This window comes from Panthera tigris, chromosome A3 (genome assembly GCF_018350195.1).
Source record: "Panthera tigris isolate Pti1 chromosome A3, P.tigris_Pti1_mat1.1, whole genome shotgun sequence".
NCBI lineage: Eukaryota > Metazoa > Chordata > Mammalia > Carnivora > Felidae > Panthera > Panthera tigris.
In genome coordinates, this window is record NC_056662.1 from 14,907,585 (window position 1) to 15,025,803 (window position 118,219).

The window sequence follows — 118,219 nt, forward strand, 5'->3', positions numbered from 1 at the left end:
AGGGAGTCCAGAAATAGACTTGAATACATGTGGGAATTTAGTATATGCTAAAGGTGGCATTTCAAATTAGTGGGGGAAGACAGATTACTCAATATGGTGTTGGTTCAACTGGCTAGCCACTTGGAAAAAAATAAAGCTGTATCTCTACCTCATTCCAATCTACCAAAATAAATTCCAGATGGATGAAAATGTTAATTAAGAAAAAAAAAAAAAAACCATCCTAAAAGGACTACAAGAGAATGTGAGGCGTTTTCCTTTTATAATCTGGAGGTAGGAATTGCCTTTAACAAACATTTACTGAATTCTTATTCTCTAACTTTGTGCTTGGTGCTAAGAGATGGGTGGGAACAAGGGTGCTTGGCCTCCAGGAGCTCATCATCCTACTGAGGGTGATCTAAATCCCTGGTGCCCAGGTTTTAAGATTTCACTAAGCATTAATAACCTTTAAATTCTTTGCTTTTTAATAATCTTAGAGTGAGGAAAGCATTTCTACGCACAATACAAAAATCACAAATTTGTCACAAAAAAAAGGTTAATAAATTGTACTACAGAAAAACAAAGGGCCAAAAAAACAAAAACAGAAACAAAACAAAACAAAATAAAAACAAATGGCCCTGAGGGCAGGGGAATGAAGACAGATTGCTTAATGGGTATGAGGTTTTCTTTTGGGGGGATAAAAATATTTTGGAACTTGATAGAGGTGGTGGTTGCACAACATCAGATTTCAGACTTCCGGCCTCCAAAACCAACATTATGAATGTACTAAATAGTACTGAATTGCAAACTTTAAAATGATTGATATCATGTTATGTGAATTTCACTTCAACTAAAACGATAAATAGAAATGCAGTTTTTAAAGTCAACTTAAAAACTCCAAATGCCTCACTGGGAAAAAATTTTTGCAATACAAAGGGGATACAAAAAATTCATTTCCCTAATATACAAAGAGTTCTTACAAATCAATAAGACAAAGATAAACAATCCAGTGTTGCTGAGGGCATGAAATAACAGACAACCTCATATATATCATTGGTAAGAATGTAAATTGGTGTGAACTTCTGGGAATGTAATTTTGAAATACTGTAATTTATTTATTTATGTTTATTTTTGAGACAGAGAGAGACAGAGTGCGAGTGGGGGAGGGGCAGAGAGAGAGTGGGAGACACAGAATCCGAAACAGGCTCCAGGCTCTGAGCTGTCAGCACAGAGCCCGATGCAGGGCTCGAACCCACGAACCGTGAGATCATGACCTGAGCCGAAGCCGGATGCTTAACCGACTGAGCCGCCCAGGTGCCCCTGAAATACTGTAATTTAAGTGGACATAACTTTTGGCCCAGCAATTTCACTGCTGAGATTTTTTTTTTTTTTTTTTTTTTACAAATATCCTTACACAAGAGTTCATTGTATTATCCTTGCAACTCAAGGGGCCATCCAGGTTCAAAGGTGTTTTTTGCTTCACTGTTTATAAGAACAAACAAATGAATATAAGTGGCCATTGGTAGGGAACTGGTTAAATATGGCACATCCACTGGGTAGTGAATCTCCTTTCGTCATTGAAAAGAAAAAGATGGGAGCGCCTGGGTGGCGCAGTAGGTTAGGTGTCCTACTCTTAGTTTCTGCTCGGGTCATGATCTTGCGGTTTCATGGGTGGGAGCCCCACATCTGGCTCTTTGTGGCCGGGTGTAGAGCCTGTTTGAGATACTCTGTCTCCCTCTATCTCTGCCCCTCCCCCACTGGCACTGTCTCTGTCTCTCTCAAAATAAATCAATAAATTTAGAAAAAAAAAAAGAAGAAGATGTATCTATATGTTCTTGTGGAAAATTATCCAACACAAGAACTTTACTTTTTTTTTTAATTTTTTTTTAACATTTATTTATTTTTGAGACAGACCGAGAGCATGAACAGGGGAGGGTCAGAGAAAGAGGGAGACACAGAATCTGAAACAGGCTCCAGGCTCTGAGCTGTCAGCACAGAGCCCGACGTGGGGCTCGAACTCACAGACCGCGAGATCATGACCTGAGCCGAAGTCGGACGCTTAACCGACTGAGCCACCCAGGTGCCCCTCCAACATAAGAACTTTAAAGGGTGAGTTGGGGTGCACAGGAAGCAAGGTCCACAGCAATTAGTATTAATATCCAGTGTGTGCAGGTTCTTAAAATGTTTCTGGATAGTACACAAAGACTTGGTGACAGTAGTTACCTCTACGAAGTCACAGTAACATTGAGGGACAGGGAGAGAGACTCTTACCTTAACGTATCTTTTTTTTTGTACTTCTTGAATTTTTAAACCATGAACATACATTGCTTTTTTTATATATTACTTTTTAAAAATGTGTTTAATGTTTATTTATTTTGAGAGAGAGAGAGAGAGAGAGAGAGAGAGACAGAGTACGAGTGGGGGAGGGGCAGAGAACAAGGGAGACACAGAATCCCAAGCAGGCTCCAAGCTCTAGGCTCTGAGCTGTCAGCACAGAGCCCGATGTGGGGCTCGAACTCACAAATGGTGAGATCATGACCTGAGTTGAAGTGGGACACTTAACCAACTGAGCCACCCAGGGCCTCTATATATTATTTTTGAAGTTTAATTTTTTTAAATTATGAAATAGCTTAGGCATAGGAAAAGTATGGATAAAAATGAAACAAACTCAGGTTTCCCCCACCTGATTAAGTAATTTAACATGATGGACACAATTTGAAGATCCCTGTGCATTTCTCTATGACCCACCCCCTTCTCTTTCCCTAAAAGTAGCACCATTCTGAATTTGGTTTTATCAGACATGTGTGTTTTTATTCCTATGCCTTGAAATTCTTTTTAAAACTTCCATACCTATCAGTAAAAAACATACTGTTTTGTATATCTTTGTATATACTTTTTTGGTATATTTTGTATATAAATAACGTTAAGTTTTGCAGTATTGCTCTTAGACCCGGGCAAGTCAGGTCTTGGGTCCAGAGCTTTATGGGGGTGTCCCTCTGGCTCTTCTGTGTCTGTGCCCCTCTCCATGGGACAGGGGGGCCAAGGGAATGCACACATGTCACGCCTCTGAGCCTCTGTGACAGGACACTCAAGGTACACAGGACCCCAGGACTCCCAGTGAGATTGCCTCCAGGACTTTTTCCAGGATCCCTCCTCCTGAAGGTGGGCCATCTACTTGAATGTGCACCCTTAGACCAGAGGGGTGGCCAAGGGCAAAATGTTTGGGAAGGGGTGGGATGGGGGGGCAAAAGGAGTGGAGCTTGGGCTGGAGTGCGCAACACACGGCAGGGTGGGGGGGGGGAGGGGGCGGTGAGGTGGGATGCAGATGGGGCGTGGGCCTGTGTTTATATTCTTGCCTTGGGCTCCCCACCCACCCTCCACAACCCCCCATATACACACACGTTAAAGTCAGTACGTTTGACAACTTGCTTCTCCGCTCAACATTACATTTTTTAGCGTGATCGATTTCCATGCCTATACAGTATTTCTTTAAAGTCTTAAAAGTTTCGGATCCCTGGCCCATCACCCAGGGGATTCTGACATGGGGGAGGGACCAGATGGGGCTGAAAGCTCCTGCATCTTCTGGAAGCTCTGTGTGATGCCGCTGGGCAGCCCGGTTTGGGAACCGTGGGAGATAAGCCCCTCTGGCCATGCCTCTGGCTTTGTACAGGCTAACATTGTCACTTTCTGCTGCCCCTCCATGGGGTCTCCAAGGTCTGCCTGGACGGGCCACTCACGGCTCACGCCACCAGGCCAGAGGCCTGGTTCCCGTATCTGGGACCAGACGGAGGGAGCGGGCTCCCCCTGCTGGGGACAAACGCGAGTTGAACGGATGCGGCCCTCCAAGCCTCCGCTCCGCTACTCTCACCCAGGCTTTCTCCATCCTTTAATGTGCATTTGGGCCTACTCCACGTGGACGCAAGTAATTGCCATCTTCTTTGCCTCCTGCGTTTCTACGAAGATGGCAGTATCTGTGCACGGAACACAGATATTCTAATAGCTTCCTTTTTTGGAGCCTTTATTAGGAATGAAGGAGTGCTGTGGCACAGGATCTGCGGGCTCAGGTCCCGGTCCAGTCCTCTGCTCACTGTGTGACCTACAGCAAGTCATTGAACCCCCCCCGAATAGCTCAGGTCCCCATGAGCAAAATGGGGCAGGAATGTCACTGATCTCACAAGACTCCTTTGAGGATTGGAGTTTAAAGTGATGCCTGGCATGTGGCAAGGACCAGTCACTGTTAGATGCCAGACCCAGGCATCTATTGATTACTCAACGTGACAGAGAGCTTACTGGTGCCAGCTGCTGTTCTATGTTCTTTCTGTTGATTATATCATTTAATCATTACAACTCCATGAAATGAGCATGCTTATATTCCTCTCCCATTTCCAGAGGAGGAAACTGAGGCACAGAGGACAAAGCAACTTGGTTAAAGACTCACAGCCTGTCAGGGTGAACCATGATTTGAATCCAGGCAATTGTACTCCAGACCCCATGCTTTTGTTTTTTAATGTTTTTAGATGTTTATTTATTTTTGAGACGGAGAGAGACAGAGCGCGAGCGGGGTAGGGACAGAGAGAGAGGGAGGCACAGAATCTGAAACAGGTTCCAGGCTCTGGGCTGTCAGCACAGAGCCCAATGTGGGGCTCGAACCCACAAACCACGAGATCGTGACCTGAGCCGAAGTCAGATGCTTAACTGACTGTGCCACCCAGGTGCCCCAAGAGCCCATACTTTTTATTTATTTATTTTTGAGAGAGAGACAGAGAGAATGAGCGGGAGAGGGGCAGAGAGAGAGAGAATCCCAAGCAGGCTCCACACTGTCAGCATGGAACTCAATGTGGGGCTTGAAATCACAAACCAAGAGATCATGACCTGAGCCAAAACCAAAAGTTGGATGCTTAACCCACTGAGCCACCCAGGCACCCCCAGAGCCCATACTTCTTTTTTTTAATTTTCTTTTAACATTTATTCATTTTTGAGAGACAGAGAGAGACAGAGTGTGAGTGGGGGAGGGGCAGAGAGAGCGGGAGACACAGAATGCAAAGCAGGATCCAGGCTCCGAGCTGTCAGCACAGAGCCCGACATGGGGCTCGAACCCATGGACCATGAGATCATGATCTGAGCTGAAGTCAGACGCTTAACCGACTGAGCCACCCAGGTACCCCGAGTCTCTTATGCCTTTAGCCCATACTTTTAATCACTAGGTCCTCACGGTAATCTGGTGAGGCACATACGATGACCATTATACCGCTGGGGCCACTGAGGCTCAGAGAGGTGAAGTGATCAAACAACAAAATTAGTGCCCGGGCCGGGACTCGTCCCAGTACTGTCTCTCTGAGTTGTCTCATGTAAGTCCACGACAAGCCAGAAGGCATGGTGGACCAGTGTGACAAGCGAGGATGCTGGACTGAGATGGTTGAGTGCCTTGCTCAAGGTCACAGAGCCAGTCAGTGGGGAGCTTTGTCTGTTGGTGGCGGGGCCCAAGGATATTCTGTCTGGGGCCCAGCACCTCCCTGGCGCCCTGCTGCCGCCCCTGGCCATCTCTTGTCTGTATGATCCCAGCTCCAGTTCCCAGGCACCCGAGTTTAGCACCGCTTGCTTCTGGGCCAGCCTCAGCACAGCTGTCAAAATTGCGCACTCCAGCTGTCGCTCAGCCTGAGCCTGGCCTCCGCGTTGGGTGCTGGGGCTTCCTGTCTGGCTTAAGGCTCAGAATCCACTCTCCTGCCCTCCGGGAGGCAGCTGGGACCGTGGAAGGAGCAGGAGTTTAGAACCAAACAGTCCCCAGTCCAGGGTTTAAATCTAGCCGTGCCCCTTCATTTCTGCACAACCTCGGGCGAGTTTTCTCATCTCCCTGGACTGCCATTTCGTCACCTCTAAAATGGGGGGCGGTGGGGGGGGAGGAAGATTGACACTTTGCAGGCTCCTGTGAGGCTGAAACACAACAAGGCATATACAGCATCTGGTACACACTGCTCAATAAATGTTCGATCCCTCTGCTAGCCCTTTGCTCCGGACCCCTGTCTCCTGTTGTTCATGGCCCCTCTTGATAGGCCCAGTAGTCCCCACCTTCCCTTCCACGATGGTCACTTGACCTGTAGATGTCTGCAGGCCTGGGCTGAGCTGGTGTAGAACAGGCATCCTCTGTGGTGCCGGGGACTGAGGGGGAAGGCACACAAGCCCTGGCTCAGAAGCAGAATATCATCACGACATAGGCTCCGTCATTGGTCAATGGCCTAACAAAGACTGGTTGAGCACCTACTATGTGCCAGAAACTGTTCTTGGTAATGGGGCTCCAGGGGGAAACAAGAAAATCAAGATCCCTGTTTGCCATACAGCACTAAGAACTTACCTGTTCAGTGTTCAGCTGCTGGGTGGGGCCCCATGCATGATGCTAGGAGCCCATATTCACTGCAAGCCTGCACTGTTTTCCACACATTGTTACACTGTTTCATTTAATGCTCATAGATACCATGTGAAGTATTAAAACCATCCCCAATTTATAGGTGAGGCAGTGGAGATGTGGAGTTAAGTAACTTGAAGAGGTGGGGGCTGACTGTAGACAGTGTGATTCCAGGACCTGAGCTTAACTGGGTTGCCACACATTCTCCCTTTCACTCTTCAAAGTCTGTGTTGTTATTCCCATTTTACAGATGAGGAAACTACGACTCAGAGGGAATGAGGGCCGGCCAAGGTCACACAACATATAAATGTAGGTTCTGGAATACTTGCACCGTAGGTGCAGCCCGACTCCAGACCCCATGTTACCCCTGGCTCATTCAACAACCATTTTCTTCCCAGTAGAGAAAGAAAAAATCAGACCTGGGTCTGGCCTTGGGAGGCCAAATCTGTTGAGGATGCTGGGAGATAACTGGCAGCATTACACTGTGGTATATGTTATGACAGAGGCATGTGGAACGTGCTAGAGGAAGATACACTAGGGAGAGAGCAACTCTGCTGGGAAGGAGTCCCGGAAGGCTCCCTGGAGGAGGTAATGCTTAAGGTGAAGGTGGGAAGATGAAGAGCCTTAGAAGGATCAGATGGACTTGGGGGAGGAGGACTGCCCGACGGCATACACACAATGTGGCTTCTTTGTAGGTGTGGGACTATTTGGGCCACTTAATTTTTCTGTTTATCTCAAATCCATTCACTGCCCTTCTCCTGCTCCTCTTCTTATGGCAGAGGCTGGTCCCTGCAAACCATGCCTCCTGGATTCCTTTGCCAACTGGCTTCTGGCTGGGTTCAACCAACGGGAAGCCCTGGTGAGAGATGAGAGTAAAATGAAAGGAGAAGTCAGGGCATTTCTCCCCATCCCGGTCAGCCTTGGGAGGGCAGGGGATGGCTGCAGCAGCCAGGATGTCTCCTCCAGAGTTGCGGCTTCTGCTAGAAAGGCTAGAAAGGCTCCTCTTTGTGGCCTCACTCACTGGTAATGCCATCTCTTCCCTGCAGGGCTCCAGCCCTAGGGGAGGTCATGGCTTCCTGAGTGGTTGATAATCTCAAATTTGCCCCGGCTTCCCCGGGGGGGGGTCGATCTTTCTGCTCACCCAGCAAACTTTGTAACTAACTCTCCATATTAGATTCCTCTTTAGAATCATCTGGCACAGATCTTATTTTCCTTGGGTAGACCTTTGATACTTTGTGTCTCTGCTTCGCAACCTATAAAAGGAGGGCTCATTGATTCATTCAACAAATAGGAATGTAGTGGCTTCCTCATGATGCAAAACTGTGCTAAGTATTGGGAATATCACAGGCAACAAGACACCTTAAAAGATATGAAAATCCAGGGGCTGCCTATCCTTCATGTCTCTGTGATGATCAGATGAGATGTCTGCATAAATGTCACCTGCCGCCTGGTTTTCAGGAACTGCCGTCACAGGCAAACACTGTTTGCCTGCAGCCTGTTTTCTGAATCCAAGTGTTCTGGTCCCAAGGCCATACCCCACCTTTCCACCAATCCTAAAAGAGAAAAATTTAGGACAAATAAAAAGAAACCTTAATTTACACCATGGGAAGTCAACTTAAGGGACTCATTATCTCAAGTGGTGGTACAGTTTCAAGCTATAAATAGGTTTTTAAGAACAGGTTTAGCAAACTCCATAGATGGCGTGGCACCGAGACAGAAGGTAGAGAAGGACCCTGGAGCACCCACCTGCTGAGTGCCTACTCTCAGCTCTGCTGCCCTCCTGGGGCATCTAGTACAGTGGAAGGAGCACTGGACCGGGAGTCAGGGAACCAGGGTTTGAATCCCAGCTCTGCTAACCATCAAGTACATGACCTTGAACTAGTCACTTCACTGCTCCTGCCCCACAGTTTCCTCATCTGTCACATGGGAATACTGAGAGTACCTAGGATCTCTGGTTGTTGGGATGATTACAGTTTAAAAATGACTATGAAGAGGCACCGGGGGGCTCAGTGAGTTAAGCACCTGACTCTTGATTTCAGCATAGGTCTCGAGGGCCATGAGTTCAAGTCTCACGTCAGGCTCTGCGCTGACAGGAGCCTGTTTGGGATTCTCTCTCTCCCTCTGTCTCTCTGCCCCTCCCCCACTCTCTCTCAAAATAAATAAATAAAATTTTTAAAAATGTTAGGGCTGCTGGGTGACTCAGTCGGTTAAGCATCTGACTCTTGGTTTTGACTCAGGTCATGATCCCATGGTTCATGAGTTCAAGCCCTGCATCAAGCTCTGTGTGGATAGCATGGAGCCTGCCTGGGATTCTCTCTCTCTCTCTCTCTCTGCCCCTCCTCCACTCTCTCTGTCTCTCAAAATAAATAAACTTAAAAAAAAATTTTTTTTTTAACATTTATTTATTTTTGAGACAGAGAGAGACAGAGCATGAACGGGGGAGGGGCAGAGAGAGAGGGAGACACAGAATTGGAAGCAGGCTCCAGGGTCTGAGCCATCAGCCCAGAGCCCGACGCGGGGCTCGAACTCACGGACCTTGAGATCGTGACCTGAGCCGAAGTCGGACGCTCAACCGACTGAGCCTGGTTGAGCGTCCGACTTCGGCTCAGGTCATTATCTCTTGGTTTGAGTTTGAGCCCCATATCCAACTCTGTGCTGACAGCTCAGAGCCTGGAGCCTGCTTCGGATTCTGTGTGTGTGTCTATCTCTCTGCTCCTCCCCTGTTTGCACTCTGTCTCTCTCTCTCTCTCAAAAATAAACATTAAAAAAAATTTTTTTAGGGGCGCCAGGTTGGCTCAGTCAGTTGGGTGTCTGACTTTGGCTCAGGTCATGATCTCACGGCTGGTGGGTTAGAGCCCCGCGTTGGGCTCTTGGCTGACAGCTCAGAGCCTGGAACCTGCTTCAGATTCTGTATCTCCCTCTCTCTCTCTCTCTCTCTCTGCCCCTTCCCCACTCGCACTCTGTCTCTTTTTTTTTTTTTAATTTTTTTAAACATTTATTTATTATTGACAGACACAGAGCGTGAGCAGGGGAGGGGTAGAGAGGGGGAGACACAGAATCCGAAGCAGGCTCCAGGCTCTGAGCTGTCAGCCCAGAGCCCAACGCAGGGCTCGAACTCACAAACTGCAAGATCATGACCTGAGCCAAAGTCGGTCGCCCAAGCAACTGAGCCACCCAGGCACCCCTCTGTCTTTTAAAAATAAATAAATATTTGAAAGTTTTTTAATTGTTTTAAATAAAAAATAAAAAATGCATATGAAGCACCTACTGTATCATTCGGTATTTGGTAAGTGCTCAGTAAACATTTACTAGTATGATTAATCCTCCCCAATCCTATTAGAAATTCACTGTGTGATCTTGAGCAAGTCTCTTTCTCTGGGCTTCAGTTTCCTCATCTGTAAAATGGGAAAATAGTAACCACCCTAGCTCAGGAAAGAACAGTTAAAGTATCACCTATTACTACTATTACTACATGAGCAACCGTACAACAATCGAAAAGTGTGGAGTCTGGGGCCACATTGCCTGGTTTCCAATCCCAGCTCTACCCCCTACTTAGATTCCTTTACTGCTCTGTGCCTGTTTCCTCATACCTAAAATGGAGACAATGATGGTAACTACCTCACAGGGTGGTTGTGAGGATTAAATAAATTAATGCAGGTAAAGTGCTTAGAACAGTGACTGGCACACAGTATTTTAAGTGTTGCGATTACTAAGCATACAGCACTTGGCACCTCAAGTGCTTGGGGCTTTGAAATCAGATAGACCTGCGTCTACATCCCACCCTCCTGGTGGTGTGACTTTGGACAAATCACCACCCTTCCCTGAACCTCAGCTTCCTCTTCTCTACAATGTAAGACGAGAACGACCCCTGCTTCCTTAAGGCACCATGATGCAGCAAAGTGCATGTGCAGCCTGGCACAGGGTAGGTACTCATTCAAAGTGTTTCCCTCCTCTTTCCCTCTTGGTTCCTCTTAGTACTTCTCTCAATGGTGTGCTCTGTCCTTCTGACCCAGACCCACTTCGCGGCTTCTAAGAAATCCCATCGGGGCTAAGGCCACAACTACAAACTGCATGTTTTGGTGGGAAGAATCCTGGACTGGCAGTCGGAAAACCAGGGTTGGCTTGCTTCTTTTTGTAATGGAAGGACTCTGACATGCTGTTTCCAACGTGACCTTGGGCCGTGAGCTTTCTGTCTTTGGGCCTTGGGCTCCTCAGTTCTGTTCCATGATGAGGTTGTTGCCTTTTATTTACATCATGACATTCTGCAATCTTGTGATTTGGTGCCAAAGACCAAGGTTAGGGTTGAGCCTTAGTTGGGCTGGGGATGGAATGGGTGCTGTGGGACTAGTCCTGAGTACCCCCAACATCCTTGGCAGAGGTGACTTGTCAGAGGCAGGATATACCCTAGTGGCAAGTGGTGGGGGTTGGGGGTGGCTCTGCAGAGCTGAGAAATCAGGTCCTCATTGGAAACCTGCTCAGGGAGTGCAGAACCAATCTGTCATCATCCATGTCGGCCCAGCTTTCCGGGGCTGCTCTGGGGGCCTGGTCCTGCTGGATGGGAGGTAGGGGGTGACGAGGGGACCTAGGCCATCCAGAGGCCTCATGCTTTATTCCCCCTCTCAAAGCCTGCTCCTAGTAAAGGACCAGGGAAACCCCCTCATACTCAAGTACACACAAATTTTAACAACTCAAAGCACCTTTGCCCTTTTTTAAAGAGTTTTTTTTTTTTTTTTTTTTTAATAGGGAGTTTTTTGAGATTCTTCCTCTCCCATCCCATTTGTGTTTTTCAATTGAGGAAAGTAACTAGCGCAACGCAGAATTAGGGACAAAGGAGAGCACCCGGCTTAAACAAAAAGTAGAGCCAAAGGTGGCATTTGCAGTATCAGGAGAAGGGCTGTACACCTTTAAATACACCTACACAGGTCTACACTGAGGAGGATTGTGGAGGAGGTCTCGACCTCCATCTCTATTAATGCAACAAATACGTAAACAAAGTTCACTAAGGGCCGCGCTTTGATTCCCTCCATTTTCCCGCATGCAGCCATCCGGGCTTGCCTCCCCAGGGCCTTGTTGTGATTTTGGACCAGCCACTTACAATCTCCCGACCCGTACAGTTCCCCATCTGGACAAGGATTATATGCTCCCCTCCCCCCAGGACATATCAAACCTAATCGGGAAGGATTCGATTAGGCTCGATAAGAGCGTTAAGTCATCGGTCACGAGCCAGGCGAAATGACTAATGATGTCTACTCCTCTCCCGCCAAGTTAAAACCTCCCGGTGGCCCACACTCTCAGGATTGGTTCCGGGAGGGGCGTGGCCAGGTCACTGAAAGCCACGCCCCCAGACGTGGGGCAGCCTTCGCCGCGCCCAACCCTGCGGCCCAGGGAAGGGACCCAGCAATGACGTCTCATAACCACTCCCAGTGTAACCCTCCGCCAAGCGAGAAAGTAGTCCCCAACCCATAGCGGACTCCGTCACCCATACTTGGCGACATATAAAATCCTAGACTCTCTCCGGACTGGACTATGGTTCTGAGGTCTCAGGGCGACCTTCCGACACACCGGAAAGCGGTCTTTCTCTGGGTTGGCGTAGGAAGTAGTTCCGGCCTACGGTGGGCCGATGGGTCCCTCCGCAGCGGGGGAAAGAGGATGGCGACCTCGTCGATGCCGGAGTCGGAAAGAAGCACGGCTACGAAAGCGTCAGGTGAGCGTCTGGTAGAGTCAGGTCGCCCCACTGCACCCTGCCGCGAAGTGGGGCCAGAATACGGGGATAGCCGGCGGCGAGCTCCCGGGCCGGCGGGGCTGTCCGAACAGGGCCCCGGGGTCCCAGGCCCTTTAGTCGCTCTCGCACTTGCCTGAGCGGAAACCCGGCGCCGCCACAAGATGGCGTCGGGCCTGGAGCGCAGGCAGCGCCGGGGACAGCCCCGAGTCGCCAGGCCCCGGGACCGTCGCTGTCAGCCCCCTCCGCATGGGAACCAGGGGAGGGGGGGAGCGAGCCACTGACCCAGGGGGCCTGCGGGCTGTACCACCGACCCTGCACCCGGGGGGACTCGGGGGGCCGAAGGGCTGAACCACTGAGCCCGGACAGGGCTCTTAGAGCGAACCACGCTGCGGGAATCATGGAGGGGAGACGAGGAGGGTCAAGATTACCGGCCACTGACCATCCTCCTGGGGCTGGGGAAAGGCTCTAGACTGGGAGGCCAGGCTTCTCGGTCCTGTTTCCCAAAGCTCCTGTCTCTGTACACGAGAAAGCCCCTCCCCGTCGGGGACTCCGTCATTGCACCTGCGAAATGGGCACACGGGTGCAGCTAGGTGGGCCGTGGTTGCCGGGGCCGGGAAGGAGGCCCACCTGTTCCAGCCCGGGTCACCTCTTCTGGCAGAGTGAAGGATCCAGACCCTGCGAGTCCCTGTCAGGCGGCCCCCCGAGCCGATGGAGGAGAACGAAGTGGAGAGCAGTAGCGACGCGGCCCCTGGGCCTGGCCGGCCCGAGGAGCCCTCTGAGAGCGGCTTGGGCGTGGGCACCTCTGAAGCCGTGTCGGCCGACAGCAGCGACGCCGCGGCCGCCCCGGGGCCGGCTGAGGCCGACGACTCTGGCGTGGGGCAGAGCTCCGACCGCGGCAGCAGCTCTCTGGTATGGACCGTGCTGGCCGGCGTGGGTGGAGGCAGGGACCGCAGGCAGCATGCCCGGCAGCCAAGGGCAGCAGTCAGAAAGGCTGGCTTGTAACTAATATTTGGTTTTGGTTTACTGTGTGTCAGGCACCATGCCAAGCCCCCTAACATGGATTTTCTCATTTAAGCCTCATACCTTGTGTTGCATATCCCTCTTTTCCACATCTTACAGGGCACAGAGAGCAAGCCGACAGAGCCAAGGTTCAAATCTAAGCAGTGGCCTTACCCACTCCACTCTCTTCCTTCTTTGAGACGCAGGTGTCCTGGTTCAAGTCTTAACCTCTACCTCCGATTCACTGGGAGACCTCTTTGAGCCTCATTCTTCTGTCTGTAAAATGGAGCAGGAATGCCTGCCTCATAGAGGAAATGAAATGCTCTTGGAAATGCTTTGTAAAACTGTCTCCTTCTGGCTCTGCCATTCCTGGCTTTGTGATCTTGGACATGCTACCCCACTTCTAGCTCTCAGTTTTCTCATCTGTAGAGTGGGAATGATAAATACATATGCCTCAATAGGGCTTTTGGGAGGATTAAATGAATTAGCATATACAGAGCAATAGAAACCGTGCTCAGCACCTAGTAAGCACTCAGTAAATATTAGCCATTACCATTGTTATTATCTGCAAGATAATGATTTCCAGGACATCACATTGTGGAGCTGCACGATGATGGACCCCATTTTGGGGTCAGGATTTCATTAATTCAGCAGAGATGGGCCTACCATGTGCCCAGCTTGTGCTGGACCCGGGGGATACAGCAGGACACAAGACAGATGTGAGCCCGGCCTTAATGGAAAGTACCGTCTGACCTAGGACATATTACTCTAGAGTGAACCATAATGGAGGGGACACAGACAACTGCGGCACTGAGGACAGAGGGGTCCTACTTTGGCCTTGGGGGTCAGGGTTAACTTCCTAGAAGAGGTACCAAGTAAATGGTGGTGAGAAGGCTGGGCAGGAATTAGCCATGGTGCAATGCTGGGAAGCATTTCAGACAGAGGAAATAGCTAATTCAAAGGCCCAGTGAAAATAGCTCTGCCTGGTTGTTGTGTGGGTGTGGGGATTATGGGGCCTCTTACCTGACCAGAGCCAGGGACCCTGAGACTTGTTCTTGTGTGGCTCTGTGACTGGAGGGCTTCTACTGGTCCTCTGTGGGGCTGACAGCGTGGATGCCTCTACTCACCGTGGCCAAGGAGCTCTACCTAGTGGGTGGCAGCTGGCCCTGCTCCATCCGTGGCTCCTAAAATCCCTGTTTCCAATCACCCAGGAGGAAGTATCTGAGAGCAGCTCCAGCACAGACCCCCTGCCCCACGGCTACCTCCCTGATTCCTCTTCTGTGTCCCGTGGGCCAGTGGAGGGAGTGACAGGCGGCCCCCCAGCACTGGTGCACTCCAGCGCTCTCCCAGACGCCAACATGCTGGTGTCCGACTGCACGGCTTCTTCCTCGGACCTGGGCTCAGCCATTGACAAGATCATCGAGTCCACCATCGGGCCAGACCTAATCCCAAGTGAGTCAGGCAGAGGGCAGTAAGAGCTGACCCACAGGGGTCTTCCTGTGGGGTCCAGCAGCACCAACCATGCAAACTTGGACACATAACCCTGCCACTCTAAGCGTATGATGGGGGAACGGTAGCCTCTGTCTCATAGTAGTAAGTGAGGTGAGGATTTAATAAGACAGTTCAGTGTAGTGCCTGGCATGGGCATGTGATAAACACTCAATAAATATAGAAATAATAATACTTAATTTGTACTGGAGTTCGTTCTAAGCACTTTACATATGGTAGCTCATTAGTCCCCCCAGTGACCCCAAAAAATCTGGACGCTATTATCATCCTCACAGTCGAGATGAGAGTTTTGAGGTACAGAGGACCCACTGCAACCAGCAGGTGTGGGGCCATGGGCTCAGACCGTCTGACTCCAGATTCTGTACTCGTGATTGACCACACTGTACCTTCTGTTGTTAATGGTGTAAAGGCCACAGTCTTCAAATAGTCCTGGGGTGGTGTGGAAAGCCAACCCTGAGAAAGTGGTGCAGGGGCTAGGCCTTGACCTTGGAGAAGTTTGGAGACAGGAAGGGAGACTCTCCAGGTTTAGTGGTCAAAGGGGGGGCAGCTGGGGTAGCCATGGCATCTGTGTGACCGTAGGCCAGCTCCTGGGCCAGCGTGTCATGCACACTAGACCTCCCAACAGCCCTGTTCTGGGTGGGGGCGTGGACAGGGGCAGGGCACAGATGAGGCTCAGGGGGGCAATGCAGCTGGTTCATAGTTGCATGGGTGAGCCAGAATGAATATGGGCGGTGACAGTTGTCATTGTCAGCTGGGAATCCCCTCCCCCCCATCTCTGCCCAGGCTGCATCACCGTAACCAGTGCTGAGGATGGCGGAACCGAGACTGCCCGGTACCTGATCCTGCAGGGCCCGGACGATGGTGAGACCCCAGGCAGCAGACCCAGGGCGCCCTGCAGTGGGCGAGGGAGTTGGAGAGGGAGGCTCCGCCACAAACTCACTGTGTGATCCTAGCAGGTCGTCCTCTGCTCCGGGCCCTAGTTTCCCCACTGCCACTCTGGCGGGGGGTTGGGTTCTAGGATCCCTGGGCCTGCCTGGGAGGGACAGCTGTTGCTCATGGCCAACCTTCCCCTCCACCCCCCTGCCCTCCGACTCCCTCACCCACCCACAGGTGCCCCCATGGCTTCGCCGATGTCCAGTTCCACCTTGGCCCACAGCCTGGCAGCCATCGAGGCCCTGGCTGACGGCCCCACGTCCACATGCCTAGAGCCCCCCGAGGAGGCGCGGGGGAGGCCCAGCTCCCCAGCACAGCCGCCCCCAAGCTCTGGTACCGAGGAGCCAGACCTGCAGAGCCTGGAGGCCATGATGGAAGTGGTGGTGGTACAGCAGTTCAAGTGCAAGATGTGCCAGTACCGGAGCAGCACCAAGGCCACGCTGCTGCGCCACATGCGGGAGCGGCACTTCCGACCAGGTGCGTTGACGGCGGCCTGCCTGGCTGGGGCTGTGCGGGGGGGGTGGGGTGGGGGGGGGTGGGGGGTGGGTGCCGCCAGCCAGACGTGGCGAGCTTCTCTTCTCTTCACAGCAGCAGCAGCAGCAACCGCAGCCGGTAAGAAGGGGCGTCTGGTAAGGAAGTGGGGTACCTCTGCCAAGACCCCAGACGAAGAGGGGCCAGAGGAGGAAGATGATGATGACATTGTCGACGCTGGTGCCATTGACGACCTAGAGGGTAGGCCACCTTAGCTCCCAGGAGTGCCGTCCCCTTCCCCATCTACAAATACCGAATTCCCTCTGGCCCACATGGAGGACTGGGAAAGAGGAATTGGTACACATGTGTGCCTCCGGTATAAAACAGGAGTTGGGGCTCTGGGGTCAGGACCTCTGTGTGCGGCTGTGGAGACTGCACGCTGAAAAAGAGCACCACCTTTAAGAGGGCCACATTCACATTTGTCCAACAGAAATAGAATAAGCTGCATGTAAACTTCTTACGTAGCTTTGTAGCTATGCTTTAAAAAGTTAAACAAAAGAGATAAAATTAAGCTTTATCAGAATTATCAGTGGGTTGTTTTACTTTGCGTTTTTATACTAGTCTTCTGAAAGCCAGTATGTATTTTACACTTAATTATCTGTTACTGAAAAAAAAAATTACGTGTTAGTGTAGACAAGGCACAATTTCTCGGTCGTTGCATATGGACAGTGGCTCCTGCACTGGATAGCATAGTCGTCACAGTTTGTAGACTTTATTGTTTATTTCAGTTGTCTTCTAACAATGGCTGTGAAGTGTCTTAAGAAACGGGCACCTTTTTCTAATTTTCATAGTGGAACTGCCTGAGTTGGCGGTAGGAGTCAGGAAAGGTGCAGAGAAAGGGCTTGGAGAGAGGCACTCATAGTCAGCTAGTGGGAGGCCAGGAGGGCTTTTTGGAGGGAGGCATCACTGGTTGATAGGCTTGAAGGAGGAGTAGGCAGGGATGGGAAGTGGGCCTCTTCCTAGGGAAGTTGGGCCAGGGATTAGGGCTGAAAGGGCGGGTCTGGCACTGATGCCCACCTTTGCTTGCGGCCCCCACAGAGGACAGTGACTACAATCCGGCCGAGGATGAGCCCCGGGGCCGGCAGCTACGGCCCCAGCGCCCTACTCCCAGTACCCCAAGACCCCGAAGGAGACCTGGCCGGCCTCGGAAGCTGCCTCGCCTGGAGACCGCGGACCTCTCAGATGGTGAGAGTTGGTCATGTGGGGCCGTGTGGGGGGCTGAGGGATGGCCTCCTTCCCTGCTTGCTTCTGTGGAGCCCTGGGGACTGAGGGTGCCACTCAGGGCAGCACATACCAAGTCAGGGTGACCTGAAGGCCGCCTCATAAAGGGACGGCCCTCCGAGACCAAGCTTCAGAAACCCTGATAAGCAATATATCAGCTTTGTGACAGGGCCTCTCGGTGGTAAGATGTTGGAGCGCGGGAGAAGTTTGAATCTTTATAATTGAACTAAGAAGATAAGTTATAAGTGTGATTACTGAAATGAGAACAAGTCTGAGGGCTGAAACTGTGTCCAAGAAACACTGGGTTAGAGCATTACAGGCTGGGGACTAGAAAGCACGATCATGGCCATGAATGGCTCCACCACCTACTGGCTGTGTGACTCAGAGTGTGTTATTTTGCCTCTCGAATCCCCTGTTCCCTTGTTAGGAATGGAGGTGATAGCATCTGGCTTTTCGGGATCGCTTTAAGGGGTAAACATACACACACAAAAACACATGATAACTGTTTTTGTATGTGCTGTATAGGGGAGATTGTTACACATTTTCAGTGTCTTTTTTAAGAATAGCGTTTTATTAAGGTCTGTATGGGAAGGCACACACATCCTAAGTGCAAGGCTTAGGGAATTTTCACAAGATGAATGCACCTGTGTAGCTGAGCATCCCAATCAAGAAGCAGGATGTTGCCAGCATTGTCTATGTCACTTTTAATTTTTAAAACATTGCATTGGAATACAACGGATGTTTTTGAATAGGTAGCACATTCAGACTGTTCAGACTTCAAAAGGTTAGGAGTGCGTGCAGTGATGCTCTGTCTTCTCTCTTCCTCCCATCTGCCCTCCAGCCACCCGGCCTCCCTAAAGAAAGCCAATGTTAAAGTACTGCTGTCGTTCCCAGACCCTAGAATGTTCCCATGAGGTCACTAGAGCAGCACTTATCGTCTCCATCTGACAGATGGGAAAATGAGACTCAGAGAGGCGCGAGGGGGCACCGAAGTCTGGTGTCAGAGCTGAGCTGGCACGCGGGTCTCTTGACGGGGAGGTCGCCAGCTCTCTTGCTGCTGCCGCAGACCGTCCTGTTTAAGTTGTGCCGTCTAGCAGCATGTCAGTTGCAGGAGGGGCCTGTGTCCACCCTGCCCTCTGGCGCGGGCTGCCTGCGTCTGTCCCACGGCCTGACGTGCCCATCAGTGGTCTGTGACAGTGGTTGAAGGAAGTATTTTGGCTGGCCTCTGGCACACCTGTCCGTGTCTGTCCTGGTGCGTCCGTGGCTGATTTGCCACCATGTGCGTGACAGGTGTGGAAGGAGAGCCTCTAGTGAGTTCCCAGAGCGGACAGAGCCCACCGGAGCCTCAGGACCCCGAGGCACCCAGCTCCTCCGGCCCGGGATGCCTGGTTGCCCTGGGCAAGGCCGATAGGGGCCCCGTGGAACCCGGCGTGAGCCAGTCGGATGCAGAGAACGCAGCCCCCTCTTGCCAGGATGAGCCCGATGCCCCACCCCGCCGCCGGGGCCGACCCTCCAGGCGCTTCCTCGGCAAGAAATACCGCAAGTATGTGGAGCAGAGATGAGGGTAGGGGGAGACAGCCCGGCGGCCCCGGCCCAGCCACACCTCTTCCCAACACCCTCCTGGCAGGTATTATTACAAGTCACCCAAACCGCTCCTGAGGCCCTTCCTGTGCCGCATCTGCGGCTCCCGCTTCCTGTCCCATGAGGACCTGCGCTTCCACGTCAACTCCCACGAGGCCGGGGACCCCCAGCTCTTCAAGTGCCTGCAGTGCAGCTATCGCTCCCGCCGCTGGTCCTCGCTCAAGGTGCGCGGCGGGGAAGGGCAGGCGCGGCACGGGACCAACGTGAAGGTGCCAGGAGGGAGTGGAGTTGACGGGTCGTTCGCTGGCACCTTCTGCCCCCTCGCAGGGCACGTGCCTGGCCGCTGCCGTGCTGAAGGAGCTGAGGGGGGAGCCGCGGGCACTTCCGCAGGCTGCACGCGGCATAGTGGCGTCGCATCTTCAGGGGGGCTGTTCACGCCGCAGCCAGCACTGACGTGCCTGTTCACCACACGCACTGGCAGATGGCAGGGAAACGGGCTTTCCCTGATTCTGTGTGTTAGAAAGTTTTCCGGTAGGTGGCCGTCAGGTGTCTCAAGAAAGGGGCTCTTTTTTTATCATTTACCCAAAAGCGCCAGTGGGCTTGCTGTGACCCTGAGCCGTTTTTATCCAGTACCTGGGCCTGGCAGGCAGGCACGCACGCTCGGGTTCCAGGCTTGCGCAGCCTGGAGAGGCTGTAGGTATCAATAGTGCCATTGTACTGACCCAGGAAACCGTGGCTTGGCCAAAGTGAGGCAGAGAATTGGCCGCGGTGGGGAGTGGGGGCCACCCGAAGCACAGCTGGTCAAAGCCCCCGTGCTTTCTGCACGCGGTAGTTCCTCCCCAGACAGGGCCCCGTGACCTGGAAGTTGTTCTCCGGAGCCCTAACGGGGCTGGGCTGTGCCGGAGTACGCTGGGGCCGTGCCGCTTGGGTTTGGCTCCAGGCTCCGCTGTTCACAGGGTCACCGTGGGACCCCAGCACGTCCCTTCCCTGTGAGCCTCAGTTTCTGCCTCCGTCAGGTGGTGAGCTGGCACAGGGCCTGGTGCCAAGTAGGTGCCCGTGTTGGGGAGAGTCCCCAGCCCTCACAGGCTCTCCGGCCCTTCCTGCACTCGTTCTGGGAGCAGCTCTGAGGCTGTGGGCACAGGTTGGCGGGGAGGGGGAAGCCAGCCCCAGCCCACTGTCCTCTTGCCTCTGTCCTAGGAGCACATGTTCAATCACGTGGGCAGTAAGCCCTACAAGTGTGGCGAATGCAGCTATGCCAGCGTCTACCGGAAGGACGTGGCCCGGCACGCAGCCGTGCACAGCCGAGACCGGTCAGTGTGCGTGGGTGGGGTGGGCCAGGGCAGGAAGCAGAGGCCCGGCGTGACCACATTCCCCCTTTACTGAGCACCTGCTCTGGGCCACACTGTTCACAGCACGGCACAGACCTGCGAAAGATAAGGCCGTTCATCCCAGCTCATGTGGCTCAGAGCAGTAGCAGGGCCTGAAGGGTTCTTCTTCCGTCTCTTCCCTGCTATGAGCTTTGTAAGATGGGGACAGTCATTGTTGAGGGGATTAAAGGAGCTCAGTAAATGATCTAAAGATCTTGTAGACTCCCGACTCTCAGCACTGACAGAGCAGACATGGGACAGATGGGTGGAGGAAAATCCTTAGGGGCCCTGTGATTGCTCACTACGTTGTCGTTAGATCTACAGCTTTGGGAAGGAGTTCACTCTGCTTAGGGTGGTACGTGAGCAGAGGTCGGATACAGGAATTCAGGAGAAAAGTGACTTTCAAATTGTGCTTGTGGGAAAGGTTGCTCTCCATGATGCTAATGGGTTTTCTTAAGAAAAGGGGAGAGCGGAAGTAAGATCAGAGATACAGGTTGAACACCTGCTTCGCCAGCTCTTTTCTACAGGACTTCTCAGGGCCTTTAAAATGCACGTGTATTTTGTGACAGGAAGAAGGCACCATTCTAGAATTTGTTTACAGCGTGCCTCTTAGCATTTCCTAGCAAACTCCACTTGGGGAAGCCCTATTCTGAGAGGAGGGCTTGGCTGGGCAGAAGGGACACTCAGGGCTGAGACGGTCCGGTCAATGTGAGAGAGTTTGTGGTGGGGTTGGGGAAGCAGTGGTCTAACCTCTATGCCTTTCTTCCTCAGGAAGAAGAGGCCAGATCCGGTGAGTCTGGGGCCTGTCCTGGGAAGGGAGCCTGCTTGAGGGCTGCTTATCAGGTGGGGGCAGGAGGTGAGGTCTCCCCCTCTCTCCTCCCCTTCTCTCTTCATCTGGTCCCGTCTCGTCCCTTCCCAGACTCCGAAGCTGAGCTCCTTCCCGTGCCCTGTGTGTGGCCGTGTGTACCCCATGCAGAAGAGACTCACACAGCACATGAAGACACACAGCACTGAGAAGCCCCACATGTGTGACAAGGTGGGTGGGGCCAAGGGCTGGGGGCAGGGGCTCAGGGTCTCCCTGGGCAATCTCCCATCTCTAACTCCCCCTCCCCCTCACAGTGTGGAAAGTCTTTTAAGAAGCGCTACACCTTTAAGATGCACCTGCTCACACATATCCAGGCTGTCGCCAACCGCAGGTATATCCCTAAGGAGGCCCCTGGGGCTGGAGCACCCCACCCGACCCCACCACTGAGCTTTCCTCCAACCACCTCCAGGTTCAAGTGCGAGTTCTGTGAATTTGTTTGTGAGGACAAGAAGGCACTGCTGAACCACCAGCTGTCCCACGTCAGCGACAAGCCATTCAAATGCAGCTTTTGCCCCTACCGCACCTTCCGAGAGGACTTCCTGCTCTCCCACGTGGCTGTTAAGCACACAGGTCAGGCCAGCCCCACCCTGGCCTGAGGGCAAGTTGGTGAGCCCTCCACTTGCCATGCCCCTAGGCGGCAGGCTCAGCTTTGTCCTCTTCCTCCCCCTCGGCAGCCAGCCAGGCTTCTCAGGTGTCAGGACATCCCCTCTGGGGTGTCACCCGCTCTCTTGGGCTAAGCCAGCTCTTCTCTGTGTGGCCAAGGGCTAACTTGCTATGAGAGGGAGTCAGAGCACCTACCATGTGGTGGTTGCCAAAGTGAGTTCTGTTTGTGTCTGGAGCCCTGTCTGTACTGGGCGCTGGGTGCTGGGGAAGAGGAGTTTCTGGAGGCCCCAGTCTCACACGTGAAGTGGGAGAAGCAGCGTCACATGCTCGGCCCACAGAAGGCGGACAGAACAGTCGGTTCTTTCTCCTCCTCGCGCGCAGCCCTCTGATGGGCACGCTAGAGATGAGACACCGTGGTGGGCCAGATCCCTGTCTACCCGGGAGGGATGGTTCGTAGGAGAAGTGTGTGGTCACCTGTCATGAAAATAAGACGCTCCTGGGAAGGCTGGGAGTGCCGGAGGTGGGCCTGGTTCCTCTCTGTCCTGGCCCAGCAGATCGGACAGCGGCGTGTGTTGGGAGCGAAGCCCCAGCAGTGAATCCCTCAGAGGGGTCCTTGGGACCACGGAAGGCTTCCCGGAGAGGGTGGGGAAGCCTAAGCGTCCCTTCCCGTGTGCCTGCAGGGGCCAAGCCCTTCGCCTGTGAGTACTGCCATTTCAGCACCCGGCACAAGAAGAACCTCCGCCTGCATGTACGGTGCCGGCACGCAAGCAGCTTCGAGGAGTGGGGGCGGCGCCACCCTGAGGAGCCCCCTTCCCGCCGTCGCCCCTTCTTCTCTCTGCAGCAGATCGAGGAGCTGAAGCAGCAGCACAGCGCGGCCCCCGGGCCACCCGCCAGCTCCCCAGGGCCTCCTGAGGTAAGCTCCGCCAAGCAGGCAGCAGATAGAAGGGACTGGGGAGCATGGGCCAGGATGACCGTGTCCTGTCACCCCTCCAGTCCCTGGCATCCTCATTTACACATTGAGGTGACAAAATGGCCCCAGCTTCTCCAGTTGAGCAGATGGGGTCACAAACATGTCAGCCCTAAGCTCAGAGTGGGCGTGGCTTTCCAGTGCTAGTAATAGCGAATGGAAATATGAGTTTAATCGTGGCAATAGTTCATTTTTCTCTTGCATAAAAGAAGTCCAAAGGTTAGCAGTTTAGAGCTAGTTTGGCAGCTCTGTGGTCAGTCATCAGGGACCAAGTTCTCTCAGTATTTTTTCCCAGTCATCCTAGGCATACGACTTTCATCTTTGTGGTTGCCTCATGGTCCAGTATAGCTGCAGGAGCTCCAGCCTTCTAGCCACATCCCAGGCAAGAAGCAGGAGGAAGGGATGGGAGAAGGGCAGAAAGGAAGCCTGCCATCTCTCCCGTCTGTCTTCCTCGTGAACTTAACCGGAAGCTCCTGCTTAGCCACAAAGCCACGCTTTACCTAGCTGCAAGGCAGGCTGAGAAGTATAGTCTCATAGCTGAGCATACCACCTACTCTTTTTGTGCCCCAGAAGATGGACCACTGCGAAGTGCTGGTAGAACACAGCCTCTAGTGTCAGTGTTGTGTTCAGACCCCAGTTCTGCTACTTACTCGCTGTGGGATTTTAAGCAGTCGCTTCATTTCTCTGAGCCTCGGTCAGTTCATCTGTGGCACCGAGCTGATAAATACCTGGCATTGTAGTTGTGTGAAGATGAGACATGCCGGCAGATGTGAAGTGCCTGACACAGAGGAGGTGCTTGGTAACCAGTGCTCGAATCTGAGCTGCCCCCTCTCAGGTTTGGCCACACCCCACCCCGCAGATTCCCCCAGAGGCAGCACCTTTCCAGGCACCTGAGACCCCCCCACTGCTCTGTTCCGACACCCTTGGTGGCGCCACCATCATCTACCAGCAAGGTGAGCCCTGGGGGAGCGGGGGAGCTTGGGGAGCGGGGCAGGGGCGGGGCACGTGCCGGGGCTGGAGGAGGGAGAGAGGGGGCCCCGGCCCATCCTAAGGCTCAGGTCTCACCCGACCCAGGAGCTGAGGAGTCAACGGCAATGGCCACGCAGACAGCCTTGGATCTGCTGCTGAACATGAGTGCTCAGCGGGAGCTGGGGGGCACAGCCCTGCAGGTGAGCAGCCCGGGGCCGCCGCCTCCCCCGTGCCGCCACCTTAGGCGCCCGCTGTGCACTGGACACTGGGAGGGGAGGAGGGTGGTGAGGCAGACGTGCCCTGCCCTCGGGGTGCGCCCAGTTAACCGGGAGACAGTCCACTGAAACCCTGTGGGCAAACACAGAGGAGGGGGACCCCCTGTGCCAGGGAGGTCAGAGGGGCTTCCGCTCAGCTCCAGTCACCAGCGGCCTCTGCCAGGCTGAGCGGTAAGCGCTGCTCTCGTGGCTTCTGGGGTCCCGCTGGTTCAGGTCTCCTAGCTCTGCGGCCGCCCTGTACTGCAGGTCCCGGCCAGCTTCTCATCCAGCCTAGCACCCTCGTTCCGCGACACCCCCTCCCACAGCCCGGAGGCTCCCAAGGCTCCCTCCCCTCTAGCCTGTCTTAGCCCTGAACCTCATGCCCAGCAGACCCCCTGCCCCCAGCTCATCATCTTCACTTCTGCCGCCTTCTGGCCGCCTGGGGTCACCCTTCCACTACCCCTGCCCTGCCCGCACTGCACACCCCACACTCCTCTAAGGTAGGGAGAGGTTTGTTATCGGTCTCCCAGCCTCTCGAAAAGATGTAGAATGTGTGTTGAGATGATAAATTCCAGGAACTGGGAGCAATGATGTGCTTCCAGGGGCTGGAGGGCAGACAGAACTCTGTGGAGGGGGGGAGCCTGGTGTTGGGCCTGGGGACCTCCGTAGGGTTTCATTATGCCTTTGGGGGTGTTTGGAAGTTCTACGTTTTTAGTTAGTTAAATCAGTCTTTCATGGTTTTTGCCTTTGATATCATCCCTAGAAAGGCCTGTAATCACCCCAAGATTATATAAACATTCGTATATTCTTCTTAGGGTTTCTTTCGCTTAGGGTTTCATTTTTTTACACTTAAATCTTTACTCCACCTGGAATTTATTTTTGGTGTATACAGAAAGGTAGGGGACTCGCCTTTTTTTTTTTTCCCAAAAGTTGTACAGTGTAGTATATCAAATCTTCCCCTGTGGTTGGAAATGTCTGCTTTATCACGTTCTAGATTCCCATATATATAGGAGCCCATTTCTATACAAGTTCTGTTTTATTGCTGTCTGTTGTTCTCATGCCAGTTTTTTTTTTTTTTAATCTGATTACAAAAACATATGTTAAACCAAAATGACCATTAGGAAATGTTCTATACAGAAAGTGAAAGTCCTGAACCAGCCCCCCCCCCCACCCCCCCGCCAGCGGCAAATAGGCATGTCTCCAGTTTTGACCACATACACGCTAACATGGAGACATTGTTTCTAAAAAAGATGGGATCACACAATTCATGCTCATCAACACCTCCGCTTTTGCTTGCTTGGGAGTGTGTGAGGCGTGGCCTGGCCGGCACACAGAGTCCTCTCTGTTACTGTTCCCATTTCACATCCCCAGGCCACTACACCGTAGAGATGCTGTGAGCGCGTGAGCGCGTTCCGTCCTATATTGCTTGGGTTTCCAGCTTTTTGTCAATCAGGGCAGTGCTTTAGTGCACATTTCAGGTGGTCCTAAAACATTCTTTAGCTGTAAAAAAAAAAAAGCCTCCTAGAAGTAGAATCGGCGGGTCTGAAGGTGTGAAGCCTCATAAAAAGACAGTTTATGTGACCACCTCTCGAACTGCGCTCCCTTCCACACTTGCCAACGCTTGGGTATCCCGAGCTTTAGAAATGTCTTCCGCATGGCAGAAGTATGTTTCATGGTTTTGGTTTTTTATATATATAATTTTATAACCGTGAATGAGTTTGAACTATGTTCGTAGACCATTTTATTTTCTGACTTGTGTCCTGTATCTGTTTTTCTATTGTTGGTGTTTTTAGCGTCACTTTGCAGGAGCTCTTTGCAGATGAGGGAGACTCCCCTTTTCTCGTATTTATTGTTAAATGCCCCCTCCCCCCGTTTCTTCGTTTTCTAATTGCAGTTTATGGTTTGTTTTGCTGTAGGCTTTAGCATCTTTTTCTGTCACGATTATAGAAAAATCTTCCCACCCCAGATCATAAAATATTCATCCACATTTTCTTTTCATATACTTAGAGTTTTATTACATTTCGGTCTTTATTTGAAGCAGGCTCTGGAGCAAGATGTGAGGTCAAGCTTTTTTCTTCTTAAATGGTTTGCTAGCTGTCCCTTTACCAGGATTTCTCAATCTTGGCCTTTTGTGCCAGATAGTTCTTCGTTGTGGGGGCTATCCCGTGCGTTGTGGGGTTGTCAGCTGCATCCCTGCAGGTAACTCCTAGGTGCCAGGACCACCCCTCTTCCGATTGTGACCACCAGAGAATGTCTCCAGACGTTGCCCGACGCCCAGGGAGGGCAGGGTTGCTCTCCCCGGGTCTTGTTTCTTTGCAGGTGCCAGGCAGGGCTGGGAGAGCCAGGGGGTGTGCTAGATCACACAGTGGGGTTTGTACAAATGAGTGGTGGTGGCACGGGCCCTGGCCAGTGTGGGTGAGCTGTGAGGCCCCGCGTGCCAGCCTCTGTACCTGCTTGTAACACCCTCTGGTTCCCTCACAGGTGGCCGTGGTGAAGTCGGAGGACGTGGAAGCAGAGTTAGCCTCCCCTGGCGAGCAGCCTTCCCCGGCAGGTGCCGCTCCCCAAGTGGTCACCCTCCACGTGGCAGAGCCGGGGAGCAGCCTGGCAGCAGAGAGTCAGCTGGGTGCCCCCGACCTGCCCCAGATCACCCTGGCACCCGGTCCATTTGGTGGGACTGGCTACAGTGTCATCACAGCACCCCCTATGGAGGAGGGGACTTCGGCTCCTGGCACACCTTACAGGTGAGACCTGCTGCCCGCAAGACCCCCTTCAGCCATTTACAAGGTGTGCTGGGAGGTGCCAGAGAAGGGCTCTGCCTGCTCGAGCTTAGTTGGCAGGAGGCGAAAATCCTAATACGTACCATGTGATTAGCCATCGGAGTCTCTCTTGTTAGGAGGTTGGAAGCTACTATTTCTTGGTCTCTTAGATGTTCCAGGCACTACACCTAAACACCTAAACATTTGGTGCACTCACCAAAACCATTCTCGTGAGATCCAGGTGTCCCTCATCTCACAGGTGAGGAAATAGGCCAGGGACATGGAATAACTTACCTAAGGTCAGGTATGTAGTGAGGAGTCGAACTTTGGGTTCCAAAACCATGTGCTCTTTGTTCTGGGTGATCCCTGAACACACCTGGGTGATTCCAGTTCTGACCTCCAGAGCCAGCTCAGGCTCCTTGCCGGCATTGGAGGCCTGACAGCTGCCCTGTGTCCTCCACACCCAGCAAGTTCAGGGCAGAGAGAGACTGTGTGCTCGCTGCACTCCTGGGCAGCCTAAGAAAGCCCTTAATCCAAGCACCAAAGTACCACAGTGTGTGGCCGGGGTGGAAAGCAGGACCCCTGGGCTGGCGGCAGGCAGCCCAGTCTCCACATCTGCCCTCCACTCTCGGCCCCTGCTTGCCTCCCATGCTGGCCCACCCGCTGCCGCACTCGGCCAGACCCGGGCTGGAGCGCTGGGCTTCGCTGCCTCACCGCCATCACCCCTCAGTTGATGACTTTCTCGGGGAAGAGGACTCCTGTGGCCTTCCATCCCCTCCTAGAACCCCACCTCACTCCTCCCCCCACTCGGTGCCCACAGCGAGGAGCCCCCAGGGGAGGCAGCCCAGGCCGTGGTCGTGAGCGACACCCTGAAAGAAGCTGGCACCCACTACATCATGGCAGCCGATGGGACGCAGCTGCACCACATTGAGGTGAGGCTTGGGGTGGCTGACCCCGCCCCCACTCCCCGTCAGTCCCCCCCCCCCCCAATCCTCCCCAGTCCGTCATGCGCCCCCATCTGTCTACAGCTGACTGCAGATGGTTCCATCTCCTTCCCGAGTCCGGATTCGCTGGCCCCTGGAGCCAAGTGGCCGCTGCTGCAGTGTGGGGGGCTGCCCAGAGATGGCCCTGAGCCCCCATCTCCAGCCAGGACCCACCGGGTGGGAGACCCCCAGGGCTCTGCCTCCCCACCTCCTGCAGCCAGCAAAGCCCCGGGCCTGGTAGTACCCCCCTCACCGCCACCTGCAGGCACGGCATCATCAAAGAAGTTTTCCTGCAAGATCTGTGCCGAGGCCTTCCCTGGCCGAGCAGAGATGGAGAGTCACAAACGAGCCCACGCCGGGCCTAGTGCCTTCAAGTGCCCCGACTGCCCCTTCAGTGCCCGCCAGTGGCCCGAGGTCCGGGTAGGTGCTGCCCCCTGGTGCTCATCTGGCCACTTGTTTGTGTAACAGACTTTAACTGAACACCGCAAGCCGGGCCCGCTGTCCCTCTCTGGGGTCGGAGAGGACTCTGAGGCCTCAGCATTGAGGGAGCTCTGTCTGGTGGGGAAGCAAACCAGATGGTGTGACTAATGCCCCACGGTGTCCCCAGTGTGAACAGAATGCATATGGCGGAGCAGAGACAAACCGGGAACAGGTCGTGTGGACTCGGGGTGCTGGCAACAACCAGGCTGGGCCCGTAGGGGCAAAGGCACAGGCACGGCAGCACCAGGCACGTTTAGGGAAACACAAGGCCTCTAGAATAGGGAACGCACACGGTACGAGGAAGGTGGTGGAGACCATGGAGAAGGTGAGGAGGGAGCAGTTCTGGGTAGGAGGCGGGGGTCCCTTTTGAGGACCACCAGTTTTCACTGCCACCATGCACCAGATCCTCACAGCAGCTCAGTGAGGGGAGCAGGGCCTAGAACCCTAGAACATCAGGGCTGGAGGAGACCTCCAGGGAGGGGTTCCTTCATCTGAACCTGTACCTTACGTGACAGGGCGGTAACCTGAATCTAAGCAGGGACACGACTTCCTAAGTGACCTGATGGCGGGGCCTGTGGCTTTGCCCTCTTGGCACACAGCAGCACCAGGTCTTGGTCTGGTTTGTACTTGTCACCCAGTTCTTCCATCTGAGGACAGACTCCCCAACAGTTGCCTCGGTGGGAGGCTGCTTGTCCTCACCTGGCCAGTGCCCCTGACTCTGCTTCTGCTCCAGGCCCACATGGCACAGCACTCGAGCCTGCGGCCCCACCAGTGCAGCCAGTGCAGCTTTGCCTCCAAGAACAAGAAGGACCTGCGGCGACACATGCTGACCCACACCAACGAGAAGCCTTTTGCGTGCCATCTCTGCGGGCAGCGGTGAGGCTGGGGACAGGCGGGTAGGGGCTGCTGGGCACGCGTGACGGGACTGCCCTGAGCCTTCTTCCCTCCCCCACAGTTTCAACCGGAATGGGCATCTCAAGTTCCATATCCAGCGGCTGCACAGTCCTGATGGGAGAAAGGCGGGGACACCTACTGCCCGGACCCCAGGCCGGACCCCCACCCAGACCATCATCCTGAACAGTGATGATGACACGCTGGCCACACTGCACAGTGAGCCGCCCCTGGGAGACCAGGGTGGGTGCTGGGGCACCTCAGGTTTCCCTGGATCCGCTGTGTGAGCACCCTCTCTTCTCTGCCCAGCTGCACTCCAGTCCGGTCATGGGGTCTTGGGGCCAGAGCGGCTACAGCAGGCACTGGGCCAGGAACACATCATTGTCGCCCAAGAGCAGACAGTGACCAATCAGGTGAGAGCCTGGATTGGGGCCCTGCTGGCAAGTCACAGGCTGGGGTGGGGGCACACAGAGCTGAGGCTAGAGCTGACTTGGTCCTGGCAGGAAGAAGCCACCTATATCCAAGAGATCACCACAGCTGATGGCCAGACAGTACAGCATCTGGTTACCTCTGACAACCAGGTGAGCACCTGCTCAGCCAGGAGAGCCCGCCCTGCCCCTCCCCCAGACTCCACTCTGGGGAGGACCAGTACTTCCCCAACCACTCCTCCCAGGGTCTGTGCGGCTGCCATCGTTGATGGTGGGTGTCCCTGGCCCCCTGCTCAATCTTCCTGGTTCAGCAGGGCCCCCAGCGCCTGCCTCTTCTCCACCCTTCTCCAGGTACAATACATCATCTCCCAGGACGGAGTCCAGCACCTGCTCCCCCAGGAATATGTCGTGGTTCCAGAGGGCCATCACATCCAGGTGGGCCAGGCCTGGGCAGGGATGGGAATGAGGGGAGGGGTGGACAGCCTCTTCAATCACCAGATCGGCTTCCTCTCTCCAGGTACAGGAAGGCCAGATCACACACATCCAGTATGAACAGGGGGCCCCATTCCTCCAGGAGTCCCAGGTAGGACCTTTGGGGAATTGTGCAGAGTTGGGGCATAGGCAGTACTCCTCCAAGGCCACATCTCACTGGCTTCTCCCCTCTAGATCCAGTATGTGCCCGTGTCCCCAGGCCAGCAGCTTGTCACACAGGCCCAACTGGAGGCGGCAGCACACTCAGCAGTCACAGGTATGGGGTGGGACCCTGAAAACCATGGGGACCCAGCCCCAGCTTCTGGGGCCTCAGGCTCACCGTCCTTTCCCCTCCCCTGGCAGCGGTGGCCGATGCTGCTATGGCCCAAGCCCAGGGCCTGTTTGGCACAGAAGAGGCAGTGCCTGAACACATCCAACAGCTGCAGCACCAGGGCATCGAGTACGACGTCATCACCCTGACCGATGACTGAGCCCCAAGGGCCCAACGCAGACCGTGGATTTTGGGGCCAGCCATGTTAGGGGTGGGGGGACCCAGTGGGACTCACCTCCCTGTTCCACCTTAGGGTCTCCAGACACTGGGCAGCCAGCATCCTGTCACTCTAAGAGAGCCAGACCTGTGCTGCTGGCTTTAGGGGACAGCCATGGGCCCCAGCCAGGACATGCTGGGTGCCCTAGCCTGCAGGCAGGCTTTGGGGAGAAAAATTTATTTTTGTTTGGATGGACCCACTGGCCCCTCAGTCTCAATAAAGGGACCAGAGTCCAGTCCTGACCATCTTACTTTGTCGGCAAGGACTTGGGAAACAGAGAGGAAGAGCCTGTCACAGCTCCCAGGAGCTGCCAAGCCCCACAGTGCGGCCTGCCCGGCCTCTCAAAGTGCAGTGGCCCGACAGCAGGGCAGGCCCTTGGGGCAGAGGCCTGATACTGGGACAGATGGCTGAGCTGGTAAGAGCCCCCTAACCCCCACCCCCCAGCACCTTCAGACCCTCTTCCTCCCCTGGGCTCCAGGGGAACATCTGCTCCATGCCTAGAGGTCCTCAGGACAGCTCAGCCGGGTGCCTGTCTGTACAGAGGCCATACCCTAAAGCCCATGGTGGCTCAGAGCTGCTCTTCCTCCTGACCCTTGACTGTGAAACATACCTGGCTGCTCACTCACTGTGGTGGCTGCAGGTCAAGCAGGAGTCTAGCTCGCTACCTGGGCACAGCCTCCCGTCCTCTGCTCCCTAGAGGTACGAGGGCAGGCCTGGCTGTGGGAGTCTGGGACTTACAGATGGATGGTGCTGGGCTCTGGACTCTTCAGACCCGATGGACACAGGCAGAGGCCACCAGGGACCCAACTGTGGGGTCAGCAGGGTGAGAAGTTAGACCCTGGATCCCGGGGCTGGGGCGTGGAGGCCCAGGGGTCCAGAAGGTGAGCCTGAATGTAGAGGGTGTGGTCCCAGGACTAGCTCCAGACTCTCCGCCTTCTCTGCCCTCAAGACCCTCACGCATTCTTAGGGAGGCTTCTGTATTTCCTTTTACAAATGAAACGAGGTGGCAATAAGATGGTATGGATGGGGGGTGGGGGGTGGGTAGGAAGGGAAGGGATGGGGCCTATTTACACGGGAGCTGGAGCAAGTTTGAGGTGAGGAGTCAGGGGATCGGGCAGGGAGGGGGAGCCCTGGCAGAGCCATAATCTTCCTATGTCACTGGCAGCCTGAGCCCTGCTGCCACCTCAGGGGGAGGGTCCTGGGGTCTGCTCAGCCCCAAGAGGCCCAAGTCCCAGCAGTCCGTACCAGCACCCTGGGGCTCCTCCTCCCCGCAGGATGTGTTAAGTGGGGTGAGGCTCGCGGCTGGGGCCCTGCTCGCGGCCGGAGTCCCGGTCCTTGTTCTCGGAGGAAGACGACGAGGAACTGGAGCCGTGGCTGCGGCCTGACTGCCGGTAGGCGGTGCTCAGCTCCTGCAGCCGCTCGGGCGTCGGCCCCCACTTGGCAAAGCCAGGGTCGTTCTGTAGGAAGAGCACGGCCGTGTTGTGGACGGCCTTGTAGTGCATTTCCTCCCTGTGGGCAAAGGAGCAGCTCAGGGTGGGGCTTGGCCCGGCCCGATCGGCCGGCCCTCCTGCCCCTGCCCTCCCCAGGCACCCACTTCTTGCAGACGTGCTGGGAGCCACTGCGGTACTCGTGCTCAAAGGCAGGCAGGACCAGCTGGTGGCGTTTGAAGCGGCTCTGCTCCATGCGGGTGAGCGCCGGTGTGGGGGGTTCTCGCCACTCCGGGATAAACACGATGAAGGACAGGGGCTCCGGGGAGCTCTCGAGCAGTTTCTGTGGGAGGGGGTACGGGGTGGACGTCAGAGGCTGCCCTCCGGGTGGCTGGCGATCCCGCTTGCCAACCTACCCCACCCCCACCGCCAGCAGCACACCCACCTCAAAGTGAGAGACCATGGCATCCATGAGTTCCTCGCAGAACGGAGGGTTGGCCTCAAAGGAACCACTCAGCGGGGAAAAATCCAGGCAGGGCCTGGGGATGGAGGTGAGCACTCTAAGTCCTGCCAGAATCCCAGCCCTCAACCGGAAACAGGTGCCGCCCCCACCTCGTTGAAAGGACGGCCCTGGTCAGGCCACAGGCCAACATTCACCCTTAATTCATCCTGGGACAAGGTGTGGCCGACCCCACCGGAGTGCTGAGGATGGAGAGGCTCGGGCTGGGCAGCCAAGTCCACCAGGCTGCTTAGTGGAATGGCTGGAGCTCAGATCCAGTTCGAGCCCCGCTGCCACCACAGCACAAGCCACAACCAGGAGTTCCCCAGCTGCTGTGCTTTCCCTCTTGCTGGCCCAGGCTGGTCTTCCTACTGGAAGCTGTGTCCCCTTTCACCCATGCTCACCCCCCTCCAACACCCCACATTAGTCTGTAAGGTCCCTGAGATCTGAATGATCTCTGAGCTCTGAATTACCACTTCCCATGCCTCTCAGTGCCGGGAACCACATGCTCCTATCCCAGCCTGGGCTTATTCACAGAGAAACCCACAAGATGAGTTAGGGACTATCACAGGCTCCCGAAGTTCAGCGATAAGTCCAAGGTCACACAGCTAGCAAGGGGTGAAGGCAGGGACTACACCCAACACTGCCCAATCCCAAGTAGCTGGCCCAGGTGCAATCTATGCTCTAGAGGACCCCTTCCAGGGCCTGGGCAGAAGGGCCCCAGCAGCCCCTGGCTCTCACCCGCGGGAGCCGAAGTAGCCATCTGTGTCTGGGAAGGCAGAGCAGTACTGGCGGAAGTAGCAGTTGAGGGGCGAGGCGAAGCACTCAAAGCTGACACTGAAGAGCCGGTGGAGGGCCTCAAAGACGTGCACGGGCAGCGATCCCTGCAGGCCTGTCCCCTCGTAGAGGCCCACGCCAAACATCATCTACACAGAGGCCACGGTCAGCCTCCAGGGCTCAGCCTTCCCCCTGCGTCTAGAAGAGCCCACCCCCAGCTGCCCCAGGCCCATACCTGGTACCGTCGGAGAAGACACCAGACTCGGGGCAGGAACCGCTCAAAGGCAGAGTCGTCAATGCAGCTGTAGCGGTAAAGCAGCCACTGTGGGACAGAGAGCAAGGCCCTTACACAGCGGCCCCTCACTCCCTCATAACTGGCCTCTTGCTGAGGACGCTGGGTCAAGGAGGAGGCAGCCCTCACTTCTTGCACCTGTGGGGACCTGCCTCCCCTTCACCCTAGCTCTTACCAGCTTGCTGAAGTAGTTGCGGCTGACCTTGACCATCTCCCCCTTATACCGGATGCAGACCACGTTATTCTCCATATGCATCTCCACGCTGGGCATGGGGGGCGCAGACACGGCCAGCCGGACCGGGTAACAGTACACCAGGCGGGGCTCCACTTCTGGGGCCTCCACCTCCTCTGTGGGCAGGGAGAGCAATGAGGGGCCTCCCTGCAGCGGCTCTGCTAATCCTCACCCCGGACGGACGGCCTCTGCCCCCCGTGTGCTCACACACGTACCCCAGTAACCAAGGGAGGTAAGTCTAATCCCACGGAGGAGCAGAATGCAGCTCAGATGGTTTGAGAACAAAGTTCTTGGCAGGGGCAAGAACTGGTGGCCTGTGTCGCCATGCTGCATACCGACACAAACCCCCGGTTGGCCACGTGGAAGTAGAACTGTGGCACGTCCGTGATTACGGTACCCTACTTAGGCATCTTTTTGGGTCAAGCGCTTCAAATTACCACTGAGTTCTCGTATGATCCTACGGCTGGGCATTAGCCTGCAGGGTGGGGGAACCAGGGCTTGCAGAAAGCAGCTGTAAATGCAAGTCGTCCACCTGACTGCTTACCCCAGGCCTGTCGTGTCCACCACCTTCCAGCTCCCCCTTTCCCAACCCTTCTCCAGTTCCTGGAGGAGTGCTGGGAACCCTGCACCGAAAGACAGCAGGGCCTGCCTCAGACACTGCCGGGAGAAACGGGCTTGCCCAAACCAGCCGTGGCCTAGAGGCTCAGCCTTGCTTGTCCCTTCACTCAGGGCCTGGGGTACACCGTTGACGGCATCACAGCTGGCTCCCTGCCACTGGCCCCTCACCTGGGATGTTGTTTTCCTTGAGGATGGCCAGGTGCTTCTCTCGGATCCGTTTGACATACTCCAGGGAGATGTGGTAGATCTTACTGCAGATGCCCTCCACGGAGTCCTTGGCCGCGGCCGAGACATGGGGGCCACACTGCCTCCGCAGATGCTCCAGGCGGTCCTGGAGGAGACACTCTTGATCAGGGTTCTAGGTGGCTGTTGAGGGAAGGCTGGTGGATTCTAGCAGTCCTCGCTTTGAAACCGGCTGTTACTTACTAGCTGTGTCACTTGGACAAGTCCCTTGGCATCTCTGAATCTTAATTCCTCTACTGTTAAGGGAACACACAGTACTCACCTGATAAGGCAGTTTAAGTATTAAATGTGATCATTCCCATTAAGGGCTTACCAAGCCCCTAGCATACAGCAAGTGTCCGATAAATGCCAGCACCTATGGTTGGGGTTACACTGTGCCAGATCCCATGATAATTGCTGGGGAAACACACAAACCAGGCACAGTCCCCGCTTATAAAGCATTTGCCAACTATCAGGGAGAGACACCATTACAAAACGGGGTCCTTGGTCATTGCAGATTTGAAATTTGAGCTTTTAGCAACTTGCAAGGATTTAACTAGGCATTTGTAATTTTGCTGAATCACACGTGTGAAAGTGATGAGTGAAAATGAGTCACTCTGGCTAGTGAGCACACCTACCTTTGTCACTCTACGTGTCAAGTACAGTTACTATCGTGAAGTGCGAAACCTTGTCTCTTGTGAAAAATGGTCCTGAAAAGAAAGCCCATTGCTAGTGCTGGTGGACAGTTAGAGAAGTGACGGGTCTGGGCCAGAAAACAGAACTGTTGTGGACACAGTAAAGTAGGGAAATGAGTCTGGTGCCAGCTCTTAACTGTGATGAGCGCACACACCCCAGAAAAGGCAGTCTGTCAATCTGTGTCCAAAAATCTACTCAAGGGAGATGCTGAACATTAAGTTGAAAAAGCTACTTATGGTGTGTGGCTGAGCACAGGATTCTGTTAAGGACCTTAATGAAGAGAGTCTTTTAGGAGAGAGCCAGGAACCTGGACAAACCTCTCTACATGCAGGAGTTTAGGGACCAATGAGCATCAAAGGTTTACTGAAGTGCACAGGAACAGGATGCTGTGGGGCTCCGCCCGGCCTGGGCAGGCAGAGTGGGCTTCTTGGAGGAAGCAACCCGAGAGCCTTTCCACGGGCCTCCTTCCCCGGGGCCACTCACCATGTAGTCCTCCTTAGAGGCAGAGTGGTCCTTCCGCAGCCAGCTGAAGGTGTCCTCCACGTTCCATTTGACCACCTTCCTGCTGTCGGGGGACGCACTCCTGCCGGTGGAGGGAGCGATCAGGCATCTGTCCACACTCCTTACTCCTCCCACCCCACCTGCACTGACATTCGGGCTCTTGTTCTGCCTTTGGGAGCCAGCCCTCCTCCTGCCACCAAGGGCAATGACTGCACTCCGTTAGATGGGCCACATGGCCCAGGACCTCCCCACTCTGATCACACACCCGGCTTGCTGGGGGCAGGAGAGAGCAAACCTGGATTCGATGAGCCGCCTAGCAGCCTCTGCATATTTAAAGAGCAGGCGCTTGGCTTCCTCTCGGAACTTGATTCGGGATAACCTGGGATAGAGAACGGATAGAGTTAGGAGCCTTCTACGCAGAACTGGCTACACAACCCTTGGCTGGCCCCAGCTGCGCAGGTGTACCTGATGGGAATGTCATTCATGATTTCGCGAAACATGGAGGGCGACACGACCGGTTCACAGTTGCTCGGCAACAGGGGGTCAGAGCCTTTGTCCACGACCTTGCGCTCCAGCATCCAGCGGTTGAAGGATTCTCGAGGGGGCTCGATGCCTGCAGGACAGAAGAGCTGGTGAAGGTCTGGCTTTAGACAGGAGGCATCGTGTGGGCACTGGAGGTGCAACAGTGAATGACGGCCTGTTAAGTCAGGAGCTCATGTTCCAGGCAACACCTCCCAAAGTATATTCTAAGAATCGCTAGTTTTATAAAGGGTGTTTGTTAGATGATCCTTAGGGTAAAAGGGGAAAAGAGAAACACTATATTCCAGCAAAGTTAAGCAGGCTTATTTACTAATTAATAAAAGCTGCAGTTTACGGAGGACTTTCCATTCCTCTTACTCCTAGTAGTAGCAAGGCCATCAGGACAGATACTTCTGTTTTTGTATCACAGATACATAAAAAGGCTTCAAATGGTACCGGGCAAACGAAGCATTCTGGAAGTGTTAACGATTCCTTCTGTAGTTACTGATGCCAGCCACCCTTTCTGGAAGCGGTTAGAGGAGCTGGGGCTCCAAGCAGGCCCGTCCCCATCCACTGCCTATGCTCTGGGCCACTAGGCTCCCCTGCACCATTCCCCAAGCCCGGTTCTTGCTCGCAGCAGGTGGAAACGGGGCTCTGAGGCCCCGGAGGCAGTTACCCTCTCGCTGCTGGCACAGCTCCCGATAGTGCTGCCGAAGCTTGAGGATGAGCTGGGAGCGCAGCAGCTCCACCTCGGGGTGCGGGGGCAGCACCTCTGAAGGCCCCCGGTGCTTGATGACCGCGTTGGTCTGGATGTCCAGATCCCAGTACACCCTTGGGGCACAGAAAAGAGCAACGAAGACAGTAGAGGAAAGGGAAGGAGGGGTGCCCTGGCTGCCACCACACCCCAGTCTCCCAGGCACGCAGGCCGCATCAGTGGGTGCCCCCAAGGGACCATAGCAGGGACTCACTCGGTGGGCCGGAGGAGAGCCGCCTGCTGTTTATCTTCAGGGGACGTCCCCCACATCTTCAGTGTTGGGGTTCCTGGGATACTGGGGGAGCTAGGCACCGATGGGCCCGTGGGTGTCACAGGGATTTCAATCTGGAGCAAAAAAGGAGAAGGCATCAGGGTCAGGAGAGTCAGCCTATGGTTCCAGCACCAAACCCAGTGAGCTGTGCCCAGGCCCCGCTCCTGACCGACCTGCCACTGCCCGGCCTTTGCAGGGAAGCTGCTGGCTGCTTGCCTGGCTTGGCCACTTGCCAGCCAGGTCCTCAGAGCCCGCCAGCACTCACCTTGGGCTTCTTCACACCATTGCCGCTTGGCTGCTCTTCCGAGAGCTGCCGCTTTCGGGGCTTGTTCTCAGCCGGGGGGGTTTCCACCAAACTGGAGTCTTGGGGCAGTGGGGTCGCATTCAGCCCCAAAGGGTCCGACTGGTGGAGGGAGACCAGCAGAGTTGCAACCGGGGCCAGTGGGTTGGGAGTCCCGGTAATACGGAATCCTGATGCCCTCCTGACCCCTGCTCCTACTGCTCAGAGACTGGGATGCAGAAAGAACGCTGGGCTCCAGTCCCACTGGCTACTTGCAACCATGTGACCTTGGCGGAGTTCCATCCTGTCCTAATTCCCTCACATTCAAAATGGCCCTCCTGCTAAACAGGCCCAACCTCCCACTGGGAAGACGATTAAATGAGTCAGTGAATAGGACCAGCTTAACATGACCTCTGGCATGAGATAAACACACTGTACACATTGATTTCTTAAATAGCAGAGAGTCAGGAATAAAGGAAAGAGTCAAGAAATGCTTGTTTTTGAAAAAGCAAGGCCCTGTGGGTGGAATGCCTTTGGCAACACCAAAAAGAAGCATGATGGTAGGCAGGGTGGCCCTGAGATCCTAAGAGGTTTGAGTCCAGCTCTGCCTCTTACTGGCTTGAGGTCTCAGGCCAATCATTTCCCATCTCTGAGCCTCAGTGTCTTCATCTGCAAAATGGGAGTGCCAACTGGCTTGATTATGCCCAGAAAAAAAAGTTCACCCCAACTGACAGGGATCCAAAAGCCCACGTTTCTGGCAGATGGCCTGTGTTGCTACTTCCCTATCACACTGACCTTTCCACTTCTAGAACGTGCTTCTCCCCTCTTAACAACTTTTCTCTTTGCTAACTCTGTCACCTTAAATGCTAATTCAAAGAGACGCTTTCCTGTCCCGTCCTGTCCACTCCCCTCCCCCAAAGTGGACCATGGTCCCTGCTGTACTCTAACACTATTCTTCATACACAAGCCAAATGTAATTGTACTGGCCCCTCAGTAGACTGTGGGCCCCCCGAGAGTACAAGGGAACGACCATGTCTGTCTTGGCTCGCAACTGCATTACAGGCACAGTAACGGGTAGTTCAGTATCACATACTCTTTACAATCGTCTCTTTACGTGTCAGTCTCCCCTATTTGAGTACAGGTTCCTTGCTAGCAGGGAACAGGTCTTCTCTCGTGTATCACTATATCCCCAGGTCCCAACACAGGACTAGGCTCATAATAGCTGCTCAAGATACGTTTGGGGGAAGGCCCAGACGCCGGAAGCTGCTTTGAGACCCCTGCCCTAGGCTGGCACTCACAATCACGTCATGTTGGCCCAGCACAGGCATCTCCCACAGGGACTGGTTGGTAAATCGGTTGAAGTAGTAGGGACGGTTCTCCCTCCTGCTCCAGCACTTCTCCCAGCCCGCGTGCACCAGCTCCTCTGCAAACAAGCATGGGACCCGGCCAGGGTCAGGGCTGCTCCTGGGGCATCTTTCCTACCCCACCACCCTACCCTGCCCCTCGCCAGTACCTGGGAGGTCCTGCACCAGGCGGATGGGCTTTGGAGAACAGGGCTGGCTCTGATTGGAGGTGCCCGGGGAGTGACTCAGCAGGGACGCTTCCTCCCGGGGGCTGCCGTGATTCTCATTGGCCATCTCCGCACCCACACCGGACCTGCCACACAGAGGACCGAAGGGTGTTAGGCCAGCAGGGTGTGGAGGTCAGCTCCACCCCCAGCCCCCGCCCACCAATTACAACCCACTGAGGGCCCCCCTGACCACTTGTAGATCTGAAAAAAGTCACTCTGGTCCTGTCCTGGAGGGCCAGTGTGGTACCACGGGAGCCCTGGGACCAAAGTTGCAGTTCTCTCAACTGTAAAATGGGTGCACTCCTGTTGTTCCTTCTGCCTGAAATACTCTCCCCAGTTCTCTGCCTGGCTTGTCACTACGTTCACATGCTCCAGGAAGCCTTCCTAGACTCTCCCTTCCCAAAGCTAGGTGGTCAGAGTCCATCCGCAGGGCCATGAACACCTCCACTGTAGCACTCAGTCTGGCCTATGAGCTGGATTTGTCTCCCCATCAGACTGTCAGAACTCCCAGGGCTAGGAACTGGGTCCAGTTCTCTCCAGCGCTCAGCATGGTACCTGGACCCAACAGGAACTCCATTCATTCTGCAAATATTTACAAAGCACAGAGTGCCACAGAAGACAGAACAGGGTCTGCCCTTGGGAAGCAACTCCCACAAAAAAGAACAGTAAATCCTCCTCTTCCCTGTTCCTATCCAATAAAATCTAACTGGAACAAAGTGCAGCCCAGAGTGGGCCATGGCATCTAACTGGCTGCTTCATTCTACACTTCAGGGCAGGAAACAATCTGTTGCTAAAGAAACCAGTGGGACTGAGAAGAAACATCTAATTCAGTCCTTCCTAATCCCCAGGTGAAAATCTACCAGGAAGCAGGTCAGCTCCTTCAGATTTGTATTCTCCACTACCTTTGCCCAAAGCACACCCAGCACGAGCCTCAGTGGCCAAAGTGATTCCCAAGCTGGCTGTTAGACTTCTAGGGGCCCAACTGAGATTGGACTGGTGATCCCAAAGTTGTTTTCAATATGCCACAGCACCCAAAGAAACATTTACCCACAAAAAGAGCACGAAGCCATGTTTAACCATCAGTTATCTTTGCTTGCTGACATTTTATCAACTCCTTGTGGTCACACTGATTATCTCATGCTGATCAGAAGCTCTGATTGGCTGTTGACGACATCATAGGAATCACTGGGACATTAATTTTATTGTACACTCAGTCATAGATGTCTTTGTTAATTTGGAAAGAGAAAAGTGAATGGTTACTTTGTCAGTACAGTTTGGCAGATAAAAAATGCACGGAGCAAGAGGACATACATACAACCAAAGGGGGCCATGATAACAAAAAGGTTCGGAACCACTAACCAAGGGGAGAAAAAGCTTGATTCTCTGGGTAGGAGGGATTCCCGATGCCTTGGGGCTGAGCCCACAGGTCTCAAGGCTGGACAAGGTCCCTCTTTTTCTCACCCTCTGGGGTCTGCAATGCTAGCATGAGAGGGTTTTCTTCTCCAACCAGGTGGACCCCCACGTCACAGGGTCCAACAGAGGCAGGGGGAGGCCTGCAGGAAGGCTCAGCACAGGTGGGTGGCCGGGTCAGCAGTGGAGTGAACGGGGGCCCAGGGACCTCCTCGCATCAGCAACTGCAGAGCAAATAGAAGAGAGAGTCACAGACCTGTGAAATGCTGCACAGCAGGGACAAAATAAGAGGGGCAATGACACAGCAAGTTGGGAGCCCCCAGGACAAGGCAGGAGACACTGTGGGAGATCTGGGGATTCAAGGGATGAAACGGTACTTCTCAAGGCTCCCAAACCGAAACATTTCACGGACTTGCCGCCTGAAGTCACATGGGCTCCGGGATGAGGAGGGCCCTAAGCCTGGTTTAATGCTCCACTGTTACTGTCTTTGAAATTTTTAATAAATTTTTAACAGAGGGGACCCACATTTTCATTTTGCACACGGGACCCCACAAATTGTGTAGCTGCTCCTATCAACCAAAATATCCCTAAGATAAAAGTGAACATATAGTTGTCCCTTAACAACATGGGTCCAAACCACATGGGTCCACTTACACATGGCTTTTTTTCAACATGATACAGCGCTATAAATGTATTTACTTGTCCTTATGATTTTCTTAACATTTTCTTTCCTCTAGCTCATTTTAAAAACACAGTATATAATTCATACAACATACAAAACGTGTTCACCGACTGCTTATGTTGCCAGAAAGGCTTCTGGTTAACTGCAGGCTATTAGTGAAGTTTTGGGGAGTCCAAAGTTATACTGGGATTTTCCACTGCACTGGAGATCAGTGCCCCTAACTCTTGTGTTGTTCAAGGGTCAACTGTACTTATCACAGATCAGAGGCCACAAAAAACACGTTTCTTGGAATCAATCTTTTAACACGTTACATGCAAATGCATTACATGACTCGGCATGTTCAACTTTATTGAAAAATATTTTTGCCAATAAATATCGTGTGACGTTGAGGCACCACGTAGCTGAACCATGCACAGGCAGCACATGCAGCCCAGCTCAGTGAGGCCAAACAGGGACACTGCAGTGTTTCCAAAACCCGTATCACAGCCATCAGAGGGCCTGTAATAGAACTCCAGATTCCCGCCCGTCCCTCACCTCACATCGTAGGAGTCAGAAATGGAGAAGGGAGACACACAAGAATTTGTATTTTTTTAAACGCACTCCAGAGGTGGGACTGGGAAACAGGATGACAAATTTTACACCAGTTCAAACCTTTACCAATTTTTTACGATTAAAACTTTTTTCTTAATTTCCCAGGTGATTTGGAAGCAGCGGGTTGGTGGCCAAAGAACCTGCTCTGGGTGTGCACAGACCCGGGGTCCAGATCCTTCTGCCACGTTCCGACTTACAAACAGGAATGACTCGATCTCTATGGTCTCTACACGTAGAGTCTAGCATATTGTACACTTTAAGTAAGAAATAACTCTATTATTAAGATAACGTTTTTATTTATCCTGAAGTTTCCCGGCCCCTCGCATACCACAGTTAGTGCCGATCAGCTTAATAACTGTATCTGCGCAACCGGAGTAACCCACCAGAAGGAAAAGAACCCGGTTACGGGATTGGAAGACGGGGCGGGACCATCTCAGTAATGTGCCAATCAGAACCCTCCAAACCAATAGGGCGGAGTCAAAGGACTTGTAAAATGCGCAGGCGCGGGGGCCACAAGAGACGGGGACTACACCCCCCCCCCACCGCCAGCGCGCGCACCCTTTCCCTTCCCCTCCCCCCAAACCCCAGCGGGGGCGGGCTGTTTGGCGCGCGCGCGCCGGCCCATCTCCCGGGCTCCGCCCCCCGCCCCACCGCGCGCTCCCGCCCCCGGGCTGAGGCGACTCAGAGTCGGAGCCCGACACAAAGGCGGTGGCGGCGGCAGCGGCGGAGGGGCCCTAGAGGCCGCTCCGCCCGCGCTCTCCGGGCCCACCTCCCTCACCCAAGCTACCGGCCCGGCCGCCCACCCGCGGGCCTAAGATGGCGGCGGCGGCAGAGACAAGGCAAGCGGTGGCCCCGAGCGGAAAGCGCCGGAGGGGCCACCGCAGCCCGGCTTCGGATCCCCGGAACCCGGAGCGGCTCGCGGCGGGACCATGGCTTCCTGGGGCTCTTACCTGCCCGGAGCGGACTGGAGGGGACGCGGCTACACGTTCTGCTCGACCTCCCGTTTTGCCGCCTCCGCCTCGCCCTCCCCAGCGCCGCTGCCGCCATCTTGTGTCCCGGGCCGGGACTCCGCGCTGCGCATGCGCCGGTACCGCCTCTGAGGGACCTCGCCGCTGCCGCGCCGCCATCTTGAGTGTGGCAGAACCGGCCGACTCCTCAGAGCCTGCTTGCTTTCGGCCCCTTCCCTTCCTCCCGTCCTTCCCTGCTATTCCATGCGGGTCTCAGGAGGGCAGGGCAGCTTTGCGGGCCGTGGGGTGTGAACTGAGGAGGGAACGAACTCACAAGCACGCTCCCTGCCTCTGTTTCCCCCGCGAGCACACCCGCTGGGGCTGGAGGACCTAGGTGGGAGGTGCACCAACCGGGCCGGACTGAGTGTGCGCACCGGGGGGCGCGGGGCGGGCTGGGAACCTGCGAGCGCTCGGCAAAGACGCCGGCCCGGGGGCGGGGTTGTGGTGACGCAGCTTTGGGCGTAGTGGGGGCCTGGGTCCTAGTTCCGGCGCGGCTGTGTCATTGATGTCCAGTCGCTTACCCTCTCTGAGCATCTGTCAAGAATGTTTTCCAGCCATTTTCTATGTCGAGGCTGCATGCAAATCGAATCTTCTCCCAGGATGAGGCTTCACAAGTTACAAGTGTTCCTGAGTAGAAGAAACTTAAAACAGCCGTGGGAGCCATAATAAAGGTGGCTTTGGCGAAGTTAGGAATGCAACTAAAATGCATCAGTGGGGCTCTAACAACACTGACCTATCTATGGCTACTAGTTGCGGTGCAAAGCCTCACTGAGACCTCAGACCAGCCATAAATGACCAGCAAGAGATACAGTTGCTAGGTTCCCCCACGCGCGGCTCCCTACAGGATTCTTGGGCAGAGGCTGCCAGACGACTCAATAGCCCCACCTCCGTCGGGCCTCCTTAGTAAACTGACCTCAACAGTGGCTTGAGACGAACACAAGGTTGCCATCTGCCGTTCGCCTTGCATTTCCCAAGTGGAGCCAGAGACTGCAGGTACCCGGGCTGGGCTGCGCGCAGCCTCCGGTGTGCATGATGCCTGGCCCCGTGCAGCTGCGTGGGGGTGGGGGCGTGTCAGCAAAACGCGAGGCAAATAGTATGAACCAGGGTGCTCGTGAGTCTGGCTGGTTCAGATCTGTATCCTCCGCCCTGGACGTGTGGCCTTGAACGAGTTGTTCGACATCTTTAAGCTGTAGTTTCCTGTAATGGAAGAGAAGTCCACCTGGCGAGAACTGAGATGGCGTCTGTAAAGTACTCAGCACATGTGGGACCCGGCATTTAATAAATGTTAGCTGTTACGTGTCACGGGGTTATGAGGGTTTCTCCAAGTAGATTTGAGCCTTCCCCAAATCCACCTGCTCGGGATAGGCCCAGTAAGTGCAGCCAAATCCCGCCCTTACAGAGAGGCCAGTTCACTTGGGAAGCTTGATGGAAAATCAGATGCCTGGTGCCCACCTTAGACCTACATAGGGGGGACCAGATGTCCTGCTCTCCCTGGGACAGTCTTGGTTTATATCTGTTGTCCTGGCATAATTATTAATATTGCATCCTTTCTCAAAAGCGCCCTGGTTTGGACAATAAATTATACGGTCACTCGAGATTTACAGAATACCTAGTTTTTGTTCTTAAGATTTTTTTTTTTTTTAAGTAATCTCCACACCCAATGTGGAGCTTGAAATCACAACCCCGAGATCAAGAGTCTCAAGCTCCGCCGACCCAGCCAGCCAGGCGTCCCCAAAAGGCCTAGTTTTGCAAGCTCCCCAGCTAGTACTTATTAACACAGGAGTGTAAAAACCATGTACTGATTGCTATCTGTTCCTGGTTTTTTGCTTTCAAAGTACGTTAATTTGTTTCTCAGAGTCTCTTAATTGGTAACTAAAGCACCAAGCATCCCAAGTGCCTATCCCTGTTTTATCATGTAACCCTTTCCAAGAACTCTGAGAGTAGAAATGATTATCTCAAGTCCACACGTGAGGAAACTGAGGCTGGGGGAAGGGGCAGGGGGTCAAGTAATTATATGAAGTATCAGAACCGTTTTGTTTTTTTTAATGTTTACTTATTGAGAGGGAGAGAGATTCTCAAGCAGGCTCTGCACTATCAGCTTAGGGCCCAATGCGGGGCTCGATCCCACATACTGTGAGATCATGACCTGAGCTGAAATCAAGAGTCCGACGCTTAACCAACTGAGCCACTCAGGTGCCTCCAGAACTGCGGTTTTTTTTTTTTATTTAAAAAAAATTTTTTTTTCAACTTTTTTAATTTATTTTTGGGACAGAGAGAGACAGAGCATGAACGGGGGAGGGGCAGAGAGAGAGGGAGACACAGAATCGGAAACAGGCTCCAGGCTCCAAGCCATCAGCCCAGAGTCTGACGCGGGGCTCGAACTCACGGACCGCGAGATCGTGACCTGGCTGAAGTCGGGCGCTTAACCGACTGCGCCACCCATGCGCCCCCAGAACTGTGGTTTTAAAGACGAAGGTTCCCAGCGTTAAAACCCAAAGCTGATTCCATGAAGCCACACTGCTTCCCTCTCTTGTGGAGAAGGGACTCTGAACTTGAGAAAGTGACTTTCCTGAGCTCACACAATGGTCCTGGGCAATTCTACTTCAGTATCTTGCAGGTCTCAAACTCAGAGTGTTAAACACTGCTCTTTGCTTTCACCTCCCTCCCCAGACTCGTTCCTCCCAAAGGATTCCTCACCTTCCTGTTCTCACTTTCTGCACAACAGTGAAAATCAGCCTCTTCTCTCCAATCTCATTCCTGCTACCTTAGAGCAAGCCCCATTATTTTTGAAACACTTTTTATTGTTAAGGGTAGCACACATTCAGAAAAGTGCACAAAACAGAAATGTAAAGGCCACCTGGGTGGCTGAGTCGGTTAAGCGTCTGGCTCAGGTCTTGATCTTAGGGTGGTGAGTTTGGCCCTGCATCAGGCCTGCGTGGGGCTCTGTGCTGCGCGTGAAACTTCCTTAAAAGGAGAGAAAGAGAGAGAGAAATGTGAAACTTCGTGATTTGTCACAGAGTGAACACCCAGGTGAACATCACTCAGGTCAAGGTATCATCGAGCCCAGGGGCACCTGGATGGCTCAGTCGGTTGAGTGTCCAACTTCAGCTCAGGTCATGATCTCACAGTTTGTGAGTTCGAGCCCCGTGTCGGGCTCTGTGCTGACAGCTCGGAGCCCGGAGCCTGTCTTCCCGTCTCTCGGCCCCTCCCCTGCTCATGCTCTGTCTCTCTCTCTCTCTGTCTCTCAATAATAAATAAATGTTAAAACATTTTTTTTAAAAAAAGGGTATCATCGAGCACAGGGTAATCACTGTTAATTTTGTGATAATCACTTCTTTCTTTGATAGTTTGACCACTGGGTATCTCTAAACACTATAGTTTCACTTTGCCTGTTCCTTGCACTTCATTTAAATGGAATTATGCAGTTCTATATTGTGTTGGCTTTCTTTTGCTCGACATTGCACTTGTGAGACTCATTTCTGTTGTTGCATGTAGCTATAGTTCATTCTCATTGCTGTATTCTGTCTTCCAACGTATATTTATCTATTCTGCTCTTGGGATATTTGAAACTGCTCCCCCAACCCTGTATCTCCTTTCTGAATTATTACAGATGCTTAATAATAATAACAAAACAATTCTATTTAAATAAATAACAAGTTAATAATCCGCTGATTCTTTACATGTTTGAGTGAATGAATGAATGAATGAATAATAAGACTAGTCTCCACACTGGTCTTCTGGTCGTCCAGCCTTGCTTCTCTCCTACTCCATAATCCACCCTGTAGTCACAGAGATCTTAAGTCTGGTCATATGGCACATCTGATCAAGTCACCCTGGGCTTAAGACCCCTGAATGTCTCCCCACTGACTGCAGGATAAAGTCCCAAACCCGTAGCTTGGTTTACAACACCAGAATGGTAACGACAGCTGCCATGGCAGAGTATTTACTGTGGGCTGTGCCAAGCACTTTAAATACACTCACGTTATGCACGATCCGGATCTTCAAACCACCTCTCCTCATCAGGCCCCAGCCATCTTGAACGACGCATAACTTCCCCCAAAGTGCCAGGTTCTCTCTTGACCCCGGGCCTTTGCATATGCTGTTTGCTCTTCTCTCCCCCCGCCGCCCCCCGCCTTTGACTTATTCAGGCTTCAAGTCTTTATTTTTTTTAATTTGTTGTCTTTTTCGAGAGAGACAGCAAGGGAGGGACAGAGAGAGAGGGAGACCCAGAATCCCAAACGAGCTCCAAGCTCCAAGCTGTCAGCACAGAGCCTGACGCAGGGCTCCAACTCGCAAACCGTGAGATCATGACCTGAGCTGAAGTCAGATGCTTAACCGACTGAGCCCCGCTCCAGGTCTTACTTTAGATGGCACCTCCACCAGGCAGGCTTCCCTGAACTTGCCTTCACCCAGGCTAGGTCAGGCCCCCACTTCTGTATTCCTATTCCTGCGCTCAGTGGACTGCTTGAGGGCGGGGCTGGGGCTTGTTCACATCTGGAGACCCCATGCCCAGTGCTGTGCTTAATTAACCGTCTGTAAATATTTGTTGACCACGAACAGACCACATTGGGTTGAAATCTGGGTGACTTTTTCAGGTATCCCTGCTTCTATTCCAGGCTCTGGTTTCTGCGGTGGGCACACCAAGGCTGTGCCCTTTAGGATGCCAAGAAAAGCATGAGCTGCCTGCCGTGGCAGAGTCCCTGCCAGCAGCCTAGAGTCCTCTACTCCGAAGATAGGGATGGGCAGGTCGAGCAAAGATCCTGGGGCTTTCAAGCACTCCATCAAGTTTTCCTGGAGTAAGATGCCTGGTGAGTTGGGAGAGATGGTTGAGATGAGCGGGGCTCCTCCAGGTTTAGCCAGCTCTGGCTGGGAGCCTGCTGGCAGGGCCTCTGAGGACCTCAGCCTCAACTCAGGACAAAGCCCAGTCTCCATATTAAAGCAGAAACATAAACATACAGGCTCAGGTTGCCACATACCTTAACCCCCTTGTTCTTTTCCACGACAGCAAGAGGCTGCGAAGACAGAACCACACATCTCAACCCCTGAGGTCCTGGCGGTCGGGGGAGGGAGGCTCCAGCGTAATCCTGGTCCAGGCCGCCCCCACCCGGGTCCGGTCAGAGCTGCCCATAGACTCTGTTCTGCAGTTTAAATAACACTAAGGCAGTTTCCAAGGCCAGTGGGCCTGGCCCCAGGGAAACTGCAGAAGAAATTCTTCCAGCCCAAACTGTGGTTTCCACTGGGAGTGGCTCTCCGGCCATTCTGGGGCCAGATGAGAGAAACCATGTAGGCCAAGAATAGATGAGAGGAGTGGGGCGTCTCCTCTGGTCTTCCTGGTCCTGTCAGTGTCTGATGTGGTGTCACGGCCCCCTCCGTTTCTTCATCTGACCGGACCCAACGTGTGTCGGGGCCTGCCCTAGGACCGTGAGCACCAGAGATACATAAGACAGATGTTTTGTCCTCAGGGAGCCCACAGAGGAGGCAGGGGGCAGACACATAAATAAGCCCTCTGCTATGGGGAGATAAGGGTTCTGTTGGGATGGCCAGGAGGGTGGACCCTGCAAAAGAGAAGGCTTCAGAAGAGCTGGCAATGAGCTGAATCTTCCTGGAGGGGTAGGATTTTCCAGGTGGGCAAGGACACAGCCTGTGCCGAGGCCTGGAGGGGTGGAAAGGGGTGGCATGTTTGGGGAACTAGTCAGCCGGAGCACCGCCAGGCACAGGGGAGGTGCAGGTCGAGCCGGGGCCCTCGACCCCAAATTCAGTGTCTGTTCTGCGCCCAGCATCTCCAGGTGGCATCTGAGTCATCTCAGGATGGGGGCGGGGGCACCTCCACCCTCCCCACCCATTCCTTCTGATGCCCGTTTTTCTATTTTGGGCAGAGTGGCCACGAACCAGGATGTTTATACTCATATAAGCTGAGTCTGCAGAATGAAATTCCAGACTTCTCCAAAAAAGAAGCCAGGGTGACAGCTGGCAGCTTCCTGAACGTCTGTGATCGGAGGGAACTTTGATCTAAAGAAGGGGGTGGGGGAGGACACCAACTGAGCCTGGGTCCCAGCTGAGGGGTTTCTGGGACACTTGGCTTCTAACCCGGATGTCTCAACCCCGGTGGGAAAAACCTGGGGTATAATTTATGTGCCACAAGATTCACCTGTTTCACATGTACAATTTCAGTGATTTTGAGTAAATGTACACAGTTGTGCACACATCGCCACAACTGAGTTTTAAGACCTTTCCATTTCCCCCAAAATGAGCTCCTATGACTGTTTGCTGTCACCCCTTCTTCCCACGCCCCAGGCCCAAGTGACCACTACTCTGCTTTCTATCCCCTTAGACTTGCCTTCTCTGGGCTTGTCATACAGATGGAATCATACAGAATGCAGTCTTCGCCCTGGTCCCTTCACTTTGCATCACGTTTTTCTTTTTTTTTTTTTTAACCTTTTTTTTAAAATTTATTCTTGAGACAGAGAGAGACAGAGCATGAACGGGGGAGGGTCACAGAGAGAGGGAGACACAGAATCTGAAACAGGCTCCAGGCTCCGAGCGGTCAGCACAGAGTCTGACGTGGGGCTCGAACTCACGGACCGTGAGATCATGACCTGAGCTGAAGTCAGATGCTTAACCGACCGAGCCACCCAGGCGCCCCACATCACGTTTTTCTTAAAAAAAATTTTTTTGGCGGGGGAAGGAGTGCCTGGGTGGCTCAGTCAGTTGAGTGACTTCGGATCAGGTCACGATCTCATGGTTCATGAGTTCAAGCCCCACCCTGGGCTCCCTGCTGACAGCGTGGAGCTCTGCTTGAGATTCTCTCTCTATCCCTCTTTTTCTGCCCCTCTCCCACTCATGCTCGCTTTCTCTCTCTCTCTCTCAAAATAAATAAACTATAAAAAATACTTAAAAATGTTTTAATGTTTATTTTTGAGACAGAGAGAGTGGGAGCAGGAGAGGGACAGAGAGAGAAGGAGACACAGAATCTGAAGCAGGCTCCAGGCCCCGAGCTGTCAGCACAGAGCCCGACTTGGGACTTGAACCCACAAACCGTAAGATCATGACCTGAGCTGAAGTCAGATGCTTAACCGACTGAGCCACCCAGGTGCCCCTGAGGAAGTTTAAAAAACAAACAAACAAACACCCACTGATGCCCAGGCTTCATCCCGGACCAAATAAACCAGAGTCTTGTGGGGCGCCTGGCTGGCTTAGTCCGTACAGCATGTGACTCTTGAGCTCAGGGTCGTGAGTTCAAACCCCACACTAGGTATGGAGCCTACTTTTAAAAAAAATCAGTCTCAGCATTTGGGGCCCAGACATAGGTATTCAAAACATAACAAAACAAAGCACAACCCTTTCTACTTTAAAAGCTACTGACGTACAGAAGGGTTGAGAACCAGCGATCTTGCTCTAGGCCTGCAGTTCTGGCCTATGGGTCACTGAGAGGGGCCTCAGGCTGGCCGGCAGCCTCTCCCAGGCCAGGAAACATATGTGCTTGGGGTTAGGAAACAAGCTGCCTGCCAAGAGGTCACATGAAGTCCTGGGACAGATGAGACTTTCGGGAGGCGAGGTGAATGGGGCCTGGTGTGGGTTGGGTCAGGGAGTCCTGATTTCTGCACAGACAGCTGAGATCCTGAGGGGGTACCCTCCCCCCCGCCCACCGACTTCAAGGACTGTTCAGGCCTCTGAAGGGATTAGGAAAGTATGGCGTTCCTGGCTGCAGACCAGAGAACCCCAGAGAGATGGAAGGAGATGCGTGGTGCCAGCGGGGAGCGGAGGGAGCTTAGAGGCTCAGGAGGGAATTAGGCTGGGGCTGCTCAGTCTGTGATAAAATATCCTCCTTTTGAAGGGTCTGCAGATGGTAATAACCACCCACACTCCATGTACCAGACTCTGTGACGGGCCCTGGGGACACAGCCATGAGTAAGTGTCAGGCGTCTACCCCACTGGGGCCTTCAGTCTGCCGGAAGAAACAGACAGTAAGGGATCAAACAGAACAACAGGCAGCGATGGGGAGGGGGCCTTCCAGGGCAGATGACGCTTGAGTAGAGACTCGAGGGCATGAAGGAAGCCAACCAGGCAAGGTCTGTGGAGGGAAGAAGGGTAAATGGCAAGTTTGAGGCTGAGTGAGTGGGTGTCCCAACAGCGGTAGCAGATAGGTGGAGAGGAAGGTAGGCAGGAGCTAGACCACCTAGAGTCCTTCTGGGCTCCTGGCCAGAGTCCAAATCTTATTTTGTGTGTGATGGGGAGTGACCGGAGGCTTTTGGACAGGGTAGTAAGATACTACGGTTTCTACTTTTTAAAGATCACTGTGGCTGGTGCAGGAAGGCTAGACCTTTAGGGGCAATCATGAGGCAGGGAGAGGAGACTAGTGGTCCAGGTAAAAGAAGAAAACAGCCTGGACCAGTGGTGGTGCAAAGGGAGAGGTGTGCACGGATGCGGGGCACCTTTTGGAGTTAGGGACACCAGGATTTGCCACAAAGGAAACAAGAGAGTCGAGGATGAGTCCTGTGCTTCTGGTCGGAGCATCTGAGTGAGTGTGGTGCCATGATCTGAGACGGGAAGCCTGGGAGAGCAGGAGAATTTGGCACCCGCGTGGGGACAGTGCTGACACACGGCTCCAGCTGGGTGACAACGAGGAGGGAGGCCGGAGGGCTGTGATGTCCTCATGACTCCCGGCCGTGTGCGTGTTGGGCCCTCACAGACTGTGGTGGCAGAGCATCTCGGAAAAAGCCAAGATGCTGGAATGTGCTGCGTGCTTCCTGCAACCTTTGCAAAGGCCGGCAGAGAGGCGAGCGTTGGCTGAAGACGGTGGCCCATCCTCATCGTCAAAAGGAAAAGTCCCTACCGCTTGCTGCCCGCTCCCGTCAGTTCCTTTGAAATTATATTTCTGGCTCGTGAACTCCAGACATCTAGCCAGCACTGTACAGATATTCCACCCCCTTCCCCAAAGCAGTGAGCAGCTGGGAAGCCCATGCCCAGTGCTAATGAAAGCGGGGACAGGAGGTTTAGAGGGCCATCAGCAAAGAGGCCCCCAAGAGTCAGAGTCAGCTAGGCTTCAAGAGGCATGGAAACTGGAAACGAGGGTGAAGCGCGAAGGAAACAAAGGAGAGAAATCAGAAGGCGAGTAAGTGGCTCGAGGCCACACGGAGCCGGAGAGGTACCAGGACAGGCATTCACAAGACCCGGGATCCAGAAGATCCTTTGGGGGCCAGGTGGCCGGCTCCATCTACAGAAAAAGGAGCTGGTCTCTGAGGAGAAAACTAAAGAAAAGGAGACACCAAAAGGCCAGCGTCCAGGCTTTAGAAGCCACAGAAAGGCAGTCAGCGGCTCTTCCCTGGCCAAACTCAGAGAGCCCCCGTCCTGTCTTCTCCCCATTTGGTAAATGTCTGGCCCCCACGCGGGGTCATTCCGCCTGCTTGGGGAGATGTAGTCGGAGGCTGTCGCTCTGACATCTGTCCCCCCACACATACCTCTCCCCCGTTCCAACACCACCCCCTGTCACACATTCCCAGGCACACCCACGCTGACCAACCCAGGCACGTACAGCCACAGGCTCCAGCGGACTGAGAGGGAGGGGGTTCATTTCCTGAGGGGTAGCTTGGATGGGCGTCGGGGGCGGGAGAATGGTCAGGAGGGGAGATGGGCTGACGCAGCTTCTCCAAGCCATGCGAGGATCCAAAGAAAACACAGCTGGAGACAGGGAGAGGGCGGGGGAAGCCGGGCTACACATGTTGACATCTTGGGCAGAAATCCAACTCGGTATCTTGTGGTCAGTGGAGACTGTGTTTACTCACTCGGACCAGTTACTTCCTCCCGCGGTACCTCAGTTTGCCAGTCTGCAAAACAGGGGCGATAACAGCATGTCTCGGGGCACCTGGGCGGTTCAGGCAGTTAAGCATCCGACTCTTGGTTTCGGCTCAGGTCCATGAACTCACAGTTCTCGGTTTTGAGCCCCGCGTTGGGCTTTGTGCTGACAGCTCGGAGTCTGCTTGGGATTCTTTCTCTCCCCCTCTCTCTGCCCCTCCCCTGCTTGTGCTCTCTCTGTCTCTCAAAATAAGTAAATAAACTAAAAAAAAAAAAATAACTATCTCAAGGAATTGTGGTAAGGACTAAATGGGGTCATTTAAAAAGAGACACAGTTGAGTAGGTTGGTTAAGAGCATGGGTTCTGGAGCCAGATTGGCTTGAGCTAGTTATGTAACCTCTCTGGGTCTCAGTTTCCTCATCTGTAAAATGGGATGATGATACCTGTCTTACAGGATGTTATGAATTTTCAAGTGAGTTGATATTTGTTTAAAAGAATTTTTTTAATGTTTTATTTATTATTGAGAGAGAGAGAGTATGAGCTGGGGAGCGGCAGAGAGAGAGGGAGACACAGAATCCGAAGCAGGCTCCAGGCTCTGAGCTGTCAGCACAGCCCAGTGCGGGGCTCGAACTCGTGAACTGCGAGATCATGACCTGAGCCAAAGTCGGACGCTTACCCTACTGAGCCGCCCAGGTGCCCCAGTGAGTTAATATTTTGTAAAGCACTTCTTGTTTGTTAAACAACTAGCTAATGCTAATGACCAGAGACATTTATTGAACCTTTAGCATGCCAAGTAGTAGGCTCATCACTTTATATACTTTATTACTTTAAAATCTCACTGCCACCCAGAGAGGTGGGCAGGTACTAGATTGTCTCCATTTGACAGATGTGGAAAGTGAGGCTCTTAAAGAGATTTACTTTTTCATTTACTCTTGCACGGGGTTGGCCAACTGTGGCCCACGGGCCACATCCAGGGAGCCTTGTTTATAGCTGCGTCCAGGCTGCAGTGGCAGAGTTTGAACAGCTGTGACAGAGACCACAGGGCCAGCAGAGCCTGAAATATGTACTACCTGACCTTTCACAGGAACACCTCTCTGACCTCTGCTCTAGAAAATGACAGACGCAAGGTCAGAACCAATTCTGTCTGATTCCAAAGCTCTTAACTGCTTGGCTCCTCTCATGTTTTACAATATCACTGTCCCGGGTGCGTAGCAGGGGCTAGAAAAGCATTGCTTTCCTGTCCCTTCGAGTGCTGGGAAGTCCCTCCTTCCCTCTTCAAAGCCGGGAGTGAAAGTGCAAAGGGATTTGGGTATTCTGATCTCTTCAATCCTCAAGCCAAGTGTTGAGGAGCTTGGCAAAGTCCCTCCTGGGCTTCACATCTGCCAGTATCACTGAAATGTGAGGGTTGGGGGCACAAGCTTTGGGAGAAAGGGGAAACCAGTGTGAGGGAGAGGGCTGGGCTGACCGGGCAAGTCCCTGGAATCAAGGCCATTGAGTACATCTTTTCATCCCCCAGCCCAGGGCTGTATTTAGGGTCAGTTGGGCTGAGACAAACAGCGAGGTGCAGAAGTTGCGGAAGAATCCAGGGTGGTATAGGTATCACCTGCTCCCCGGGCACGTTTGAGGGCTCCGAACCTGTCTAGTCACTCCGCAAATGGGCACTGCCTACACTTAGTGCCAGGCACCGTTCTAGGTACTGGGAAGGAGTGGTGAGCCCGAGCCCAGCTCTCATGGAGACAGGCCATGTCTCCGACAACTTGGTAAACCATTAGTCACAAGATCAATAAAAGCAAACAAACCAGGCTGATGTGATTGAGAGTAACTGCTGCGTAGGCAGGAAAGTCCTCTCTGAGCAAGTGCCATCGAAGCTGAGACCAAAATGACAAGGAGCTAGCTGTGGGAAGATCAGGTGGAAAGGCATTTTGAGCAGAGGGAACCGCAAGTGCCAAGGTCAGTGTGGCCAGAGCAGGACGTGAGTTCGACTCAGATGGTGAACTCACGGTTCGTGGGTTTGCGCCCAGCTTCGGATCCTCTGTCCCCCTCTCTCTCTGCCCTGCTCTCCTCTCTCTCTGGCTCTTTCTCTCTCTCTCTCTCAGAATAAATACATAAACATTAACAAAGAAAGGCCAGGTGCTTATCAAGCCCTTTAAATGCATTAACTCTTTTAATCCTCAGGAGAGCAATCCAGATGAGGAAACACAGGCCCAGAAGGTTAAACCACTGGCCCAAGATCACGGAGCTGTGTTTAAAGCTCACTGGGGCTGCTGTGGGGACAGGGAAGTTCAGGGGATAAGAATCCCCTGCATCTCCCACAGGAGATAACAGTGATACAAAGACGAAGCTTGCATTTCAGTGAGGAAAAGGAGAGGAAAGAAAACTAACATCCACCAGGTTTTCTGCTTGAGCCAGGCTCCGGGAAGAGCGGGGTTACTAGAGTTCAAAGGCATTAAGGCACTTCCTCCTCTGGATATCCTTAGCACTCTCTTTGTTCCTGTCCTACATGCTTTCTGTCTCGTGTGCTTGTGGTTTGTGCCCCTAATCTTAACAGCCAGCATTTATTTGGCACTAAATGGTGTACCATGTACCATGTCTAAAACATGCACTATGCCCACTTTTTAATTTTGTAAGTCTATTTATTTTGAGAGAGAGAGAGAGAGAGAGAGCACGAGGGAAGGTCAAGAAGAGAATCCCAAGTAGGCTGTGCACTGTCAGTGCAGAACCTGATGGGGGGCTTGAACCCACGAACCATGAAATCATGACCTGAGCCGAATTCAAGAGTCGGACGCTTAACCACCTGAGCCACCCAGGCGCCCCCATTTAATTTATTCTTGCAATAACTTTATTGTTTCTGTTCTAGGAAGAGGCAACTAAGGCTCAGAGCTGCCTCAGCAAGGGGTCCAACAATTGGACCTGAGAACTGACAGCCTAGGATTTGAATCCTGGCTGTGCGATAACTACTAGGCTGTAAACACCACCTCCCACCCTTTCACAAACAGTTCATGGCTTCTCTGATAGTAACTGCATGATGGTCTGTTTTCCTGCTAAAGCCCGTCCATACTAGCGCCAGCCTCATAGGTTAAGAAGATTAAATAAGTTAATCTAGATCTAGTATGACTAGCCATCCTGGTTTGCCTGGGGACCCTGGAACCATCCTGGAAGGGAGACATTCAGTTTCAAAGCCGGGAAAGTCCTAGGTAAATCAGGACACGTTGGTATTCCTACCTGGATGAGTGCTTGGTGCTAAATACACGTTCAAGGGACGCTAATCTTTATTGCTTCTCCTTTACTCTTTCATCCATTTGATAACAAAAAGGTAGCAAACACTTACTGTGTGCCTGTCCCAAGAGCTGGGAACACTGTAGGCAGCATATGGAGACACTGTGCAGAGAACCTAGCTTCAGAGGTTCACCAAAAAAACCCACAGAAAACAAACAAGGTTCACAGTGCCTGAGAAACACCAAACCTCCCTCTGCGGTGATTCCAGCAGCCTGTGCACTGTCCTCCTGAGTGGGCAGCACTTGCTTGGATCCCAGTGGGAGACGTCTCTGGGCCTGTTAGGACCCTAGTCAGTGACCCAGAGACATTTAGGGGCGTCCCATAGTGAAGCCTGGCAAGGAGAGGTCTTCAGATGATTGTGGGTGGAAGGGAAGGGAAAAAAAATGTGCCTCCGGCATTGATTTTGTGGGTGGTTCCAATTACCATGCACACTTTGCTGGATGAGGAAACTGAGGCTCAGTGACCCAAGTGAAGTGACTTGTCCAGGATCATGCAGAAAGACATGGGCGTTTGGCATTTGAACCAAGGTCCCAGAGAAGCAAGGACTGTTGGGACTGGGCGGGTCAACTCCTGCACTTCCCTCCCTCCTTCCCGGCTTGGGTCCCCCACTTGTCTTGACAGCGGCCGGGCCTGTCACGGGGCTCCGCACAGCCCTCTCCACCCTCCCGGCTGCCAGCGTTCCGCCCCATCCCCTCCCAACCCCCGAGGGAGGAGGGGAGAGCGGGAGAGAGGAGGGGGGTCGGAGAGGCCCGGCATTATAAAGGCTGCTGGAACAGCGCAGCCCGCCAGACCCCGCCGCCCGGATCCCCTGAGCAGCCCGCCGCACCACGTGACCCCGCCGACCACCCAGCTCCGCCGCAGTGAGTCGGGGCGCGTCCCCATCCACCCCCAGACCCTCGCCGAGCCGCCTGGTCTACTGAACCCGGTGAGGGGAAGAGATCCCATGAAGGAGGGTGCTGATATGGGGGGTACCGGGCCGAATCTCGATGGCAGGAATTTAGGACCCAGCAGAGCCGGGAGACCCGGGAGCCCGAGTTTGGGCAGGCAGCCCCCTTTTCTCCCCCGGCGCGGGGCCTGGGAGACCGCAAGCCACCCCCAGGAATGCGCGTGCAACCGTTCCCATGGTAACATGCAAGCCGCGCCCGCCCTCTGCTAAAGGAAAGGGGAGGTGGGGGGGGGGGGCGCTGGTCACTGGGAGGTCCAAACTCGTCACGCGGCGGGTGCACGGGGGAACTGAGGATGTCCCCTCCCCTTCCCCCCGTGCCCCAAATCCTCTGGGAGCCAGAGCGCGAGTCGCATCGCCCTTCTGAGCCTCAGTTTCTCCATCTGCCAAATGGAGGCAATATAATTGGTTCCGAGTTCCCCGAAGAGCTATTTCGAGGGTAACCATCTCGCCAGCCCCTCTTCTGGCTGGACAACCGGGGAGTGGGTTTTAGCGGCCCTGATGACTCCAGCGACCCCACCCCACCCCAGGCCCGCTCGCCATGGCCCTCGTCGGGGCCCTCTTCCTAGCGCTTCTGGCAGGCGCTCAGGCCGAGCTCCCCGGCTGCAAGATCCGCATCACCTCCAAGGCGTTGGAGCTGGGTAAGGAGCGGGGCCGGATGAGGGCGGGTGAGGGAGGGGTCGCTCCAGCAGTGGGCGCAAGACCTAAGGGTCTCGCTGCTACTTCAGTGAAGCAGGAGGGCCTGCGCTTTTTGGAACAAGAGCTGGAGACCATCACCATTCCGGACCTGCGGGGCAAGGAGGGCTACTTCTACTACAACATCTCGGAGTAAGTAGGAGACCCGGAGGGCGGGGTCTCGGACTCCGGGGTGGAGCCTCTGCGTTGGGGGCGGGACCTAGGGGCGGGGAAATTGGCTGGGTCTGTGGGGCGGGTGGGGGCGTGGCCAAACCGGGGAGGCGGGACTCAAGAAACTGGATGGGGCATTGAAAATAAAGGTCAAGCCCTCCGACGTAGGCCGGACTAAGCACCGCGAAGCAGAAGGCTTGGGATTGAGGTGTCGCCAAAGAGCACCGAAGAGGCGGAGTCACGAAACTTGCCCAGGGATGGGAGTGGGGTCTAGGGTACCCGGGAGAGGTGGGACAGGTCAGGGGAACAAGAGATAAGAGCCTTGCTTGGGATGGCGGGGATAGGAGAATTGGGATATGGAGCGGAGCTCAGCCGATGGAGACAAAATCAAAGGACTCTGTTAAAAGACCAGGTCTAGCAACCATGGGGTGTGAGAGGGAAGGGAATGGAAGCAATAGGCTTCTAAGAGAAGGGGGGAAGCTCCTCTCTGAGCTGTCCAAGTCCAGGCTGGGCACTCGAGGGGCAACGGAAGAATTCGTTCCACCCGCCCCGGTTACCCCAGGCCTGGACTGGAAGAGAAGGGAATGAATTTCCTGTAGTTGGGCGGGGCCCCCTCTCCGCGGTCCTGAATATGACCCCGAGGCCTCCTGCAGGGTGAAGGTCACAGAGCTGCAGCTGACAGCCTCTGAGCTCCATTTTCAGCCAGAGCAGGAGCTGATGCTACAAATCAGCAACGCCTCCTTGGGGCTGCGCTTCCGGAGACAGCTTCTCTACTGGTTCTTGTGAGGATCTGGCACCCCTAGGGGAGTGGAGGGGGCATCTGGAGGGCTGGGATGCTGTGGGGCTGTGGGCAGCCCTTTCGCCTGAGTCACAGTTTCTTCATCTGTACAATAGGGAAAAGCATACCCACTACATAAGGGTCGATAGGGCTTGGTAAAATGGTAAACTGCCGAAGTGAAGCCTTATTAAGAGGTATCATGATATATATGGGGTGGGTAGCAGGGTAGAGAAGCCGCGGTTAAGCTCCAAACTGGACATTAAATGCCCCGCACCCCCTTGGCAGCTATGATGGGGGCTACATCAATGCCTCTGCCGAAGGCGTGTCCATCCGCACAGCTCTGCAGCTCTCCAGGGACCCCACTGGCCGTATCAAAGTGTCCAACGTCTCCTGCCAGGCCTTGGTCTCCAGAATGCACGCAGCCTTTGGGGGAACCTTCAAGTAAGCCCTGTCTCCAACCCCAGTCGCACCCAGGGCACCCCCTTTGAGCCTTACTGGCCATCTGCCTAGTGCAATGCAAAGTGCACAGGCTTGGGAATCAAGCCAACTGGGTCCAAACCTCAATACTCTCATTTCCTGGCTGTGTGACCTTGGGTAAGTCATCGAAGCTCTGTGCTTCAGTTTCCCCGTTGGTAAGATGGGGATGATAATAGAAGCTATTTTATATGATGTTAGGAGGGCACTTTGTTAATATATGTAAAAATATTTAGAACGGCACCTGGCATATTAGTGGCTAGCTTCCTAGGTAGAAGTCATTGTGAGGATCAGTAGGCAGTTGGGCGTGAACGTGGTTCTCAATAGTTGGTAGCTCTTGGGGCGCCTGGGTGGCTCAGTCAGTTAAGCGTCCCACTTGAGCTCAGGTTTGAGTCCTGCGTCAGGCTCTGTGCTGACAGCTCAGAGCCTGGAGCCTGCTTTGGATTCTGTGTCTCTCTCCCTCTCTGTCCCTCCCCTGCTCACGCTCTGTCTCTCTCAAATGTAAAATAAAACAACAACAAACATAACTGGCATTTCTTACTACTACTTAACAAAAAAAAAATAGCATACTTCAGGTTTGGGGCTGAGAAATGGACTTTGTGATAGTTCTCAAAGAGAGTGGGAGAGAAAAGATGGTGGTTTATCATCTGGTGTTGGTACAGTGCAAGTTTTTTGTTGTTTATTTTTTTGGGGGAGAGAGAGGGTGCGCGCAAGTGGGGGAGGGGCAGAAAGAGAGAGAGAATCCCTAGTAGGCTTCACACTGTCAGTGCAGAGCCCGATGCAGGGTTCAAACTCATGAACTGTGAGATCATGACCTGAGCCGAAATCAAGAGTCAGATGCTAAACCGACCGAGCCACCCAGGTCCCCCTCAGGTTTTTATTTATTTAACAAATAAAGTGTATGCCAGTCCCTGAGGGTTCATAAAGGAGCTCAGAGCCTAGTTGAAGGGACAAAACATTTGCCATCAGGGCTTTAAGGGAGGAACGAAGAGAGTACTCCGGGGGTTCAGAAGAGGGTAGTCTGGGAAGACTGCCTGGAAGAGGAAGCATCTGGGCCCAGACCGGGGGAAAATATAGGACAGGAACATTGAGGGTGGAAGGGAGGGCATGAGTAAGCCTCTGGAGGTGGGGATGCTCGCAGCGGGTCTGAGGAACTGGGGGCAAATTCAGTTTGGCTGGCGGGAGCAGGGGTTAGGAGAGGTCTTTAGAATCAGGCTGGAGAGGGGATTTGGAAAACCTTCATTAAAGAGCTGGTGCTTCAGGTCAAAGTTGAGCCACCTCCTCCCCATCTCTCTGGCCACTGATTTCTCCTGGGCCTGGGTTGGGGTCGGGCAGTGTCTGGGCTCACACGGTCTCTCCCCTCCTTGCAGGAAGGTGTATGAGTTCCTCTCCACATTCATCACCTCGGGGATGCGCTTCCTCCTCAACCAGCAGGTACGGCAGTGGTGGTGGTGGTGGTGGCGGGTGGGGTGCCCTCCATTTTGAAGGCCCTGACTCTAGACCCCACCCTGCAGATCTGCCCCGTGCTCTACCATGCAGGGATGGTGCTGCTCAATTCCCTCCTGGACACCGTGCCCGGTGAGTTGGCGCTGGCTGGGCGGGGAGCTCTGGGCCACGCCTGGGGCTGGACCGGGTGGGGGGGGGGGGGTGAGGAGGAGGCTGGGTATACAGCTGCCAGGCCATGGCTCAGAGCAGGCAAGGCCCCTGCCACACCCTGGGCTCCCATATGGCCTCTGCTGCGGACTTGCCCTGTGTGACCCCAGGTCGGTACTCACTTCTCTCTGGGCCTTGCCATCTTCGCCTGGCTGGGGTGCCTCCCCGTGGGGTTGCTGTGAGCATTAGCTGCGTGACGATTGTCAGGGTCCTCTGTCTTTATGTGCTTGCTGATCATTGGGACCCCGTGTGTGTTCATCCCCTGCACTTAATAGGTGCTCAACTAACGTGGGTTCCCTTTTCCTAAGCTTTGACCTCTGTCTGCTGTGGGGTAGAGATCACCGTGCCCCCTACACGGGGCACAGGGAGGGAGGGAGGAGGCAGGGAAGACTCATGAGGGCAGGGAATCCCTTGCCACGTTGGTTCGTGATCTGATAAAAGCCCTGCAGTAGTGGTGGTGGTAGGAGGAGTAGTAATAGCAGCTTCTTCCCACATAAAGCTAATTTGATCCCCGCAACAACCCTATGAGGGAAGATTGATGACCATCATTTATGGGTGAGAAACAGGCCCCAAAGGGCGAACACCTCGCCCAGCATGACACAGCGTGAGTGACCGAGCTCCTTCCCACAGTACGCAGCAATGTGGATGAGCTTGTTGGCATCGACTACTCCCTCCTGAAGGATCCTGCAGCCTCTGCCAGCAATCTGGACATGGACTTCCGGGTGAGCTGCCTGGCTGGTGTGGCATCTCTGACCTGTCCCCTGCGTCTCTGCCTTTGTCTTCCTGAACCACAGCTCTGATGAGGCCACTCCGCTGCTGAGCCTGCCATGGCTCCCCATTGCCTACAGAATCAGGGTCAATTCCTGGGGCCGGCCCCACCTTTCTAACTTCACCCTGTTTCTCTGCAGTTATTCTTTCCCAAACATGCACCCTCGTTTCCTACCTCAGGGCCTTTGCTCATGCATTGCCCTTCCCCATCTTCCCTGAAGGAGCTGGACATACGGCTCTATGCACATAATCTCATTTCACTCTCACGACTGTGTGAGTCAGGCACTTCTGTTTTATTTATTTTGGGGATGTGGACACTTGCTCGAAGAGGTGATGTCACTTGCCCAAGGCCACACAGCTACTACGTGGCCATTTCCTTTGCTCCCCACAGTGGATGGAGTGTAGCGGTTTCAGAGCAAGGATTAGAGCTGGCACGTCTGAAGTTCACGTCCTGGCTCTGCCACTTACTTGCTGCGTGATCTTAAGCAAGTGGCTTAGGGGCACCCGGGTGGCTCAGTCGGTTAAGCATCGACTTCAGCTCAGGTCACGATCTCACGGTTCGTGAGTTCGAGCCTCACGTCGGGCTCTGTGCTCCCCTCACGTGGGGGAGGGGCAGAGAGAGAGGGAGATGCAGAATCCGAAGCAGGTTCCAGGCTCCGAGCTGTCAGCACAGAGCCCGACGTGGGGCTCGAACTCACAAACCGTGAGATCGTGACCTGAGCTGAAGTTGGACACTTAACTGACTGAGCTACCCAAGCACGCCCCCCCCCCCAAAATTTTTTTAAGCAAGTGGCTTAACCTTTCTGTGCCTATTTCCTACTAATATGTAAATGGCTATAATACAGTAAGAAAACATCTCTCACGGAGGATTATGTGGATTAAAGGAGTTGGTGTATGTCAAGGGCATGGAAGAATTACTATGTAAGATGTAAGCAGCAGCTGTTATTGCTGCCATATATCGTTCAAGGCCCACTGAAATGCCACCTCCTCCTGAACCCTTTCCTGAGCTTCTGTTCTCCAGTCTGACGGAAGTGCTCCCTTGAAGCTGCCCTCCTCTGCATGCCTTTTTAAGAATTGTGCTAATGAGGGTGCCTGGCTGGCCCAGGTGGGAGGAACATGCGACTCTTGATCTTGGGATCGTGAGCCCAAGCCCCACGTTGGGTGTGGAGATTAAATAAATAAAACTTAAAAATTGTGCTGAGGAGTCCCCTAAGGACAGCAGCTGGGTCTGACCCCCACCATCCCTCACAGTGCCTGCCACAGGGCGTGGGAGCATCTGGGTGCTGGGCCAGTCTGCCTTGGCCTTGACCCTGATCCCCCAACTGCAGGGGGCCTTCTTTCCCCTGGCGGAGGGTAACTGGAGCTTGCCCAACCGGGCGGTTGAGCCCCAGCTGCGGGAGGAGGAGCGGATGGTGTACGTGGCCTTCTCCGAGTTCTTCTTTGACTCCGCCATGGAAAGCTACTTCCGAGCGGGTGCCCTGAAGCTGTCACTGGTGGGAGACAAGGTATGCCAGGGCCTGTTTGTGGGATGGGCAAGAGGGGCCCTGTCAGGGAGCTCCTGATGACCCTGCTTCACCCCCAATTTCCCTACCCAGGTGCCCCACGATCTGGACATGCTGCTGAGGGCCACCTACTTTGGGAGCATCGTCCTGCTGGTGAGTGCGGGCAGGAGGTAGGCACCTGGCCAGGGTGGGAGGGCATAGCACCTGCATGCCAGTGAGGGAACGGTGGAGGTGTGCGGGTGGAGTCCCCCCGAGGCCACTGTGGAATACACAGAAGGCCTGGCCTCCTGCCTGTGACCCGGTCCTCTTATTTGTCAAACTCATTTCCAAGTCCTTGAAGGGCCCTTGCTACTTCCTGCTCTTCATGAAGCTATGAGGACAGGCTGAGACCCAAGCTCTGTAAGTGTAGGGGCGCTTTAACAATGACTGATGTAGTCTTTTTTCTTTTTAAGTTAGTTAATTAGATTGTTAAATAATCTCTATGCCCTTTGTGGGGCTTCAACGCACGACCCCAAGATTAAGAGTCACGTGTTCTACCGACTGAGCTAGCCAGGTACCCTGATGTGTTTTTTTTTTCTTCCCTTGCTTATTTTCCCTTGTTTAATGGAGGAGTTCCCACCTACTCTTTCAAAATGTAAAAAGCATCTTAGTGGCCATTAAAGGACTTGCCCTTAATTTCCTTTACACTATACAACCTCACAGGACTGTCATGAGTATTAGCTGAATCAATTCATGCAAAGGGACTGGAACAGCACCGGCTGCAGAGTAAGTGCTCAGAAAACACTCACTGGCTGCTGTTATTATCATCGCTGTTAGCACCATCGTCTCCATCAACCTGATGGCCAAACGTCAGTAAGAGTGTGGACTCTCTTGCCAGACTGCCTGGGTCTGAATCCCAGGTTCTGCAACTGGGGGACCGCATAACCTTGGACAAGTACTTAACCTCTCTGTGCCTCAATTTTCCCATCTCAAAAATGAGTAGAATACCTGCCTCACACGGTCATTGAGAGGTTTCAATGAGCTAACACAAGTGAAGTAGGAGTGCCTATAGGGCAAAGGACACGGCAGGTTAGAGAGAGGAAATACGGCAGAGAGAGGGGATATTTGATGCAAACACAGTCTCAGGAGTCTGGTTGAAGATGGATCCCCACGACCAAGAGCTCAGGAAGGCAGAAAAAGAGGAAACGTTTCTAGAATGAGACATTCCCTTGTGTGAGCAAAGGCACAGAGGCTGGACACAATTTTGAAGGGTCTGGGAAGCCACACCAGCCTTCATATCTGTGTGCCTGGGCTCCCAGCGGGCAGAACCTGAGCCAGCCCTCCTCCCCTCCTGGTGCTCATCAGGGAACAGATCTGGGTTTTGACCCACCCTCGCTCCTCTGTCCCCAGAGCCCGGCGGTAATTGACTCCCCGCTGAAGTTGGAGCTAAGGGTCCTGGCCCCACCTCGCTGCACCATCAAGCCCTCGGGTACCACCGTCTCTGTCACCGCAAGTGTCACCATCGCCCTGGTCCCGTCCGACCAGCCTGAGGTCCAACTGTCCAGCATGATTATGGTGCGGGCACCAGATTAGGAGCTACTGAGGGTCAGGGAGATGCAGGCTGTTGATCCTTTGGGTCAGTAACACCCCCCTCCCACCTCCTTGCCTGCAGGACACCCGTCTCAGCGCCAAGGTGGCACTCCGGGGAAAGGCGCTGCGCGTCCAGCTGGACCTGCGCCGGTAAGCAGATGGCCAAGATCTCGGGCAAGCCCTTAACCTCCCTGAGCCTCCGTGTCTTCAGGTTAATTGCACCTGCCCAGCAAGTGGGGAGCTGAAATTCACTCAGATCTACAGCCACTGGAGAGCTAAGGTCTTTGTTAATGCATAACAAATGCATCTTATTCAAGGGTAACTTCTCTGCCTTGTCTTATACCCGAGAGAGAGGCAGAACAGATATTATGAGATGTCCAAATTGGCCCAGCAAGGTTAAAGGACGTGCCCTCAGTCACACAGCAAAGAGCCAAACAACATGGGTTCGGGCAGAAACCTCAGCACAAATCTTGTGATCTTGAGAAGAGTCACTTTATCTTTCTACGCTTCATTTTCTTCATGCGCTAAATGTAGGGAGAAGTAGCATCCGTTTTGTAAGGTTGTGCTGTTTGTGATGCTAGCCACAGGTGCTAGGGGTTAAATGAGATACTGCAGGGCAGTAGTTAAGAGCCTAGATTCTAGAGGCAGATTCTGCCATTTACCAGCTGTTGAGACCTCAGACAAATTACTTAACCTCTCTAGGCTTGATCTTCCCCATCTAAAAAGTGCGAGTTGTTGAACAGTGCCTACTTCTTAGGGTTGTTATGAGGATTAAGTCAGTTGGCATTTTAAAATGTCTTAATGATAGTTAACTTTTTGTAACACGCTTAGTATCTGGTAGGGAGGAAGCTCTGTACGTTCTGTTAAATAAACACAAACAACACAGGCAAAGCTGCCAGCACGAGTCTGGCGTAGAGGAAGCGCTCAACAAATTAAAAGTAGTAGCCTTGGAAAAAAGGAACCCAAAGAGGGAGAAATGACTCACCCAAGGATGCACACCTGGAAAGCGGCAGAACCCCTGGACAGGTGTGTAGGTGGGAGCATGGCAGGCCGAAGGTCAGGGGCTTCTGGTGGGTAGGCCTGGGTGGCCTGAGGAAGGGGAACTTCCAGGGTTCGTGCCCACTGGACACTTGTCTCCCATAGGTTCCGAATCTACTCGAACCAGTCTGCACTGGAGTCGCTGGCAGTGAGTTGGGAGTGGCGAGGGGGCCAGGGCTGGGTTGGGGCCGGGCAGCTAAGGCAAGTCCGCTTCCTGCTGGCTGCCCTGACTTCCCGCCTCCTCCCTCCCAGCTGATCCCACTGCAGACCCCTCTGAAGACCATGCTGCAGATTGGGGTGATGCCCATGCTCAATGGTACGGCTGGGGACGGGAGGGAGGAGAGGGAAAGGAGAGGGGAGCTGGGTGGACCCAGGTTGAGCCCGCTGCTCCCACCCACAGAGCGGATGTGGCGGGGGGTGCAGATCCCACTACCCGAGGGCATCAACTTCGTGCGCGAGGTGGTGACCAACCATGCGGTGAGTGGGGGTGGGGAGCGAGTGATGGAGAAAGAGGGCAGAGCCTTCCCCCCACTTCATGACCCTGACCTCCCTCTGCTGTCAGATCCCAGCCCCTTCCTTATCAAGTGCCGCTCCCATTTTAATCTTCCATCAGACCTCAGCCCTCTGCACAGGCTGTGCCCTCACCTTGCAACACTCTTCCTGGATCCCACTTTAACACCTGAGCTAAGAGGCCATCTCAGAAGCCCTCCTTGACCCCCACAGGCCACGCTCCTGCAGCCTCTTTCACACCCTTCACAGGAGTTAGAACTTCTTTGAGGCTCCTCTCCCACTAGATTGAGAGCCCTTCAAGGCCAAGGGCCTGTCTCGATCTTTAGATTTTGGTCTCTGTAATGGAATGAAGAGGCTCCCCTCTCTGCCCCACTGCACAGGGCTTCCTCACCATCGGGGCCGACCTCCACTTTGCCAAAGGGCTGCGAGAGGTGATTGAGAAGAACCGGCCTGCCAGCACCAGCGACACCTCGGCATCCAGTGCCCCACCACCTGCCACGACGGCTGCCTGAGCCCTCAACCCCACGCTGGCAGGGGCATCCAGGACTTCGACCCTCTCGGCTCCTCCCAGCCTATAGCATCCTGTGTAACCCCCAGTGCCACAGAGAAGACAGGGTTTTAAGCTGTACCCAATTTAATTCCATAATCACACTCAATCCATCAATTAGTCCGTCCACCCTCCCCGTGGGCTGTCCTGAGCTCTGCTGTGTTCCAGTGCATTAAGGGAGGGGGCCAGGCCGCACCCCAGTCAGGAATAAAGTGCTAACTCCCCCAGGCTGTCTACGTGAGGGACTGGGGCCCGGTCTGGGAGGCAGAGGGCTGTGGGGGAGGCAGGGGCGGGGAAGCAGTTCTGGAGGCAGGGACCTGCCCCACAGGGGCATTTTGCATAAAGGTGGACCTCCCTTCTAGCAGGAGGGGCCAGGAAGAGGGGCTGGATCAGGCAGAAGGGGACCGGTCTCCGTGGTCATCAGTATGGCTGCTTATTCAGGAAGCGAGAGAACATGGTGAGGGCAGCCTGGGGCTTGTCGGTGGGGACCATGTGTCCAGCGCCCTAGGAGCAAAGCTCTGTGAGATTCCCCTTCTTGTGTAACCCCTGCCCCTGGGCGCCCCTCCATCCTACTGGATCCCCCCAGCCAGCGACCTTCCTCTTCTCCCAAGCCCTGCATTCTCCCCACCCTGCCCAGAACGCTTGCCCTTATGGGGCCAGATGGTAAATGGGTGTAAAAGGGAGTCGGAAGGAGAGGACGGGTGGGTACTGCCCCATCCCCTCCAGCCAGGTAGCCCTTGCCAGGCCCAAGCCCTACCTTGATGGTGAGAAAGGCGATGTGGGAGAACTCCTTCACGAAGCCTGCGATCTGCTCCCCGCTGTCCCCGTAGTCCACTAACCAGGGCCGGCGCTGGACCTCCATCTGCCCCACCAGGGAAGCCTTAGCAGCCTGCGGCTGTCCCCAAATCTCGCTCACATCTGCCAGCAGGACCTCAGGGGCCCGAACTCCCCCCAGGTTTGTCCTCTCTGTCTGCCAGAGCCAAGCTGCCAGGCACAGCTGCCCTATCCCTGCACCCAGCCTCACCCCAGAGCCGGGATCCTTGCCTTACCTTCTGGTTCAGGGAATCCACAAACCACTCGTCCCCCATGAAATTGCAGGCCATGTCCACATCTCCGTTGTAGAGCAGGATCCGGTATTTCTGGAGCAGAGCAGGGGGGGAAGCGGGAGGGTCTGGAATGAGCCCAGGCCCCAGCCCTTCCCGGGTTCAAGCCTTACCCCCTCAGGGAATTCGAGGGGCCTTGCTAAATAGCACAAAGCAGGAAACACTCAAGTTTTCTGACTGTTTCCTACATGACTGGTGTTTTACTAAATGCTTTACCCATGCAAGTAGATACCATTAACCCCATTTTATAGGTGGAGAAACCAAGTCTCAAGATGGGAAAAACTTGCCCAGGGGCGCATGGCTAATGAAGGGACGTACACACAGACGATGTGACCCCTAGAGGTTATGCTCTAACCACTGGTCCTAGCCTGGCTCTGTCAGGATTTCCTAGATGACCTTGGACACGGCCCTCTCCCACCCTGAACCTCCATTTGCTCGTTTGTAACGCATTCTCGCCAGCTCTTCTCAACCTAAAAGCTCCTTGGCTGATGCAGCCTCCTACGGCAGAGCAGCATGGGGTGGGGACAAAGCAAGGTTCAAATCGTGACCCTGCCAGTCACTGGACTTCATTTCTTGGAGTTTCAGCTCCCCGTGTCTGGAGTGGCACGCTAAAGGGGGCCCCGCCTTGTCATGCCGCTCCAGGGTCCTGAGGCTGCTGGTGGACCCAGCTGTGCCGCTCCCACTCACCTGTGTGGTGAGCAGCTTAAGGTACTGGGACTGCATGCTTTGGTAGAGACGGCGGTACTGTATATTCACCAGGAAGCTGCGGGAGCACGTGGGCGGGTCCCAGGAAGACCAGGTAGAGGGAGAAAAAGAGATCAGCTCTCCTCTCCCGTCCCCTCCTACCTCCAAGCTCCAGCCTGAGAGGCAGAGTTGGGATTCAGTCCCCTCCTCAGGCACATCATCTCTCTAGGACTTATGTGGATGGGGAGCTGGGATTCAGCCCACCCCTGTGCAGAAACGTGTATGGGAACATTTAGTGATTGGTTTGCAACTGGCATTTAGCGTGCAGGAGCCCACCGGTGGGAGAACCACAGCCTGTAACGGCAGTAGGGCAGGGGCACTGGCCAATCAGCATGGACCTGAGTGGCCCCTGCTCTGCCAGGCGGCATCTTTTACTCATACGGGTCATAGGAGATCTCTGCAGCTGGGGACTACATTGGAGTGGGGGTGGGGGACAGTGTCTATTTACTAAATGCCAGGGGAGTAAATCGCTATTTTACCAGCCCAGGTGGCCATTTAAGAACGAACTGGCTAAATATCAATCAATTTAGGGGCTAAACACCTGCACGGGACCCTGTGTCACACCCTGGGTGCCTGAAGCGCCCCTACAAGAAACCCCAGCCAAGGGATCCTGGGAAACCTTTCTGATACCCAGGAGCCCCAAGTGCCTGCCACCCCTGGGGCCACGGCTGGCCGCAAAGCCTCACTTGCACATGTCCCAGTGGGGCAGCTGCTCGGGGATGTGGAGGGCCTTCCGCACATAGGGGTTGTTGAGGTACGTGGAGGCGGCTGTGGTGTTGGTGCAGGGGGGGTCCATGCGCAGCCTATCCCCAGAACGCAGCAGTGCCTGGGGGCACAGACGGCAGGTCAGGGTCTTCGTTTCCCCTCTCCCCCCACCCCCCCGCCACCAGGAGAAAGTCCATGCTCTTCCTGCACACCTGATGCCATGTCCGCTTCAGCGGCAGGCGAGTGAAGATGTTGCCCAAGTCATGGAGCACAATGGCGTCCTTCTCGTACCTGCAAGTGAAGCGGGGGACGTGTGCCTCAGCCTCCAGATGGGGGCTGGGACTGGCCCCCAGGGCACACGGCAGGGCCTACCTTAAACGGCCAGGCACACCCCCAGCACATGGGGCATAGAGGTTGTAAATGTTGAGGCCGGAGTTGCCCACGATGCGGGACACTTCCTGCAGCTGCAATGATACATGGGAGCCACCGTGCTTCACAGAACCCTGGCCTCCCCGTGATCTCACCAACTCGTCCCAAGATTGACGGCTCTCCTACTCCACTTCTTGTCATTACCCTTCCCCCACTTTTTTTCCACAGGCAGGGAAACTGAGGCTCAGTGGAAGGAATCTGCCAGACCTGGGTCCAGAGCCTACTGCCGCTACATCCTAGCACTGTGACTTCAGGCGAGTGATTTTAACGTTCTTGGCCTCGGTTTCCCCTTCTGGAAAACGTGGATAATACGATCTCCCTTAAAGGAATCTTGAAGATTAAATAATCTATGTTGATATAGTTCGGCCCAGTGCCTGGCACAGAGTAGATGCTCGACAAGAGGGAGATCCTTTCCCTCACAGGGGTTATGGGATTTGCCTAGAAAGTCCCAGGAAGTAGTGGTGGGAACACATCCCTAGACGTATCCCAGAGGACATCAAATTGCTGGAGGAGGCAGGATAGGAAAGCAATAGGGGATGGGGTCAGGGAGGCCCGAAGGAGGAGATGTGGTCCTATTCTCAGGGCCGGGGGTGTCAGGGGTGACACAGGTTGGGCGGCAGAACCTCACATTGGTCACGCATTCTGGGTCTTTGTTGTCATAGAAGTTACACTTGTTCTGAGAGCAGCAGTGGGTCTGGAGAGAAGACCAGAGCCTGTAGGAGACGCATGAAAGTGTTCAGGCCCAAGGTGGGCTCCCACCCTCCACATCCAACCTCCCGCCACCACCTGACCCCAGCCAATGAGGAAACAGATCACAGGGGATGGTATGCAAGTTCCAAACCTAGCTGCTCTGGGGCCACACAGCCAGCCCTCCTGAGTCCATTTAAGTTCTGGCCTCCATTCTTTGGCCTTTCAGCACCAAACACGTCTAGCAATCCCAGCCCCCACCCCCTGCTCAGAAACTAGGGTAGGGCCTAGGGTATCATGTGCCTGGAGGGCAGACCTGAGATCCTCAAGACCTGCCCCACCCTAGAGATTGCCCAACTGCCCCCTCCCATACCTGTTCCCAAGGAGGCCGTGGTAGTAGGCGAAATAGACCAGGGAGTTGTCATTCTGCTCGTAGGAGGAGAGTCCGTTGCCCACAGCCAGCCCCTGTGAAACACCCAGGGCATTCAGGTCATCTGGAGGGAGAGGGGGAGCCTCCCCTGACTACACCCAGACCTTCAGCAATCTGGAAGCTGAAATCCAAGGTGGTTTGTGGGGAGGCCACTTGAAGCTAAGAACAGAGCTGGCTGGCAGACAGGTGAGCTTCCTGTTGTGGGAGGCACGTGAGCAGAGACAGGCCACCCAGTGGCAAGCATGTTATAAAGGGGACCAGGTTGGACAGAGAAAATGGCCTCTTTCACGCTGCTAACCACAAGGCCAGGACAAGTTGCCTCTCTTCCCTCCTGCAGCGGCCCTGTACCTGAAGGTTCATGCTGGGATCCTGCATGACCAACACTGCCAGGGTGGGGATGTAAATGCCGGCATAGCTCTCTCCTGTCAGGAAGAGATCATTGTCCTTGTACTCCGGGAAGAGGCGGAAAAAATCCTTAAGGGCCTCAAAATTACTCTGGGCGACCTAGGGAAAAGAGGAGGAGAGGATCAAAAGGCTTTGGTATTTGAGCTGGAAAGAATCTGAGATAACGACATCCACCCGTTCTGAGCAAGAGGAAGTGGCTTGGCCAAGACCACACACAGCATGTGACAGAGCCAAAATCCAGACTCCAAGGCCATGCACTTTCCCTCCTGGGTCTCGCTGCCTTTAGAGAACCAGGGAGGCTGGGGCACAAGGGCAGGCACTGGACTCACCTCCGTATCATTGGTTGCATAAGACTTGTCATCAGAGTAGGAGAAGCCCACCCCAGCTGGGGACTCAAGATACAATACGTTGGCAATCTGGAGGGGAGGAGGAAATGAACTGAAGAGGAATCCCCAACCCATCCAAGTGCTCAGACACCCCCACAGGACCCCCTGGCTCCGGCTATACCAGGTTCCAGGAATAGGGGTTGTACTCCAGGGTGGCACCATCTGGCTGCACCTGAAGAGAAAAGAGATGGCTAAGTCCCAAGGACTAACTGGATGGAAGGAAAGGGCTACCGTGCTGGGCAGTTCACATTTGGGCAAAACCCTTGAAAGGTACAGACAGTGAAACGAACGGTACGGATGAGGAAACCCAGGCTCCGGAGAAGGGCGCGCCTGGGAAAAACCTCGAGTCCTGTTCTCCCTCCTCCCGGGCCCTTTCCTTCAGGAATGCTTCCCTTCCTGGTTAGGGGGCAGATGGTGGCTTTCCACTCACCAGGAAGGGGCCGTGCTCCGTGAGGAAGCCGTCTAAGGAGCTGCAGCCCGGCCCTCCGTTGAGCCAAAGCACCACAGGGCTGCTCTTGGGATCCTTCTGGGACTCCACAAACCTGGGAGGGGAGGCAGAGCAGGGTGGGTGCAGGCGGAGGGGCCCCTTCCAGCGCTCCCTGCTCTCAGGCTCCCTCAGGGGTCTTCAGACCCTCCCCCACCCCGCGCCCCGTCACCTCCCCGCCCGGGACGGGGTGGGGGGTGGCGCAGACCAGTAGTGGAGGTGCTTGGAGTCGGAGCCGCGGAGGTAGCCTGAGTACTGGCGGAAAGCTGGCTGCTTGGCCAGCCCGGGCAGGCACTGGATCTCGTCCAGGTCCGGCGCTGCCCGACCCGGGGGCGCCCAGGCCAGGAGCAGCAGCAGCAGCAGCAGCAGCAACCACGGCGGCGACAGCGCGGCCCCGACCATCTGCGGGAGGAAGTGGGGCCGACTGTTTCCGCGCTCCCTTGCTCCTCCAACGCTTCGGTGCGATCGCCCCGCGGAGGAGCTGACGGCGAGGCGGCTATCGGAGCCCCCCAACCCGGCCCGGCCCCAGCGTCCGCCCGCCCGCCGCGCCGCCCGGGACCGCGGGTCCCCTCCAGCCTCCAGAGCGACCTCACCTCGGCTCCCCAGCTTCGTTGCTCTCCCGGAGGGGCTCGGCCTCGGGAAGTCATGTGGAGTCCGAGTCACGTGGGCGCCGGCGCCACGTGACAGTCTTCCTCCGGCGCCTCTCAGGTCTCCGGGGACCCAGGGGACGCAGGCGGCGGCGGCCGGCGCTGGGTCAGAGTCCGCGGGCTTCTCAGGTTATCTCGCGGGCGCCAGCCATCGGATGACCCAGATGTGGGCGGCCAGGATCCCCCGGCCTCCCGGGGGCCGCGGTCCAGGCAGGATGGCTGAGCGAGCGGCGCTAGGACCCCCGGGCAGAGCCTCGGGGAAGGGGGTGGGGGTGGGGGTGGAGTGGGAGGGATACCTTACATGGTGCCCCCGCCGTCACCCTCAGAGCACGCCGCCCAAAATAGCCCCCGGCGCCCGCTGGCCTATCTCACGGCTGGGAGATGGCTGCTGTCTCCGAGCCCGTGGACTTGGGTGCGCCTTGGAGAGCCGCGCGCCCCGAGCCCCCTCCCACCCGCTTCCACAGGGTGCATGGTGCCAACATCCGCGTGGACCCCTCCGGGACGCGGGCCACACGCGTGGAGAGTTTCGCTCACGGCCTGTGCTTCAGTCGCGAGCCGCTGGCCCCGGGCCAGGTATTCTTGGTCGAGATCGAGGAGAAAGAGCTGGGCTGGTGCGGGCACCTGCGCCTCGGCCTGACTGCGCTAGACCCTGCCACTCTGGCCGCGGTGCCCGAGTTTTCGCTGCCCGACCTGGTCAGCCTCGGCCACACCTGGGTCTTTGCCATCACGCGCCATCACAACCGCGTGCCCCGGGAGGACGGCCCGGAGGCAGAGGCAGCGGTCCCCAGCCGCCCCCCAGCCCTCCTGGTGGAACCCTATCTGTGCATTGAGCAGTTTCGCATTCCCCGAGACCGCCTGGTGGGCCGCAGCCGGCCCGGGCTCTACAGCCACCTCTTGGATCAGCTGTATGAGCTGAACGTGCTGCCTCCGACCGCGCGCCGCAGCCGCCTGGGCGTTCTTTTCTGCCCGCGCCCTGACGGCACGGCGGACATGCACATCGTCATCAACGGCGAGGACATGGGTCCCAGCGCCCGGGGGCTGCCAGCCGCCCAGCCCCTCTACGCAGTGGTGGACGTCTTTGCCTCCACCAAGAGTGTGCGCCTTGTCCAGCTCGAGTATGGCTGTAGGTATCCCACCCCCTGGGCAGCGACCCCTCCTGGCCCAGTGTGGGACAGGAACTTGCGAGGACTCCCAAGCCAGCTAGCAAGGCCTTGGTCTGTCCAGCATTTGTTTAGAAGTTGGGGAATCGAATTTCCAATTATGCCTCTGCTTGTGATCTTGGACAAGTGGCTCTCTGGCTCTGGGTCTCAGTTTAGCCATCTCAGCTGTGATGGATTAGGATGCTGGCTTTGCCAGTATTTTCTGTATTAACCTAGAATCCCTAGGGCAGGGATTCTAAACTGATTTTACATCCAGGCTGCTTTGAAAATCGTGTGCCCTTTTATTCGACAAGTGCTCCTAGATTTAGGCATACCAGTTCAAAGGCACTGTAGGCCCCGGATTGAGAGCGTCTTAATCCTGAGGTCTGGTTCTTTATAGCTCTGCTAAGCTCTTTATTTATACCTCTGATCATTTTATGGATTCACTGAACTAGAACCCACTCTGTCAGGCCTGTGCCGGAAGCTGGGTGAGCATAGGTGAATCAAGCACTACCTATATCCCCGGAAGCTGCTAAGGAGGGGTTAAAATAGAAATAGGGCTGCAGCAATGTCAAAGTTTGGAAAAGAGGTGCTTATCTTGACCACATGAACAGCCCCATGACTCAGGCTGGGCCTGGAGAGCAGAAGGAACTTGCCCAAGTTAATGACAAAGGGAGAACCGAGACCTAGATCTTTTGGGTCTCGGCCTCAAGTTCAGTGTGCCTTTGACAGCCTTCTTTCCACAGTGCCGTCCCTGCAGACTCTGTGCCGCCTAGTCATCCAGAGGAGTGTGGTGCACCGGTTGGCCATCGATGGGCTCCACCTGCCGAAAGGACTTAAGGATTTCTGCAAGTATGAGTAAGGGCTTGCGGCCACCCTGGAACAGGGCCACGGGAGCATGTCCTGGCCCTGGAGCTGTGGCTGGTCCGAAGCTGGCCATACTGCTGCCGGCCAGGCCTGGAAATAAACACAGCGATGCTGACACTGATCACTGGAGGGTCTCCTTGCCCTGGAAGCCTGTGAGGGGCACTTTTTAGAATTGTTGTGGGTCAGCAGGTCAGAGCAAGAGAGAGCATTTTATTTATTTAAGTTTATTTATTTTTGAGAGAGAGAGAGAGAGAGAACGAGTGGGGAAGGGGCAGAGAGAGAGGGAGAAAATCCCGAGCAGGCTCCACACTGTCAGCACGGAGCCCGATGCTGGGCTTGAACTCACGAACCATGAGATCATGACCTGAGCTGAAACCAAGAGTCGGGCGCTTAACAGACTGAGCCACCCAGGCACCCCAAGAGAGAACATTTTAGACGTTACCTAGACCAGTGGTACCCAGCCTGTCTACTCATTAGGGTTATCTGGGACACCTAGAAAGCTGATGCCCCAAACTCCATCTCCAGAGATTCTCATTCCATTTGTCAAAGGATTAGGCCTAGACATCGTTGGTTTGTAAAAACAGCCTGGAGGTTCTAACAGTCAGGATTGAGAAGCGCTCCTTTAGAATAGAGGTCTTGACTTTGGCATATATCATAACCACTTAAAGACCTTTGAAAAATACTGACAACTGGGTCTGACCCTGGGATTCTGATTTAATTGGTCTGAGATGAGATTGGACCTCAGTATTTCTAAAAGCTACCAAGAGAACTTAACGTGCACCCCAGTGTGCGACCCAGTGTCCCAGACCAACAATTTCATTTTGCAGTCGGGAAACTGAAGCCTAGAGATGGGAACGTATTCCAGAGGCACACAGCAAACTCCCTCTCTCATACTGCAGAGCACAAAGCACTCGCCTCCTTTATTTCTATCTCTGATCTTTTGCTTCCATACGAATAATCGCATTTAATCCTCACGACGCTGGTGAGGTGGTGGGTGGCCATTACTCCCACTTTAGAGAAGACTGTCCAGGAACAAAACTGTCAAAGTGACTCGCCCACGGTAGAGGTAAGAACCTAGAATGTCCGGTCCCTGGTCCAAGGCTCTTTTAACCCCATCCCATTGTCATATGCGGGTTCTAGAATGAAAAGGTCAGTGTTGTGAGGTGGGTTCCAGGTGTACAAGGGAGGGACTATGAAGTGACGTTCTAGAATGGTGGAAAGGGTAGGAGAGGAGGCAGGTGACTGTTCCCTCACAAACGGGGGCTTTGGGGCAGACATGTCCTATTTCATGTCTCCACAAGCTCATCAAGGTCTTCTGCCTTCCAGCCAAGGTGAGAGAGGGTCTTCTGGAACTGGAGGGGGCACCACAACTTCCCCTGAGAACTTGTTTCCTGCCTCCTGGGAGGTGGAGGTTCTGCCGGGGATTTGGGGGCTGGCCCTGGAGTCAATTCTCTGAAGAACGCCATTCCAAAAGTCCTTGCCGGTAGCTACCTGCCTGCTCACTCATTCATTCAACAAACACTTCTCCGTTACTTATTCGATGTTGGGGCCTGGGGATGTGGGTATGAGGAAAACACCTAGTTCCTGACCACTAGACAGCCCTGCTGGGGCTCCTGTTTCCAGTGCTCTGCTCCTATGCCCTGCCCCTCAGGGCCTCCTCAAAGAGACCAAGAATAACATTCCATCTCCTTCCTGTCTCTACAGGTGGGGCTGCTTCTCCGGGCTCATCCCTTGGCCTCTATAGTGCTGTAGAGCCAGTAGTGGTGGCCCCTGGTGGACTAGGCCCACTGAGCCAGAAACCTGAGCAGGTGGCGCCTGCTGCCCAGGCCCGGGGCCCGGCCCTGGCAGTGCCGGGAGCCAGGGGCTGCCCTGGGGGGGCTGGCTGGGAGACCCTGCGGCGGAAGGAGTACAGCCGATACCACCACAAGTCCCCCCACGCGAGGCGGCCGGAGAGCTTGGGCTGGGAGGATGGCTGCTCCACAAACAGAGCTCCCCACCTGGGTGGCCCCAGCAGGCCTGGGCCCCTGCTGCTGTGTGGGCTGTCACCAGGGATTTTACCCATGCCCTCTGAGGCAGGGGGGAAGGAGGCCGGCTCCCAGCCTGACATCTGCATCCTTACCCTGGCCATGATGATCGCTGGCATCCCCACCGTGCCTGTCCCCGGCCTGCGGGAAGAGGACCTGATCCGGGCAGCTCAAGCTTTCATGATGGCCCATCCGGAGCCAGAGGGGGCTGTGGAGGGGGCGCGGTGGGAGCAGGCACGCGCCCACGCAGCCTCTGGGCAAATGCCCCTAATGAGATCCAGGAGAGGCCAGCCTCCTGGCTCCTGCTTGTAGCTGGATGAAATAGCACCAGACACACAGGGTGGCTTCTCCGTATGGTTTTTGGGCAGACAGGATTGGGGGTGCCTGTGGCAAGGATGGGGACAGGGCAGTCGTTGGAGCTGCTCTGACGAACGCAAGTCTTTCATCAGGGTCCAGACCCCAGGAAGTTTCTCCAGATAGCACTAAGTCAGGAAATAGATCTTATCAGAGTAGTTATCATGAAAATTACCTGAGGTAGGGGGCCCGGCTTGGAGTGGAGGTCGCTTTTGTATTGTTTTGGGATCCGATCAAGATTTCTTGTACAATGTCCTAGGCAATGTGAATTTTCCTCTTGCCTTACATTTCCCGGCCAGCTGAGGGCAGGTGATGGGAGCAGAGGCAAGGAAGGAAAATGAACAGTTATTTGAGCACCCACTGGGCACTGGGCCCATTACACGCAGGCTCTCCTTTAGTCTTGCCAATGCTGTGCGATTTCCATTTTTACAGATGAACAGATTGAGCCTTTTTAAGGGTGGCTTGCCTGAAGTCTCAGAGCTAGTAACAGGCACAACTAGGCCTCAGAAATCAGGCAAGGTACCAGGATTTGCATGTAGTGTCAGACTCCAGTCTTTCTGCGATATTTGCTCTGCTGCCTTCTAGAAGACAAAAAACTAGACAAGTGCTGGAATAGGCAACATTTGACTTTAATGACCTCTGGGTGGGGGTTAGGGGACAAAGGCTGGGATCCACCTTCTCTGTGGGTCAGGTGAATCATCTAATGACTGGGGAAGCTGTTACCAGGCCCCTGCCCTTGATCTCCACTCAGTGTCTTATCCTAGAGCAGGGGGTCCCCTGTTTTTGCAAGGCCCTTGGGCTAAGAATGGTTTTTAACCTTCTGAAAAGGCCGTCAACGCAAAACCAAGCCAAGAATATACAGCAGAGACTGTGGCCAGCAAAGTCTAGAGTATTTACTGCTAGGCCCTTTACAGAAAAAGTTTGCTGACTCCTGTCTTCGGGAACGAGACACATTTTAGGTAGCAGTCTGCAGTAGAATAGAAGAGCCTTGTCCTTTCCTGGAGGGAGGGCCCATGGAAGTACAACAGTGTGAATGCATGTTGCTGTGTGTGTGTCGGGGTGGATGTGAGTGTGTACGCGTGTGTGAGCATCTCCGGGCACAGGGTAATCAGAGCTGGACCTGCTCATAAGGGCCGATCCAGCTGTCGGCCAGTTCCCGCAAGGTGCTGTACCTCCGTTCGAACTCCTCCTGGCTGCAGTGCTGCAAGAGCTGACTCACCTCCTCAGTGAGGAGCGCCACGGCCAAGTGCTTATCCAGCGTCTCACTCCACCTGCTGCCCAGGATGTCGTCTAGACTGGCGGCACAGCCTGCTGTCCACTGGGCTGGCAGCATGTCGGGCTGGAGCACCTGGTGGCGGGCACTGAGCAGGGCTAGGATGTGGCGGCAGGGCAGGTGGAAGGCCTGGTTAAAGTAGCAGCTGCAGCTGGCAGGGGGCTGAGGCTGCACCCTATGGGTGTCCTCCAGGATCTGTATGTTCACCTTTTCTGAGCCGGAGCCAATGAGGTGCACCGATTTCTGGACCACAGCAAGCTCCCCCAGGCAGAGCTGGGCTGCGGGCCCCGTGCAGATGGCATTGAGGGAGTGCTGGATGCGGGCTTCTACTAACTGCTCCACTCTGGGGCTTTCGGGGCTGACGTCTAAGGGGGCGTGGTTGTTCTGGGGACTCAGGCCCAGGCTGGAGCTTGCCATGTCTCCAGAGTTCTGCTGCATGTATCGGAGCAGCAAGGTCATGCCTTGTTCCACACACGGGGTGGTGCCAAAGAACTGGCTGAGGACGCGGGTGGTGACCTCCAGGCCCTGGAAGTAGCGGCTGCTCTCAGCCCGGCTTCTCCAGCGGTGGGCCAGCCAGATGCGGTCATTGAGCAGCCAGTGCGAGTGGAGCTCGGGCAGCTGGGCCGGAGGGATGCAGCTGCTCAGGAGCGTATACAACTTCCTCAGGTTGCCAGCTGTGGCCGAGCACATCGTGCTCTGCAGGGAAGTGAGGAGCACCCTCTCCACAGGCTGTTCAAGGGACAGCTGATAGAACTTGCCCTGGAGGAACTTACAGATGTGGAAGGCTGAGAGCAGGACCTCGGCTGCGGGGAACTCCATAGTGAGGGTGGGCAGGGGGAGGAAGTGGGGATCCACCAGGATAGTACAGACTCTCTCCCATGCTGGGTTAAACTTCTTAAACACCTGGAACATCTGGGCCAGGCCTTCAGCATCCTCCTTGGCGGGAATGGCGAAGTAGACTGCCCGGGCAAGATGACCCTCCAGCTGCACCCGAGGTCCATCTACCAGGAAGGTATATAGCACCTTGCCCACTGGGTTATAGGTCCGGTGGATAAATAAGATCTCAGGGAAATGGGCAAAGACACCTTGCATAAAGCAGCTCTGGTAGTTGAGGGTATCTAACTCAGCAGTCTTGCTAATCTGATACAGCAGCATAGGTGGGTTTGGGTCCTCAATCAGGAGCTCATTCAGCATTGTCAGGGCCATGGGGAGATGGGAGATGTCTGGATGCCAAGGTCAAAGTACTTTCTCTGCAAGGCTGCTGTCCAGGAGACTCTCAGGATCTCAAGCTCCAACTAAGTTGAAGCCTGAGGCTGGACTGTAGTTCCCAGATCTTGTTCCGAAGATGGGCCTAGGGAGAGGAACACAAGTTTAAGGCAATAGTAGGGGCTCAGCTCTTCAGTTATGTATCCAGACAATATTGCTTACTATGTAAGTATTGCTTATTACTGTGACAGTATTGCTTACTGTTCTGGGGGAGATATACAATAAATGTGTAAAGAGATAAAGATATAACAAATAAGGAAGGTTACAAAGACCACAAAACTGGGTAACAGGTAGAGAGTAAGGTGGGGGAGGAAGGGATACTTTGGCTAAGGTGGCCAGGGAAGCTCTCTCTGGGTGGGGAGAGAGGATGACATTGGAGCTGAGACCAATTGGTAAGGTGGCCATAGGAAAATTCAGTTCCAAGAGATTGAAATGGGCGTGAAGGCTGGAGGTGCATGTGGCCTTTTTTTTTTTTTTTCTTAAACAACATTTTAAATATCTGTTTAGTGCTTTATATTTGCAAATTACTGCTGGTATCCGTTCTTCCATTTGGTCCTGGTATATACAAGCGAACTGATTGCCCCCAAAATTGTATGATTCTGGGCAAGTCAGTGACACTCCCTCTGAGCCTCAACCCCTTGAACCACGAACAGGGGCTATCAAATGTGCTTGGCTTCTCCTGCCTCTCCATTAATCCCTCTATTAACTGCAATACTCTGTTCAAATGTTGCCTCTATTTGGCCCCAAATCGGGTTACTGTCCCCATTCTACAGATAAGAAACTGAGGTTCAAAGAGGTCAAGTGACTTGCCCACCATTACTCTGTAAGTAGCCGGAAGCTGAGTCTTTGACTTCGGATCCTGACTGCTTTCCACACAGTACCTGAGGTCCAAACACCAGAGAGGGGCCGCAGCCTCTGACCTCTCACCTCTAACCCGGGTGGGAGGATGTAGATGTCAGACGTTCCCATTCGGAGTCCGGCCGGAGCCAGAAGAGAAGTCAACCTCCCACCCCTTTGGGGGCTGTGTCACGGCTGACCGCGGTCGTCAACTGCCTCACACCTCCACCCCTTCAGAAATCACTCACCCACTGCCTGGCTCCGTCGCCATGTCTCCCTATTTGACCCTGCCTGACTCTGACTGACCTCTAGGCTCACCAACCGCGGCGCCAGCTTCGCCGTGACTCGGACCAATGGCCTGAAGAGTTCGCGGTCGATCTTTGGGGCATAGACCAATCGTAGCCTGGCGATTTGTGGGCGGGTGCTGTTCCTAGGGTTACGAGGGGCTCGGCTGGCGGTGACCAATGAAAGCCCGAAGATACTAGCATCCTGGCAAGCCTAAGCTCTGAAGCTGGAGCTCCGGAGCCCCGCGTCTGGGGAGAAGACTCTGGAAGAGCCTGTTACTATGGAAACTCCTCAGAGGCCGAAAATGAAAAGGAAAATAAATTGCAGTGCTTTATGGATTTTTTTTTTTTTTCTTTTCTGGCCAAATTCCAAAGCCCCGGGGGATAGGAAAAGGTGCCTATGCAGTTGTACTGTATCTTCTGCCTAATGGGGAGATGGAGGCCCAGGTCTCAAATTCTGCCCTCTCCACCAGGGGTCAGGGGCCCAACCCTTAGAGTAGAGGAAATCCAGATCTCCTTGAGAGAGCTGAACCTTGGTGTTGCGCAGCTCCACCCCTTCCAGTGGTCTACAGAAGAAAGAGATCCAGAAAGGGGCTGTGACTCAAGATCCTGGTGCAAGCAAGAGGCAAGACCGACTGCTAACTTTGACCTCGGTTCCCCTGAAGGTGGTATCTTGGACAGCTGGGTAGCTTCCCAGCTTTAGGTGGTTAAAATTACCAACCAGCAACGACAACAAAAGTCCATGCTGGTGCTTAAAACTGAACCGGGGGCGTCCGGGTGGCTCAGTCAGTTAAGCCTCTGACTTTTGATTTCGGCTGGGGTCATAATCTCACGGTTTGTAAAATCAAGCCCTGGCTGGGACTCTGCGCTGACAGTGGGAAGACTGCTTAGGATTCTCTCTCTCCCCCTCTCTCTGCCCATCCCCTGCTCTCAAAATAAGTAACTACACTTAAAAAAAAAAAAAAAAAAAAGGAAGGAAATGTTGTTTGTATAAATCTAGAGGGTAAATTGGGATTCGAACAGGCCAACATTTATTTTTACAGGTGAGAAACCTGGGGTCAAAGAAATTAGAAACTTGCCCACAGTCTGCCAGCAAGTTCAGGCTGTGGAGTCTAGCCCCCACCCCCCTCGTCTATTTGGCCTCCTCCTGCTAGAATTCTAGGCAGCCTGAAATCAGTGTCGATGGCTTGGTTGGTAGCAAGAAGATGAAGTCAGTGGTGGACTCCTAAGTCTTTGAATTTAAGGCATCAGATTCTGTTTGGCTCTACAACCCCCATTAGGTTCCTTCCCTGTTCAAGCAGCACACATTTTCCCTGCTTATTTGATTTTATTAAAAAAAAAAAAAACAAAACAAAACCAAAACTTTATTTAATATGAATAAAAATAAGTACAAATAACAGATTCTTTGTAAAGAGCAGCAACAGCTAAGGATCACCCTCCATCCCTTTGTCCCTGGAAACAGGTCCTTTTACCAGGTATATTTCATCTCACCCTATCCTGGGGCAGGAATTCATCCCTCCGACAGGAGTAAGATCTGATCTCAGGAGTCAGGGCAGAAAGAGGGGTGGGTGACCTTTCAGCATGGAGATAACTTTGGCCTTGACAATGAACGAGGTTCCCGAGGAATGACAAAGGTAGGGCAGAAATGAGGTGGATTCAGAGGACTGTCACATAGTGGGGTTCCTCTTCTCCCTGTTGTAACAATCTTCCTAGCCCTACCTAGGAAGACATTGGTTAAAATGCTGACCCCTGGCACGGCCTGCCCACTTTGAGTTCTCAGACTTCCAAGGAGAGGGGCCTGTGGTCCAATGTGCCCGTGCAAGTGCCTTAATCATGAATCGTGGCTCCAGCAAGCGGGAGCCCCTCCCCTTCCTCTTGCTTTCCCCAGAGGAAAGGGAGGCGGCCCACATCCTTGAAGTCCTCCGGCTGCTGACTGGGCTCGGGCGGCTGGCAGGGGTCAGCCCAGATGTCCACAATCTTGCGCAGGGTGGAACAGCGCTCCTCCAGCTCTGGCCCCTCACTCTGCATTAGCAGGTTTGCCAGCTCCCTGCTGAGGTCCTGAATCACGTCGCTCCGTCCTTGCTTCCCAGGCTGGCCTGTGTTCGGGACCGCAACAGGGTCCCGGAGCTCCCCACTGGGCCCAAGGAGGTGCTGGTACCTCTTCTGCCACCGGCGGCACACCATGGCTTCACCCACAGGCTTCTGGCTGGTGTGCAGCAGGGCCAAAATGTGCCGGCATGGCAGGTGGTACCACTGTTGAAAGGAACAGCTGCAGCTACAGCCATCCTTGCTCACCTGGTGAGAATCCTCTAGTAGCTGAATGTCCACAGAGGAGCCAGCCACGTCCACCAGGTGGGTGGAGTTCTGCACCACCTCCCACTCATTGTGGCACAGCTTATAGGCCAGTTCAGAGCCACTCCCGTGCAAGGTGTCTAGCATGCCCTCCTGGGAGGGCTGCACCTGTGGCTGCTGCTGCAACGGCGCCCGCTGTGGCTCTGGCTTTGTCTTTTCCACAGGGAGCCTGGTGAGGCTCCCCCCACAGACTCCGAATGCCTTCTTGGACTTTGGCGGCATGCTGGCTGGTCGGGCTCTTTTTAACTTGGGAGGAGCTGTGGGCAAGTTTTTCAAGCCTTTGGTATTAAAGAAGTCTATATAATCCACAAAGCGGAGGATGCAGTCCAGCAGGGACTGCTGTTCCCGAAAGAGGCTGGACACCTTGCTGGTGACAACGTCTAGGCTGTCCATGTACGTGTTACACGCGTGCAGGCCTTTCCTCACGTGCATGTACCACAGCAGCTCACAGGAGAACCAGTGGGCCTGCAGGAAGCTGAAGAGCTCCTCGTCCAGTAGGGCTTGGGACATCTGACAGAGATTTTGCAGGCTGGCATCAGAAGTGACAAACACAGCCTCCCGCAGGGCTTCCTTCATGAGCCTTTTAAAGGATGGATTTGCCGAACTACGATGCAACTTCTTCTCCAGGAGCCGGGTGGTGTGGTAGATGGACAGGAGGATGCGGGCAGCAGGGAAGATCTCCTGCAGGATGGCTCGATGGGGGAAGGACGGGTCCACAAAGACCACCTTGACCTTGGGCCAGTCTGTGTTGAACTCTGTGAAGATACTCAGCATCTTGGCCACGGAGGTAGCTGTCTCAGCCTTGAGCACGGCAAAGTGTACCACTCGACCCTCTCGCTCCTTGTTCTCCACCAAGAAAGCATAGAGGATGTGGCCCTGGGTGTTCTCCACGCGGTGTAGCAGGAGATTCTCTGGGAAGCGGATAAACAGATCGGTCATCTTGCTGCTCTGGAAGCTGAGCCGGTCCAGGTCTTGGCTGTTGCCCACGCTGAGAGAGGCCATGGAACCCTCATCCACCTTAAGAAAGTTTTTCATCACTTTTGCTATCTTTGCCAGGTCAGAAGGAGTGATGCCCTCCTGCTCTGGCTTTGAGGGTACTTGGACCTTGTCTAAGCAAAATGATGGTTCAACGGGGGACTTCTTGGCTAGGTCAAGGTCTTTCTTGGTCGCAGGCTGCTCAGGCTGGGGTTTCTGCAGGTACATGGTCTTTTGAGGTTTGCCAGTGGTGTCTCCTCTGGGTCCTGCAGTTTTGGAATCAACATGGACATGCTGGGTGTTGAGTTCACTAATAAATAGTCGATCCAGTTTCTCATTGTACCGCAGGAGCAAGTATGCTGGGCACATGTCTGCCTCTGATGTTCTCTTCCTGTTTGACTGGGTCCGAATACAGACAAATTTCACCTGCATGTATCTAGGGAAGGTAGATGTGACAGTGAGAAAGGTACTGCCCACCCCTTTCCCTTATAAGACAAGACCCTGGAGGGATTTACAGTGACTGATGGGTTTTCCAGAGACCACGAGGCAGTGTAGGGTGTAGGGAAGGAAGACTGACATTCATCCTCCAATCCCAATTCGGTGTCTTTTGTCAGGACCCTGTCCAACTAACACTGCATCCATTCTCATGTATAGCAGTTTAAAGCCCCACTCCTTCCATTCACTCTCTGTGGCCCAGCTGAAGCTCCCAGGGATTCACTGTGACACCAGACGGGAGAGAAAACAGACAAGAGGCAGCAGCAGCAGGCCGGCTGATTATGCACTGTTTAAAATGTTGCCTCTGGGGCCCCTGGGTGGCTCAGTCAGTTAAGCATCTGACTCTTGATTTTGGCTCAGGTCATGATCTTGTAGGTTCATGAGTTTGAGCACAGCGTCGGGCTCTGTGTTGACAGTGAGGAGCCTGCTTGGGCATTCTCTCTCTCTCTCCCTCTCTCTCTGCCCCGCCCCCCCCCCCCCTCACTCTCCCCCACCCCTCTCGCTCACTCTCTCAAAATAAATAAACTTAAAAAATATATATCCCCTTCATTCCTGCCTTTTGGGAACTATTACCTTTGCCTCCTACTCCTCCAGACAGCAAAGATACAAGTGGCCCTCTCTCGGAGGAAAGATCTCTATTCATCTTTCATCTAAGGAAAAATGTCCAAATCCTAGGAGAGTTTGAGAACCTCTGGGCTAGATGATCTTCAGGTCCCTACCAGTTTTGCCATTCTGGGCTGAGAGTGAGGATTCAAAGGAGAAGAGTCAATAAATTGAATCTCTGATCTTTTCCTCTTCCTATCCCCATTCAACCCAAGCTTCAAGGCCAAATCAGCTCCCACCTTCCCCAGGAAGCCTTTGCGGATGTTTTCAACCCATAGTAACTGCTCCTTTCTCTGAATTCGTAGCATTTACTTAACACAAAAGGCTCAAAATCGTCTCTGGGGGGCAGTATACCTAGTGGTTACACAGTGGAGACCCTGGAGGCTGACTGCCTGGATAGTAATCAGGGCTCTAGCACTCAGAAGCTCCTTGACCCTGGGCAAATCACTTTAAAATGAGACTGTTTTATGAAGAACATCACACATAAAATGAGACTCTTTTAATAAGATTGTTATGAAGGTTAAATAAGCCACAGACACAATATTTAGCCCAGAGCCTGGCTACCGTTATTATAGTTCCTATGCCTTGTGACACTCTATCGGGTGTTTATAAAGTACCTTTACAATTGGATGGGGCTAGGGGGTGCCTGGGTGGTTCAGTCGGTTAAGCGTCCAACTTTGGCTCAGGTCATGATCTCAAGATTCATGGCTTTGAGTCCCATGTCGGGCTCTGCACTGACAGCTCAGAGCCTGGAGCCTGCTTTGGATTCTTTGTCTCCCTCTCTCCCTCTCTCCCTGCCCCTCCTCCCTTGCGCGCTCTCTCTCTCTCTCGCTCTCTTTCAAAAATAAATAAACTAAAAAAAGAAAACAAAAAACAATTGGATGGGGCTGTCATGAAGCGGCAGGACTGAGTTACTTCTCAGTGTATTCCAAGCACCTAACAATGTTATTCCTTCAGCAGATGCTTATCAAAGATGTACTAGGTGAATGACGCATAGATCATGGGTGGGACAGGTTACAACCCTGCCTCTTCAGGGAGTGTCCCGGCCCAAAGACCAGGAGAGAAGGGGAAAAACTCTCAGCCCCTGGCATGCAATGACACAGCCTGGGCACCTCACTAACTCTTTTCCAAACACTCTAATCCGGCTGGTCCTGTCTGCCCACTCTGTGGGGTAAGCTTAGAAAAACAGGATACGCCAGGCCTGCAATAATAGGGCGGAGTGGGCTGAAAATGCCTGCACCTGTTGTGTGCACAGTGCTGGGGCTACGACACCATCCCCAGCTCAGGGCTGGGAAGGGGCTGGAGCAGTCCAATAGTATGGCAAGGCCAGTCAGTGGTGGCCGCAGTGTGGCTTCTGCCTACATTCCCAGTCTCCTTTTCCACCCCCTCACCATCTTCTTTTTTTGTGCCCTAGAAAGACAAAGTGTCTACAGCTTCCTGCATTCGTTATGCTAGGTCTCACTTCTCTGCCTGTGCTCGTGTTTGTCTCTCTCTGGAACACCCTTCCCACCTGCCTTCACCTCAAAGCTTACTCACCCTTCAGGACTACGTGGAACGGTCACCTCTTCTAGAAAGCCTTCCACAAGCCCGTAGATTGGGCCCTGCCCTTTTGCTGGCTCCATATCTTAGCATGGCCCTAGTTCATCAAATTAGATGGAATTTGCATGCTCTTAGTGCATGTTAGCCTTGTCCAAAAAAAAAAAAAAAAAAAAAAAAAAAAGAAAGATACTGGAGAACGTTAGCCATAAAGCTTTTTCAAACCTTTCCTGGTTCCATTAATGACTGACTATGCCTCCAGGGGAGGAAACCTTGGCCTTGTTCTTAATTCCTCCTTCTCTGTGTCTATATCCAATATGTTAACAAGTGTTTTCCATTCTTTCCTACCAGTACTACATGTACTAAGGTATTCTATGCCAGGCTATATTAAACCCCTAACATGCATCACTTTATACTAGGAAAAGGGTTCTATTATCCTCATTTTACAGATGGGGAAACAGGCTTTAAAATGTTCTCAAGGATGGGGATCTGGGATTTGAACTAAGCCTGCTTGGCTACAGTCTGTGTAGTTAACCCTTATGCTGCCTGTCCGCTTTCAAAATATTTCTCCTTTTTCAGAATACCCGACCCTCAACACACTGTTCAGGTTCAATAACTTGCTTAAAGATCTGTAAACATAATGTCTTTGTTGGCATCGTATGTTTCAAACATAATGGGTACTAGGCTGAATTCTGTTATTTTTTTCCCCACTTCGTTCAATCTTTTTTATTGAGATAGCACTGACATACAGTGAGATATACAAATCTTTTGTTAAGAATTCGTTGAGCACTGCGGTTATTTTCATCTGTACTTAGTTGTCTAAGTTAAAGCATTGACTCCCTTCAAGACAGGAACATGGTTTCACACCTTTCTGAATCCCCCTGACTGCTTATATCTAAGGGTGCCCAGCCAGGATCTGGAGGGAGGGAGTCAGCCAGCCTTGCTTCCCATCTACTTTGCAGGTGTCTGTATTCCCTACCGGAGAGCGCCACCAGTGTGCTCCCAGTGCCTGCTCCCGCGCGTGGAGCACACCCGGTGCTCTAAGCACGCGTACCGAATGAGAATTAAATGATTTGACTATGGCCCAGAAGGTTCTCCTTATAAAACATGAAAAGTATACTAGGAAGACCACTGAGAGGGTTCTGTCCAACAACTTGGCTTCTAGTCCGAGCACAACTACTTTTACTAACTATGGACAAGTCCTTTGTTTAATTTCAAACATTTACCAAGTCCTGCTATGTACCGAACACTATACTAATTGCTACACAAACTAATTAGCCAGTCTCTGCTCTCTAAGTCTAGAGTTAGAGACTCTAGACTCTCTAGACTTAGAGAGCAGAGAGAGAATTACATAGGTAGCCAGTAAAGTCAAAATTAAGTGAATGGTTAAAGAGAGGTACAAGCAATATATTTATAACTGACCGAACAGTGATTCACTCTATAGGGATTGGTACAGATTAACTAAGCCTTTTAATTTTACATAAGATTTGTGTCCTTGTGTGTAGATCGCACCTTGAGCAATACTAGGATCTTTATAGGTGCGGTAAAGCCATTTTAGAAAATATAACTTGAGTTAGGAACAAGACTCAGAGTCAGAAGATCTGAGTTTAAATTCTAGCTCTACCACTTATTAGCTGTGTGAACTTGGACAAGTCATTTCACTTCCTCTGAGTCTTCAACTCCTAATCTGTAAATTAGAAATAACAAGAAGTTAGAAATAGCAAGAGTACTGACTGGTCTGTAAAAGTCGGTACCTGATCCAAAACCAATCAGAACCACTACGAAGTGAATTCATTCAAAAGGTTGTGACTGGATCTGTGGGTTGCCCTTAGCCCCCTTCTTCCTTCCCAACAGAAAGCCAACTTAATTTGGGTTGCCATTACTCCCCCACAAAGCTAAGTACTTCAGGGCTAGTCTAAGCCAATTGAGCTCATCTCATTGGGAATGGGCATGGATACTGGCCCAATTCTGGAGAAAGAAACAGGATAGGAAATCTGCAGGAAACTGAGGAAGGCTTTTCATTTGGATGTGACCCCTGCATCTGTACCAAGCTGAGACCTGAGGATGGCAGAGCAGTAAGAAACAAAAAGCCAGGGCCATGGAAACAATCACCTTCACAGACCCACCTCTAGGCTTCTAAGAAATAAGCCATTTTGAGTCAGAGTTTTCAGTTAATTGCAGCCAAAACTATCCCTCAGAAACAACATATGATAGTAAATAGAGGGGGAAAAAGATTTGAGAGGAACTTTATCTTGAAATAGGAGCCTAAAATTATGAAGTTCATATTATATTTAACAAAACATAGGTTATAATGGCAGCTATATACCAATTCTTAAAATAATCCAAGAATAACTTACAGTGTCAACTGTTTTTTTTTTTTTTTTTTTTTTCCTGGTGCATTTCCCCTCAAACACTAAGATATTTTATTTCCTGTCTCACTTTTACAACACGGAAAGGTCAGTTTTACTAAAACATTCCTGGGCTTTATCAGGTTTCCCAAAGGCCTAATTTTATTCTTTGCTATGCAAATCCTTCGTTTGTCAAATTCCTATCACATCATCATCTTTGCTCATTTTTCTTCTCCTCTTGTTCACTGGTGTCAGGCTGAGGGCGATGTAAGTAAGGAGTTCTCATTACTTTCAGAGATTTCACGAAGTCTTGCTCTTGGGAGAGGTGTAATTTTTGTTTGCAGTTAGTTTTATTTCCATTGTATTATCCTGATGTTTACCACACTTATTGATTAGCTAGAAACTGACTGCCAAAGATATTAATGGGACTGGTAGGGATAAGCAGGAAATTATTAAGTAGTGACTAATTTTATAAGTGGCTGGTTTATTAGCAAGACTTTTGTAGGACATTGCTTTCCTACTCAGCCTTGTGACTATGGATACATAGAAAATGAAAAATCGGGTAACAAGGGCCTAGTTCACAGGGTGTAATGAGGATTAAATAAAACAATGCCTGTAAAGTTCTTAGCACAATCTCTGGAATGCGGCCCCCAAAAATGTTCCAAAAAAAGGTAGCTATTAAACCAAACGGCAATGGAGAGAGACATGAGAATACTTCCTGGACTGTTTGAAGAATTATCAATCCTCCCCAAAAGACATAACAAAAGCAGAAACACAACAGCCATATATAAAAATATGAGAGGGAAAACCGGGCATAAAAGCATCGAATCTCCCAGTTGAGTGGGACTTTTGGTGGTCTAGTGATAATTCCCGCAGCACATGTGATTCTCAAAGTACTGAGTCAAAGTACCGCTTTCTACCATGTACTGATTGCAACTGAGCGCTGAGAAACTGAGCACCACGCTTCCGCTCCTAGGTGCATTCGGTTATTTGACCTTTACCATATCCACTTCAGTTTAGAGGATTAAACCGTCACAGAAATTAAGTCTTGCCCCAACTCAAGTGTAAAGCCTGTCTTTCTGACTCCAGAGCTCTCTTTTTAACTCCTTGATGGGGTTTAGGGCAGGCTGCCCCAGAATTTGCTACTTGGACGTGTGGATTATTTTGAGCTGAAAACAATCAAGGTCCAACAGACTCAAGATGAGCTTTTCACCTCTCCCTTAACTGCCTAGAATAATTTAGAGAGAGACACTCTGCCCATGCAGCTTTGACTTGGCCCACGTGGACTGTGTTCGAATTGGACCCGATTTTCAATTTTTAAAAAGTGGAGAAACTGACCTAAAGCCTGGATGTCTGACTTCCCTTGCCCCGAAGCCTGGCCACGGGGGATCTTCATTTTCACACGGCGGCCATTAGGTGCGGCTGATTAGATAGGGCCTGCTCTCCATTTTGCCCAAGTCCCACTTCCGTGGTCCCTGCTGCAGAGACCTGGTGTCTGTGGTTATTTCATCATTCTTTCTCTTATGGTGAAATTAAAAGTTGAACTTTCTTACCCGGGGCTGTTTCACCTGAACCCTGAAGACAACTGAGTTGTCAACCCTTTTCTTAGCCTCTCGGCCTGTTTTCTCTGCTGCCAGATGGCAAAAAATAGCTTTTGTCTATCATTCTCAATTCGGCCCTGCGGGGTAAAGCACGCACACAACGGAGAAGGATGCCTGGGGCATGGGGGAACGTTTGGAAAACGGCTGTGCATCTCAGAAGCTCAGGGACCATTTACAAAACGAATGAATGAATGAACAAACCAATCCACAACTGACCGCGTTAATTGCCTGGTAAAGAGAACACTGATGAAGGGAATCACCGCGAAAGCGTTTTTTTTGTTTTTTGGTTTTTTTTAATCCATTTGTGAAATCAGTGTACTTTGAGCTAGGGATACCGCAGGTGCTCAAAAAATGGGACAAATTACAGTTATTCCGGGGAAGCTGTAATGGAGTGAATGAGTGGAGGGGAAGTGGGTGGTCAAAAAGCGATGCCTGTGAAGCTTTGGCTCTTTTCACCAGGCACAGGGCAGGTGCTCAGCGCCCTGTTGAATGCTAAGACACCAGGGCCCAACTGCACTCCCTCCACGTCCAGGCCTCCCACCAGGGGACAGTCCGGCCTCCTCCCCACCCCCCTGCCCCGCCCCCGCCCCCGCCCCCGCCCCGCCCTTACAGGATGTCCTCGCGGATTGACGTGCCGTGGTTGAGGTTGTGGAAGCGGACGGAGACGCAGTCCCTGAGAATGAAGGAGCACCTGTTCTCCTTTTTGTAGGCGCTGAAGCACTCCTTGAAGTCCTCGTAGGTTTTGAAGCAGCTGCCCAGCTCCATGGCCGCCCCGCAGCCCGCACCGGGGGCTGGTCCCAAGACCAACACCAGGGGTCAGAGGTCACACTAGGAGGGCCCGTAGGCTGGCGTGTGTCCGGGATGCCTTAAGGGTGGGCCCCGGCGGAATGGCCTCTTATGGAGCTCAGGAGGATCCCTAGGACTGAGAGGGGTACCAGGGGCCGGGGGCGCCTTTGCTATCTGACAGAGGGGAAATGACACTCAGCCCTTATTATCCAGTCCCGGGTTCCGCCCCCTCACGGCCACGCCCAATCACACACGGGATTCCCGGACTGGCACTCCTTTTCTCCAGTCGCTAGAGGAAAAATCGACGCCCTCTCACGAAGACTGACAGGAACATTGGCCAATCATAACTCGGATCCCGCTTTCTCAGGGCCCGCAGGGGGCTTCCGGTTGCTGGAACAAGCTGCCGGAAGAAGCTGCTCGTTCAATGCGGGTCTCCGCGTGTCTGCCCAGCGCTGCGTCCTGGCCGGCAGCGAGTGAACCCCATGTCGTCCTCGCAGGCTCCAGAGGACCAGCAGGGCGGCGGCGATCCCCCCGGGGACCTCCGCAGCGTCCTGGTTACCAGCGTGCTCAACCTCGAGCCGCTAGACGAGGATCTGTTCAGGTAGCCGGCCGCATCTGGCCTGCACTCCCCCCCCCCCCCCCCCATTGGGACAGAGGCTTCTGATCTCGACTGCCGCCACCACGTTGCCCCCTCCTCATAGTCTCCCGGACGAGGATGGGCTCTGCGCGGGATGCAGGCTCTGCATCCTGCGGTTGGGAGAGAACTTATCCCTGAGAGGTCTGGCTTCGCTGCCCTAGCTTCCTCCTTCTCCGCACCAGGTCGGCGCAGCCCCATCCCCAGGAGGTCCTAGCAATCTGGGCAAATTAAGTGGTGGCCTGAGATAGCCTTCTCAGCAGCCTCCCTTGAGGAGTCATGTCCCTGGGGAGCCAGCCCCCAAAGGGCGGGGACTTGTCCAAGTGCACGCAGCTGATCAGGTTTAAAACTTAGAAGCAGCTGCTTGCGTATTCGTTGTCCTTTTCCTCTTACACACCTTATCCCCTCCACCACTAGGTGGGGTCTAGTAGCTCATTACTCATTCTGGGGCCTGAGCCAGTTTCCTTCCCAATGCTATTTAAATTCTCTCTGTAGCTAGGGATTTAATAATTTTGGCCTTCAAGGCTTTTCAGAAGCCATCTTCGGGTGTTAGCTTCCCTTCCCATTACTGAAGAATTACAAAAAACTTCCTGGAGAGCTACTTAGATTGCGTGATATTAAAAAAAAGTCTAACCTTGGGCTGCGCTGGGCTGGGCTGGGTGATGGGAAACTGGAATTTCGCCTCTGGGGCCTCAGTTTCCTCCCCGGTGCACTGAAGGGCTTCGATTTGAAGTCTGAGGGCCCTTTGAGCTCTAAATCTAGTTCTTGGGAGAACTGGGCTGTCCCAAGTTGAGAGATGTAAGTGGCAGGTCTCAGTGCAGTTTACCCCCAGCTCTTGGGGTTCATCTTCGCCCTCACACGACCTTGAGGGGGCTTCTGCCTTACCCTGGAATCAGCAGTGGAAGAAACACTGGACTTGGGGGGAAAAGACGCAGATAGTGCACAGGAATGGTAATGTTTAAGTTGTGTGACCTTGCTCAAGTCACTTTCCCTCTCTGATCCCTGTTCTCTGTGTAAAATAAGGGCATTGCTTCCTTGTCCTTAACCGAAGCCCGGAAGGGTTGAGCAGTCTTGAGGACCCTGAAGTTGTACGCTGTGTGCAGAGTAAGGGAATTTGCTTGGGAGAAGGGTCCATGGCTCTCACTAGATTCTCGAAAGGATCCCAGACCCCAATAAGGCCGAGAGATCCTGCCCAAAGGCTCAGTGATGGTCGCAGGATTTGGTCTGGTCCCCAAGTATTTCCTGCTTTCCCCTCTCCCCACAGAGGAAGGCATTACTGGGTACCCACAACCCAGCGGCTGTTTGGGGGTCAGATCGTGGGCCAGGCCTTGGTGGCTGCAGCCAAGTCTGTGAGTGAAGACGTCCATGTGCACTCTTTGCATTGCTACTTTGTAAGGACAGGTAAACTACCCCCCTCCTTATCCCCAAGCCAACCCTGATGGTCCATTAGCCACTTCTTCCTGGACTTGGGGGGCTGACCTAGGAGAAAGAGGGAAGGAGGGGGAGGGGGAGAGAGAGACTGTTAGTTGATTCCTCTCAGGGGAGCCTAGGGAGGAGCAAAGCAGGGGGCCAAGAAGAGTGTTGGACCTCACATCTGCTGAGATCACGGAGTACCTGTTTTCTGGGGCAGAATGACTTTGTTGCTTAACTGCTCCCTGCAGGTCTTTTGTTCTTCGCTCTTTACACACCTTCTGGTGCCAAGTACTGTCCTGGATCCCCAGAGGGGTGCTGTCACCTCTGCTAGTTCAGCAGTAGGCAGCTTGGCTTGGAGAAGAGAGCACCAGCCTGCAAATCAGGAGACCTTGGGTCTGGTTTCAGCTTTGCCACTAACGTGCTCATCCATCTTGAGTGAGGTTACCCCCCCCTCCCCCCTCACACCCCCACTCCCACCCCTCCTCTCTGCCAGGCTTGGTTCTTCCCACCTGAAAAATGGAGAAGGGGAGGGGCCTAGTATGAGATCCCTACAGCCACTTACCGCTCTGGAATCCAAGGAAGGAGGGAGGGAGTAATCCTTTAAAACCCACGCTTTCTTTTGAGAAACATAAACATCTCACCTTCCCTCCCTTTCCCTCACTCCTAAGACAGATGCCTGAGATTTTGAGTCCCTGTCTTCTGCACAGTCTCATCAGCTGTGACGAATTTACGGAACTTTATAATATATGATTTATGTTAAAACAGTAGTGAGGTTTCCCCCTTCATGTTACAGATACAGTTACAACTCTTTTAAAGTTTATTTATTTTTGAGAAAGAGAGTGCGCAAGTGGGGTAGGGGCAGAGAGAGAATCCCAAGCAGGCTCCACGCGGTCAGCGCAGAGCCCCATATGGGGCTCGAACTCAAGAACTGTGAGATCATGACCTGAGTCAAAATCAAGAGTCGGACGCTTAACTGCCTGAGCCACCCAAGCACGCCTGCAGATATAGTTACAATAGTAAGTATCCCTTTTTTTCATACTACGTTCCCTGCTGCCGCTCACTCCCTATCCTTGTGCTGCCTGTCCCTCCCTGACAGTCATTGCTGTAGAGTATTTGAATACTTCCTGTGGGGTCAGCCCTGTTCTCACCTTCATGCTAGCTGGGAGCAAATGTGCTCTTACTTCTTCAGTGGAATCGTAAGCTCCAGAAGTGCTACACTTACGCTTTCGATATCGTAACCCTTCTAGCCCAGTGCAACAGTTTTATTTTGTTTTGTGGCAGTGGGAGCATTACCTGATCCCTCTGAATGGGCCTCTTTCTCTTGTTTCTAAAGAATTTTTGGTCTTTGTGAGTAAGTAAAGTATCCAGTGCAGGGCCTGGGCTGTTGCTGGTTCTTTTTTGATGAGGAACTTATGGGAATAACTAAAATTTGCATGATACAGTGCATAGCTATGTCCATTACCTTGTTTAGTCCTTAAAAGTAAACACGAGGGGTGGGCATTCCTGCCACCATTCCACCTGTAAGGAAACGGGGACCAGGAGAGGTTATGTAACCAGCTCCCACAGTGCTCAGGGAGGCAGAGCTGGGATTTAAATCCAAGCTCCACACTCTTTCCTCCTCCTTTGCTTTTCTCTTTCACTCTTGGGAGATCATTCCAAACCATGAGAGAGCTCCCCAGGTTCTGGGGAAAGGATCCTTTTCCTTGGAAAGTCTCCATCCAGGGAAAGCATGAAATGAGACATGCCCATGCTACTGTTTTAAAATAATCATCAATTATTTGTGTCCCTACCTGCTTCTTGAGAGGCTGCAAAACAGCTTAAAATAATTGGTAGTGGGGTGCCTGGGTGGCTCAGTCACTTAAGCGACCATCAGTGCACAGCCTGCTTGGGATTCTCTTCCTCTCCCTCTCTCTCTGCTCCTACCCTGCTCTCTGTCTGTCTGTCTCTCTGTCTCTGTCTCTCTCAAATAAATAAATAAACATTTTAAAAGAAAAAAAATGGGGGCGCCTGGGTGGCTCAGTTGGTTAAGTGTCTGACTTCGGCTCAGGTCATGATCTCGCGGTCTGTGAGTTCGAGCCCCACTCGGGCTCTGTGCTGGCCACTCGGAACCTGGAGTCTGCTTCAGATTCTGTGTCTCCCACTCTCTGCCTCTCCCCCACTCGCACTCTGTCTCTCTCTCAAAAAAAATAAACATTAAAAAAAATTAAAAAAGAAATAATCGGCAGCTATTACAGGACTATTGAAATAGAAGTCAAGGGACAGGAGGCTAGTAACAGGATTTGGAAGAAATGTGTTAAAAAAAACTAAGCTAAGGCATATTGTGGTTCGTTCTGAGCTTCCTGGCAGCAAGGAAAAATGGGAAGCTCTCTTACTAGTTTGTGATGTGACCTCTTACTGGTTCCAGTAATGATGGTTCCATATTTTTAACTTCTTTCTTTTTTTTTTTTTTTTAAGTGAGCTTCACGCCCAGCACAGAGCTCACTGGGGGGCTTGAACTCATGATCCTGAGATCAAGGACTGAGCTGAGATCAAGAGTCAGACACTTAAAACGACTGAGCCACCCAGGTGCCCCTCAATATTTTTAAATAAAAGATGCTGGGGTGGGGGTATTGTCCTTGGCTATTTATCCTATCAATTCTTTGTCTGAAAAACCAGGAAAGGGGCACCTGGGTGGCTCTGTTAAGCGGCTGACTCAGGTCATGATCTCACGGCTTCAAGCCTCACATCGGGCTCTGTGCTTGACCACTCAAAACCTGGAGCCTGCCTCAGATTCTGTGTCCCCCCCCCCCCCCGCCCCTCCCCTGCTCGCTCGCTCTCTCAAAAGTAAACATTAAAAATATTTTTTAAAAACCCAGGAAAGAATGACAGTTTAATTTTTGTTTGATTTGTTTGATTTACTTTTTTAAGGATGCTCTAGAGAGGTATAAGAATGTTGTATAGGAGTCATCTGACTTGGTATAGGTTTAGAGCTTGGTGAATCTAGAGTCCTCACACATTAATCTGTAAAGGACCAGATAAAAAATATTTTAGGTTTTGGGGCCCCTGGCTGGCTCAGTCTGCAGAGCATAGAACTCTGGATCTCAGGGTCTTGAGCTCAACAACCCATGTTGGGCGTGGAGCCTACTTGAAAAAAACATTTTAGGTTTTGTGGGCAAAAGCAACAACAGACAGTATGTAAACAAATGGGCTTGTCTGTATTCAAACAAATGTTAATGGCATCAGCTTCCTCATCTATTCAGTGGGGATAGAACTTTGCATGGTTATTGTGAGACCCACCTGACAAAACCCGCCTTAATTACTAATGTCACCTGGCACCCACCAGTCACTCCTGCAGCCGACAACCTGTTGACTCCCTTCCTTCAACACATTCCAGGGCCTACCTGCTCTGTTCCAGTAAAAATGTCCAAGAACTCATTGACACCGAAAGGGAAATCACTAGTAACTGAAAATAGTGCCTTTTAGCTGCAGCCTAAGGGTAGGGTTAAGGATTTTTTTTTTTCTTTTTTTAAGTTTGTTGGTAGGGAAAAGGGAAAGGAGGGTTCCTTTCCAGCACCTGAAATCAGACTGCGCATGTAGCTGTTTCCAGGATCTGGACTCTTGGGAGGCCCTTCCTAAAGGCCTTTGACCTTGAGGAGCCCCCACCCTTCTGCAATGCCCGGCAGCAGCCTGCTGAGCAGACCGGCCAGCTTCAGACGGTGATGTCTACTGCTGTTGGTTGAGTGAGCCTCCGGTGCCCCGTTGGCTCCCCATTTGGATGACGGTGGAGGAAGCGACGCTTCCTGAGACCTGCTCCTTTCATCTGAAAATTGAAAATCATCCCCAGGACGTCTCACTGCCAAGGCGTCAGAGTTCTCCAACATCGGCCTGACTCAGGCACGGAAGAACTTCAGGGACACCAAGGAGATGCTCCTAAAAACCCTCCAGACTAGCTTGTTGAGGGCTAATAGGCCTCGGGGCAGGGCCAGTGGCTTCCGTCCTACACTGGGGATGCAGACATCCAGAAGAGAAGGGCCAAGGGACTGCTATTTCCATCTAAGATGAAGTGACTGGCCGACAGTAGGCTTCTGAGGGACGAATAGTCAAACAGACAATGGCCAGACCATCTATAAAAATTGGATTTTGGTCCCCAGTTGGCAGCAAGCAGCACAGGAAGCCAACTTAGTGTCTACACATCAGACCTGTAGGAAGTCAGACCACCATCTCTAGCAACCGGCACAGGAAGCCGGACCATAGCCCCTAGAATGATCAGCCCCAAACAGCCAAGACTTTATTAACAGAGATAACTTCCCTAATTTTTGTCCCCACTTCCAACTTAGGACCAACCAGAGAAAGCCAAATATGCCCTGTTTCTAGTTAGCTCCCTACGGACTTCCTGTGCCGACAGCTTCCGATCGTGGCATATGGTGTATCTTTTTTCACTATAATGCTTTCCCATTTCTCTGCCTGCCTTTGAGTTTCTGCCACACACAAGTGATGGTGGCTGACTCCCTTGCTATACTAAACTCTGAATAAATAGCTTCAGCTTGTTCTTAGAAAACAAAAAAGGCAGCAGGCCAGAGTTACTGACCTCTGATCTAGAAGAATAGTATTGGACTCACGACAAGATCCCAGTCACAGATGAAGCAAGACAAAAGCGGAGATTATTTAGTTTCTTTAACAAACACTTAAAGAGCACTTACTCTGTGCTGGATGTTCTAAACACTTTACAACTGTGGCTAATCTAATTATCATTAAAATACTGAGAGGGATAAGCACTGATGATCCCTATGTAGAGAAGGGTAAAATGCTCAGAGAGGTTGAATGATTTTCTCAAGGCCACACAGTGAGTGGCAGGGCCAGGATTTGAATGCAGGGAATCTGGCCATGCCCCTCTGTCCTGTGCTGTTGAGAGAGGGGAGCTCCACTTGTCCCAGAGCATCTGGATGACAGGGTCTGGTATTGTCCCTGTATCCCCAGTACCTAGGCCGTAGCGGACCTCAGTCAGTTGCTGCAGAACAGAAAAGGAATAAAGAAGGAGTAGCAGAGGGGCCTGTCCAGCCATTGTGATGATGACTTGTCCCGTGGGGCTTACTTGGGCTCACTGTATCCTTGTGCCCACCGCAGGGGACCCAAAGGTGCCGGTACTGTACCAGGTGGAGCGGACGCGAACAGGGACGAGCTTCTCTGTGCGCTCCGTGAAGGCCGTGCAGCGTGGCCAGCCCATCTTTATCTGCCAGGCCTCCTTCCAGCAGGCACAGCCCAGCCCCCTGCAGCACCAGTTCTCCATGCCCGCTGTGCCCCCACCGGAAGAGCTGCTTGACCATGAGGCCCTCATTGACCAGTATTTAAGGTGAGAGACCTGGAGGCTCCAGGGCAACTGCTGCCGTCACCTGTTAGTGGGTCGTAGAGTCCATTTTAAAACTCTAGGGGAAAAAAACCCATATATGTGTATGTATGTGTGTATATGTATATATATATGTATACGTATATGTACAACATGTGTGTATACATACATAGAGGGAGGGAGAGAGAAGGACCAGGAAAGAAGATATTGGAGCATATCGCATAGGGTGGATAAGAACCCTTTTGTGAAGCTTTAGTTTCAGTTGTGTGTGGTGTGGAGTGTGCGAGTAGGTGTGCACGGGCAAGTGTGTTGGGTCACGATGTAAACACAGAGCTTAGTGATTCAGCCAGTTCAGGTACTGTTGCAGCTTTACTGGTTGCGCAAATACTGAAATACTTCTGTAATTACTTGGTGCGTCCCTTCCCGGTCTCTCAGTGATCCCTCTCCTCCTCTGGGGTCACTCGTGATCCAGCAGCCCAGGATTTCATGCCGGGCAGGGGTGACGGTCCCCGCTGCCTTTGCCTTCGTGGGTGCTAAATATTTTGAGTATCGCCTGGTAAAATATATTTCTTACTTGGATCGTAGCTAATAAAGTTGGAAAAGTGCTGGGGCAGGGGAGAGAGCTCTGGGTCCCGACACAGGACAGACACAACGGATTCTGGCCGGGTCTGTGCCTCTGATAGCGCTCGCCTGCTGTGCGACTCTGCCTGACTCCCCAGCCTCTCAGAGCCCTGCTTCTTCATGTGGAAAATGGGAATGGTCATGTTTGTCCTGCCTACTTCACAGCTGTCTCATAAGGAGGGCTCCCGTGTCTTGTGCCGCACGCTGGGGACGTAGCACGGTATTGATGGGATGGATGTGGGTGTTATCTTTTGGTAAAGGCCTGGGTTCAAGTTTAGACTCTTTCTGCTAGCTCTGTGAGTTTGCGCAAGTTGCTTTCCCACGCTGAGCCGGTGCCCACAGTTAGGAAATGTGCTAATCATAATTCCTCCCTCATAAAGCTGCTGTGAGGATTAAGTGAGGTAAGAGACAATAAGGTACTCAGTGAATGCTCCATAAATTGTAGACACACCACTACCGACAGAGAGGAATAAGCAGAGAGCCTGGTCTGCCGTCAGAGCTCAGAAACGTTTGCTGAAATAAAAGGAGGACGTTGTTCTTAAGGGCCCGTAAATCTAGAGCTGTGCAGTCCAACAAGGAAGCCACTAGCCACATGTGGCTGGCGGCTTCTGTGGTGGAGAGTGCAGGTATAGAACATGCCATCGTCACAGGAGATCTGTGGGAGGGTGCCCTCGAGGGTGGGGTGAAAGTGGAAATACTGGTGAAGAGCACCAGGGCTGGTTGTTACTGGGCTCCTCCCCTGTGGGGACACAGTGTTCCCACTTGCTTAGGGTAACTCAGTCCAAGTTGTACAGCCTGTTTCTGAAAGTTGAGAATAGTGAAGTAGTTAAGAGCATGCGCCACACTGCCTGGGTCCGGACCCTGCCTTCTCCACTTGCTGAGCAAGCTACTTGGACCGTCGGGGGCTTCATGCATTTATCGGATCGGGGTGATAATAGCATTGTCTCACGGGGTCATTGTAAAAAGTGAGCGTACGCAAAATGCTTAGAACAGTGCCTGTTATGGGGTACACCTCGGTACTCCGGTAGCTACTGTCATCATCTACATTTTGCAGATGGGAAGATAGGCCCAGAGAGGTTACTAACTTGCCAAGGTCACGTGGCTCCTAAGTGGCAAAGAAAGGATTCACACACTCCTTCTCTGCCTGCCAGAGAGGAGGTGAGCTGTGGGGGAAAAAGTCAGGAGACCCTGTGGAGGACTGAGGGGGGTCACAGAGGCAGCTCAGAGAGGCTCTCCCCTCCCCCTTTACTTTCAGGGACCCCAACCTCCAAGAGATGTACCGGGTGGGACTGAACCGAATTGCTGCCAAGGAGGTGCCCATTGAGATCAAGCTGGTAAACCCACCGATCCTGAGCCAGCTGCAGAGCAAGGAGCCCAAACAGATGTTCTGGGTGCGAGCCCGGGGCCATATTGGTAAGAGGACCCCAAGGACTGGAAGAAAACACTTTCCAGGGGGGTCTCGGCCTGTACCTCATATGCCCTATGTGGTGCTGGGCATGTTACTTCCCCTCTCTGGACCTGTTTCCTTGTCTGCATGGTGGGGAGTTGGCTTAGCTTCTCACCGGGACCCTCTCGGCCGCTTGTATGAGGAAAACGGGGAGGGGACTATAATCATCCTGATGTCGGCCCTTTCTGGGGAAGGCAAGGTACCTTGCTGGTTCTTCTCCGGGACCTCTGCTAACCATACGGTGCCTCTGTGCAGGCTGGAAGAAGATACCCCTTAAAGGACCCAGTGAGGGAGACCTACGGAGTGAAGACTGGATTTCAGTCTTCACTCACCCCCGTCCTCTGCCCATCCCTGCTGCCTTTGTCACCTGCCACACACACACACACACCCCGTAGGCCAGGTGCCCTGATACAGTGAGTAGTCTACACATCTGTGTGTGGGAGCCCCTCTCTGCCCCCTGCCTCCCTGCAGGTCCTGAGCTGTAAAGCCCAGGAGCCCAGGGCTGATGGGGCTGGAACGTGTTGCAGGGGAGGGCGACATGAAGATGCATTGCTGTGTGGCTGCCTACATCTCGGACTATGCCTTCCTGGGCACAGCACTGCTGCCCCACCAGTGGCAGTGTAACGTGCACTTCATGGTCTCTTTGGACCACTCCATGTGGTTCCACAACCCCTTCCGAGCTGACCACTGGATGCTCTATGAATGCGAGAGCCCCTGGGCTGGTGAGTATGGGGCCACCAGGACAAGGGTGCTGACGTTGGGGGGCAGGAAGCCTGCTTTCTGGGGTGATGCTGCCCTCCGCCCCCAGCCTGTGGGGCACTGCACATGTCACTTCCTCTCCTGCCTCCTCTAGGCTCTGGCATTCTTCTCTTCAAAAGGACAGGGTGAGGCTTGAAACGGGACACCTGTTCAGCTTAATATCTGTAACAGGCAGAAGGTACTAGAGACCCGGTTCTAGTCCAGAACCACTTCAGATTTTCTGTGTGATCCTGGGCAAGTCCCAGCGCCTCTATGAGCCTCAGTTTCCCCATCTGAACAAATAGGGTCCCACGAGCAGTGGTATCTGAACCTGGTGGCCCATCAGACTGCCACTTGGGGGAGCTTTTTCAAAATAGGTTCTCAGATTTTACTCTCAAGATTCTGACTCAGCAGGTCTTGGATAAAATCCAGGAAACTATTTTTGAGAGGCTCCCTGAGCAATAGTGCTGATTAGCCAACCTGGTTGGGGTCAGGGCCTTCGGTCGTCTCTGAGGGCTCCACCACTTGGACACTGTTAGTGCGCACAGAAGCCCAGACTCGTTCATCAGTGCCTGGTCTCAGAGCCCTGGGCTCCTTTCTAGGGAACTACTTTTCAAAGGAAGAAAAGCCTCGCTTTGTAAAACAGGGACAAAACTTAAGGGATTCTATATTCAGGGAAGGGGGTACTCTCCAGTACCAACAGTATCACAATACAAGATCAACAGCCTTGCAGTTAGGACGCTTGGGTTCGGTTTGGCTGGCTCCTTATGGCCGAGTTCCTGAGCCTCCCGGGACTTTGCTGTCTTCATCTGGAAAATGGGTGAGGCCTGTTTCACTTGGCTACTATGAGAACTAAGTGAGCTCTACTCTGTGTAGGGGAGACCAGCAGCTCCCTTCAGAACCTTCCAACTCAGGCCCAGGGTTAGCAGGGGAATCTCTAAGCAGGGAAGGAGGGGTGGCCAGCCCTGATGGCCCCAGGCCCTCCCTCCACCCCCTTCTTCCTGCTAGTGGGGTGGGGGCAGTGTGGGAGTCTTTTTCATGAACCACCCTGGAGGACCGGTTTCATTTATTAGAAAGGGAAGTGACAGGTTTGCTACCACAAGTGGCCAGGGTGGGTGGCTCGACCCGGCCAAGCTACTGACCAAGACTGTCCTCAGAACTCCTCCCCTGTGATCTTTTTGAGGAAGCCAGTGAATATGTGAAAGTGCTTTCAAACTGTCAAGTGGGGTTCCCACAGGAGTTACCCCCAGGGAGCATCCATAATAGGCTCATAAAGGGGCACCTAGAGATTGGAAGAGGCCACAACACTCAGTGTGCCCTTGTATGGGGCTGTCAGACCAGTTGCACCCTTTTCAAGAAGCACATTATGCTGGGCTGTGAAGGAGCGAGAAGGTCATTCTCACCCTTCTCCTCACCCGCAGGTGGCTCCCGGGGGCTGGTCCAAGGGCGGCTGTGGCGTCGTGACGGCATCCTGGCTGTGTCCTGTGCTCAAGAGGGCGTGATCCGAGTGAAGTCCCGGGTCTCAGAGAGCAAGCTGTAGCCAGAGGTACCAGCTTGGCCTGGGGCTTCTCCCCCAATTCCTGAGGCAGGAATTACAGTCAAGGGCTGGGCCTTCTGTCCCCAAACCCAATAAAGAGACTAATGCCACTGGAGCTGCTGGCCTTTAATTCCCCTGGGCCAGGCTGCAGCTCTGCTCCAGCCCTCAGCTCCAGGACTCCAGAGGCAGAGTCCCTGGCCCTCTGGCCAAGGAAGAGGTGACACTGACCTACCCTGGGGCATCGTCCCCAGACATTCATGAGCTGGAGAGGCTGCATCCGGCTTCCTCCCTGCACCATCCCAGGGCAAGCCCCGCCGAAGCTTGTCCTGAGCCCAGCTCGACAGAAAGAACATATTTCCTTGGTTTGCTACAAATTCTTTGTAGGACTTACAGGGGTTCCCAGCACCCCCTACCACTTCCCAACTGCTGTCTGTGTCCTTACTGCCCACCCCCATCCCCCATCCTGGGGCAGTGCCTCTCCCCACAGCGGCAGTAAGTCTAGTCCAGTACCTCCTTGATGAGCAATTCTTTGAGACTGGGGGGTGGCGTGGGGGTCAGACCTGCTTCCTGCAGGGCCTGGAGGCGGGCCTCTGATTGGCGTTTGTCCAGGCCCAGGCGCCAGGAGAGCCGCACGTGGGCCTCCAGAAAGGGTGCCAGCAGAGGGTGGGGGTTCTTATCCCCCAGCAGTTGCAAGGCCCTCTCACAGCACGCCCGGGCCTCCCCAGGGTCCTCCAGCTCCTGGTGGCACACAGCCAGCCCAGCCAGGGTCAGCAGAGGGCGGTCTGGGCCCGAGGGGGTGCCTAGCTGGGTCTGCAGCTGCCAGGCATTGGCCCAGAGTGCCAGAGCCTCACGATAGAGGCCAGTGCAGGTGAGGCTCTGTGCCCGTCGCAGCTCAGGCAGCACGAAGAAGTCCTGCAGGTCCGGGGCATGGCGCAGCTCGGGCACTGCCTGCAGGTGGCTCAAAAACTGCTCGAAGGCCCGGCTGCGGCGGGCGATGGTCTCCGCGGTAAAATTCCGGCGCAGGCGCTTCCGCGGGAAGGAGATGGCGGCCATGGGACCCCGGAACTGTCGCTGCAGGTTTCGGTGCAACCGCTCAAAGTCCGAGTAGCGGCGAGAGATCTGGGCTGGCTGGCGATCAGGTGGCCCTGGACCCATCACGGCGAGGGTGTAGAGCTGCGGGGAGGGTGGGGTCAGGGCAGGTGTGAATTGTCCATGTACCCCTCCCCTCCCCACACCCGCACTTCAAGCTCTGTTCCCCCACCTCTCCCCTTAGTCCCTGAGACTGGGCCCAGGAGGGTGGGAGCTGCTGGGGCAGCAGCTAGGGAGCCCAGTCCCATCTTACCTGAGGCTCGTCTGAAATGACCCAGGCCCAAGGCAGCACGGGGAGAGAAAGACAGAGATGAGCTTCAGTGCCTAGAGCTGCCACCCCTTTTGTCCCTTCCAGGGAGCACTTCCTTCCCATAGGGTAGTTAGCTCTTCTGATAGCCTCTCTGGAAAACCAGCGGTGAGCTGAAACCCAGGCGACTTTCTTGGGCCTCTGAAGCAACCTTCAGGACCAGCCTGGGGCTTTGCTCCACTCTGGACACAGAGCCCCCACCTCCTTAGCTAGGTTATTCCAAACTGGCGGAGAGGTCTTCAGACAGCCCTGGTAGCGGTCGTTGTGAAAAGGACATTGGGCACTGCACGAACTCCTGGGCAGCTACTCCCCTGGAGGTGTGTATCCTCAGGCAAGGCAGTGCTCCCCCTTGGGTCCGCCCTCCTCTCTAGTGAACGAAGCACTGGCCTAGGTCATGTCTACTCAAGTGGAATGTGTATAAATACATGTTGGTCCTGAGATTTTAGGTGCTATGTGCTGGAGTAAATAACACTGCATCAGAGACAAGAGGTGACTCCCCCTAATTTGAATCCTGACTACAGATTAAGAGGCTCTCAGTTTGATTTTTAAAATGCACTTCTCGGGGCGCCTGGGTGGCTCGGTCGGTTGAGTGTCCGACTTCGGCTCAGATCATGATCTCACAGTCCGTGAGTTCGAGCCCCGCGTCGGGCTCTGTGCTGACAGCTCAGAGCCTGGAGCCTGTTTCAGATTCTGTGTCTCCCTCTCTCTGTGACCCTCCCCCGTTCATGCTCTGTCTCTCTCTGTCTCAAAAATAAATAAAAACGTTTAAAAAAAAAATTAAAAAAAAAATAAATAAAATAAAATGCACTTCTCCAACACGTCTCATCTCCACCTTGAGAAAAGTGCTAGAAAGCAAATCTCCGGGCAGAGCCTTCGGGCAATAGCATTCACACAGGATTTAATGACACGGTGTCATTTTTCACGGATTTTATTGTATTAATTTTTATGGTTCTCTTTATGGCAAACAAGGCTTTCCCCATACGGTAGAACTTTAAAATCTTTTGAACTTGTTTAAGACGAAAAATGTTAAGCAAGGAGTGGTACAAGTAGCATTTAGCCAGGACAAGAATTGTGAAGGTGGTACTGGAAGGACCAGTGTCTGAGAAACACGGGGCAGGATGACCGTGAAGCTGAGAACCTGAACACGGATTAATCTAGCATAATGCTGAGCCACCAGACTTAAAAAGGGGGATTAGTGAGCATCAGGTGTTGAAGGCACACCAACACCAAACCCAGCCTTTTCTCGAATTTGCTCTGCGAAACTGCCAACATTACAGCCACCTCTGGTCAATTAGGCTTGCTTATTCTATACTTCTCTGGAAGATTCAGTGTACAGTAATATTTTAAAGGATTAAGAAGTTTAACCTTGGGGTGCCTGGGTGGCTCAGTCAGCTGAGCATCTGACTTTGGCTCAGGTAATAATCTCACAGTTCGTGGGTTCGAGCCCCATGTCAGGCTCTGTGCTGGCAGCTCAAAGCCTGGAGCCTGCCTCAGATTCTGTGTCTCCTCTCTCTGCCCCCCAACCCCTGCCCCGCTTGTGCTCTGTCTCTCGCTCTAAACAATAAATGAACATTACAAAATAAATTAAAAAAAAAAAAGAAGTTTAACCTTAAAGAAATTTATTTTATTCTTCAATTCTGCTTTCCCAAAACATATTGACTGCAAATTTTTTTTTTTTTTAATTTCTTTTCTTTTTCAAAGGAATAATTGTTAACATTCCCGGAAAACAATTTCCTGCAGAATACACTTCAAGAAGCATTGGTCTAAAATGACCCCCTTATATTTATCTAGCTTTTACTTTTAGTTTTTTGGCAAAAAGAAAACATTTTAGATCCATTATCTCATCTGACTCATCAAACACGTCCCCCCAAGTCTCACAGCTGGCAAATGGCCCAGCTGGGATTGAAACCCAGGCCAACCTAATTCCACAGCCTGTGCTCTTAACCCCCAGAAGTTAAGTCAGGATTTAGGGTCCCCACTGGACAGAGAAGGGGATTTGTCTCCCCAGACACGGGTCAGGACCTATCCTGCTCTTCTTAACCCCCAAAAGTTAAGTCAGGATTTAGGGTCCCCACTGGACAGAGAAGTGGATTTGTCCCCCCCAGACACGGGTCTGGCCATCCTGCTCTGTCTTATCATTCTCTTCCCAGAGTCCCACCCCCACCATGCTGCCCAGCTGCTCCTCGGGGTCCCTCTCCTGTGCATGACGCCTGGCTGGGACTTTTGCCACTTAAGACTAGATCATCAGAGGCATCCCTGCTCAAACTGGAGCAGGCACCCCACGGGCGTGGCCCCTGTTTACTAACAGCAGCGGAGAGGAATGGAGAGAGGCCCAGATGTGGGACAGTGCTACAGGCCCCTTTCCTGCTGAGTCAGAAATGGAGGAGGGTGGCGAAGATGAGGGATGTCTGAGGCAGGGAGCTGCCACTGCCCAGACCGGCCAGGTCGGGCTGGGGCTCAGGACCTGGCGACCTCATTCTCCATGTCAGTTTCTCCTTTCCACAGCAAGGAAAACAGACTCCAAGGCCTTCCCCCACACTGCTTTTCATCCTAACCCCACCTACCCCCTAAATCCAGCCCTCAGAACAACATCATGGGGTACAGTGTGGGTGCCTGGGAACTGGGTTGTAAGGATGCCACAACAGGCCCTACCTGGATGCCAGACATTTCCAAGCCAAGGTCAAGTCATAATAATAGAGGTGCCATTTTGTCAAGCACTTCATAATGCCAGGCACAATGCTAAGGGCTTGCTTTCTGTGCACTGTCTCATTTAACTTCTGCAACTGCTCAGAGGAGAAAATAGCATTATCAAGGTTACACAACGCACCGAAGGTCAAACAGCTGGTAATAAGTGGGATCTGAATCAAGATCTGGATCCAAAACCCTTTTTTTTTTTTTTTTTTTAACCACTAACCAATGCAACTTGGGTTTCAGGTCTAACCCAGATAATATTTTTTCCTATATATCTTGTATTTTGCTACAGTCTGCAAAACCTAGGGTTGGGGGGCACACACCCTAGTTCTCTTTAGTCTCAAAACCAGGATGGGGGGCAGGTCCATAATCCCTCAGAGAAGCTAAATCATTTGCCTGAGGACTTGCTCAAGTTATATCTCCTTTCTGGCCTCAGTTTCCCCATCCCTAAAATGAAGTGATCCTTTAGAACTACACAGCCAGACTGCCCCCCTCAGGAAGTTGGAGTCTCCCCTACTTAGCCAGAGTTCTAAACTCACAGCCCAGGGGTTCCTGGACCCTCACTCACCACGTACTTGGAGGGCGGGTCCTTGACCACGTTGGCGCTGGTCACCTCGAAGAGCAAACGCTGGGGAACCAGGGTGTTCCGGGACTTCTTCCAGAAATCCTGCAACTGCCTTGTGAGGGGCTGACTGCCCCGCTGCCCATCAGGTGGGGGGCTTCGTTCTGCATGAGCACATGACCAGTTACATCAATGGGCCTGGGGCTACGGTCGACATAAACCACATGCAGTGACCTCACTCATCCTCCCGACAGGTGAGACAGGCTTTATCTCCATTTGACATAAATGTAAACCGAAAGCCAGGGAGAGGTCTGGGGCCAAACACCGCGCCTAGCAGAGCAGACGGTCGACTCTAAATAAATATTTCCACCCCCGAACATCGCGAGCACATTGTTCGGATTTGTACATCCCGGATCCTGTACATTTAATGCCCGCAGCAACCTCGAGATGGGAGTGATTTCCCCCATTTGACACGAGGGAAAACTTGGCTCAGAGAGGTGTTGTGATTCTCTCAAGGTCACACAGCCAAGAGGAGGCTGGGGTGGAGGCCTAATGGAGCCCCAGGTCCCGCCTCTGTCCTCGGGAACTCGCCTGCATCTTCCCCCGACGCCCCGTCCGCGGCGGGCAGCGGGTCGGGGCCAATGTCTCCGTCGTCCTCGTCGTCCTCCTCCTCTTCGTCCTCGGCGCTGGTGAAGCTGAGGGTGCCGCTGAGGCGGGAGGACAGGCCCTCGGCGTCGTCGTCCTCTAGCTCCGAGCTCTCCGGGAACTGCTCGGCCTCCGGGCCGGCCGCCGCCTCCCCCGGGCTGTCGCCGGCCAGGGCGTGCCGCAGCCGGTGCAGGAGCCGTGAGGCCATGGCACCCTGGGGGGAGCGCGCGACGCTGGGGCTGGGGCCGGGGAGGGAGGGAGACCGCCCCCCACAACCGCGCGAGAAGGGGCGGGCCCAGTCAGGGGAGGGAGGGAGGGGCGCCGCGGAGGCCCCGCCCCTGCCCGTTGGGGGTCCTGCGAGCCCCGGGCGTCGCCTGGCGTCGTTTCCCTCCCACCCACGCAGCCTAGGGCCGAGCTCTGCCCGGGAGCGGCTGGGACCCTCCCCTTGTCTCTTTCGCCCCTTGGCGCGTCTCTCCCCCCCGGCGCCCGCGGTGCACCCAGCGGCGCGCGGTCCCCCGGGGTCCGAGTGCAGTCCCGGCAGCTTACCGAGGCCGGCCGGGCTTCCCCGGGCTCAGGCCGCTCCGAGCGCCGCTCCGGCCGCTTCCTGCCGCCGCCCCGCCCCCGGCCCCGCCCGCTCCCCGGAGCCTCCCGGGAATCCCGGGCCTTTCGCTCCGGGAGGGACTTGGGAATCCTGGGTAGGCCTGGGCGAACCCGAGCCTCCTGCGGGATCCTACCCAATCTAAGGGGGCTCACGCCCTCAGTGAAACCTCCCGCTCGTCCCGAAGATCCCGTCTGTCCCGGTTGGCCCCAATCTGTCCCACAATCTCCACCCAGCACTCTTAACTTTCCAAAGTCATTATGCCACCGTTGGAAGCCCATCTCTCTGGTGAAAAATTTGAGGCCAGGAGAAGACACGTGATCTGAGTTGGAATCTGGCCTCGATGAGCCTAGGTTTTCTCCTAAGTAAAACAGGAATAATTAAAACTAGTACTAATTTTTCAGCCTTTGAAAGGGCACTGACTGGTTCAGTGCCTGGCACAGAGCAGAGGCTGACAGATTGATCAGTTACATAGTGATTATTGTTTCCATAGTGTTCTCAGGTTCTTACAATTTCATAATTTCATTTGAGCCTCACACATAGGAAGTAGCAAACGGGGAAGTGAGATCCAGAAAGGCAGAGTTACTTGCCCAGAGTCACACAGCTTGCCAGAGGTTTCTGAGTGTGGGGCCTTGCAGCCTAGGTCTCCTGAGTTCCTAATTCTGGTTTGGTTTTGTTTTTTCCCCCCGACACACGGGAGGCGTGGTAATCTCAGCAGCTCTTCTAAAGGGCTGGCTGTGTTTCATCTTTTACCAGGAGGTCAGCAGGAGGGAGAATTTATTGTCACTTCTTGTCAAAAGCCCAAACTATCAGTCGCTAGCAGGGCAGATATTGTTGGTTATACAATTAAACAAATAAAATCTTTCTGACAATCGTTCCTACCCTTTCTGAATGGCACAAGAGAGAGGTGGAGGGAAATCGCTTTGAATGGAAAACATACTCCCTGCCCCGCTATGTGCAGAAAAGGCAGGGCTTTCATTTGAGGCTCCACTGTGTCCTACATCCTGTTCTAGGCACTTTATATGGGGTCACATGTCACACTCAACCTCTTGGGGGAGGGGCTGTTATTGGACAATAATGGTCCATTTTCAGGATGAAGAGGCAAATTGACTTCCCCAAAATCCAGAGCTAGGAAATAGGGGAGCTGGGATTTATGGCCAAGTCTGTGTAATTTCAAGGCTCTAACTACTCTTCATTCAGCTTAGCAGTAGGGTGTTGGGGCAAAAAAGGCCCCCTTCATTCATTGATTGATTCAACACTCACTTATTCACCAAACACCAAACAAGAATATTAAGTTGTATTTTGGCATGTTTCACAAGTCTGGGTACAAGGCAGGTGTTCAAAAAAAAAACCATGGGTTGTCAGAAATCTGGTTTGGCACTTCTTTTTTATAGATGGGAGGTCTGAAGGTCAGTGAGGGGAAGGGACCTACCTTGGGTCACACAAACAGGACCAGAACTAGATCTCCTGATGTCTTGTATCCTCCACTATCCTTGGATTCTGTGTAATATCTCCCCATAGCCTCCCTGAGAGATGGTCATGGAATTCCTGATTGCATACATTCAGTAACAGGAAGCTCATTATCTCCCGAGGCTTTCCGTTCCTGTTATTATTCAACCACGACAGTTAGGAAGTTCCTTCTCATAACCAGATGTCACCCAGTTCAGTTAGTCTTATAAAGAACAAGATATTTATTGAGCACTTGCTAAGTGCCACGTGCTGAGGTGCTGGGGAATGCAGTGATGAACAGGTAAGTGTCTCTGGTCCACGGAACTCAGAACAGGTCATGTCATGTGGCATGCTCAGGGATATGATTGAAGAAACTACCAGAAAACCACCTTGGACCGCTTTGGCCTGGGTAGAGGAGGAGGGATCCTGAAGGAAGTGATGTTATTTTTGATTTGTATTTTTTTTTTGCAATTAATCTCTACACCGAACATGGGGCTCGAACTCAAGATCCCAAGATCAAGAGTCGCATGCTCCACCGACTGAGCCAGCCAAACACCACAAGGAAATGATGTTAAAGCAGAGAAAGACGGGGATGTCTGGGTGGCTCAGTTGGTTAAGTGTCCGACTTCGGCTTAGGTCATGGTCTCATGGTTTGTGAGCTCGAGCCCCACATCAGGTTCTCTGTCAGCACAGATCCTCTATCCGCCCCCCCTCTGCCCCTCCTCTGCTCGTTCTCTCTCTCTCTCTCTCTCTCTCTCTCTCTCTCTCTCAAAATAAATAAATAAACTTAAAAAAATTTGAGAAAGATGACAGGGAAGTAGGCAGGTGTAGAGAAAGAAGACAGAATTACTGGCAGGAAAAAAACCCCAGCATGTACAAAGACCTGAAGGCTAGAAAAGGTGGTGTTTGGAGCCCCATTTTAGTCTGACCAGAGCAGCAGGCAAGATGTGGAGGAAAGGGGATTGGGATTGGAAGGGTCAAGGGGAATAGATAAATTCGGACCTTCTGTATTTCCCTGAATAAATGAAAGAACAAATCAGGGAACAAATGATTGCTGAGGGTTCCACACTCTGTTCCAAAGGAATCCTGCAGTTCCAGGGCTCACATCCAAATTGGAATCCCCTGGTGTCGCTGCCCCTTGGCCCTCTGCCTGGACAGGGGAGGCCTTCTGTAGCCTGGCCTAGCTCCACTGAGCTTTTCTTGGGAATGTCTATAAATAGAGGAAGATGGGCTGGGCTGCCACTGTCCGTCTGCCTTCCTTGGAATCCAGCCTCCTTTCACTGGCCCCAGGCTCTGTGCTTAGTTGTCTTAGTGCTCTTTCTGTTGACTTAGCCACTGTCCACAGCATCACCTACCCCTCCGACATCCACCCTAGGCTCTGTGGATTCTCGGGGTGGACCCCCTCTGGACTGGACTCGCTCTGCACATCCCTTCGCTCTCCAGACGGCCAGCTGAGCTGCTCCAGACTTCCTCACCGAGCTCTAGGAATGGGCCAGCTGCCCCTTTACCCACGTAGAGAACCTGCCCCTAGTCCTCTAGTCTCCCTCTCCCTCAAAAAAGTGAATCCCAAACATCTTTTCCCTGGAGAAGGTGTATTTGAGAGATGGATCTGCTTTATTTCTTTTCTTTTTTCTCTTTTTAAAATTTTTAGGTTTATTTATTTTGAGAGAGAGAAACAGAGCACGTGAGTGAGGGAGGGGCAGAGAGAGAGGCAGAGAGAGAGAATCTCAAGCAGGCTCCTTGCTATCAGCACAGAGCCCGATGTGGGGCTCGAACTCACAAACTCTGAGATCATGACCTGGGCTGAAGTCAAGAGCCCCACACTTAACCAACTGAGTCATCCAGGAGCCCCTTGGGAACTGCTTTCAGAGTTTATTTCTCCTCCAACTACATACCCATTTCCCGGACCCCTCCATAGATTTCTTATTTGGATAGGACTTCCCTTGAGGATTAATAAGAATCACCCAACATGACTATAGACCTTTACGATTTACAAAGGTCCCCCGGGAAAAGGGAGTAATAATAGCTTCTATCTCAGAGTATGAGCACCAGATGAGATCACGTGGTTAAAATGCTTAGCACAAAGTGTGGCACGTCGTAGAGGTTCACAAACCGTGGCTGTCACTTCCTCCTCGCCCCCTCCCCTGCCTTCTACCATGGTTCAAAGACAGGACATTCCACTTGCCAAGCATCAACCCTCTGGAGCTGGCACAAGCTAGGTGACTTGTACCTGGGCCCCCGTTTACCGTGGTCTCTCTGTGAGGGAGGTTATGACCGTCCCCATCTCCGTCTCGCAGAGAAGGAAACTGAAGCTCAGAGTGGCATCGTCACCTGCCTAAGAGTGCATGGCTTGCAGAGACAGGATTTGGATCTTGGGTTTTAGACTTCAAGTTTTGTTCTCTTCCCAGTCTACCTTGCTGCCTCACTTGTCTGTCTTCTGATTGTCCTTACTCATCTTGGAGCAAACATGACTCTTGAGCAGGGGCTTGCTAAGGCGGTGAGCAGGGCGGGTTCTCCTCCCAAGAATCTAGGACATCAAGGCCTGCCACCTGCTCAGAGGCTTAAATTTCTCTGCAAGGGCCCTTGGCTAAATTAGGTAATGGGCTAGGACTCTGGGATGGGGCGGGGGTTGGGGGGGAGGCACTCACTGACCCCAGGATCTGATTGGCTGGGGCAGCCAGTCCTGGGGAGCAGGGAGGTGGGAGGGGAGGGAGCCCCTACAAATCCTAGGGGCTGGAGCAGGCCAGGGCAACTTTGGGTGGTGGAGTGTCTGAGGCGGTGACCTACAGCAGAGGAGGCCCTGTGACTAGCAACCATGGTAAGGACAAGAAAGGACTTCAGCCCTTTGCTTGCTGGAGCACCTCTGGACCTCTCCCAGGCCAGATCTGGGTGCTCTGTAGTTCAGTAATTGGATGTTTGAAGATGGACCGTGAAGGTTCCTGGAGCCTGGGTGTCTAGAAGGAAGCCTGGGGAAGAAGCCCTTGGACTTCTCCAGAAAGGGGAGGGCTGGGATGTTCCGGGTATTGCCAACTCCCTGCAGACCTGAGGCTTTGGCAGTGTTGGTCATGGAAGTGTGAGGGGGTCCTAGCTTGTCTCTCTCATGGTGGGGACTCCGAGGGCCAGAGCGAGTCACCCAGTGAGCCAGTGGCAGGGATGGGCTAGAAGTCTTGCCAAACCTTCCTACTGCCAGTGAGAGAAGACTCTTCTGGAAGAGGGGAGGTCTGCAGGGTCTCAAGTCCAAGAGCTTCAAGGGTGAGGAGAAGGGGCAGAAGAGGACAGACCCCAGCCTCTCAGAGGGGGGTTCTAATCTGGGGCTGTCATGTCAGCTGAGGTCCCCCACCCCACTTCACTTCAAGGGGTAACTAGACCCTGGAGGACAGCTGCTGTGGCCCACGCCAGACTAAAAATAGCCGACTCTCCTGCATGGACAAGGAGGAGGGAGGAGGGGAGGGGGGGGCAAGGAGGAAGGCATCAGCCAGCCCGCCAAAGAACACCTTGGCCACCTCAGCCCCTCCTCCTCACCAGCCTCAGTCCAAAGCCCCATAGCCAGTTGGCTTGGCTTGCATGTGGCCAGATCCCCTCTCTCGAAATCTTACTTTCACCTCCACAAGGCCCCCATTATATTCGGCCCAGCATGAGTGGTATTTACTCCGATGACTGAATGATAAGAAGGAAGCTTAAAATCTCCATCTCCGCAAGTTCTTGGAGGGGAGGGATGCTGTGTCTGAATCTTCTTGGTTTCAGTGCCTAGTCTTTGGCCTGATGGGCACTTAGTAGGTGCTCAGCGACTTTGCGTTGCATTATTGTTTATTTGAGAACATACGTTTATTGAGCACCTATTACAGTGCCAGGCTCTGTCAGGAGCTAGGGAAAAGTGGGAAATCATGCTGGAACAGTGCTGGCACTTTACAAAACCCTTTCACACCCCCAATGCTATCTCATCTCTGAGAAGCTGCTGAGAAGAGATAAAGTTACAATAAGTGACTTGCCCAAGGTTAGTGGGTTAGGGATTCCTGACCTGGCATCTGACTGGCAAGTTTGAAGACCTTGGGCGTAATCCGTTTTCTCCCTAGCCCTTCATAACTGGGGCCAGGTGCTGTGAGAACATGCAGAAGGTGTTGCTAGTTTGGCCTTGTTCTTCTGGAAGACCAAAGGGCACTGACAGAAGGGGGTTAAAGAGAATGGGGTTGAGACAAGAATGAGCTCGGGGGTCTGCCCCTTCTTCTCTCTGACTCTGCGTCTTCTGCAGACGGACCAGCAGGCAGAGGCCCGGTCCTACCTCAGCGAGGAGATGATCGCTGGTGAGTGCAGGTGGGCGGGCGGGCTGTTGGGGGGATGTGTGCTGGGCAACGGTGTTGGAACAGGGTGGGAGACAAGGTGTGAGGCTGACAGTCCAGGCAGCCCCACTTCGGTCTTCTGCCTCGTTCCTCCGGCAGAGTTCAAGGCCGCCTTCGACATGTTTGACGCTGACGGTGGCGGGGACATCAGCGTCAAGGAGTTGGGCACGGTGATGAGGATGCTGGGCCAGACACCCACCAAAGAGGAGCTGGATGCCATCATCGAGGAGGTGGACGAGGACGGTGAGGCGGTGGCCCTCCAAGGCAGGGCTGGGACGGTGGCGGGAGAGGTGGGCATCCAGGGCTCAGGCTCACTCACCACCTGCTCCCCACAGGCAGCGGCACCATCGACTTCGAGGAGTTCTTGGTCATGATGGTGCGCCAGATGAAAGAGGATGCGAAGGGGAAGAGCGAGGAGGAGCTGGCCGAGTGTTTCCGCATCTTCGACAGGTGCACTGGGGGCCTGGGAGCCGAGAAGGCGCTGGGCTGGGCGAGTCTGGCCGGCCGGGCACTTACGTTCTCGGAGTGGGGTGGCGGTGAGGGAGGGGAGGCGTCGACGTGGCCAGGGCAGCTCGCCCCTGCCTGTCCTGAGCCCTACGCTGTCCCTTCGCTCCAAAAGGAACGCAGACGGCTACATCGATGCGGAAGAGCTGGCTGAGATTTTCAGGGCCTCCGGGGAGCACGTGACGGACGAGGAGCTCGAATCCCTGATGAAAGACGGTGACAAGAACAACGACGGCCGCATTGACTTCGACGGTGAGGGCCGCGAGAGCTTGGTGGCGGTGGGCCGGGGGCCGGGGGGCGCGCCACGCGGGAACGTCCGGGGCGTGGCACCCACATGAACGTCCTTGGCTTTGTGGGCAGGGTGGGGAGCTCTCGGCGGTTTTGTGCAAGATTTCCTCCCCCTCTCCTTCCCCGCAGAGTTCCTGAAGATGATGGAAGGCGTGCAGTAAGAAGTCGGCTTCTCCCCCGCCCCGACCGCGCGTCCCTCGGGCCCGGGCGGTGCCACCCCGCCCCGTCCCACTCTCCGCCCCGGGAGGGAGGCGCGGCCCCTGCTGGCTCTGTGTCCAGAAAGAATAAAAACAGACGCTGAGAAGCACGTAGCCTGAGTGAGGGGAGGAGCAGGGGAGTGGGTGTCATGGCCCGCCGGGCTGGGCCGTGGCCCAGGGCGCCAGCCGAGCGCACTTGGGATCCGAGGAGGGGCGACCCGAGTTGCCTGACGCGCCGACGCGCTGGTCAGCTTCCCGGCCGGCTCCTGGTAGCTGGCGCTGGGCGTGGGCAGCTCGGCCGACGGGCTGCGGTGGCGCCTGGCGCTGGAGGAGGGTGGCCGGGGCCTCGGGGCTGTCGGGGTGAGTGAGGGTGCCCGGGATGGGGGTAGGGTGAGGGCGCCGCAGGCGACCGAGGCCCCTTTCCTTCCCTACCGTCCCTCCTTTCTGGAGCCTTTTTGGGTCTTTGGTGCAGACTGCCGGGCTGGGGAGGGAAAGGGGAGTATCCCTCCGTTCCAGGCAGCATTCGTTCCTGCTTGACTTTTTCTACTTCGTCTGTTCTGACGTCTTCGTCTCCACCCTGGACCCCTGCCTCCAGCCCCGGCCAATGGGCTCAACACACGGCCGTCAGCACGATGGAGCCAAAAGAAATCTGACCTTGCTCCTCCCCCGTTGAAAGACCTTCAAGGCTCCCCATTGCTTCTAGAATCCAATCCAAATTCCTTTCTCCTCCTTCCCTCCCCTCTGGGCTCCAGTCACGCTGGGCGATTTGTCACTCCTGCCCTGGACAGTGGGGGTGCACTTTCAAGCCTTCTGGCTTTTGCTCCTGCCTTCTCCCTCCTTGGAATGCCCTTCCTCCTCTAAAAAGCCTGGCAAGTTTCTCAGCCCAGCTCAGATACCACGTCAAAGATACCAGGACCCAGCTCAGATACCACCTTCTCCCTTGATCCCTTCTCCCACTGGCTGTGCTCTGGCTTCTGTAACTCTTTGTGCACGACTCGATCACAGCAGGCAGCAGGTCAAAGCTAATGCCGCGCAGTGGTGCCTTAGCTTTAGAGGCAGGGTGCCTCTGAATGAGTTCGAACCCTCACTGCCATGACAAACCACTCCGTAATTCAGTTTCCTACTCTGTAAAATGGGGATAATGAGAATCATCACAACCTTGCAGGGTTGTGAGAACAAGTTAGTTTGTTAGTGCAGAGCGCTTAGAACAGAGTGTGACACGTACTAATGCTGTTATTATTTTTAAATGTTTATTTGAACAAATAAGTACATTCGAGAGCCCAACGTGGGGCTCGAACTCTCGAACGGTGAGATTCTGACCTGAGCCGGAGTCAGACGCTTAACCCGACCGAGCCACCCAGGAGCCCCACTAACGCTGTTATTAATGTCACTACTACCACGTTGAAACCCTGACTGGTGCGGTTATTCATCGCTACAGTCCTCCCTTTCCAGTTCCTTCGTGTTCTTGGCTCCCCTTTCTGAGGCATTCATGTTTCCCAGTTTCTATTTCCAGCCGGGGTCAGCACTCATCACCAGGACCGCTTGCTGTGTGCTGTGCCTTGCGGGCCTGTCTGATTGATGCACATAACCCTAGAGGCAGGCAGAGGCTGTTCTGTCCGTTTTACAGCGGAGGAAGGCGGTGACGTACCCGGGCACACACATGTGGAAACAGGAGCAAGGCTCTTAACTGTGGCACCACCTGCCTGTGGACAGTTCTCCCTAGCTGCCCTTAGAACTTCACACCCGTCCTGCTCTAATCTGATAAATTCCCCATCTCAGAGATGGCACCCTGGAGTTCTGGAGCCGCCTTCCCACCCGCGGTTTGCTCTGGTCTGCTGCTTTCCTTCTGTCTCCTTACTCTTTTATCCGTCCTCTCTGAGCCCGCTCAGTGTTGTGACTCAGAACAGTAGTTAACCTCCTGGCCGTTCCCTCCCCTCAAGGCTGCCAGAAGCAGCTTTCTGACACCAAATCCTACTCAAGGCTTTATTAGGTGCCTCAAGGTAAAGCCCCTGTATTTTATTATTTTTACTTTTTTAAAGTTTATTTATTTTGAGAGAGAGAGAGTGAGAGAGAGGACTGAGAGCAGGAGGGGCAGAGAGAGAGAATCCCAAGCAGGCTCCATGCTATCAGCAGAGTCTGGCGTGGGGCTCGAACTCATGAACCATAAGATAATGACCTGAGCTGAAACCAAGAGTCAGTCGCTTAACTGACTGAGCCGCCCAGGTGCCCCAGAACCTTCTCGGTAAAGGCCTTTAATTTAAAGGCCTTACAAGCCCTTTGCGACCTGACGTCCATGCCACTATGCCACTATTCCATACTGCTGAACTTCTTGCTATCCAAGGAGTGTGCTCCCTTCCTTATCCCTCCCTCATGGCCCAGTCCATTCTCCAGAAAGCCCTCCTTGACTCTCCTGGTCTTTGTTAGGTGCCCCACCTCTGAGCTTTCATAGTACCCAACATCTAAGGAGGGCTTACCACATGCCAGGCACTACTCTAAGGTCTGTCTGTCCTATGAGGTAGCTACTAATATTTCCATTTTACGGAGTGGCTTAGTCTAAATGTACCCAAGTAACAGGGAGGGG

General features: G+C 53.5%; 11 protein-coding genes across 25 annotated transcripts; 6 read left to right on the forward strand and 5 right to left on the reverse strand.

Moving 5' to 3' along the window:
• Positions 1 to 11,748: 11,748 nt before the first annotated feature.
• ZNF335 (zinc finger protein 335) lies at positions 11,749 to 30,836 on the forward strand. 3 transcript variants are annotated; one of them, XM_042980274.1, is made up of 28 exons: positions 11,749 to 12,080; positions 12,757 to 13,007; positions 14,309 to 14,549; positions 15,390 to 15,467; positions 15,717 to 16,016; positions 16,131 to 16,271; positions 17,109 to 17,255; positions 18,582 to 18,834; positions 18,919 to 19,096; positions 20,070 to 20,182; positions 21,011 to 21,029; positions 21,159 to 21,275; positions 21,359 to 21,435; positions 21,514 to 21,674; positions 22,388 to 22,620; positions 23,534 to 23,627; positions 23,749 to 23,843; positions 26,379 to 26,638; positions 27,474 to 27,585; positions 27,682 to 28,056; positions 28,850 to 28,992; positions 29,072 to 29,226; positions 29,317 to 29,420; positions 29,511 to 29,588; positions 29,787 to 29,870; positions 29,953 to 30,018; positions 30,102 to 30,183; positions 30,270 to 30,836. In XM_042980274.1, exons 2-28 carry the CDS (start codon positions 12,807 to 12,809, stop codon positions 30,395 to 30,397), a joined length of 4,035 nt encoding a protein of 1,344 aa, XP_042836208.1. In that variant the 5' UTR covers positions 11,749 to 12,080; positions 12,757 to 12,806; the 3' UTR covers positions 30,398 to 30,836. The 3 variants fall into 3 exon arrangements, with proteins under 3 accessions (XP_042836208.1, XP_042836206.1, XP_042836207.1); XM_042980272.1 differs by having other exon boundaries at positions 11,750 to 12,080; positions 16,128 to 16,271; positions 30,270 to 30,835; XM_042980273.1 differs by lacking the exon at positions 11,749 to 12,080 and having other exon boundaries at positions 12,089 to 13,007; positions 16,128 to 16,271; positions 30,270 to 30,835.
• Positions 30,837 to 31,044: 208 nt separating this feature from the next.
• On the reverse strand, positions 31,045 to 43,152 carry PCIF1 (phosphorylated CTD interacting factor 1). Of its 5 annotated transcripts, none has more exons than XM_042980276.1 (18): positions 42,746 to 43,152; positions 40,574 to 40,746; positions 40,160 to 40,273; positions 39,056 to 39,198; positions 38,841 to 38,965; positions 37,528 to 37,665; positions 37,206 to 37,336; positions 36,914 to 37,068; positions 36,184 to 36,331; positions 36,014 to 36,097; positions 35,701 to 35,800; positions 34,468 to 34,630; positions 33,625 to 33,797; positions 33,393 to 33,479; positions 33,122 to 33,306; positions 32,327 to 32,420; positions 32,049 to 32,224; positions 31,045 to 31,963 (listed from the first exon to the last, which is right to left on the reverse strand). In XM_042980276.1, exons 3-18 carry the CDS (start codon positions 40,180 to 40,182, stop codon positions 31,735 to 31,737), a joined length of 2,154 nt encoding a protein of 717 aa, XP_042836210.1. In that variant the 5' UTR covers positions 40,183 to 40,273; positions 40,574 to 40,746; positions 42,746 to 43,152; the 3' UTR covers positions 31,045 to 31,734. The 5 variants fall into 5 exon arrangements, with proteins under 5 accessions (XP_042836210.1, XP_042836209.1, XP_042836212.1 ...); XM_042980275.1 differs by having other exon boundaries at positions 40,472 to 40,746; XM_042980279.1 differs by having other exon boundaries at positions 31,772 to 31,911; positions 40,472 to 40,746.
• A 13,481-nt stretch (positions 43,153 to 56,633) lies between these two features.
• LOC102968739 (phospholipid transfer protein) lies at positions 56,634 to 66,725 on the forward strand. Of its 2 annotated transcripts, none has more exons than XM_042980283.1 (16): positions 56,634 to 56,730; positions 57,344 to 57,454; positions 57,542 to 57,641; positions 58,313 to 58,441; positions 58,723 to 58,878; positions 60,282 to 60,345; positions 60,426 to 60,489; positions 61,195 to 61,286; positions 62,661 to 62,837; positions 62,928 to 62,987; positions 64,224 to 64,388; positions 64,486 to 64,553; positions 65,547 to 65,589; positions 65,694 to 65,757; positions 65,842 to 65,918; positions 66,332 to 66,725. In XM_042980283.1, the coding sequence occupies exons 2-16, from the start codon at positions 57,355 to 57,357 to the stop codon at positions 66,461 to 66,463; spliced, it is 1,491 nt and encodes a 496-aa protein (XP_042836217.1). In that variant the 5' UTR covers positions 56,634 to 56,730; positions 57,344 to 57,354; the 3' UTR covers positions 66,464 to 66,725. The 2 variants fall into 2 exon arrangements, with proteins under 2 accessions (XP_042836217.1, XP_042836218.1); XM_042980284.1 differs by having other exon boundaries at positions 56,712 to 56,795.
• Positions 66,568 to 72,535, reverse strand: CTSA (cathepsin A). Of its 2 annotated transcripts, none has more exons than XM_042980281.1 (15): positions 72,465 to 72,535; positions 72,080 to 72,273; positions 71,818 to 71,929; positions 71,509 to 71,559; positions 71,331 to 71,417; positions 70,945 to 71,100; positions 70,540 to 70,631; positions 70,108 to 70,192; positions 69,423 to 69,514; positions 69,263 to 69,341; positions 69,032 to 69,171; positions 68,289 to 68,364; positions 67,548 to 67,637; positions 67,256 to 67,393; positions 66,568 to 67,002 (listed from the first exon to the last, which is right to left on the reverse strand). In XM_042980281.1, exons 1-15 carry the CDS (start codon positions 72,516 to 72,518, stop codon positions 66,919 to 66,921), a joined length of 1,530 nt encoding a protein of 509 aa, XP_042836215.1. In that variant the 5' UTR covers positions 72,519 to 72,535; the 3' UTR covers positions 66,568 to 66,918. The 2 variants fall into 2 exon arrangements, with proteins under 2 accessions (XP_042836215.1, XP_042836216.1); XM_042980282.1 differs by having other exon boundaries at positions 67,256 to 67,360; positions 72,465 to 72,534.
• Positions 72,536 to 72,814: 279 nt separating this feature from the next.
• NEURL2 (neuralized E3 ubiquitin protein ligase 2) lies at positions 72,815 to 74,645 on the forward strand. Its single transcript, XM_007077792.3, has 2 exons — positions 72,815 to 73,641; positions 74,404 to 74,645. Exons 1-2 carry the CDS (start codon positions 72,900 to 72,902, stop codon positions 74,517 to 74,519), a joined length of 858 nt encoding a protein of 285 aa, XP_007077854.2. The 5' UTR covers positions 72,815 to 72,899; the 3' UTR covers positions 74,520 to 74,645.
• A 998-nt stretch (positions 74,646 to 75,643) lies between these two features.
• On the forward strand, positions 75,644 to 77,124 carry SPATA25 (spermatogenesis associated 25). Its single transcript, XM_042980288.1, has 2 exons — positions 75,644 to 75,855; positions 76,229 to 77,124. Exons 1-2 carry the CDS (start codon positions 75,735 to 75,737, stop codon positions 76,858 to 76,860), a joined length of 753 nt encoding a protein of 250 aa, XP_042836222.1. The 5' UTR covers positions 75,644 to 75,734; the 3' UTR covers positions 76,861 to 77,124.
• A 386-nt stretch (positions 77,125 to 77,510) lies between these two features.
• ZSWIM1 (zinc finger SWIM-type containing 1) lies at positions 77,511 to 80,613 on the reverse strand. 4 transcript variants are annotated; one of them, XM_042980285.1, is made up of 2 exons: positions 80,369 to 80,613; positions 77,511 to 79,526 (listed from the first exon to the last, which is right to left on the reverse strand). In XM_042980285.1, the coding sequence occupies exon 2, from the start codon at positions 79,379 to 79,381 to the stop codon at positions 78,011 to 78,013; it is 1,371 nt and encodes a 456-aa protein (XP_042836219.1). In that variant the 5' UTR covers positions 79,382 to 79,526; positions 80,369 to 80,613; the 3' UTR covers positions 77,511 to 78,010. The 4 variants fall into 4 exon arrangements, with proteins under 4 accessions (XP_042836219.1, XP_007077840.1, XP_007077839.1 ...); XM_007077778.3 differs by having other exon boundaries at positions 80,323 to 80,613; XM_007077777.3 differs by having other exon boundaries at positions 80,256 to 80,613.
• Positions 80,614 to 81,551: 938 nt separating this feature from the next.
• ZSWIM3 (zinc finger SWIM-type containing 3) lies at positions 81,552 to 91,344 on the reverse strand. The gene is made up of 2 exons (XM_042980280.1): positions 91,083 to 91,344; positions 81,552 to 84,325 (listed from the first exon to the last, which is right to left on the reverse strand). Exons 1-2 carry the CDS (start codon positions 91,235 to 91,237, stop codon positions 82,390 to 82,392), a joined length of 2,091 nt encoding a protein of 696 aa, XP_042836214.1. The 5' UTR covers positions 91,238 to 91,344; the 3' UTR covers positions 81,552 to 82,389.
• A 383-nt stretch (positions 91,345 to 91,727) lies between these two features.
• On the forward strand, positions 91,728 to 103,086 carry ACOT8 (acyl-CoA thioesterase 8). Of its 3 annotated transcripts, XM_042980286.1 has the most exons (7): positions 91,728 to 91,859; positions 93,157 to 93,293; positions 98,409 to 98,634; positions 100,505 to 100,662; positions 101,224 to 101,418; positions 102,151 to 102,254; positions 102,856 to 103,086. In XM_042980286.1, exons 1-7 carry the CDS (start codon positions 91,741 to 91,743, stop codon positions 102,934 to 102,936), a joined length of 1,020 nt encoding a protein of 339 aa, XP_042836220.1. In that variant the 5' UTR covers positions 91,728 to 91,740; the 3' UTR covers positions 102,937 to 103,086. The 3 variants fall into 3 exon arrangements, with proteins under 3 accessions (XP_042836220.1, XP_007077844.1, XP_042836221.1); XM_007077782.3 differs by lacking the exon at positions 102,151 to 102,254; XM_042980287.1 differs by lacking the exons at positions 102,151 to 102,254; positions 102,856 to 103,086 and adding an exon at positions 100,952 to 101,109 and having other exon boundaries at positions 101,224 to 101,304.
• SNX21 (sorting nexin family member 21) lies at positions 103,077 to 112,211 on the reverse strand. Its single transcript, XM_042979661.1, has 4 exons — positions 112,208 to 112,211; positions 108,212 to 108,835; positions 107,627 to 107,784; positions 103,077 to 104,144 (listed from the first exon to the last, which is right to left on the reverse strand). The coding sequence occupies exons 1-4, from the start codon at positions 112,209 to 112,211 to the stop codon at positions 103,470 to 103,472; spliced, it is 1,461 nt and encodes a 486-aa protein (XP_042835595.1). The 3' UTR covers positions 103,077 to 103,469.
• A 2,202-nt stretch (positions 112,212 to 114,413) lies between these two features.
• Positions 114,414 to 115,773, forward strand: TNNC2 (troponin C2, fast skeletal type). 2 transcript variants are annotated; one of them, XM_042979704.1, is made up of 5 exons: positions 114,414 to 114,613; positions 114,749 to 114,892; positions 114,985 to 115,099; positions 115,269 to 115,405; positions 115,571 to 115,773. In XM_042979704.1, the coding sequence occupies exons 1-5, from the start codon at positions 114,511 to 114,513 to the stop codon at positions 115,600 to 115,602; spliced, it is 531 nt and encodes a 176-aa protein (XP_042835638.1). In that variant the 5' UTR covers positions 114,414 to 114,510; the 3' UTR covers positions 115,603 to 115,773. The 2 variants fall into 2 exon arrangements, with proteins under 2 accessions (XP_042835638.1, XP_042835637.1); XM_042979703.1 differs by having other exon boundaries at positions 114,414 to 114,892.
• Positions 115,774 to 118,219: the final 2,446 nt, after the last annotated feature.

Bases quoted from the DNA above. Each gene is read 5' to 3' on its own strand.
- ACOT8 (XM_042980286.1), top strand. From the start codon at position 91,741: ATGTCGTCCTCGCAGGCTCCAGAGGACCAGCAGGGCGGCGGCGATCCC. The intron at 91,860-93,156 runs GTAGCCGGCCGC...CTCTCCCCACAG, and splicing joins CTAGACGAGGATCTGTTCAG to AGGAAGGCATTACTGGGTAC. The intron at 98,635-100,504 runs GTGAGAGACCTG...CTTTACTTTCAG, and splicing joins CTCATTGACCAGTATTTAAG to GGACCCCAACCTCCAAGAGA.
- ZSWIM3 (XM_042980280.1), bottom strand. From the start codon at position 91,237: ATGGAGCTGGGCAGCTGCTTCAAAACCTACGAGGACTTCAAGGAGTGC. The intron at 84,326-91,082 runs GTAAGGGCGGGG...TACCTTCCCTAG, and splicing joins TCAATCCGCGAGGACATCCT to ATACATGCAGGTGAAATTTG.
- ZNF335 (XM_042980272.1), top strand. From the start codon at position 12,807: ATGGAGGAGAACGAAGTGGAGAGCAGTAGCGACGCGGCCCCTGGGCCT. The intron at 19,097-20,069 runs GTGCGCGGCGGG...CCTCTGTCCTAG, and splicing joins GCCGCTGGTCCTCGCTCAAG to GAGCACATGTTCAATCACGT. The intron at 28,057-28,849 runs GTAGGTGCTGCC...CTTCTGCTCCAG, and splicing joins GCCAGTGGCCCGAGGTCCGG to GCCCACATGGCACAGCACTC.
- NEURL2 (XM_007077792.3), top strand. From the start codon at position 72,900: ATGGCTGCTGTCTCCGAGCCCGTGGACTTGGGTGCGCCTTGGAGAGCC. The intron at 73,642-74,403 runs GTAGGTATCCCA...TTCTTTCCACAG, and splicing joins TGTCCAGCTCGAGTATGGCT to TGCCGTCCCTGCAGACTCTG.
- SNX21 (XM_042979661.1), bottom strand. The intron at 107,785-108,211 runs GCGAGTTCCCGA...GTGCTCATGCAG, and splicing joins GGCGTCGGGGGAAGATGCAG to AACGAAGCCCCCCACCTGAT. The intron at 104,145-107,626 runs GTGAGTGAGGGT...CCCTCCCCGCAG, and splicing joins ACCCGCCCTCCAAGTACGTG to CTCTACACCCTCGCCGTGAT.
- PCIF1 (XM_042980276.1), bottom strand. From the start codon at position 40,182: ATGGCTTCGTGCTCTTTTTGTGG. The intron at 35,801-36,013 runs GTTTGCTCTCTC...CTCCACCGGCAG, and splicing joins AGGCGGCTCATCGAATCCAG to GAGTGCGTCCCCCGACAGCA. The intron at 33,480-33,624 runs GTAAGAGCTAGG...TCTGTCCCACAG, and splicing joins GCAACTACTTCAGCAAGCTG to TGGCTGCTTTACCGCTACAG.
- LOC102968739 (XM_042980283.1), top strand. From the start codon at position 57,355: ATGGCCCTCGTCGGGGCCCTCTTCCTAGCGCTTCTGGCAGGCGCTCAG. The intron at 65,590-65,693 runs GTGAGTTGGGAG...CCTCCCTCCCAG, and splicing joins CTGCACTGGAGTCGCTGGCA to CTGATCCCACTGCAGACCCC. The intron at 65,919-66,331 runs GTGAGTGGGGGT...CCCACTGCACAG, and splicing joins AGGTGGTGACCAACCATGCG to GGCTTCCTCACCATCGGGGC.
- ZSWIM1 (XM_042980285.1), bottom strand. From the start codon at position 79,381: ATGGCCCTGACAATGCTGAATGAGCTCCTGATTGAGGACCCAAACCCA.
- CTSA (XM_042980281.1), bottom strand. From the start codon at position 72,518: ATGACTTCCCGAGGCCGAGCCCCTCCGGGAGAGCAACGAAGCTGGGGA. The intron at 72,274-72,464 runs GTGAGGTCGCTC...TTCCTCCCGCAG, and splicing joins AACGAAGCTGGGGAGCCGAG to ATGGTCGGGGCCGCGCTGTC. The intron at 70,193-70,539 runs GTATGGGAGGGG...CGTCTCCTACAG, and splicing joins CACGGCCTCCTTGGGAACAG to GCTCTGGTCTTCTCTCCAGA.
- SPATA25 (XM_042980288.1), top strand. From the start codon at position 75,735: ATGGTGGAAAGGGTAGGAGAGGAGGCAGGTGACTGTTCCCTCACAAAC. The intron at 75,856-76,228 runs GTGAGAGAGGGT...CTGTCTCTACAG, and splicing joins TCTTCTGCCTTCCAGCCAAG to GTGGGGCTGCTTCTCCGGGC.
- TNNC2 (XM_042979703.1), top strand. From the start codon at position 114,511: ATGAGCTCGGGGGTCTGCCCCTTCTTCTCTCTGACTCTGCGTCTTCTG. The intron at 114,893-114,984 runs GTGAGGCGGTGG...TGCTCCCCACAG, and splicing joins CGAGGAGGTGGACGAGGACG to GCAGCGGCACCATCGACTTC. The intron at 115,100-115,268 runs GTGCACTGGGGG...TCGCTCCAAAAG, and splicing joins TGTTTCCGCATCTTCGACAG to GAACGCAGACGGCTACATCG.